The 144,179-nt window shown below is 45.5% G+C and overlaps 3 protein-coding genes and 2 long non-coding RNA genes across 5 annotated transcripts in view; 2 read left to right on the top strand and 3 right to left on the bottom strand.

Moving 5' to 3' along the window:
* The first annotated feature begins 54,534 nt into the window (after nt 1-54,534).
* LOC125757241 (uncharacterized) lies at nt 54,535-59,159 on the top strand. The gene is made up of 3 exons (XR_007415164.1): nt 54,535-54,663; nt 58,425-58,539; nt 59,073-59,159. It is a non-coding gene; the product is annotated as an uncharacterized LOC125757241 (long non-coding RNA).
* A 778-nt stretch (nt 59,160-59,937) lies between these two features.
* Nucleotides 59,938-70,921, top strand: LOC119383800 (MAM and LDL-receptor class A domain-containing protein 1). The gene is made up of 7 exons (XM_049412960.1): nt 59,938-59,965; nt 60,449-60,619; nt 61,976-62,107; nt 66,096-66,248; nt 67,731-67,842; nt 68,841-68,896; nt 70,824-70,921. Exons 1-7 carry the CDS (start codon nt 59,938-59,940, stop codon nt 70,835-70,837), a joined length of 666 nt encoding a protein of 221 aa, XP_049268917.1. The 3' UTR covers nt 70,838-70,921.
* Nucleotides 70,922-71,547: 626 nt separating this feature from the next.
* On the bottom strand, nt 71,548-82,109 carry LOC119383798 (uncharacterized). The gene is made up of 5 exons (XR_007415282.1): nt 81,978-82,109; nt 78,746-78,898; nt 74,675-74,783; nt 72,469-72,524; nt 71,548-71,669 (listed from the first exon to the last, which is right to left on the bottom strand). It is a non-coding gene; the product is annotated as an uncharacterized LOC119383798 (long non-coding RNA).
* Nucleotides 82,110-85,732: 3,623 nt separating this feature from the next.
* On the bottom strand, nt 85,733-112,156 carry LOC119381975 (MAM and LDL-receptor class A domain-containing protein 1-like). Its single transcript, XM_049412959.1, has 12 exons — nt 112,078-112,156; nt 111,118-111,276; nt 110,601-110,706; nt 108,473-108,623; nt 105,548-105,641; nt 104,708-104,818; nt 102,074-102,324; nt 98,241-98,472; nt 92,064-92,186; nt 90,843-90,976; nt 89,442-89,556; nt 85,733-85,944 (listed from the first exon to the last, which is right to left on the bottom strand). Exons 1-12 carry the CDS (start codon nt 112,154-112,156, stop codon nt 85,733-85,735), a joined length of 1,767 nt encoding a protein of 588 aa, XP_049268916.1.
* Nucleotides 112,157-132,773: 20,617 nt separating this feature from the next.
* The window catches only part of LOC119381971 (MAM and LDL-receptor class A domain-containing protein 1-like), a 70,607-nt gene continuing 59,201 nt past the window's right edge, over nt 132,774-144,179 (bottom strand). The window contains exons 17-19 of the mRNA XM_049412958.1: nt 133,943-134,119; nt 133,710-133,811; nt 132,774-132,832 (exon numbers count right to left, since the gene is read on the bottom strand). Of these exons, the coding sequence (XP_049268915.1) occupies nt 132,774-132,832; nt 133,710-133,811; nt 133,943-134,119 (338 nt within the window). The remainder of the gene's footprint in view (nt 132,833-133,709; nt 133,812-133,942; nt 134,120-144,179) is intronic.

Below are 144,179 nucleotides of genomic sequence, written 5' to 3'. Positions count from 1 at the left end.
TTTGGACATCGCTGTTCAGGCAGAACTTCGGTGGATCATTTTTCCTCTATAACTAGGGGCGGCTAGTGAAGTTCTTTTCCAGACGCCAAGGTTGAATGGATACATTAACGCCAACAAGAAGTTGAAAAGCGAAGGAACACATAATCTTAAATACACAAAAGAAAAGAAAGGAGGGGCGTTTTCTGTGCAGTTCTTCCTCCGAGTATGGGTGAGTGAGTGTGACAGATGCATGGAAGTATAGCGGAAAAAAGCGATCGAAGCAAAGCGAATTAGGAATGCTGCAGTAATAAGCACAACGCGTTATTGGGATTGAAAAGTAAAGTAACGAGGCACTTCGTGGTTTACGGAAAAGTATGGTGGCTCCAGGGCTTACATTTGGGAACTCAGTGGTGCGCAAGAAGTCAAAGGTGCAATCAAGAGTGGGCTTGAAACAAAGGACTGTGTCGTGCCTCGCATCGGGCGTTCACGGGAAGGCGACGAATGTGTCTCTAAAGGACGACGTGGGTTGAGCAAGCTTTGAGCTGAGAGAACCTCAGAGGTAAATTGGGTTCGAAGAGAGACTAAGGAATATGAAAAGCAAGAGACACGCAGAGAAAGTGTTTCGGTATTTGTATATAAAAAAAGAATTGACTCACAATGGAAAAAGAGAAACCAGCAAGTATATGGCTTGCAGTGTAAGCGATATGGCAACAAAGAGTGCCAAGCGAAAAGTCAGTGTGGTTGTGAAGGCTTATCAATGCGATAGCGTTAAGGAGGTGGTTTCGCAGAAATTCTGGTGTCAGCGTCAGCGTCGTTGGTTGTGAGCGAATAATCAGCGTTGTCACTGAACGGAAATCATAAATCGATGCAAATGAAGAAATAATAAAAATCTCCGGTTCGAGTGGGAATCGAACCCTGGACTTCCGCGTGGCAAGCAAGTGTTCTATCACAGAGCCATGCCGGTGACTGAAAATGCTTCTGGAAAAGACCCTATACCAATGTCATGTAGAGCAAAGAGTCTCCTTAGCGCATGTAATATTGCGTGGGAGAACCGTATAATCGCACCAGGCGTCAAAGCGTGAAGTGAGCGGCGATTGGTTGGTGAAAGGCCCACCGATCACAAAGCGCGCGGGTACAAATAATCACCATTATGAGCAACAGCATAGCCAAGTGTGCAGCTGCGCGGGTGCGCGTGCTGACTTACGAACGCGTATTGGCCGCGAGGGCCACCACAGGAGAGACCGGCGCTGCTGTCGCTGTGACGTGGAAAACGCCATCACGTGACTCTCTTTTGCCGCCGAAAGCTTTGCAAACGCTGCTCGCTGCATCTGGCTGCATCTCATGCCCGAGGTTGAAGGTTTGTTTTTTCTTCAGCATGGTGTATTGCTCTGTGCCACAGTGCCGAACGTATTCGACCGAGCCCGGTGTGAGTTTCCACGCGTATCCCAAAACCAAGAAGCAGCGAGATGCGTGGTTGATAAAGCTTCGAATGGGGAAGCAACCCAGCACCCATTATCGCGTGTGTAGCAAGCACTTTCGCGAAGTTTTTGTGTACTGCGTTGGAGCTAAAATGTTCGGTAAGTACTACGTGAGACTTTCCGTGACTGTACACATAGGAATTTACGACGTTTATTCACGCCAAGCTGGAAAAGACGGTGCCTGGCTCCCGAAGCAGTGCCGTCGCAAAACCTTCCTGTCCGGCCCTTGGACCGTCCAAAACAAGGCGGCGACGCTCGGCACAAGGGCCGCGAGAGTGACTTTGTCTCGGTGTTGTTCTAAATTTACGCTGCATATTCGGACGTGGTCGGCCTCATAGACTGCCTCTCCCTCCGTTAGCAGCCGCGATGTGCTGAACTGCTGGTCAATGAACTCGTTGATGCCAGAAACCGGCAGAGTTACTGAAAACGAGATACGGTAATTGTTATTAGTAGTCGAACAAGCGATTCTCACGTGCTGGCATGATATCACATCAGTCAATGTACCCCTCGCAGTGAAGCACACGAAGCGGAAGCGTGGATAAAGAAGACAAAAATATATGCGGTTGAACTTCCACTTATTAAAATATATCTGTTATAAATCATCGTCCGGCAACAGTTCTGGCTAAAGGGGTAAGCCGCACTCACCACGAGCGTTGTGGACATTACTGTTATTGAGACAAAATAACGTATGGCTACCTTTACGAAAGATCTCGCGAACGTAATAACCAATGTCGAAGCATCGTTTGCACTCGGTCATTTGATTATGCACTGAAAACTAGGGCAAGGCGTTGCCGTGAATTGTGCGCGGCAGTCGGCGCCGATCGAAACGGTACCTCTCGGCCGCGCAACTTCCACGCAAAAGCAAGAGATAGGTGCGCGATGTCGCGCTTGCCTCAGTAAACATAAATGTACACGAGATGCGAGGATGCTTCGAGTTACAGATTATTAGGTAAATTACATAACTCACCTTTAACAAGAGTGGCCTCTTCACGTTCGGTGTCACGTACGGAGCGGTGAGCGCACTCGCTCCGTCGAGAATGCACGACGCGACGATTACAACGCGTTGGCTCACGAAAAACCTTTGCTGGCAAACACACTGCTTCACAGCTAATCAAGTGCATTCAACGCTTGCAAAACGAGAAAAACCGCGGCTGAACACTGGCGACGTCGAACACTCCGCGCACTCGGTACCACGTGATGCCGTTTTATACGTCACGGAGAGTTTCCGGCAGATGGCGCCACGGTATGTCCTCGCCGCCAATAGTGGGCACCTCGCCAATTCGCAAACGGTAGAATTACGTCGTAGCGGACACTTCGCAACTCTACTTGCTGTAGGCATTCTAGGATTGTGTTAAACTGCCACCATTACTCGCACAGACCTTCCCTTCGTTGCGGAGTGGTTGAGGTGTCGACCGAGAAGCGGAGCCTGGCTAGCAATTCAGAAGGATTCGTCCATTCACTCATGTGCGTGCTTTTAGATTTCCCCTCAACGTGTATCTCCTTGCGGTAACCTCGATTTTGTGATTAGACGTAGCAGCGATGACTAGCACTGGCCGTATGCGTCTCTGGATATGAAGACGTCGATGAAAATGTGTCTTTTTCTGTTTAGCATTGAACGTGGTACTATATGAAATGTGGAAGCCAGATGTCTCGCGACACGTGACTTCCGGGTTTTCATTTGAATCGAAGTGCGTTTGCGCGTGCGAACCATTTTGATTTCGGAGACATTGTTGGAACACCAACCTTCACCTGGTGGCTACTTCGACAGTAAATTGATATCGACCAAAAAGTAAGGGCACTCGCGCATATACAAACTGACCAGCATCAGGGCTGCCCGGTCGAAAACACAATATTTAGCCAGGAAATTGTAACGGCTAGCCAAAAAGTAGTGGTAGCCAAGGGCAGCAAAAGTAGCCAAAAGTAGCCGTATTTCTATAAAATTAATGACATTTTTTTTATTTAAACAATTTAATGTACCAGCCTTTTGGCAAAAATGTAAGTGTAAACGCTTTAAAATAAAAAAAATACTCGCATTCAAGCATAATTTGCTTACTTTAGCAATGATTTCATGCGCGATGATGAAGTGTCTCGCATTATTGCAAGAATGGCGCTCTTCAGGCATCTTGCGTGTGTTTTCTTAAAAAGGCTGGAAGAGACAGCCTTTTCCAGACAAGGAATGTGAATTGTAAATGAGTGGGCCTAGCTTCGTGATTGCGGGGATTCAAATATAAATTGTGGTGCTTACTATTGTAATCACTTCTTATGGGATGAAGAATTCTCAGCAGTAATATATTCCTGAGTAGTAATACGAACATATCATAACTGATACAAGTGGTTTCACAGACATCCAATTTCCAATGTTCTTGAGCGCGTAGTGCTATGGCAGAATGCGGAGTACCCTACATGTTCTTGTTTTTTTTTCTTTACTTCCAGTTATAGTTGGAAATCGCGTTCAGTTGTTTACAAAGTGAGGCCATTGGCGACAGTTTTATCGGAGTCCTAGCCACGATTCCCTAGGCACTTCCGTGTTGTGCAAAGAAAAATAAACTGTTGCCATGACCGCTATGTTTTGACACTACATCCTTGAATGCCAGCTGCTGCGACATCGCCGGGTATTTATAATTTGGCAAGGATCGAGAGAAACGAAAAGTAGCCAAGAAGTAGACATGTAGTCGAGACGTTTTTATGCCGCGACCGGCCTAAAAACGTAGCCAAACTGGGGCGAAGCAGGCGATCCTGGCAAAAGTGATCAGCTTTATAAAGGTTGCATGTGTAAATGGAAGAAATTTCGCTTGCGAACCGTAGTTATAAGTGCCAAGATGGCTTCATGTGCAGACTGTCTTCTTCCGCGCACGATATTCTCATTGATAGCTTCCTGATTACCGGGCAATCTGCAGAAAAAAGAGCATTGCATGCTGCCAGCGTGTGGTAAGGCCCACAATAAGTTCATGTGCAAGCAACGTTAATCTTTGAGTCAGTCAGAACTATTCATGGTTTGCTCTATAAAGCACGACTTTAACAACTACACCGGGATCAAGCAACGTAGTATAGGTATGAGCAGAAGCGAAATCGCATAATTTGACTGGGGGCCTTGGGCGATCCCTTGTTATTGATACATGTATCAAGTGTATCGATATTGTTGCTATCGATTAATTAAATGAGCAGGTAAACAACTCGCGCGTTATGTTGTTTGATCAACGCTCATGAGTCATGATTGATGCGTTCAGTTAGCGAAGACATTGAAAAAAAGCTGTTGCAGTGGCTTAGCTCGGCTATGCCAGGTTATTCCAAAAGGATTTGTTTCTGGGCTAGTTGGTGCGTATATTGCTTAGGTACAGAAGACTGCTTCCCTCGGTCTGTCATTTTTCCCTCGGTCTGTCATTGGTTCCGTGGTTGAATCCCTGCTGCAGAAGGTGAAAGCCAGCAGGGCTTTGCAATTAAGCACTTGGAAGAAAGGGATCGAGTTAAGCCAGAGGTTGTTCCATATATACACCGTGTGAGGCATAACCTAAAGAAGGTGGCTACCCGTTACGGCATCCCGGTCGTTTTCTCAGCTCCCAACAAGTTGGCTCAATGCTGCCCGCGCATCACACGCGACGAGCTGCGAGGCTGTCAGAAGCAGCTCAAAAAACCTTTTAGGCGCTGTGCACAAGGGGTGGTATCTGAAATACACCTAAGCTGCGGCAAGTCCTACGTCGGACAAACGGGACGTTGCATTATTGACAGACTGAGGGAGCATGCCAACAGCTTAGGTAAGAGAGATCAGGCGCACCTTCCTGCGCATTGCAACTCCTGCGGATGTGAACCATGCTTTCCGCAAGTACAGATTCTTGGCAGAAGCAGACAACAAATGGCTAGAGAGCTGTTGGAAGCTTTCTATATCAAAAAGAAAGATTCTGATTGTGTCAGTGACACATCGATATCTTTGTATTCGAAAGAAATGCGCTTCCTAGATACTATGTTGGCTTGACCATGTCGCTGCACGTCTGATGTTCACTGTTCACGCGTGCGCGGAAATGTTTCCTTTTTTACTGTACCTTTCGTAGTCTGTCATTAAACAGTTGGTAGCTGGCGCTTCTCTGTCTTCTCTTCTGCCCCCCTTCTCCCTTTTTCAAGATTGTATTTCGCGCCTCAGTCTTCTGTACCTAAGCAATATGCCAGGCTAACGTAGCGTTAGTAAAGGTTCAGCTGATTGTTCTTAGCTTTTCTTGTTGTATAGGATTAGCTTGATTATCGTGCTTACTGCTACTCCAATGACACACACATGATATACATATTATGTGGCATATGTATATTTATTTTGCCAAGCAACTACTTCGGGATCCGATGAGTTAAGCTTCTCCGCTCTTCTGCGCCGTTGAGCAGCATTTGCGCTCTCCTTCATGGCTAAAGCGCACTGGCAAACGCCAGTCAGAGGCGCTATCAAGCAGCTCCAGTGCAGTGTCAGACGGCGACTGCACAGCGAAGGCGAATAGCCGCGCGCGCCGACGCCAGTATGTCTACCTCGGCTGCGACGTCACTTCTCTGGAAAGCGCAGATCGACGGCAGCGAGTCGCGCGCGACAGCGGCGGAGTGCGCGGGAGGTGCCGGCTCTGATGCGCCAGCTGTATGACATCATTGATCCTCGCACATGCGCAGCACGGCTCTTGAGGAGCCACGCGAAACTTTCTCGGCTAGGCCAGTGTAGCTAACGCTACAAAAAAAATCTATCAAGGCAGCTTCGCGTTAGGAGTACCAAGCCAGAGGGAAGTGCGGAGCTGCGTATCCTTCTTTGTTTCTCTTCGGTTTTCTTTTTCTTTCCTGCTCTCTGTCTTTCTTTTTTTCTATTTCCGTTTTTTTCTGTCTTTTCTTCCTTTATTTCTGTTAACTTATTCATCTCTCCTAATCGATTTCTTTCTCTTCCTTGCTCCTATACTTTTCTTCCCATTTCTCCCCTTTCTTGCTCTCTCTTTCTATTTCTTGCTTGCGTCCTCTTTCTTCTATTTTTATACTTGGTTTTGCCTGTGTTACACCAAGCGACGACAGCATACGGCAGCCCGGGCCCCTAAAGTTCTCCACATTTAATATCATCATCGAGACGCTCGAAGAAGAGGAAGAAGACTTCTCTTTGGCGCGAGCGCACGCTCAATTTGCTACAGATAGCTATGATATTCTTGGGTTTTCCTGCGTTACGTCAAGCTAAGACAGCATTCGGTGACAGCGTATGACAGCATATGACAGCCCGGGCCCCTAAAGTGCTCCGTACTTAAAATGTGGGCGAAATCTTTTAGCAGCCAAACTGTTCTTGGTCGAGCCCTTCATGTCCGGGATCCGTGGTAAGGATTGCGGGCATCATAAAAGGGGAAGCACCACAGACATTGGGCAAATCCCACTACTCACCACTGGTCCACTAAAAATGAAGGCAGCAGTTAGCCCAACAAAGGGGTATGTGCCACAGAAACCTGTGCGCCCTGTCAGAAAACTATCATGATCATAAACGTGTATGTGCCACAGAAATCGGTTAAATCTCACTCACTACACACAACTTTTACTAAAGAGGAAGAAGGCAACAGTTAGCCCAAGTAGCATGAGCGTTACCACAGTCACGCCACTGTCACGTGATACTTTGTGGTTATCAAAGGTGGTAGCTATACTACCCCCTCAAAGCTTAAGAAAGAGCGTTCAATAAAGAGCAGTGATACAACACCTCGGACCATCTTAAGCGAGGACTTCTTTGTAAACCAGCGTATAAGAGTGGTATGGTCAAGTTGCAATAAAACTATACTACCACCTCAAAGCTTAAAGGGGTCATGAAACGAAAATGAAACTTCCCGGTTGCAATTTTCCCTGATTTCATACGGATTAGACATACCAATTCCAAAATATTTCGGCACAATATCCATTCTGTAATTAATGACACCCATTTGAAATCACAGTTCTTTGGAGATCGCTAGCGACCATGCGCGACCGTCTGCCGCTAAAAGCACTAAAATGTGACGTCAGTGATACGTCATGTTAAGAGAAGTTACAAAGAGAGCGTTCGCTTTATTTTGCTCTGAAGTAATATAATTATAGGATACTAAAAAAAGAAAAAGCAGCAGAGCTATTTTGGCGCTCTGAGTTCTAAGTTGTACAATCACAGTGAGTGATCTGCTCGGTTCCGCTTTCAAGTACATCCGGGCTCTTTCACGTGTGTATCCATGCCTTCCCGTCGGTTTGCTGGGCTCGGTCGGTGCAGTTAGTGCAGCGTCGCAAGTTGTGTTCTACTGTGTGTTCTCGGTGGCTTAGTCCTCGCTATGCCAACTGTGTGCGTCGTCAGACAGTGCCGCACAACTTATGAAAGTGCAAACAACGTTCGCTTTCACAAGCTGCCCAGCGAGCCACAGCGCAGAGCAGTGTGGCTTCGAGCTATCAACCGCGATGGCCCCGATGGTCTGGGCTCAGAGAGTGGTTTCGTGTGTTACGACCACTTTCTGCCAGAAGACTACCAAACCAACCTCAATGTCCTTCGGAGTCTCGGTTTGGACACAAAAAACGCTCGCCTCAAGCGTGACGCCGTACCGACGCAGAACCTCTTGCTCGACGCACCACCGAAAAAGCTCAGGAGGTGTGAGGTCATGGTCGGGGCTTCCGCTAGCGCAGGTTTTTCCACGTGGTCTCGATACAGGTGCCTCCACAGCGCAGGCTTCTTCACCGTCGTCGCCGCTGCCGCTGTCTTGCTCTGACGATGGCCGGTCTCGCACCCGCATGGGTGCGTCGGCGTACGGCTCAAAGCCTAACAGCCGACTCCGCTCTAGCAGACGACGCTGTAGTTCGGGAAGGTCAGCCATCGCCCGCTGTTTGTCCATGATGTTATGGTTATGGTTTGCCGGCACCACAATCTAAACAGTATGATGCTACGAACCACGGTCAACTAGAACTCAAAAACATCGCTGCGTCGCCATGTTTTGTCAACGACAGAGACTTTTCATTGGCTGTCTTAAAATGACGTCAGCTACACAGTTGTCTGGAACGTGAGCGGGGAAACCGAAATTGCGCTTTTTTAGTAATTCAGCGAACCCAGACATCAAACGAGTCGATGTATAGTACTAAATGGACGGCCAGGATTCTGAATACACACGTAGTTGAAAACTTTTGGAGGACGTTTCACGACCCCTTTAACAAAGAGTGTTTAATAAAGAGAAGTCATACAGCATATATGAAACAGTTGCGAAGCATAGAAATGCGTTATCCTGACAAAGGGAACGCCACCAGCTTTGCTGTTTCATCGGTGTCCGCTAAGTGGAGCTGGTTGAATTTTATTTGCGAATCACCTTAGGGGCTCGGCTTGTCGGCGTCTAAAGTAGTCACGGTGTGTCATGTAGTCACGGTCTATCATAAAACAGGTATGCGCCACAAAAATTGGGTAAATCCCACTATTCGCCACCGGTCCACTAAAAATGAAGAAAGCAACAATTAGCCCAACAAATAGCCGACGACGTTAGTGGAGCTGAAACACCCTTCACTAGATGTCGTAGAGAACTGAAAGCGGACATGTAGAGAAGAAGAAGAATCTTAGGGCTGAAGTGAAACCGGGCACGTAGGGAAGAAGAAGAAGACGACTAATAAGAAGAATAAGAGGAAGAAGCGCCTTAGGGTGGGTATGAGCCATGCGGTAGAGGATACTACTATTACTACTACTAAGCTGCATTCCGACGGAGTTTCCCGACGACGTTAGTGGAGCGGAAACACCCTTCTCTACACGCCGAGTTTCAGGCTTGGCACCACTAGTGCCTCGTCAACGAAATCGTTCTCAAAACACTGCATGCTTCCCATCTCCCCAGGTTTCACGTTAGTGGAGCTTAAACACCCTTGTCTACATGCTTCACACCTCGCCAGTTTATTTTTAATGGAAACACCCACTTGAACGACAGATCGCACTTCCACGGCCGATAAGTGCCCTTCTGCTCACGGCGGAGCATTTGGCGGCGGAATTTTCCCTATACGTATAATATTTTGGTGTGAGCTTGATGATACCCCCCTCCCCCCCCCCCAAAAAAAAAGCGTATGGAAGGACCTTGCCCGTACATTGATCTCTGATGAGGCAGCAGAGGATATAACGGCGTATATGGCATTTGTGCAAGGAATAAATAAAAGCGTATATCGTTCACACAGGCGGATTAAATATGTAAATCTTTGTATATATAGCAGTAATATAGCAGTAATGTGTGTAACAAAATGCAACAATGTTTTCAAGCACAATACGTACGACACTTAAGAGATATTTATACATATAGCACACAAACTAAACCATACGTAAACTGAAATAAAATTAGACCTGTTAGCACTCACTCAATCACAGATAGAAAGCAAATATGTTTTCATAGCATTTTTAAAGAATCACTATGGTCTGTAGTTTTACGCTATTGCGATTATGTTGGGACATGCGTTTATAAGGGGTGGAACTAAATATGCCGGTTAGTATTTTGCAATGTAGATGGTCCTGGAAAAGAGGTGCTCTAAAGTGATGCTTGAAATTGTGTACAGTGTTACCATACATTTATTGCAATTTGATGTTACTATACATAGTAATTAGCTTCATTAAGAGAAACGGAATAACAATACGCTAAATTACTCTCAGGTGCCTACATGTACGCCCGAAACATGTTCTTCACGGAGAAGATTGCTCGCCTTGTCTCCATCCGGATGAGTAAAACACCCGACAATGGACGCTGCTTCACTTTCTGGTAAGCCTTGTTATTATTACGCGGTAACTTTACAGGAATATTATTACTTTCACATCAGGTTTTCGCATAGGAGTAGTGCCAGATGCCAACTCATAAATAGCTGGAGTGTAGCAAAGCACAAAAAAAGACCCTCTGCAGGAGACAATCAAATGTATTCTCTCTTCGTCTGAGTATACCTGTCATTTTTGAAATTGACGATTAAGAGGCAATATGGGAATACATAAACACCATAAACATATGTCCATTTTGTTTGACTCTTCAAGGGGACACGTTTTTTTTTTCTTTCGCTTTAGTAGGGCACTGCTTGTTAAGTTTTAAATGCCTGCTTTTGTGTAAAAGTCGTGTTTTGTTAACTTATCCTAATATGCAGAGGAACTGAGGTGCATTGTAAGATATGCTGTTTTGGGTGTGACGTATTCTGCAGTGTCGTACAGTACATACTCAGACTTAATGTTCACCAAAAATTACATGCTGAGCAAAAATTACCGTGTCGGCGTCGGCGTCGTTGGTTGCGAGAGAAATATCAGCGTTGTCCGAGTGAAAAATCGAGAAAGATGCAAATAAAACAAATGTGAAAAATCTTTGGTTTGACTGAGAATCGAACACAGGCTGTCTACGTGGCAAGCAGGTGTTCTGCCACAAAGCGATGCCATTGCTTGAAACGGCCTCAAAAAAAAAAACACACTATGGGAATTTCATGTAGCGGAAGGAGTCTCTTAACGCATGTAATATTGCGGGGCAGAAGCGTAGAATCGCTCCAGGCGTCCAAACATGTGAATTGCGCAACGAGGAGTGTTTTAAAGGCCCTGCCATCACAAAGCACTCACTTATACTTAATCACCGCCATCACTAAAAGCATCCGCAAGGTAAGCAACTGCGCAGGTTCGCTTGTTGCGTTAAGGACGCGTACTGAGCCCTTCGCTGATTCACAAAAGGAACAATTATGGCGTAGTTTGCGCTTCGCAACTGTGCTTGCAGTAGCCATTCCAGGACAGTTTCAAACGATCAATGTTACGCGCACAGACGTTTGCTTCCTTGCAGCATGATTTAGGCATCCACCGAGAACCGAAGGCAGGCAAGCAGTTGAGAAGCAGTTGAGTAGGCAGGCAAGCAGTTGAGGCAGGCAGGTTCGATTACGCTATCGCGTTTTACTCTTGAAGGCGAAGTGTCCTCCAACGTTTTTTGTCAGAATGGGGCTTATGGACTAATTGCTCAAACTTTTGCACGCACCTTGGCTTTCGTCGCTTTCTCTTTGCGATACGATTCTTTCAGAAAAGAAATATCGAACCAACGCATGCAAGCGCTAGACGTGCCTACAAAAAACACATAAATTGCGTCAGCATAACTATTACAACCGCTTCGACGAAAAACAGCTCTCATTTTAAGCGAACCTCTCGTATCCAGATCGTTTTCCCATATCAGACTATCTTTCCTTTACGCCTCAACATATTCTTCTACTTGTTGAAAGGTCTTTGTCGTGCGAATCTTGCTTTGCAAACTAAGCACTTATCGATAATGAGCCGTCGCTGCACGAAAATCAATCCCTTAATCTGCACCAAATTTATGGACGGGCACATTCACCTTTACATGGAATATGTCTTTGCTGAAGAGTATGTTGTTGCGGAAAAGACGTTGCACAATCAGGCTATTGAGTAACAAGCAAATTAAAGAATTGGGCCGGCTACGTACCACTGATGCGCAGACTGAGTAGGAGGAGGAGGAGACGCTGAGGAGAGGAAAGGACGCTATTACAAAAAATAGCGTCTTTTCCTCTCCTCCTCCTCCTCAGTCTTCACACCACTGGTGCGTAGCTGCCACCACTAGTGCGAAGACTGAGGAGGCAGCAGACGTGGTGCCCTTATCCTCCTCCTTTCCCGTCTCCCTACCCTCGCTTCCCTTTCCCACCTCTTGCTATACTATGCTATACACGGCTATGCTTGCTCTCTGTTTTTTTATCGTTTTTTTTTGTGTTTATTTCCGCCTCTTCCTCTCTCACTGTACTCCTTCTCTCTCCCATCACAGACATTGCATCTCGCGCCGGAGAAATCGGCGCGCGTGTTCTGTGAGCGAAGCAGATGAACTACGGGCACGTATTGCAAATCAGTTCTGTGGAATCCCCGCAATGTGGCGGAAGGGTTAAGAAAGAGAAACTGAAGTAACGTAGAGTACTGGGCGAGTTGGCATAGATCCATGTCGAAGCCAAGCGCGAAGAAAGCAGGACACAGTAAAGAACACACGGGACAGGCGCTAACTGGGAACTACTGTTTAATGGAAAAAAAATCCGCGTCTTATAGTTGGCTATGACAACACAGATCTGACATCACGTGAACGCCCTCAAAAAAAAACCCAAACAGAATTAAACAGTCTGTATCCACTTGCGCAAAACCAGACAACATGAGTTATCTACAGAGCGGAAGTTATCTTACATGTTTTTTTTTTTTTTTTGAAGGTAAGCGTACTCCGCTTCTATTAGATGTATCGATGGGTGGCTAACACACGTGTCTTCTTCCTGTTTTATCGAGGCAGCCTCAACCATTTCCCTTGCCTTCTGGGGCTTGTGAGCGAACAAGAACTGCGTCGCCTCAAAAAGCGGCGAACATACATTACAACCGTTGCAATGCATTGCCAAGTGTGTGTACGGCGTGCCTTTTAAAGAGCTCAGGTGCTCTCTGAGACGTACGTACATTCAGGCAGCACCCCGTCTGTCCAATGTATGAAGCACCACATGAGAAGGGCACGCGGTACACCACCCCCGACTGACACTCAACGAACTTCTTCCGATGATTCACGCCACACCCTTTTTTGCTCTTGTTTCTTTTTCCTTCACTTTTTTTGTCAATGGCTGCACACACCTTACCAACCCTATTTTTTGCTTAAAACAGCACGAGAGAAACACAGAGGTTGACAACCACCTGTTTGTAGCGCGATGCCACAAGGAAATCCTCAAAGATTATTCAGAAAGAAAGCTTCTTATGCCTAAAAAAATTGGGGGACCCTTAAGCTTCGCCTTTAAGAGTTGAACGCAATAGCGAAATCCGGCCCCTAGTGCGCACTTCAACCACTAAGTGCATACTTATTAATGTGTATTGTTGCACACACACGCGCGCGCGCGCGCGCGAATCGTTCAGGTTTTTTATCTAAAGCAAGAGTCGTATGGCCTCCAAGATACACGCCGCGCGCTCGCCATCTCGGAGGCCATGAAGAATCTCACAATGCCTCACAGATGGCAGCACATTATCTAGCGTTTTCTGTTTGCTTGTTGATATGTTTTCCGCTATATGGACATAGTTGTCCATATTTAGAGCTGTCTGAAAGTTCGTCTGTGTTTTTAGCGGCGATGGCTGCACTCAGAGCCGTGTATTGGCTCTGGCTGCACTATCCCGGCCTTTTTCGACATAGTTTGATGGCCTCCCAAATGCGCCTACAAATCGCCGAATGGGCTCGTTTTCGTCGCGACACCTGTCCAACAAAATGCGTTAAGGAGACTCCTTCCACTACATGGCATTTATGTAGTGTTTTTTTCCGAAGCAGCTGCAAGTAACATGGTGGCTTTGTGGTAGGTCACCTGCTTGCCACGCGAACGGCCCGGGTTTGATCCTCAATGGGACCGAAATTTTTATTCTTTATTTTATTTGCTTCTTTCTCGATTTTTCGCTCACGGTCGATTTTTCGCTCACAACCAACGGTGCCGACGCCGACGGCGGAATTTCTGCGACACGAGCTCTCTAACGCTATCGCGTTAAAATTGGGGGACCCTTAAGCTTCGCCTTTAAGAGTTGAACGCAATAGCGAAATCCGGCCCCTAGTGCGCACTTCAACCACTAAGTGCATACTTATTAATGTGTATTGTTGCACACACACGCGCGCGCGCGCGAATCGTACAGGTTTTTTATCTAAAGCAAGAGTCGCATGGCCTCTAAGATACACGCCCCGCGCTAGCCACCTCGGAGGCCATGAAGAATTTCACAATGCCTCACAGATGGCAGCACATTACCTAGCGTTTGCTGTTTGCTTGTTGATATGTTTTCCGCTAGATGGACATAGTTCTCCATATTTAGAGCTGTCTGAAAGTTCGTGTGTGTTTTTAGCGGCGATGGCTGCACTATCCCGGCCTTTTTCGACATAGTTTGATGGCCTCCCAAATTCGCCTACAAATCGCCGAATGGGCTCGTTTTCGTCGCGACACCTGTCCAACAAAATGCGTTAAGGGGACTCCTTTCACTACATGGCATTTATGTAGTGTTTTCAGAGCTGTCTGAAAGTTCGTCTGTGTTTTTAGCGGCGATGGCTGCACTCAGAGCCGTGTATTGGCTCTGGCTGCACTATCCCGGCCTTTTTCGACATAGTTTGATGGCCTCCCAAATGCGCCTACAAATCGCCGAATGGGCTCGTTTTCGTCGCGACACCTGTCCAACAAAATGCGTTAAGGAGACTCCTTCCACTACATGGCATTTATGTAGTGTTTTTTTCCGAAGCAGCTGCAAGTAACATGGTGGCTTTGTGGTAGGTCACCTGCTTGCCACGCGAACGGCCCGGGTTTGATCCTCAATGGGACCGAAATTTTTATTCTTTATTTTATTTGCTTCTTTCTCGATTTTTCGCTCACGGTCGATTTTTCGCTCACAACCAACGGTGCCGACGCCGACGGCGGAATTTCTGCGACACGAGCTCTCTAACGCTATCGCGTTAAAATTGGGGGACCCTTAAGCTTCGCCTTTAAGAGTTGAACGCAATAGCGAAATCCGGCCCCTAGTGCGCACTTCAACCACTAAGTGCATACTTATTAATGTGTATTGTTGCACACACACGCGCGCGCGCGCGAATCGTACAGGTTTTTTATCTAAAGCAAGAGTCGCATGGCCTCTAAGATACACGCCCCGCGCTAGCCACCTCGGAGGCCATGAAGAATTTCACAATGCCTCACAGATGGCAGCACATTACCTAGCGTTTGCTGTTTGCTTGTTGATATGTTTTCCGCTAGATGGACATAGTTCTCCATATTTAGAGCTGTCTGAAAGTTCGTGTGTGTTTTTAGCGGCGATGGCTGCACTATCCCGGCCTTTTTCGACATAGTTTGATGGCCTCCCAAATTCGCCTACAAATCGCCGAATGGGCTCGTTTTCGTCGCGACACCTGTCCAACAAAATGCGTTAAGGGGACTCCTTTCACTACATGGCATTTATGTAGTGTTTTTTTTCCGAATCAGCTGCAAGTAACATGGTGGCTTTGTGGTAAGACACCTGCTTGCCACGCGAACGGCCCGGGTTCGATCCTCAATGGGACCGAAATTTTTATTCTTTATTTTATTTGCTTCTTTCTCGATTTTTCGCTCACGGTCAATTTTTCGCTCATAACCAACGGTGCCGACGCCGACGGCGGAATTTCTGCGACACGAGCTCTCTAACGCTATCGCGTTAAAATTCGTCCTGGTCCTGGGCTCGAACCCGGGACCAACGCCTTTCCGGAGTGGTCACTACCAATTGAGCTAACTAGGAAGCTATCTATTGGCAGCACGAGGGTGAATTTATGGACAACTCGAAGCACATAGGCACATAATATTTAGGCGAAAGCCTTAGGTGCCGAATCAAACTCAAAATTTGACCTTCGGCGTCGGCGTCCCGCGGCGTCGGGGACGAGTGATGCAAAATATGATCACGTGATGACGTCACCATATGACTTCCCGATGACGTCACACGTCATCCAAATTTGTGACGTCATTATGGTGTCTTTAATACGTCACTGTGACGCCACATAGTGTGACCTAACGTCACACGGTGACGCCATTACATCACATCTTGGCTTGGTCGTAGCTTGATCAGGTTAGGTGCCTGAGATCTTGGAGGCTGTAGAAAACCATGTTTGCTGCAGACAGTTTTCGAAGGGTGGCGGGGAAGTACGAATACATCGACGGAGAAAAAAAAAGAAGATGGTTTTCGCATTCGAGTCGTCTTAGGTGAATGCATAAGGGACCCTGTGAGTTTTTTTATTTTTTTTTTTTTTGCAAGTCAGCTCTGCTGAATCCCGCAAGGTGGCGGAAAACTTAGAAAGGTAAGTTGACAACCACCAGTTTGTAGCACGTCCCGGAACCAGGGGTGTTCTGCAAGATAGCCCGACTTTAACGCACAGCACACAACCTTTCCATGGTACGATGGTTGTACCAAAAGTAAGGTTCCCACTGAGCTACAGCCTCGAAGGAAGGGGCTACGCTAAATCCGACAACATTGCCGTGCGCAGTGGTTCCCCCTCTCTCGAGCCCGCCCGTCTGCAATTCGCTACGTCGCTCAGTAGAAGATTTTAGTATGTCCGGTATTCCGGTAATGCGAAGGCGTAGCGTAATACCGGATGGCGTGTGCCGTAGCTGAAGCCACGTCAAGTGGCGCCAGCTGTGGAGGATAAAAACAACTAACAAACACATAATGTATGACCTCCGAGATACCCGGATTATCACTCGCTAAGCCTACATTATTGATTATTTGAGTATGGCTGTCGAAAACGGTGCCGAATCGACATGAAGACGTTGCTGTCGAAGCTTAAAGGGGCCCTGCAACACCTTTCTTAGTTATATTGGAATAGTCTCATTATTGACCTATGACTCTTCACGAGTCATATTTGGTTGGTAACAACTTTATTGATGGTCCGGCAGAGCTTTCGCCGACTGGGCTTTAGGTCTCCCACGTGGGGACGTCGAGGCCTTGCCTCACCGCCGCCTCGCGGGCCTGCTGGACAGCCCAAAGTTGGTCGCCGAGGCTGGGGCTGCGCAAGGCAGCGGCCCACCGCGGCGGAAGGGTTCCGGAGTTAGCACCTAGCGGGTTTTTGTCACAGTCCCAGAGCATGTGATTTAATGTGGCGACCTCAGTGTGGCAGACCTTGCATATATTTGTCGGGTATGTATATGGGTAGAGTCTGTTACACTGTGCGGGGTTGGGGTACGTGTGCGTCTGCAGTTGTCTGAGGGCCGCCGCTTGCGTCCTGTTCAGCTTGTCGCTGGGCGGAGGAAAGGTTCGGCGGGCCAGGTAGAAGGCCTTGGTAATTTCATTATAGCTGGTCAAGCGGTCTTTGGTGTTGCCCCATAGACGACGGTCGCCGGTGCGGTTTGTGAGCTCGCGCGCCTTGGCGTGTGCCGTCATATGCCGCAAAAATTTTTCGAATCCGTCAAGCCTAAGTGGTGTTACCAAATTATAGAGATCACGTTCCGCAGCTTTCTCCCTCAACTCAACGCCGCGAGCGCGCGGAAAGCTAGGCAGCATGTCGAGGGAGGCAGCGCAGAGGAGCGAGGCTCCGCCCAAGAGCGCCGGCGGAGTTTTTTTCTTCATTTTTTTTTCTCTCTGACGTCTGGGCGCAACCACGTGGTCTGTGCCGCCACTTCCGGTCGGCTTGCGTCGTTCTCGTCGAGCGGAGCCGATATCGCGCGTGCTTGAAAACTGCGCGTCGGTTTGGTAATGTTGGGTGTGCACCTCGAACGCCGTAGTGTTTTCATCGCTCTGCCAACCATGGAAGCAAACCTGCGCGCTCGTTTGGAACGAATGACAGCTGAGATCGGTTTCGGCCCATACTCCGATACACCGCCTCGTAAGACGGCACTGGCAGACGACCCCGAAGCGCCGCCATTACCGGACGCCAGCATTGTTATCGGAGACACGCTGCGCCCGTGCCTCGGTCGGTCGTGAGAACGTGCCGACGATGCAGTTCTCAGCTGACGAGGCAACACGCGAACGGCTGCCACTCTCAACGGCAACCGGCGATGGTCAAAAGCACAGAAATAATCACGTTTTCGGCACTGCGCATGGCGAAGAAAACGGAACCACGCAACTACGAGCAGACGAGCTGTCGGTGTGACCGGAAGTGCTAATATTAATGTTTGTTCTATAAAGAGGTTTATTAGCGGCGACGATATTCGACGATACAGCGACAGTCAAGGCGGGGCCGACTCTCAGCGCGAGCTGCGTTCTCTTCGAGCCGAAGAGGGCGACCCACTAGAAGGTGTTCGAGAGGACGACCCATTACCAAGTTCGAACGCTTCGCTACAATTACCCCCGGGTAGGAAAAGGGAGCCACCTGGCGACCTAGCAACTAGTCACTATGAGGGGGTCGTGGTAGGGCTTCAGGCGCTCCACGTTGACAATGTCGCGCCCTCGACGGCGCATGTCCGAAGACGGTTCTATGGGTTCGATGAGGTAGTTGACCGGGGATGTGCATTCGACGACACGGTAGGGGCCTTCGTATTTGGGCAGTAGTTTGGAAGAGAGGCCAGTTGCAGTGTTAGGGACAGAAAGCCAAACGAGCGCTCCAGGGAGGAACGTGGGCGCAGAAGTGGTGTTGTCACCGCGAATGCTCTTCTGCCGCTCTTGGTTATGCGTAGTGAAGGTCTTGGAGAGCTCACGACACTCCTCAGCAAGTCTGGCTGTGGCAGAAATAGGCGCACATTCAGAGCGATCCGGCTTGTATGGAAGTATCGTGTCCATGGTGTGCGACGGGTGCCTTCCGTACAGTAAGAAGAAGGGTGAAAAACCAGTAGTGCTCTGAGGGGCGGTGTTATAGGCGTAGGTGACGAAGGGCAGAATGGCATCCCAATTGGTGTGATCGGCGGCGACGTACATCGAGAGCATGTCGCCGAGCGTGCGGTTAAAGCGTTCGGTTAGGCCATTCGTCTGCGGGTGGTAAGCAGTAGTTTTGCGGTGAACAGCATGGCACTCTTTGAGAATGGCTTCCACGACTTCCGACAAGAAGACACGGCCTCGATCGCTGAGAAGCTCTTGGGGTGGTCCGTGACGCAGTATGAATCGGTGTAGTAGGAGGGAGGCAACATCGCGCGCTGTAGCCGCTGGGAAGGCGGCGGTTTCGGCGTATCGCGTTAGATGGTCAACAGCGACGATGGCCCAGCGGTTACCAGCCGAAGTCAGAGGAAGTGGTCCGTACAAATCGATGCCCACGCGCCCAAACGGACGGTTAGTGCAAGGTAATGGTTGTAGACCTGGTGGCGACACGTGCGTTGCAGGTTTTCGGCGTTGGCAATCGAGGCAGGAGCGAACGAACTTCTGCACGTAGCGGTACATCCCTCGCCAGAAGTATCGTTGTCGAATGCGGTGGTAAGTTTTGGATACCCCAGAGTGCGCGCATTGCGGGTCAGAGTGGAAGGCCTCGCATATTTCAGAACGCAGACTGCGGGGTATCACTAGTAGCCACTGGCGGCCGTCGGCGTCGTAATTGCGTCGGTGCAGTAGGTCGTCGCGAACGGCGAAATGGTGGGCTTGACGACGCAACGCGCGAGTGGATGGTGTTGCGGACGGATCAGTGAGCAAGTCGATCAGCGAGGTGATCCATTTATACTTGCGCTGTTCGGTAGCGATGGTGTGAACGTCGATTGAAGCAACAGCTATGTGAGATACTGAGCAAGGGGCATTGTCGTCAGGCAAGGGAGAGCGCGAGAGGGCGTCGGCGTCAGCATGCTGGCGTCCGTTGCGGTACAGCACTCGGATGTCGTAGTCTTGCAGGCGAAGTGCCCAGCGGGCGAGACGGCCTGAGGGATCCTTCAGTGACGACAGCCAGCATAGTGCATGATGGTCGGTGACGACATCAAATGGGTGGCCATACAAATAAGGTCGAAACTTTGTAAGGGCCCAGATGATCGCCAGGCACTCTTTTTCCGTGACCGTGTAATTGGTCTCGGCTGTGGTAAGCGTACGGCTTGCGTATGCCACGACATATTCGGGGAACCCTGCTTTGCGCTGCGCAAGGACAGCGCCGAGGCCTACACCGCTGGCATCCGTGTGTACCTCCGTTGGGGCCCTAGGATCGTAGTGGCGTAGTATGGGAGGAGACGTCAACAAACGACGGAGCTTTGCGAACGCGTCGTCACACTCGGACGACCACGACTTTAGGGGTCCGTTACCTCCAAGGAGCTTCGTCAGCGGTGATATGATGGTGGTAAAGTTTCGTATGAAGCGTCGAAAGTACGAACACAGTCCTACGAAATTGCGCAGTTCTTTGACGGACGTAGGTTTGGGAAATTCGGCCACGGCCCGAAGCTTGGTCGGATCGGGAAGGATTCCGTCCTTGGACACGACGTAGCCGAGGATTGTCAGCTGCCGTGCTGCAAATCGGCACTTCTTCAGATTCAGTTGGAGGCCGGCGTTGCGCAAACGCGTCAAAACATGCCGCAGACGTTGGAGATGCGTGGAGAAGTCCGGAGCGAAAACCACGACGTCGTCAAGGTAACACAAGCACGTGTGCCATTTCAAGTTGCGCAGAACGGTGTCCATCATGCGCTCGAAGGTCGCGGGCGCATTACACAGACCAAACGGCATGACGTTGAACTCGTACAAGCCGTCGGGTGTGACAAAGGCTGTCTTCGGTCGAGCGTCATCCGCCATGGGCACTTGCCAGTACCCCGAGCGCAGATCAAGAGATGAAAAGAATTCGGCTCCTTGCAGGCTGTCAATCGCGTCGTCGATTCGCGGCAGCGGATAAACATCCTTGCGAGTGATCTTGTTGAGCCGTCGGTAGTCCACACAGAACCGCACGGAACCGTCCTTCTTCGCAACGAGAACAACGGGAGACGCCCATGGGCTGTCCGAGGGCCGAATAACGTCGCGTCGAAGCATATCGTCGACTTTCTCATTAATGACCCGACGTTCTGCGGGAGACACGCGATATGGACGTTGCCGCAGTGGTGGTTGGGCGCCAGTGTCGATGCGATGCGTAACAACGGAAGTGCGGCCAAGAGAAGTTTGCCCGATATCGAAAGAAGAACGAAATTCTTCCAGCAGGCACAGAAGTTGGGAACGCTGGACCGATGTGAGGTTGTCAGCAATGGAGGACCTAAACACATCAGCAGGTGACGAATCGGACGTGGAAACAGCACTGAGCGTACGGGAACTGGGACAGTGCGTGTCGTCGGGGGCGTCCATAACTTGTGCGTCTTCGAGGGCTTCCACTCTGCCGAGATATTCCCCTCGCACCAACGTAACAATGAACGGGGATGAGTTGGTCACAAAAACATCCGTGTCGCCCTGGGTGATTTCCACGGTCGCAAATGGCACCAGCAAGCCTTTCCTAGTGAAAACGCGGTCACATGGAGAAAGGAGTGCAACGGCGTCGCAGAGACCGGTGCAATAGACTGACACAGCCGTTGACGAATTTGCAGGAACTGTGATGTCGTCTTTGACGAATACCTTGGTCGCAGCCGATGAACTGTCTGCCGGCGTCAAATCTGAGAACGGTGAGAGCTCTATTTCGGCTGGTGCGCAATGAATGACGGCGTCGTGGCGGGCGAGAAAATCCCATCCCAGGATGACGTCGTGAGAGCATGAAGAAATTATAATGAATTCGACGGCGTACAGAGCGTCCTGAATGATGACGCGGGCGGTGCATACCGCCGTCGGGTGAATACTTTGGGCGCTGGCTGTACGGAGGGAGAGCCCGGAAAGTGGCGTCGTCACTTTTCGTAGCAGGCGGCTTAGTTTAGCGTCCATAACGGATACGGCGGCTATCGATATCGGATATCGATAAGGGCAGAGGCGCGAACACCGTCCACAAAAACGTCTATCACGTTCGATGGGCTTCGCTGAGGGCTTTCGCAGTTCGATAGCGTCGCAGCCCTTGCCTCGTGGACTGCGACGACTAGTTTTCCTGATCGCGTGGGACCGGACGTGGCCGCATCGGTGACAGCGAGCGGCGTCGTGGTGACTGTGAACGGCGGGTAGATGCAGCTGGGCGAGACGTCGGCGACGGAGGCGTAGGTGGGTCGTAATATGGGCGGTTCGACTGGCTGGTGGCAGGCGACACGTCTCTAGGCGGCTGCACGCGATTGCAATAGCGCGCCACGTGGCCGGCGTAACCACATGCGAAGCATATGGGGCGATTGTCAGGTGTGCGCCATCGGTTCGCTGGGGCAAGGCCCGCCCATGGTGCAGGACGGGATTGACGGGGCGGCAACTGATAGGACTGCATGGTGGGCTGCAGTCGTGGCCTGTGTTCGGTGTTTTTAACGCGATAACAGAATATAAACATACATATTATCTACTTATTGAACTCAAAATTAACAACGAAAGTAATAACGAGGGTGTTATCGTGATTATAACATCAGCCAATGGTGGAACTGCCGACAATCGCGTCATATTTTGCGGACTAATACATCATTTGTCGAGAGAAGAGGGAGCGATTTTCAGCTGACTTTGAGAATTTATTGTAAATTCCAGGCCGTGCGCATCGCTGTAATATTTGGCTCGCGTGTTCTCGGGAGCCTCGACTACCGATCGGCAGCGCTTTTTGAGCATGCTCGAAAAGTGTTGCAGGGCCCCTTTAAGGACGTGAACCTAAAGCAAGTAAAATCACCAGTTCGGACATAGCGAGCGACAGAGCGCGCGACGGCCACTTGATAGATTCGAAGTGGACGGCAATCGCGTTCGGCGGCGCGGCCATGTTTACCGTTCGAGCAGTAATCCGTTTTCTCCACGCAAGGAAGTTACCGCCCGTTGATATTCATTGGCAACTGACTGAGGTTTATGGTGAAGAGTGCATGTCCCTTCAGCATGTCCGCAAATGGTGCAGGGCTTTTGCTGAGGGTCGAACGGAAGTTCACGATGAAGAACGGTGTGGAAGACCGCCGGTTTCGGATGCGATTGTACAGAAGATCAACAGTGAGCTTCTCAAAGATCGGAGGGTCACTGTCCGTGAACTTGTTGAACGCATTCCTAATGCTTCCCATGGTACAACTGAAAGAACTTCAACAGAAACGTTGAGTTTTCGCAAGGTGTGTGCTCGCTGGGTGCCCCGGGTGCTGACTGACGGACACAAGGAGCAACGCCTTCACTGTGCTCGCAAGTTGCTTCAACAATGTGAGTGGGGAGGCAACAAGATATTGTTCGACTCGATAGTCACGGGAGATGAAACGTGGGTGTTCCATTACACCGCCGAAACAAAACAACAATCTCGTCAGTGAAACACTGACCAAACTCCGGCCAGCAATTTAGAATCGCCGGAGAGGATGTCTGACGGAGGGATAGCGCTTCTTCACGACAACGCTTGACCCCACGTCGCTCGTGAAACACAGGAGCTTTTGAATAAATTTTGGTGTACTGTTATGCCCATCCCCCGTACAGCCTGGACTTAGCCCCCAGCGATTATCACCTCTTCCCCAAGGTAAAGGAATACTTAAGTGGCAAACGCTTCAAGAGCGACGATGACGTCTGGGCAGAGGTCACGCGCTTCCTCAACAGGTTGGCGGGAGACGTCTTCAACTTAGGAATACAAAAGCTGGGCATCGTCTACAAAAGGGTGCCGAAAAAAATGGAGACTACGTTGAAAAATAGAAAAAAAGTGTAAGCTTTTCAACGATGTATAAATTAATGGCAATACACAGTGTTTTCTATTTGTAAAAGCTATGGGAGCCTTACTTTTGGTCCAACCCTCGTACAGTATCGCGTATCATGAAAAACCTCCATGAGAGTGTTCAAAGTACCAAGGCACAGTACTGCGTGTTCTACCATGACAGAGTGAAATAATATGTCGCGAATTGACTTCCACGACGCACAGGGTTCTCGCGGATAGATTCATGGGCAAACGTCACACTTGCTTAGTAACGGTACAGGGCCCCCACTGTATCCCGGACAAATTTTACTACTACGGGTGTTTATTGCGCCCTAAACCCTACCTCCCTCGGGCAATTTTCTGTTTCAACGTGGGCACATGCAGGCATTTTGCCCACAGCGTACTATTGACCCAGAAAGGCTCACACCAGAGGGAGAACTACGATGTCGATGTGGCCTATGTAAATTTGATGAGCACGACATGACAAGCGTAAACTGTTCGACTAAACGGAAGGCCACAGCGAGACTACGAAAGGCTATACCGAAAAACAATATAATAAGAACTAACAATCGCTTTGAAGTTCTTGCTGAAGAGCCGGAGGTGCTTCCGGCAGAAGACACACGCGGCCGAGAGATGCAACTGTACTCTTCTGTGCTTAAACGTGACAAACAGTCCCAGACTAAGCAGCAAAAGTTAGCTGCACCATCGCTTGAATCGGATGATGGCCATGATGACATTGACGTTCGGATTGACGCACTGGCCAGAGAGATTGAGAGACTACGCAAACATAAAGAATTGGTAATTCTGCGGCGTCAGAAAACAGGACCTACATGCAACGAATCCCTGAGTGCGAATTCCCCAGTTACGCCTGCAACCCGCCCGGCACAACAGGTCAACCAAGCTGTTTGGACAGCAGCTTTAGATCAACTAGCTCAACTAACGTTACTCATACAGGATTGCCTGCACCATGGCTAACTCTCTGCAGCAGTTGACACAGGATAGAATTCTACAGTGGAATTGTCGAGGCTTAAGCTCCAAGTTAGGAGAAATTAAAACCAGGCTTCAATACAACAAGCTACATGTATGGGCACTGCTTATTCAAGAGCATAATAAGCTATGCTCTCTACATAATTTTAATGGGTATCATTACCCGTCTATTAGAGATAGACGTGCAACGACAATGGCTTCAGCTCCGGGAAAAGCCGCAGTATATGTGTCATCGCATATTCCTCATACAGTGATTAACATGGAACCATGGTGTGGTGACAATCAAGAAGTTGTCGGTGTTCTGACACGACCATTGAAGACTCCTGTCATTCTAGTGTCTTTCTATGCCAGACCACAGCGCACACGTTTGAACTTGGGATGGATAGCACATCTACGTTCCACGTACCCGGGCATTGCTATTCTCGTAAGTGGGGATTTCAATGCTCCACATACAGATTGGGGATACAAGTACAACTCCCGAAGAGGATGCCAAGTAAAAAACATAATGACTGATGCCACATTTACACTGTTGAATCATCACGCTGTGTCTACCTGTTCTGTACGCACAGTATCTAGAACGCACGCTCCAGATCTCACGTGGTGGTTGGGTCCTGGGACGCCGCAGTGGCGGTGGAGCCGGATACATGGGGCAGTGATCATATGCCAATCATCATTGGTTTACAAAGAAGATGCATAAAGAAAATTCGACGACGAGTAGCAATAACGCATTGGGATAAATTTCGGGAATCATCGATTGATAAAGTACCCACAGAGCCATCGGAAATTCTTCCCGCTTTAAAAGAACTGCTCCGCAGTAACACAATCATGGCCACCGTTGACGAAGGTCAACCTCAACCGGACCTCACTCTTTTGCAACTTTGGGCAAAGCGACGTCAGGCAGAAGTGTATGCGTCGAGGAATCCAGATGTACCAGGTAGCCGTGCTCGTGCTAACCATATAGCAGCAAAGGCGCGTCGGCACGAAAAGCAGCTTTCGCGACGACGGTGGCATGAGTGGTGTGAGAAACTTGGATCTGGCATGGGAAACAGAGCACTTTGGCGTACGTTCTGGTCGATGGAACGTGGTCCCAAGCAACCTGACCCTGCAGCAAGCGTTAGGTTAGCGATTCAAACTACGCCACAAGAATTTGCAGAACAGGCTGCAAGAGCATTTTTCCCGAAGTATGACAGCGCACCATCTATAAACTGCTCCGAAATCGACGAGTCTGACCATAGTGCCACATTGGATATATCCAGTCCTTTCAGCATGGCCGAACTAATAGCGGCGATTGAAACTTCGCACAAAGGAACAACACCTGGTCCAGACGGTATTCCTTACGAAGTTTTCAAGAACATGGAAGGTGGAGCTCTTGGCGCACTTCTGCAGGCTATTAATAAAGTATGGGAGACTGGGGACGTCCCATCTGATTGGAAACATTCAGTTGTTGTCCCGATTCCAAAACCAGGAAAGTCTCCAAATAACCTGCAAGCTTTACGCCCAATTTCACTGACTGCGACTGTCTGCAAGCTCGTTGAAAAGATGCTGGCCACACGTATTTCCTGGTGGCTTGAACGAGAGAATAAATACCATCCGGCTCAAATTGGATTCCGTTCTCATTTGGGAACTGAAGATGGGCTTTCTATCTTGTCGGACGACATTTTACAGGTTTCACCACACAGCCACGCAGTACGCACGGTTGTAGCAACCGACATAACGAAAGCGTATGACAATATAGACCATGAAGTCATTATTTCCAACCTCATCGACCTGGGACTTCCGCCGAGGGTCGTAGGATTTATTTACTCTTTCCTTCACAACCGCACATTTGCTATAAGAGTAGATGGAAAGCCAGAAGGTTGCTTCACGTCCAACAGAGGTGTCCCACAAGGTGCCGTTTTGGCTCCTCTTCTGTTCAACGTTGCACTAACACCTCTAGCTTGGCAACTACACCGGATTCCAGACGTGAAGTTTCTAATATATGCTGATGATGTGACTTTGTGGTCTGTGCATAAAGACGTCTCAAGACAAGCTCAACAGCTTCAGCAAGCCCTTGATGTACTCGAGAACTACACTCGGAACGCAGGGTTAGACATTTCCGCCCAAAAATCAAGCTATGTTGTAGTGACTAACAAGGCAGGACGCAGAAAGATCACGCAGTGCCCCTTTACATTTACACTTGGTACAGTGACAATTCCTGAGGCTTCGGAGGTCCGCATACTGGGTCTTGACATTCACCGGTCCGGCAGTGGTGCGCACTGGCTCCGCAAAGTCAGGCAGAGTTCCACAAAAACGCTTCATCTGATTCGACGCATTGCATCAAAAGCAGCTGGAGCTCGTACTGATGTAGCTCGACGGCTCGTGCGCACAGTTCTACATCCAAGAATTGTATATCAGGCGCAATTTCAACGTTTAACTTTGGCGCAGCTGGCACAGTTGGAGACTATTAACCGTGATGCCATGCGCACAATAACAGCGTTACCCCGCATCACCCCGATACCAACTTTACAAGAGCACGCCCAGCTTAACACAATCGCAGGGCTAATTTCGCAAAGAGAAAAAGCGCGTGAAATAAAAAAGCAACTTGTTCCGGTTGTTGCTGCGCTGCATGCCCACTTTCAACGCGGGTCTCCCATTGACCATCAGTCCGATACAATGCCTCCCTGGGAATTCACCACCATCACATCTAATAAGACAACCAAGTTACGGCGCAGCGCTACATCAGGTATTATTGACGAACGATCTGTCATCGAAGCACCATGCGCTAACGTCTGCAAAGTCTATGCAGATGCTGCCATCCTACAAGACGGCGGAAGGACATCATTCCTTTGTACCACGCATAATTTGATCAGTGGTCACCAGCGTTATCTATCTACGGAAGCCAGTCCTCTTGTAATGGAACTTCAAGCCATTCATGACGCAGTGCGGGATGTCACGTCTAAGCTGTCTACAATTAGGCAACTTGACGTATTCACCGATTCTTTAGCGGCTGTCCAGGAACTCAAGAAAGTTCACAAGGTGATGGAAATCTGCGAGGCGATACATAAGATGAACCGTAATACAGAGAGAGAGAGAGAGAGAGGTTTATTTGTAGAAAGGCAGAGAGGTCGGCCAGAGCGATATTATGCTCTAGCCTGCTACTCTACACCGGGGGTGGGGAAAGGGGAGAAAAAAGAATGATGGATGACGATGGTAAGTAAGAGAGGTGAGTATGTACAGTCCCGTCTAGGTGGTGCAGTGCTATAGCCGCGCATCCAGTCCAGTGGCTTGTAGGAAAGCTGCAACCGCTCTTATGACCACAGTTGTGCTGTTGGCGTCAGGCCATGGGCCCAACACAACCTCATCAGTTAATGGCCTATTATGCACTCCTTCAGTCGAGGAAATCAGTTTTTGTCGTTCGCGTGCGTATGCTGGGCAGGTACAAAATATGTGCTCAAGTGTTTCTGGCACTTGACAGTGGTCACAGTTGGGACCGGTGTCACTGCGGCCGATGATATGTGCATAACGTCTTGTGAAGGCCACACCAAGACGAATTCGGTGAATCATACTTGTGTTGTGTCGTTTTAATTTACGAGGCATACAGAACCTCATTTCGGGGTCCCATTTGTGTAATCGCCGGTGTCGTCGCTCCGGTTTCGTCCAGTGCTCAAGTGTGAGGTCACGCATTACGTACCGAAGCAGGGCGTTCGTGTCTGGTCGTGAAAACGCAGTGCGCACTTCAGGGCCACTGGTCAAGGCTCCTTTAGCTTCTGCGTCTGCGTCTTCGTTTCCCATTATGCCGCAGTGGGCAGGAATCCATTGGAAGGTGACAAGGTGGCCATTTGTTGAAGCAACGTGAAGAAGCTCCATATTTCTATGGCTAAAATATAGTATGGACCTTGTCTCATGACGCAATTAATGGTTTGCAAAGCGGGTTTCGCATCGCAGAATATTGTCCATGTACGAGGTTGCTCTCCAGAAATGAATCTTATTGCCTCCCGGATAGCAACAAGCTCTGCGGCAGTTGATGTGGTCTTGTGGTCTATTTTGTACCGTCGAGCTATAACCATTTGTGGGATGACAAAGGCTGCAGCAGAGGTACATAGCGTGGTAGATCCATCGGTGTACACGTGCATGGTGCCGCCGTACGCTGTATAAATGTGATGTAGGGTCAGTTGTTTGAGGCCAATTGGCGAAACTAGGGACTTCTTCGTAATCCCAGGAATCACAAGGCTAACAGGCGGTTTAGGCAGGACCCACGGCGGTGTTCCAGGAAATCTCGGGGAAGAAAACCTTGATGGTAGAACGTTTTCGTGCCGTGATATTGCTCTTGAAAAGCTGCAGTTTGGGTGGGTGGCACGGAGTGCTGATAGCGGGTGCTGCCTGTGTCGGGTCAAGAGGCGAAGATGCACTCGAAGTGGCTCGCAGCGCATGTATACACTGATGGGACAAGCCCGAGCTTCCGCGATGGTTCCATTCGTTGACGTGCAGCGTGGTAGGCCCAAGACTGTTCGCAATCCTTGAGCTTGAATACTCTCTAGCGTGTTCACACAGCTCGGTCTCATGTTTGAGAGCACCGGCATGCTATACCGTATATATCCTACAAACAGCGCATTGTAGAGTTGAAGAAGTGACGATTCTGATGGGCCCCATCTTGCTCCTGCCACAGTCCGAAGAACGAGAACAAAACTTTTCAATTTTGATTTCAGTGCTGCGACGTGTCTCGACCACGATAGATCCCTGTCTATGATTACCCCAAGGAACTTGTGGTGCGTTACAGTAGGTATCGCCGTTCCATTAATAGTTATAGGGTATCTTGACATATCTTTGCGCGTGAATGCAAGCACTGCGCATTTGTCAATGGAAAGAGTGAGACCCTGGCGCCGTAGATATTTAGCTGTTAACGTCACTGCACGTTGAAGCCGAGCACGCAATTGCGGACGAGTAGCTCCGGACGCCCATATGCATATGTCATCCGCATATGCGCTGACTTTTACCGTGCTGGGAAGTTCTGCTGCCAGTCCAATCATAGTAACGTTGAACAGAATTGGGCTGAGAACTCCCCCTTGGGGAACACCACGGTGAATAGTATGTCGATCGGTGTCTCCGTCGCTTGTCGTCATGTAAATGGTACGGTCACTAAGGTAACTTACGATCCAGGCGTACAGTCGTCCGCCGACGTCTAAATCTTCCAGTGCGTCAAGGATCGCATAATGCAGCACATTATCGTAGGCGCCCTTAATGTCTAGGAAGACGGCCGCTACTAGTCTGCGTCGGTTTCTTTCCTCTTCAACATTTGAGATCAAGTCGACCACACCGTCGACTGCAGATCGTCCTCTTCTAAAGCCGTTCATAAATGCAGGAAAGCAATTATTGCTTTCTAGAAGCCACTCTAATCTTGACAGCACCATCCTTTCCATTACTTTCCCGACGCAGCTGGCTAAGGCGATCGGTCTGTAGGAGGAAAGGGCATGAGGACACTTCCCTGGTTTGAGCAACGCAATAACGCGACTGCATTTCTATTTAGCTGGGACATGTCCCGACTCCCACGAGTTGTTATAGTGGGAGAGCAGGATATGTCGTGCTTCTGTACCAAGATGGCGGAGTGCAGCGTACGTGATTCCGTCAGGTCCTGGTGCCGATGAGCGTCGGGAAACAGAAATGGCAGCGTCAAGCTCATGCATTGTGAAAGGCACATCGAGGCGCTCATCAGACGATGGGGGCGCTATGGTGGTAAGAGTCTCAATCACAGCATCAGTGGTGGCCGCGATAAGGCTGCAGTAGTCTCCGGCTATGTCAATTGCTCCCCGACCTTGATGTAGAGCCACGGCTCGGAATGGTTGACTTTGTTGGGGAATTGTCTGCAAACTTCGTACCACCCGCCAGATCTTAGATAGAGGTTGCCTTGGGTCGAGAGATCCGCAGAATGTCCTCCACCGCTGCCTGTCAATCTTGTCGAGATGCCGAAGAACGTGTCGTTGAGCTCGGCGACAGGCGGAGAGGTCTGACGGGGATTTCGTTCTTCTGTGTCGTCGTTCCGCGCGGCGACGGATTGCACGAAGGGCCTCGTATTGGGAGTCGATTGCTGATCTCTGCATCGGTAGGTTAACCTGTCTGGTTGTGTCACGCAGAGAAGAAGCAATGATATCCTCTATTTCGGATGATACAGTCGTGTGCTGACAGCCCGTCTTGACAGATGCCTGGAACAAGGTCCAGTCTGTTTGACGGATGTAGCGTGAAGCTGAGCGGCGAAACCACCTAAACTGAACATAGGTTGGGAGGTGATCGCTACCACGAGTCTCCAAATCCGTGCACCAACATGCAGAAGACAGAAGGCTCCTGGATACAAAGGTAAGGTCGAGGCAGCTGCTATAAGAAGTACCGCGAATAAATGTAGGTGACCCGTCGTTGAGTACGCTTAGACCATAAGTGCACATAAAGTTCGCCAAGTCTCTTCCACGGCAATTCATCGCAGTGCTACCCCAGAGGGCACTTGCATAAGGGTACACTGGATTCAAGGCCATGCGGCGAACCCTCACAATATTGCTGCTGACCAACAGGCACACTGCCCTCCTAATGCAGACCTCCCATCTATTCCCCTTCCACCTCAACCCCTAAATACACTCCGTGCCCCTAAAAATCTTCTCCGGCAGGATACACGCGCTCTGATCCCACCGTGTGTCTGCTCTCTCCCCCTTCACCTTACTAGGGCGGAGGAAGTCGTGCTTAGGAGGCTTCGGGCCGGGGTGGCCCTTACACCAGCTGTTCTCTCAACATGGAACTGGTCGCATTTACCAGTTGGTGATACATGCCCGTACTGTTCTGTTCCGGTGATGCAAGCAGATGCATACCACCTTATATGGACATGACAAGAATTGCAGTCGGAACGCTCCCGTCATCTCCTGTAAGCTGGTCTTCGCTACAGTGACACAAACAGTTATGACCGATGGATACATGACAACACATTCCACAAGACACTTCTTCACTTCATACACAACACCGGCCTAACGGCGCACATTTAACACAAATATACCCAACAAATATTATGCCTTAAGGGCAAGTCTCTGTCGTAAATAAAAAAAAAGTGGCACCGACTATTACTGACTTCATGAAAGGAATTGCAGTTAACCGGTACCGGAATGCCTTGGGCGCCGACAGCCTCTGCGGTCCAGGTCACCACCACGTTTTTAACAGCTGTTTCAGGGCTTTACATTAGGGATTACAGTGTTTCACAGTCTTCTAATTACCGTACGAAAGTTGTAGTTTTGCAGCACGGCTCAGCATTTGTAGCATAGAGCCAGCATTTCCCCTCTTCATTTAAAAGCAGTGAAAATGTTTGTCTTCAACCAGCGAGTCACATTAACGAAGGAGGCAGCGTTGCTGATGCATCCGCCTCCTTCTCTTTGTTTAACGGCCGGTATGGTTGAAGGTGAACCCCTCGTAATTCTATTTTTAAATCGGGTTTACTGCAGGAAATTTTTGGCATCGTGCTCGAACTTAACGCGACATACAACTAAGGCCGACAATATGGCGACGTGGCTGCGCGAACATTAAGTTTTGTGTCATTATGTTTAGTTCCTGGTGATCAACGATTGCCGAATGATAAGTACAGATTTGAAGGCGCTGAGTCAAATGAATAAACATTGCTTCCCCTCCCCCCCACCCCCCCCACATTGCAGTGACTTCGCACGTTTATCTCACGCTACACTATCAAAGCTTACGTTAAGCGGCTGCTCTATATTCACAGGTACAACATGTGGCATCCCAACCTTGGGAAGCTGAACCTCCTACAGCGTGTGAACAACGTGACCAGTATCTTATGGACGCGTTCAGGACCTCAGGGCAAGGCATGGCAGCGTGCACAGGTACAGGTGATCACCGACGACCCGCACCAAGTAAGTTTGAATACAAACTTTTAGGTGCCAAAAGTTGACGAATACGTTTCAGCATCTTCAGGAATCTCGAAATTGAACACGATCCTGTATTTTACAGTATCGTGGCCTGAGTATTAGAAGCCTGACTATGAGTGAAATGCGTTTTCCGTCCGTGAGATATTCGAGTGCTGTCCGTCGTCACTAGCAGGGAACGAGTATTGAAATGGGCATACATAAAACGGATAGCGATAGTACTTCAAAAATATGTGAGTGGGATGTCATTGAACGGTATAAGAGCACATAAAAAACTGAATACCTGAAAACATAGTGACCTCAAGCAGTGCAAACTCAGTCTGGAAGCGTCCTTTATGAATGTGCTATCACATAGTGACGCGCATTTTTACATAAGCAATTCAGACGAAACGTACTGATCTCTAAAGCTGTCTACTGCAAAAGTAAAATAGTATGGACCGCCACTGGCCTGCTATTTAGTATAATTCGATGACATTTTGCAGTGCCACGCTTAATGCACAGACGACGTACTGATGCCACGAGCACTTGCGGTTTTAGCTATGTTCGTAAAATTGCATAATATTCGCGTTGTCAAGTAGTGCATATCGTCAGCTGGCCACGTAGTCAAATTAATCAACTATGCCGAGTTGAAGAAGCTACGTTTTTAAACAAGATAATAGAATGGTCACATGTACGAATGGTCACACGTCCATATGTGTGTATGGAACGCCAGTAGAAAACAACCGTACGTTTGCTGTCTGTGCTCTGCACTGCACGTAGAAGAGGAAGAACGCATATTCGCAGAAACATGTGAAATTTTTACTTCAGGTTATATGCCGGTCGCACTGGCAAATTCGGCGTCATTTTGAGCGAGTGCACTTACGCCTCCAGAATATCACTTTGGCGGCGCGCTGCTACGTGAGAGGAACGTGTACCTTGGAAATGATCGCAATGGCGATGGGTACTTAAGTAGCAGAACAGATATTCCTTATTTAAGGCAATGTTTCTACAGTAATACTGTGTTATAGCTATAAGCAGCCCTCCAAATAAACTTTACGTACAAGCACGGCGGCTGTGTCCATTGCGCGGTGTGTGCTGGGCACGCCCCTGGCGGCAGTGGCCGTAAACTGCCAATATAGCAAAGTAGTTTTTTGTCGTATAGTGCGTTTTAGTGCATAAGAATATTCATAATAGCGAAAACGATAGATTAAAAATGCTATGAATTCAGGTTCGCATAATGACTTTTATTTATTCTCGAGCCACTGCAACCGAGGGTAGACACTGTCCTTTGCAGTGAGTGCTACTAAGCGTTCCCGCGTGACAGCGTGTGAATGACACTAGCGGTGACGTGCACTCCCTCAGAGTGATCTTTAGTTGCCCTGTGTGGCAGGGGTACTACCTTACTTATATAGGAATATTTCACAGTCAGGGTGAATGTGGCTAGAAGATAGGAAGACAAGTAAAGAAAGGCAGGGGAGGTATGCGAACACACGTCCGGTATGGTAACCTGCACTGGGGGAAAAGATAAATGGGTGAAAAGAGACACAGAAGAAAAGAGACGGATGAACAGAATCGCGCGCACACTTGGGGGAGCACATCAAGTCTACAGTTGGTCTCACAGCTTTGTTGACATCAAGTACTTCAATACAGCTTTCATTGCCGTTTGTGCATTCCAGGCATATGTCCATGACCCTATAATATTGGCTGTCGAAAATGGTCTCGAGTCCAGTCGGTTCTAAACCAAAATTCGTCCGTCCCACGTACGCAAGATCTCCTAGCACGTATGCGCCACATAAATTGGGCAAGTCCCATGACTCGCAGCTGGTGTACTAATAGGAAGGCGGAAACACACGCGCGGCAAACACCAATAAAGATTTCGGGACATACGTAATCAATAATTGAGAAGGCAGTTAATGAGCCGTGAGCAATAACCCAGTGACAAACACCGCGGCCACATGTTACATCTCCGCTTTTTAACCATCTGTACGCAGTGCTTAATTGAGCAATTATTTTTGACATGACATTCCAACATTTAGGCGACTGAACATTTGACACCAGTAGCTACTCCAAAACCGTTTGATATACATAAATCGTTTAGGTTTTTGCCACCGATTACGTATTAAATGGAAGATCACGGCTACATCCGTTAGGATGTTTTATTTTTTATATGTACCGGGCTTGCTGATACGACAAAGCCAATAATTGCACAGGAATTTGATACTCATAAGACCAGATTTCTTAAATAGTCGTAAACTTTCAGCGATACAATGCGGCATAGAGATTTTACTAATGGCGCGCTGTCGTGGCGCGAACAAGCGAAGCACAGCTTACAGCTGAAACGCATAGCATAAAGAAGAAAACAGCTGATTACAGGGAGGGCTTACGGAGGTTGGAAAAAGTGTACAGTTGCGTGTGAAAGGCCTCGTTGTAGAAGGTAAGTTTTAAATGCGAAGCATTTCTTAGCGAACCCCTGGCACTTTGGGCGTTTCTATCTACGTATCTATCTATCTATCTATCTATCTAGCCGCCTACGTCTGGGTGCTCTCATGATGGTCTCCTTAACTTGGTGTAGACCAAAATTTGCATGGGAGGGTAAGAGGATTTGAGGAATATGATTGCCGGGTCATGACATAAATAACGTTAAAATCTTGTCGCGTACGTCGTCAAACCCTTTCCACTAGACACGTGTGGCACATACCCGTTGACCACGGGCCGCGGTGTACGGGTATGCGCCACAGGTGATAGATTTTATCTACCCAGGAACGGCGAGAACAGACATTGGTTACTTAAATGCTAGAGGGTTCAAGAAAACCAACATCGGCAGCGTTGGCTCAACGAATGGAAAGAATAAAAATTAGGGTCCCAGCAGGAATCGAACCCAAGCATTCTGGGTGCCAATCAGGTATTCTACCACTGAGCCACGCCAGGTCTATAAAGTGGTTTGGAAAAACAGCCTACGCAGGCGTAATATCGGTGCAACGTCAATTGTGGTTGTGGTGCTGGCTATCTAATTTTACAAGAAAGCAATAAACACTACATGGTACTCCTACGATGTGTACTCCTACGATGCAGGCGTCATATGAGATTAACGTCTGTAGTTCCAGTGTTGGCTCCGCTTTTATAGCAGTCTAATAAATATTACGTTTGTATTCCTATAATTCAGCAAGCTATATTGAAGCACTGCTCGACCCCGGAGGAATACATTAACGAAAGTTACATATGATATCCACATCACCGCACCGTAAAGTGCACTTCGTCCACCAGAACGACGCAGTGTCCTCTTCATTTCTTACGAGGCTGGGCGATGGCTTCATGATGACCGAGGATGATGCCAGATTGATCGACAGCCGCTTTGTAGACTAGGCTACGTAGGCCACATACGCCCAGGTAGTCTACGAATACGACAAACACCATCCACTGATGTTGGTCTACGTAGCACTATCCAGGCCTGCTACCCTCGACGGCCTATACCTCACCAACGCGAAGGGTGGCTTCAGGTTCCGACATGTCGCCGGCTCTGTCGACAGACAATTTGTCCACGAAATGACCGAGGCATCCACGAATTCCAACAGCTCTACTATACGACATACTCCACTACACATGGACCCCTCGTCACCACGATCACGACATGATCCTATATTAAGTCATGACCAGCTGCTGGTGTTCACTGATCACGGTGATGATGCCCTTGTTCAAGAACTATCAAGAACTTCTTGCACACATGCACACGGGTTCGTGAAACGTGCATGCGTTCTCGGGACACGTATAAGCAGTACATATCAGCTTACCGCTTCTGGTGTTGGTAATACCCACGTTTCCATTGGCAGCGTTACCCAACCGTAAACAACTGGCTATATAACACATATGCGGCTCTTCAACATGTATATGTGTGCATATAAAATTTATAGAAGTCTTTAGCGCCATTTTGTAACGTGTCGCTCAGTAAAAAAAGTTACGCCACAGTCAACTACCCACCGCATGCTTCGCATAACATCGACTCCCACGGCACGTGGGATCTGCCGAATTTTTGACTAAGTGTGTTACCTGGTGTGTTTCAGACGTTTAGGACATGAGAAACTGTTGATCATAAGTCGAGTGATGAGAAATCGTTGATGAAAATGACAGTATTGCTCATATGCTCGTCCACTTTCGAGGTTGGAAAAACAAGCTTGCCATAAGGTTAATTAAAACAGTCTCGTCTACCATTTCACTGCGATCGACAGTAGCAAGAATTTCCTGAAATTTGATAACGTCGTCCAGTTAAACCATGAGCAAGTAATATGAGAGAACGGCTGCCTTGGTCGTTCTCTCATATAAAGGGGCCCTGCAACACTTTTCCAGGTAGTCATGGAATGGCTTCACTAAAGGAGCTTATTACCTCGCGAATCGACCACCGCAAAAAGTTTCAGGATTCGTCCAGTACGAGCGGATGTACAAAGATTTCTCGCACGCTGTAATTGTTTTCTCTCCTTTCTCGTCCTGGCGAAAGCGCTGGAATCTAAGCAGGGAGGGGTGACACGAGGGAAGAAAGTACGTCACGCGCCTCGTGACCTTGAGCACTTTCCCTTTTTTTTTTTCTTCGAACGCGCGGCGTATTTTCAGTGCGATCGCGCGCGCTCGCCGGCAAGTGACGGCCCCCTGCGGCGGCCGCAGTAACTACCGAGCTCGCCATGTTCAAATCAGCCAATGGCGTGGAAATTCTGTCAGTGACGCAGCGATTTTGAGTCAATAGCATCATTTGTCGAGAGAAGAGGAAGCGATTTTTAGCTGACTTTGAGAAATTATTAAATCCCAGGCCTCGTCCTGCGCTATCATGTTTGGCTTGCGTGTCCTCGGGATAATGCTAAAAAAGTGTTGCAGGGTCACTTTAATCAGTCCCTAAACAACCTTTTAAAAGAAAAAGAACGACCGCGTTATGCTTTCCTGCCGTTTCTCGTATTTTCACCAAAACTCGTGGCACCAGCTGTGTGTTCATGCGACGTCATGAGCTAGAACGCTCTCGATTGGTCCATATACTAGGGATATCAGTTTTGAATTGTCTCCTATCGTGCTTCGCTAGGCAGTCGTACGCCTGTTCTGCCTTGTCTCGCATGACTATCATGCGCGATCAACTGATTTCCCTTCCTTTTGTGCATTTTCGACTGCGCAAGCGGAAATGACAGCATGCAGCCGAAAAGAGCGAAATCCTGATGGGCTCAGCGCTTAGTGCTGATATTGCCCACGCGTGCCATGAAGAAATGACCCGCGAGGAGGAGATAGTGCCTGTAGGAAGGCTACTGAAGGCGAGAAAGAAACCACGCTCTCATCTTTGAACTCTTAGTGAATTAGGGGCCCTTCAGGCTATTGCTCGTAAACATGACAGCGCGCGGTCGATCAATAATTCCACGAGTAGTTACACCGGCCATAATACCGTTGTTATTGAAATTGGTGACGCCGAGTGAAATTATGTTTTTCTCTATTTAGTGCATGTTTGGCTTGTGATGTTATGGCGCATCGGCACCACAATCAAAACTCACCACTGGTTCCTAAGAATCCTGGCATGACTGCTTACTCTAAAGTTGGTGTTGAAATTAGCACGAAATGGTAACAATATGTTTGTGATGATTCACTGTCCCCTCCAAAAACGTCTAGAAAGGAGATAAGCTGTGCATTGGGGTGTCTGTGCTGTCGATACCAGGAGCAGATGAAACAAGACGAGCGTAACGTCAAAGCTTCATAGCCTGCAAATACAGTGAATAATTCAGAATACTGATCGCAAAGGACGTTTTGTAACACCAGCAATGATGAGACATTCCATCATGATGCCTTCAACTGTGGTTGAACTAAAACGACGTATGTGTAGGCATACAGAAACAATCAACTTCACGGACGCCGATGAAAGAGCGAAGCTGATGGCGTTCCCTTAGTCAGGCTAACGTATTCCTATGTTTTGCAAGGCTTTCGATATGCTGTATGACTGCTCTTTATTAAGCACTATTTGTTGACCCATATATGCCCAAACTCAGAAAAAAAATGACAAACAAGTATTCTTTTTCACAAAAAGTTCACTTCTACCCTCCAAAGAAAGCACAAGTTTTTGATCTACTGCCAAGTAAGCGCAACCAACGCAAAACTGTTTTTCAAGCCGTCCTACATATAGGACACCGGGCATTAGGAGTGCTGTGTGCGGGTGTGGAAAGCCTTCAAACATTTCACGTGCACACCGACATTGCACTTCTTCCTCTCTACGACGTCGTTTATACAATGCACGCGTTTGCCCTGAGAAAAGCAGGTTGGCACGTGGCAGCATGAGAAGCAAGCAATGTCCAGGCTTGCACACGTTGAGAATTAGACCTGCTTGATGTGCTGTAGGTGGCGCTAGTCATCAGCTAAAGAAATGGCGGTGTTATAGTGCATCAGAGAAGCGTCCTATATGTAGGACACTGGGCATATATGGGTTAAGCTCTGAGGTGGTGGTATAGTTTTAATGCATCTTGACCAGACTACTCTTGTACACATGTTTACACAGAAGCCTCCGCTTAAGATGCTGCGATATCTTGTGTCGCTGCTCTTTATTAAGCACTGTTTGTTAAGCTTTGAGGTGGCAGCGTAGCCACCACCTTTTGTAACCACTAAGTATCACGTGACTGTGGTGTGACTATGGTAACGCGCCCTCCACTTGTTGGGCCTTCTTCCTTTTCAGTGGAAGTTGTGTGTGGTGGGATTTACCCGATTTCTCTGGCACATGTGCGTTTATGATGATGATAGTTTTCTGATTGGCCGCACACATTTCTGTAGCACGTATACCCATTTGTTGGCCTAACTGTTTCCTTCATTTGTAGTGGACCAGTGGTGAGTAGTGGGATTTACCCAATGTCTGTGGCGCATACCCGTTTATGATGCCCAGAAGCGTTACCATGGATCCCGGACATGAAAGGCTCCAACTAAGGACAGCTTCGCTCTTAATGGGTCTTCAGATAGGAGCCAAGTTTGCGTGAACATGATTAAGTCAAAGAGTCCTCCCTCCCGGACCTTCTTATTAGTTGGACACAGTTAGGAGACTGACCACCTGGTCAGCGCAAGCATTCCGGCAAAACTTTAGTCCACAACTCCTGAAACTGCTGACGTATTCGTTAAATTTCTTTTTACGCCGACATGCTGTTATTCTGAATTTCGGGAACATCAGTAAGATTTATTTTTAATCAATAGCTTCTGCTCGGTAGTACCTGCTTGTAATAAATGCCTTGTTTTGCAGCTTGTATTCGAGGCAATTTTGAACCCTCAAAACCCCGGCATGATTGCCATCGACAACTTCGAGCTCAAAGATGGTTCATGTGACACAAGAAACGGTAAGAGACCAGCCAAACTGTCTTGCATCAATATCTTGTACCTACTTTGCTGCTGCATAAGTGTTTTGCGTGTCCGAATATGTGGCGTTTCTTTAGAGCGCAGCCCTTAGATGCCCTTTCCTGCCTTGTGCGGCATCGCCATCGGCGTTGGTGGCGTAACCAGGCGAACGAGTATGTGCCACAGGAATTGAGCAAGTCCCACTACCGTCTACAGCGGGTGCCAGTGTGAAGCGAAAACGAACACTTGAAAATGAGAGAGAGTAGAAAGAAAGGAGAGAAAATAGAGAGCGATAAAGGGAATAAAGATATAAAAATACCGAGTGACAGAGAAACCCACAGAAAGCGAGATAAAGATATTTTAAAAAACAGACACGAAAAAAAGATAGGAAACACAGAGAGCAACACAGAAGCCGTAATAAAATCAGAAATAAAGAAAAACACAGAACGACATACAGAAAGAAGCAGAGAGAGAGAGAGAGAGAGAAAGAAAGAGAAGAAACAAGGACAAAAGAGAGCGCATGCAGGGCTGGCACGTGCACTGCGGCTGACTTCGCTTCCCGTAGCGGGGCTGTCGGCGTTTCACTTTGTTCGTGACGCCTGCAATGCACAGAGTGGTGTGCGTAGCACTCGAGCGCTGGCGGTTTCTGTGGCAATATGTAATGAATGTCACATGGCTACAACTGCGGATAGCCATAACTTCAAACACAGTCAGCGTTGCCGATATAGGAAGCTGCGCTCAGAAGTCGCATTAGGCAGTCTTGTAATCGTCGGTGAACCTTTTCTAAAAGAGCCAAATCGAGATACCGAAACTAGGCTAAATTTCATGGGAGCGTAAATCGTGCCTAAATATCTTTCTCTATTAAAACAATGCTAATCAAAATGGGGCAATGCCTAATTTTAACGTGAACGCAAAAAGGCAGTTTCGGGAAAATGGGCCATGTCCTGCATGCTTGAATAAAACTGGGCCAGATCTATTAAACCAGCGCTGCGTCGACAATCGTGACCAAAACTACCATCATGGCCTTATCCAATCTGTTTCATTTGTGTCCTAGTTGCCTTCCTATTGAGCTTTCGTTCGACAAATCGTTTTTTTTTTGGGGGGGGGGGGGGGCGGTGGTCAAGATGGTACTTACTGAAGGACAGGATTTTGTAGGGCAGAACTGTAATATAAAGAGTAAGAGGCCGACTTTCCCACTTCTTTCTGCCTCTTAGTCTTTCTTTTCGAGTTTTGGGCTTAGAGTACCGTGTCCTTCTTTGAATCGAAGACGGTATGCTTGAAATAGAAGAAAGCTGAAATCAAGAAATTGGGCACCGATCTATTCCTTGAAGAAAAAGTGACCCGAAATGGCGCGGCATAAAACGAGAAATAAGGAGAATACGACCTGAAGAATTTTTTTGATGTCGTGTGTCCTGTGGTGCCGTGTGTTTCTTCATTCTTTCCCGTTTTATACGCGCTGTGCTTTTAAAAATCCCATAGTGCTAAATGGTTCTAATGCGGTGCTTTACTCCCCCTTCCTCACCCACAAAAGAATAAACACAAAAATCTACACAGCTCTACTCCGTGCCCCTTATGAAAATGGTGATGTCCTGGAAGTGTACTGTATGGTTCCCCGAGGCAGCACGAGGACACAACCTGTATGTCTCCCAGATGTCGCGATTTGGCCGCTTACTTTCTGTGTCCTCCAAGTGTCCGTCCTGTATGTGTCCCATCTGTGACCGTCCTGTATGTATCCGATATGTAACCGTCCTTTATGTCTCCCAGATGTCGCGATTTGGCCGCTGACTTTCTGTCTCCTCAAAGTGTCCGTCCTGTATGTGTCCTATAAGTAGCCACCTTTTACGCAGACCAGAAATTAGGCCATTGCATTGCCTGTATGATGCAGCATATTACGGCTGCTATAATTTGGATGTACACGCATACAAAACTCTGCAATATTACTCATTTATTATCATTTACACTGTACAGTTTAGAGCACTTCATAGACAATATTCAAACTGGCAACGTACATATGTCGGCGGTTGAAGAAAAATAAGATTAACAGATCAGGCTTAACCCCATAACGCGTCAACACATCATTAACATGTTAAAAGGTTTAACTTGTTCTGCATCTTTTTTGGTAATGAAGAGTACATTCATTTCTGAAAAACGCAAAAACAAATGTTTTAAGAAACTCATCATGACAGCAATTTATGACCAAGAGGCACTTTCCAAGGCATTATAAACACTATGGGCTTCTTAGATAAGCTTTGCACACCTAAGTGTATCAAAGTGACTTGTTGGGCTTCATGGGTTAATTACAAATGTATGCAACCTTCTAGAGTGGAAGAAGTGGTACAATCATAACTTAACAACAAACTCAGAATAAATACACAAATAAAAAATACTGCAATAAATTAGGAATGTGACAAACGTCAGTGTGCTACCCAGAGCTGCTCACAATAAATGCATACTAAAATTAAATACTGCAATAAATTAGGAATGTGGCAAACACAACATCAGTGCACTACCAGAGATGTGTGGTTGGCACCAAAATGCCATACTTAGCATGCATAATTTAAAGCAAACTATAGCCCACACAAAAGTAGTACACTGTAAGTCACCCTTGACTGCTGAACCGAAGGTCACGCGAATAAATCCCGGCCGCGGTGGCCACATTTTCGATCGAGGAAGAAATGCTTGAGGCTCATCTACTTAGATTAAGGTGCACCTTATAGAACCCAGGAGGTCGAAATTTCAGGAGCTCTCCGCTACGACGTCCCTCATAATCATATTGTGGTTAAATCCAAACACTTATTATTACTATACTTCACACAACTAAAGCAAGCAGACAAAACAGTGTAGTTTAAAAAATGTCGCCACCATTCATCTCCCAATGCCGAGACTTACATTTCAATATTTCAGAATGCCTTCTGTAAGTTATCATTAACAAAGTTAAATATGATTAGGCATCATAGCAGGACATCACATGATTGCACTTAGGAAATGAATTTCCGGAAGACAATGGAATATGTATGATTAGAAAAGCATTTGTGCAGTTCCCCCTGCAATAATGCCCTCGTGGCGCTGCAGGTACTTGTATAAATAAAATAAAAAAATGACCCTGATGAAAAAAAAATATTACAAAATGTACGGTGAATATTAAGGTGAAAATAAAATAGTGAATTGGTGCACTACTGCCTTATCACAAAATTGAAAGTTCACTTTTAAAAATGATAACTGCACATAAGATATGAATTAAAACATGACACACGAGTCGAGAGAGCCGCTCACTCAACAGATTTTGAAAAGACAAAATACAAAGCTAAGGAAGCAACAATGACACATTCAGGATTGTGCTTTATGGTTGCATTAAAATTCAGCCCTGGGAAAAACATGAAAACCAACTTTGCAGGTAAGTTATGTGTCCATGGGGACACAAAGTAAGATATTACTGCTGTCAGCCGCCCAATTAACTAAGATTAAATAATGAAATTTGTAGTGACTACAGCAAGCGGGCATCTTTGTATTGAAAAGTTGGAGGCAGTCGTGTTTCTACACAGTTCCACTTGGAAGAATTCTTCTAGCATGTCTGTGCTGCGAGATATCCCGCTGCAAAGTTTAATTGCGGTTTGCATGATGCAAGGCGGTGAGGATCAGCAAAATATTACTCCCTGGTGTGACGAGCAGTCACTGCTTGCTATCACCAGCCCGCAGGAAAAGGGTAACCGTTATCATGTTTGCCTATGCCTTCGACCCGCTGTAACATTAAACCTGGCACATCAGGGAGGAGCTTTGTGCCAGTGCTCAAGGTCCTGCATGTGCAATGATGCAAGCCAGAATTAAACTTTGCAGCAGGATATCTGAGCTCAGACATGCTAGAAGAATTCTTTGAAGTGGAATCGTGTAGAAATGCAGCTGGCTCAAACTTCTTAATACATACATGCCCGCTTGCTGCAGTCACTAAAAAAGTTCATTATTAAATCTCAGTTAATTGCACGGCTGACAGCGATAATTATTGTCCCACTTTGTGTCCCCCTGGATAATAACTTATCTGCAAAGGTGGCTTTGACGTGACTTACAGTGCGGACTTTTTTATAAGAAAAACAAACAGCTTAATTTTGAACACCCTCTACATGTGAGCTACTTGAATACAGCAAACAGGTGGTTGAAGTGCCCACTCCGCTGTTCTCAGTGCAGTTCCCCTTGTACAGGAAACAGAAGCCATGCGCAGCTGCTGTACATCAGCAACGAACTTGTCCATGAGCCACCATTGATGACAGGCTTAGTCCGGATTTCTTTCACACTCACTTTGCACAAGGAGCACGTATATGCTGCAATGGAAACAACAAAATAACAATTTAGTGACACTAGTGTCTGTTAGCAAAGCTGAATTCCTCACACGTTCTTTTTTAACTGATCTGGAACATTATGTTTTAGATAAGTTTAAAACAAGCAGGACGTACAGAAACTAGAGAAGTTACAAGAAAAACTTGTTTGATGCATTCTTGGTGAACACAGTCGCAACCTTATGAAAGAATATGGAATTTCCTCATCGCAGATGTGTAAGAAATATGCTTGAATATTGCTCCTGCATAATGCAGGGTACGCTAGGGTGTGCTTTCTCTACAGTACATTCGTACCCTGAAGCCTAAAATACAGAAGGAGTAGTCACGAAATGTTTCACAAGAGCTTAACGTACAGTATGTTCCCATCATGCTGGAATTGTGTTCTTAGTTCTGTGTGGGTATAGATGCAGTGCACGGCCACCATATTCAGTGGCACCTGACTCCACTCAGGTGAGATATACATAAAGGGAATGCTCCGAAATAAATGCAATAAAATGCGTGTTGTGGAAGAACTTTTTATGCTTTTGATGTCGAGGATCTAACCTTACCATTTTAGCTTGCTCACGTACTAACGCAACGTTACAGCTCTTAGGAAAATATGCCCCCTGTTTGCTGTATGTGTCAACCACGTGTAATTGAAAGTTCTGTGCGTGAGTAATATCATTGGCTGCTATCGGTAAATTCTGTTCTTGCAGCTAGCCAAACCTATGTGTGAGTATGCATTCACACAGGCACATTTGTATTCCTGTAGCTTTATTATGATACTTATACGCTGTGTTCCTTAAAGGGAATGCAATGCAATATGCACCATATGAATATTTTATTTATTGCACAAAAGCACAATAGCACTGCACATACATGACATTATGCACATTCATCATGTATCCATTGCACGTAACATGTAAAATTAAATTATGTCTGCTTGCAAACACAACTAACGTAGCTTTCTTCAGGCTGCTCACATTGGGATGATTATATAATGTCAGAAATTGGTTTCACTCTACTATTGTGTGCTGCTAAATTGCGGTCATTAGGTTCAATGATTCTGGTTGGCTAAAAAAGCAATACTCCTCACTAATGCATCACAGGCTGTCTAATGGCCATGTGGAGAAAAAGGTGGAAATGCTAAGACTTACAAGGCACCAATCTTGAACCACATGCCATCCCAATAAAGCATGCAGGCTTCTGCAACAATCTCTGGCAACCAGAATCCTGGAAGCTATTAACCACAATTTAGCAAATACACAATAAACATTCGATGAACCTTATTTCTGAAGTTGTATAATTGTTTCAATGCCAACAGCGTGAAAAAACACAGTCTAGATTTGTTGTGTTCTCAGATACAATACATTGTCTAATTTTACATTTGAACAGCAACACATGCATGACTTATGCATGCATACCGTGAAGTATGTATAACATTATTGCGAGTTATGAGCAATAAATAAGATGTTCATATGTTGCACATACCACGGATCCTTTTTAACATCTGTAGCGCATGCCTAGAGAATTTACTTTATCCGATAGACCGTTAAGCTTTTCATCTACCAGAAAATGTCACTGGAGGTGGTGGTACAAGCTGTTTATAATGTTCGTACCCGTACAAGTAAGTGTTTAGCGAAGTTTTAACGCGAAGGTGGGGCGAGGTGTATACAATTCTTAATAACCAGAACAAAATAACAAAAGCCAAACACGACAGAAACAAGCAGAATAAAAACGTTGTGCTCGAACGCGTGGACTGATGCTCGAATTAGCGCTTGCGCTGTTTAGGTGCGACGATTCTGCCCCAAATAGACATGAAGGATTCGCTGGAGTACAGTTCAAGTTTAACGTACGGCTTAACACGCACGGGTGCCGGCCGCATCAGGCAACCTATGTTGCGGGTGAAAACATCGGCCGAATTTGACGAAACAGGCTGTATGAACACCTAAGCGTAAGTTCAAGCTTCGCGAGCCGTACCTAAGACGAAGCAACATGCTATTTCAAGATCACGCACACGCATCAACCCGAGTATCACGGCGAAGATACGTGCCAGCGCGGATGCATACACATGCACACGTTTGACCACCCGCAAGGAGGAAAACACATCTCTCTGATAGTAGTCAAAACACTGCTATTATAACGATCCTGTAGCTATTGAAAAGAGTACGCGCAGCATATGGAACTGCCGTAGAAGAGTTCAGTGCGCTAAAAAAGTGAGCATGAATTACTAACAGGTCCAAGCATACGCGCCTTAGGCACGATCGACGCTTACAGCTAACAAACGCCGTCTTCGCCCATCTATTAAACCAAAATAGTAGTTTACCGCGAGCGGGGCCACCCTCCAACACCACTGCCGACAGAGGAGGGCACCGCCACAACTCTGTTCAAATCCCCCGCCGAATCACAGCCGCGCATGCGCACTCTCCTTTACGCGTCAAACAAAAGAAAAAGCTCGCCCGCGCTTAAAATCACACAAACGTGCCTTGATCCTGGTGAAATGATAGACACAAACAAGCTCGCTACGTTAATAAAAGCTCATTTATCGTCTACTGGTTAAGAAAAACTTGGTTAACGGCGTTATTATCGCGCTCTCGGTGTTAACCAAGCGCTGACAGCAGCAACGTGGTACATACCTGGTGAGTGCTCCACGATATGAAGCAGCCGGTCTTCGCTTGAGTGTAGCGCATCCTCGTAATAAGCAGCACCGGTAGAACACACAGGACGAGCACAAGGCGCAAGCACACTTCAAACAAGGGAAAAATTCACTCAAACTCGGCCTGCTCGGCCCTTCGCGACGCGGCGTGCGACGTGCAGCAACCGCAAAACAAGAAAAAGTGATATCACGTGGTATCAGCCCCGCAGACGTATACCGCATTTGCGCATCGCGCTTTCTAACTAAAAACCTGAATTGACGCTTTCAAATATTTAAAAAAAATTAGGTAAATATAATGTACATAAATAGTTGAGGCGTACAATGTCTTGACCTCGGAAAAAAAAATCGAAATCTAAGCGCGCGAAATTTGAAAAAATTTTGAACACATGAACAACGATGCTATTAATCGTCACAAAACGTTCGTGTGTCGTGAATTAATGTTATACAATTAGTGCAGATGTCTACACACGAGACTGTTATGCAATGATTGCGCTTATGTCAAACTAAAAAAGTATCAAATACAACTTTTATCCAGTGCGACGACAAAAAAAAAATATATATATATATATATATATATATATATATATATATATATATATATATATATATATATATATATATAATCAGGTCCATAGCCAAGGGGGTGGGGCCCAGGCCCCCCCCCCTCCCCGAAATTTTGGTGAAGTAGGTGTCTTTCTGAAAACGTCAAGGTTTTCATCAAGTGGGCCCCCCCCCCCCCCGCGAAAAAAATTCCTGGCTACGGGCCTGAAATATATATATATATATATATATATATATATATATATATATATATATATATTTAGCTTTTTCCACAGCCAGGACTTTTTTCGGGGGGGGCCTAGGCCGCCCCCCCCCGAAATTTTGATGGAGGGGGTGTTTATTATATATACCCCCGAAATCATCAAAACCATCAAAATTTCGGGGGGGGGGCTAGCCCCCCCCCCAAAAAAAATATATATATATATATTTATGTGTGTGTGTGTTATAATGCAAAAATTTTGGGGGTGGGCTTCGGCACCCCCAAACCCCCCTCTGGCTACGGCACTGACAAAAAATGTGTTTGTACTACCACATGTTACCCACTTATGAGCTCGGGTGCTCCTGCCGGTAACATATAGTTCGCTGCCAGGTAACATCCTGCCGTAAACATAAAGGACACATCCTACAGGAGACAAGAAGGAGTCCTTCGATAGGCCGAGGAAGGGTTTCGTAAACATAAAGTAGCGTCCTGCAGGTCACGAAAAGGAAGAGGAACCATAAAGGTCATGTAGGACGTCAATGGGAAACAGAAAGGACATTTCCCGGACATCACCATTTTCATACGGGGCAAGCCTGGAAACAACGATGCTTTTGCCCGCTTCTGTCAGGCTGTTTCATTTCTTTGTTCTAAGTATGTCTGTGTTGTATCAATGTTGTTTATTTGTTACTCTATGTTAAGCTATGTGGCGGTGGTAGCGCTTTATTGTAGTATTCCATCTGCTGTCGTCCCTTCCGTCAGGCATTACATTTTTCTCCTATATTTCGGCAATTTCCAGTCAAGATTTCTTTGTTCTTCAGGTTAAGCCATGTGCACACCTCGCGACGGTATGCTCCTTCACGGCCGCGCTGTAACGCTACTGCAGCGTTCCAGTGAGGCCGTGGTGTATTACTATCGAGGCGCATAACTATCGCGAAGGTGATGGTAGGCAAGCAGCGTTGCAAGCGCTACTGCTGTGCATGACATGCCCCCCTCGCCAAGAAAGGTAACCGAGGCGTCGTTTCATGTACACCCTCTTCCCATCCATGCGAGCGCACAACGACGCTCCTTACCTTCTCCCCTTCGAGCGAGCTTTCCTCTTGCCACTCTTGCCGGAGTGCAGTCCTTTCCCCTTTTACCAAGCCTCACTCTCGCCGCACCGCAAGGGCACGTAATCCAGCGGGGAAACTGTGAGGGTACCAGCTGTGCGCTCTGCGTGATGACCATATACACCCCACGAGCACGGCTAGTCCCTAAAAAGCTCTGCTGTTAAAACAAGACAAGAACAACAAACTAAACGATGCCCTATATTGATGCGAGGGGTGAAGGCAGAGTGGCAACTAAATGTGTCGTTTTTTTTGCGATAGCAATTATATGGACAGTCTCGGCTGGTTTTTGTCCGTCCGCGTCGCCGTTGTCATGCACCGTATATATATATATATATATATATATATATATATATATATATATATATATATATATATATATATATATATAGATATATAGATAGATAGATAGATAGATAGATAGATAGATAGATAGATAGATAGATAGATAGATAGATAAAAGCCCCAAAGAAAAAGAATTTAGCAAAATGCTTCGGAAGCGTGGAATCGAACCAGAGACGTCTTGCTCCGCAGCTCGTGGCGCTCACCACTACGCTACGAAACGCAGATCATCCAGGTAGATAACGGCGAGCGTTATATACACACCCTTTACCGCTGGACGGACTCAGAGACGGCAGGCGCTTATAAGCGTTTCTTCATCACCAGCGAGATGGCGCGAGGAGCGCAACGGGCGCGGGGGGTTGTGTCTTGTGCTTTCCCCGCGATGTCCGCGCTGAAATCACAGAGCGTACGAAGGTCACTTCGCTCGCTGCAGCGGCCGCATTTGCGAAAGGAGCGCGCTGTTTAAGCAGAAATAAGTAACAGCTGCGGCATTTAGTTCGCGCTCGTCCTGTGTGTACCTGTTTGTTCGTTTCGTGCGTCGTGCTTTATGTTTCAGCAGTGTTCTTCAAGTATCGAGCTGTGACGCATGATGGTTTGCGCTCGTCCTGTGTGCGTTCTTTTCCTGCGTCCTTTGGGCTCAAGCGACGCGCTGGAAATTTCGAGCTGCTTTCCGTTCTTCGCGTTACATTCCAATTTGTTGCTATCGCATTCATTGCTTCGCCATTGCGGCGAAACTACGATTTTCACAAACAATTTGTTCGTTGTAGCGTGCACGTTTGAATCCGGATCGTGCGGCTGGGAACTCCACAACTGGGAAGTTACAAAAGGATCCAGCGTAATGTTTCCTCCAATTGACCACGGAAGTCAAGCACCTGCAGGTGAGTGCATTTATGTGTATTGTTCCCTCACGTCCTCCCAGTCAGTAAATTACGTCACTGCTAAAACGCATGTATGTAGAATTCAGGTTAATGTAACGTTTAAGAGAAGATAGGAATAATCGTGTTGATAACTTATATGTGATTACAGCTTATCGCTTCGAAATTGGAACATGTTTACGGGTTGAGGAGTGATTGAAGAGCTCCAGAAACATTGTAGCTGTAAAATATACACGACATTAAATGGGCGGGTAATATTTCTGAACGTCAGCTGAAACATTGCTCATACTATGTGATCCATTCAGGAGTATTGCGTTTCTCTTGAATGCTACAGCTTCGCACGTAAAACAAACCGTAGATGCAACGCACTCCGGTCGGTATATAGGCGAAAAAAATGTGACCTAGCTTGGTTAGTAAGCAATCTTGATTTCGCTCCTAATGTTGCTCAAATTTATTCCCGCAGTGGTTTTTGTAAGCGACGTTAACGTGAACTCGTGAAGCCTTCAAAACTATGGTGACAAATATGAGCGTGCAGGTGGCTTTGTCATGGTTAAGCAACCCAGCGGCCGCATGTTGAGTCCTCCCGGTTGGTTCGACGCCACGAAGACCAGGTGCCTCCGCTTCTGGTTCTTCATCGCTGGAACAGAGGCTGAAACCCTGAACGTCACGCGAGTGGTTGACGATCGAGAAGATGTGCTCTGGTTTGGTACGAAAACGGACGCTCCCTCGGAACGGTGGTATTCAGCTGCTGTTGATTGGACACGTCACCAAGGATCAGTTTCCGTAAGTATGGTGACTATAACTTACCGGTAGCATTAGTCTAAAAGGGTGTATAATCTTTAAACGAAAAGTTCTTTAGTCGGTTGGGGCTGATTGCATTGAGCACCACAGTCCACCATATATGCAGTCCATAGCAATCAACCGCGTAGAATTACCAACCGGATGCCGGCCTGCCTAGCCTTTCGGTTTTTCCTTATTTTCTATGTACATCGCTAAGGCGAGCTGAAAAGCGTCGTATATATGATCAGTAGGGAATGCGCATTATTATGATCAGGGCTTGAACTTTCACACGAATAACAAAAAGAGGAAAGAGTTCCGGCAGATGCATGTCAGCAAGGAACCCTTTGCTTGAACATTTTGCACTGCGGAATATTGGCTTTACGGAGCGGAATTCGCATATATATATATATACATACATATATACGTAAGTCTACCGACAATTTATCCCGCAAAGCCCTTTTCTTGCATGTGTCGCCAGAAATGATGTGCGAAATTTTTTATCTTGTTTGAAGGTTACAAGCTCAAATATTGTTTGCTCTCCGTTGAGGCGCACTAGCTAAAATAGAATATTCGTGAAAGCCGTCAAAGAAGCCATGACCTACAATGTGCTAATGACATTAAAAAAGAGAGAAGCGCATAAGTGTAATGCTTCCGTCATGTTTTTGATGTCCATATCAGTGCACTAGATGAAGCAGCAATTTACTATGTTCACTTTGTCTAGGTAATTACGTAATGTTCACTTCCCTCAATATTCTGTCGCTCATTTACTTACTGAAGTCCCCATTTAAAGAGCGGGATATTTGCAAAATTCAGGGAGACCAGACACGTAGAATGACTTCTGAAAACGTGGATTTCGTCTAGAACGTAATCTGGGCCCGTATTCACAAAAAACATCTTACGCTAAAAATTATGTAAGAAAATATTTCAGCCAATCACGGTGCGGCACATATCATTAGCGAAGCTGGCTGACCAATGGGAAACACAGTTACGAAATAGAAGTTTTGTGAATCAGACCCCTGAAGTTTATTTAGAACACGTCGTCTGAGTAGCCCTTCTGTACCAGCTAACAAGCGTTGGAGAAGTCTGCATGTTGCCCCTCTGGTGTACACACCTCATGCACACGTGTCAAAGTCCACCGCTTTCATGCCGTAATTTTTCTGTTATTAATTTTACTGCGAAATATAAACTAAGCGAAAGGAAACGAGCAAGCTGCCGCATAAATTGCGTACCCCTGCTCGTGTGAATAGGCGGGAGTTACTCTATGATATGGCAATTGAAACGTAGTCACTGGCTGTCGCCCACTCTCTGACAGACTTACCTTGTGGCAGTAAGCATATTGGACATCCCATCAGACAGGAGGCGTTTTTGCCATTCTGCAGAGCCGCTGCCTCTTTTAACAAGTTTTGCGGCACCGCGTTTTTTTGATGCCGCATTGAATATACGTACTCCTTATGTTTCGGTCACCAAGTTTATCACAATTTCTTTAAATCGAGACCTTCGGCATTGCACAAAACACAACAATTTTATTTATTATATCATAGCTACTAGAATAACTGAAGTAGAAGCGGTCGCACAAGGATTCTGTATCATGCAGACTGTGTTCCAAGGAACGACTTCTGGGGATGCGGGCACTGCCGTAGCTGTGGATGACATCAGCCGGGTCGAGAAGCCCTGTCCTCCTCCTGGAAGTTGCTCCTTCGAAGAGGACATGTGCAACTGGCACAACACAGAGGATCTGACACATGTGCAGTGGTACCGACACAGTGGTCGCACAGTGTCGCGCTCGAGCAACCTCGATAACGACCACACTTTTGGTACAGCAGACGGTGAGATAGCTTGCTAATCTGTAACACATTATTTCAACTGTTTATTACCTTTCTGCACCTCGCTTTGAAGCATAGCTGTCTAAATTTAGACAGCTATGCTTCAATACAAATCGTATTAATACAATTTGTATTGAAGGTGTACATATTTAATGGCCATCTGTCATGTGCATATAGGGTTGGCTTATGTCAATCAATGTTTCCAATGTACTTCTAACTTATAGTCTTACACATCATATTGATGTACCTGTTTTCCAGGTTATTACCTCCTTCTTGATTCCGAAGACATGTCTCAAAAGCGCTTTGGAGTTGTTCGAAGCCAGACCCTCAACTTCGGCCCCGTCGTGTGCTTCAAGATGTATTATCTCATGAAGAACAGCAGTGAGTTTTGTTTGGTTCTTGCTCACGTAACTATTGCGATGTTTACGCGGAACTACAGTGACAAAGATAACAAGGGAGTCAGTTTCATTTTCTCCGTTCGATGTTCATACTGTCAAGCGTGTTTATAACGAAGTCCCCGAGCCTTCAAAATACCTCTTTATACAGGAAAGAAAACGGGAGAGAGGAAAGACAGGGATGTTAACCAGTTTGGCATAACCGGTATGCTACCCTGTACAGGGGGAAGGGATGGGGGAGATTGAAAGAAGAGTAAAGAAAGAGAGAAAGAGAAGGGAACACACACGCACACACACACAACTTCACAGCGCAGAGCGGCATGTGCGGTATGCGGCATCATTAAAAAGTCGACAGCCGCTCGTGTAAGTCTGTTGTCCTTAGGAATTTGAGCAATGCCTTGGTTGCTTCAATTCTCGATGACTTATCAGGATGACATTGGAGAATTGTTTTTAGTGTCAACGGTCTGTTGTGAAGACGAGCGAGAGCGAACATCAGGGATCGTCTCTGCGCAGCGTAGCGAGGACAGTCGCAGAATATATGCTGCAAGGTCTCCTCGGTGCCGCAGGCGTTGCAAAGAGCGTTGTCGGCCATCCCTATTCGAAACGAATATGACTTCGTGAAAGCCACTCTTAGCCATAAGCGGCATAGCAGAGCTTCGGCAGAGTCCAGATGGTATTTGAAGACGCCGCAACTCGTTTAGGTGGTGTTGCCGATAGTTTTGGCTTCTTGAGGTATTCAGTGTTGAGTGCGAAATATTCTTTGCGATCCTTTGAAGCATGGCACCAGCATCAGACCTTGAAATTGGTATAGCCTCTTCCTTGTCGCCTTGCAAAACTGACCGAGCCGCATTATCGGCATGTTCGTTGCCAAGCACGCCACAGTGACTTGGCAACCATTGAAATGTCGCTTGGTATCCCTTCTCGAATGACGTATGAATGAGGTGTCTTATCTCGAGAACCAGTTGTTCATATGTTCCACGCCGCAGGGCTGACAAGAGAGATTGTAGGGCTGCTTTGGAGTCACTAAAAATTGACCATCGCTGCGGTTGTTCGCGATTGATAACACAAAGTGCAGCGCGAAGAGCTGTCAGTTCAGCAGCCGTTGATGTTGTTGGGTGGTCGGTCTTAAAGCTAACAGTTACACCTTTCGCTGGCACAACTACTGCTCCGGACGAATCACGGATGGTCGTTGAGCCATCGGTGTAAATATGTATGCGGTCTGTGTATTTCTCGTGCAGTAGAAGCTGAGATAGCTGTTTCAGGACAGGCGATGACAAATCAGATTTTTTCTTGATTCCTGGTACACTGAGGTGCACAGCAGCACGAACCAAACACCAAGGTGGAATCGATGGTTTGGATGCGGGACTGAAGCCTGACGGTAGGTTGGCGGAGTAGCTACAGATTGTTGCGCAGTATGATGCTAGCGGTCTTTCTGAGGGCAGTGTTGCCAGGTGGTGGTTAGGAGCTCGAGCAAAATGCCTGATGTGAGCTCCCGAGGCTTCTAACGCAATGTGCGTTTGTATAGATCGCTACACAGTAAACGTACCTCACCGATAGCACCGTAACGCTCCCAATAAAGAATAGATTCAAGGAATCATTCTTTGTACAGGCGATTTTGTTCTAGACGCGTTCTGTTCTATAATCTTTATATGGCAACAAGATGATGATAAAGGCAATGCATACCAAGTTTCCTTAGAGATATAGTCGCTGCAAAGTCGAGCAACGGAAGTGCGATGGGCTGAGTGTGCTACTGAGATAATAATTATTATTTACGCATATATTTTGACTCACTTGGAAGTCTCTTAAAAACTATTACTCCATTATTCTCACTCGTTTTAAGCTGATGCATCACTCAAGATAACATTCCTGGACACTTCGGGAGCGCCAACTGGTGGACAGAAGACGGTGCTCGCAGATGCTCCAACGGAGTGGACCTTGCTGTCTGTGGAACGGAATGACCTTCCTAAGCAATTCTCGGTAATCTCGTTTCTTTATTTTTGATAGCCTATAAACAGCGTTAGTAATGGAAACTTGAATGATAGCTTCTCAACAGTACTGTTGCACAACGTGCCTGTGAAAAGGCGCCCTAATTTTCCTCCTGGATCATCTGCCGTAACCTAATGCGTGCATCCGCTATGCCAGATTTCTAGACCAAGCGTTGTCAAGAGACATATTGTCACTCCTTCTCAGCGCATGCTGTTCTATTTACACACAAGAATTATCTTTGATGACAGCATATTTACTGCGCATTTAGAAAGATGGCGTTAACAAATATATATGACCACAGTGCGCGGGCAATGTGGTAGTTTTTGAAAATCATTTGTATGCTTGCCCGCATCCACCGGCATTTATACTTGGCCAAAGTGCGCCATTCTGCCCTCGTTTCTGCATGAGCTGATGTATTCGTTTGCCTACTGACGTGGTCGTTATTTGCCATATAAGTGAAATGTCTAAACCGCACATAGAGAATAGTTCATTTTTCTTACAACTTCACTAAATTACTAAGCTCGACGAAAATTTCTCCAATCCTTATTTTTCAAATATGGGTTACCAACATGAACCCTTGTTGCACAGGTTGCTTGAGCGCTCGTGCGGACGCAATCTGCACGCACAAGTGAATAAGATTGCAAAGCTTAAATTTAAAAAGTCACAGTTTCGCCGCAAGGGCGAAGCAATGAATGCGGTAGCAAGAAAAGCGGCTCGTGATAGACGCGCTGCTACGCTGCATGAACATCTGCCCCCCCGGCAGCAACTATATATATTGCGCGAGCAGACAGCGGAACGGCAAGGTTCTCCCTGCGCAAATATTAGAAGAAGCGAGCGAGCTGGCCAACGACTTTTAAATGCGCCCGTTGCGCTCCCCGCGCCATCTTGCTGGTAATGAAGAAACGCTTATAAGCGCCTGCAGTCTCTGAGTCCTGCCAGTGGTAAAGGGTGTGTATATAACGGTCGCCGTTAGCTACCGGAAGGATCTGCTCTTTGTGACGTAATGGTCAACGCCACGCGCTGCGGAGCGAGATGTTGCTGGTTCGATTCCGCGCTTCGAAAGCATATATATATATATATATATATATATATATATATATATATATATGTATGTATGTATGTATACATATACGGTGCACGACGGCGGCGACGGTGACGGCAAAAACCAGCTGAGACTGTCCATATAATTGCTGTCGCAATAAAATTTCTTTTATTAGTATAAGGATTGGTGTGTATGGGGTGCCGATACCAAATGCTTAAATGTAAGCCACGGCAATGGCTACTAGATTTTTATTACGTTGCTAAAGCGTTGCATTCCGAGATATTTGTAATCAAGCCTGAAACTGCGTGTTCTTGCATAAAGCCAGAAGCAAGGCATCGCGAGACATAGGAACAGCCCTGCTTCCCTTGTAGCTTTGTTGATTCCAGATAGTACACTTCACTGCAGAAGCAAGGTGAATCCGATAACAGCGGCTCTCATGCAGCCACATGATGAAAACGAGACAGTGCAGTCTCGTTTTCATCACGTGAATTGGTGTTAAAGGTGAAAAATTAGTCTTTAACGTTAAATTCAATTGCAAATGCCTCTCAGCACGAACACCTTAAAGTAGTTAAGTAAAATTTTATTGCCTTCAAATAAGCACCTTAAGGTTCGAATTGAAATGTAGATAATCATCTTCAAACGTATATAATAACAAGTACATTCTTTTCATTATGCATTTTCTAAATGGACCCGCTAAGAGAAAAAGCGTCTGCTAAAGGCGTAGTGCCACCAAATTTTTAGGCCATAAAACGCCTGCTGTAGGCGTCCTCCTATGCAAGGACACTAAGCACGAAGCGTCCGACCCAGCAAACGTTTAGAATATATTTGAATTCGATTTGAAAGTGGGCCGATGTGCCCCTTCTCGCGATCGAGACCCATCGCTAGCGCGATTGACACCGACATCACTGTGTAGGAAGTGTAACGAAAGTTTTATTGAAGTCAGATAATACTAGAGTGACGTGCAATGAGCGGTGACCCATTGCTCTACTGCACCAGGCAAGCCGATAGCATTGGCTGCGAACATGCTCATTTTTTCTCAGCGTGTTGCCGAAGCAGCCAAATTTGCTCGCAGTTTGCTAAGTGCTTCTCATCGTCAGCGAAACTGCGAAGGCGACTTTAGATAATTTTGGTTTGTTCGCACACTTCCTTGCTTTAGCATACCGGGTTACCGTAGCCGTAAACGTGAGACCGGATAGGTAAGGCCACCTGGCGGCGCTAAGTTGAACCAGGCTATCACAGAATTGATGTTGCAGAAATCTAATGTATTCTACACCTCTGCTGGTGTAAACTCTCGGCATGACGTAATTCCGAATGGGTTGCCTTCTTAAATATTTTTTTTCTCCATGGTCACTCATCGAAAAAAAAGAAACGCACCTACAATGGCGGTTACACGAAACGCCGCAAGATGTCAATACCATCGTCCGGTACCCCGGTACTCTGCAAATATCTCCGCTTACACCGGAATTCCGTACATGCAACAGCGAGTTTTGAACGCATCCGGATGGTTGCTGACGTGTGCGCGCAAGAGCATACGATGCAGCACTGCGTGCGTTACAGCTTTGTGGGCCCAGGTATTCAAGCTTTCTACACAGTGACGTCGCTGTCCAACTCGGCGCCCAAGAACCGAAACCGAAAGACATTCATGTAAATAAGGCGATATCAATTTATTTAGCGAGAATACATTAATCTTGGAGCGTGTATCGTGCTTCCTTGAGCAAAAAGAAACGTTTGCCAAAAAGATCGAGCAAGCCGCAAATTAGATGGCACCATCCCTTTAAGTATGTAACCCACCTGTTTCGCGATTTGTGTGTCTGCAATAGGCTTTTACTGCGATAGCCATTATATGGACAGCTCGACGGGCTTTTGCCGTCACCGTTGCTTGGATGGGTGTTAATTGAACGATGTCGGGTAGTATATATATCAAAAACAAAAGGTCCAGAAGAAACTTTTCCGAAGAACGCGACCTCTGATTCGAACTTCCGACCCTTGGTCGCCCAGCGCAACTCGGCCGCGAAGCCATACATTCTCCAGCATGCTAACGACGAGCTATTTATATACACCAAATAACGTTGGCGGTATGTGATTTTCTGAGGGGCTCCAGCGGGGCAGAGGCTTGTCCACTATTACCCGTGAGATGGCTCAAAGGACCAAAGTGCGTACTTCAAAGGGCTTCGCCCTGCTGGTCTTTCGCCGTAGTTTGGCTGCGCGCCTCCAGTCCTGTATTTACATTGACCTACAGGGCGTGGTCCCCGGTACTACCGCGCTTATCTCGTGAGTCAGAGTTCAGCATATGTGTCCCAGCTTCGTACGTGTTGCGCTTTCATCGCAAAATTTGCGTTCAAGCCACAGACCGCACGAAAGTCACTTCGCTCACTGCAGCAGCCGTGTTTGCTGAATGAATGATCTGCCAGGCGTTCTTCCTGTGGCACTCCAATTTGTCGATGTCGCATTCGTTGCTTCGCCCCTGCGGTGAAACTAAACAAATGAGTTACGAATAATAAAACGAGTTGTGATCAAGCGCAGAAGGCCTTGTATATTTATTTGCACGTAAAATGAGTAAAAAGCGCGTGTGTTTATTTTGACGCATAACATCGTTTTTGGGGGGGAACCGCCAAATCATTCATAAGTGTGTTTGCTGAAGCCCTTGAACAGTGCTATGCTGTGGTACTTCGTCACTGAATGCATTTTTGTTTTATTCGCTTCTCTGCAGATTGCGATTATTGGCAATACTGGAAGTTCTTCGAGTGATATTGCTATTGATGATATTGATATCAGCCCGGGCACTTGCGAGGCAACAAAAGCTGTCACTGTTTCCCCACAGCCTGGTAAGCTATTGTCGTACTTGGGCTAGCGGACCTCTACATTGTACGTTTCTAAATACGCTTGCACAACTTGAACTACGCTTGTAAGTTTACTTATTTGTGTGTAATGAAGTGACTGTCTTTATTCGACCTTATTTCAGAAATTTATTTCGTTGCTTCTCAGCCTTTAATAACGTAATGTGATCAAGTACTTCAGAAATAACTATAAATGTTTTAAACCAAGCGATATCGGCTAAGTATCCACCAGAAGATCCTTTTTGAGCAGTATTCGCAACATCTACAATATGCGAAACATTAGCAGAATTTCAAAACATCAGAAATGCGTTGAGCAATAACAATCACGCAGGAAAATATCGTAGTAACGATGTACAAGACAAGCTCAAAGTGTTGCAATTTAGGATGAAATTTGTACTTTACAGACTGAGGGCAATGGCGATGATAGACGAAGAACATCATGCTCAAAATGTCAGCAGAATATTGTTGTGTAACAAGCGCCTAAGTGAATTCTGTGTAAACTTTGTAAATTCTTTTCTTAGTGACAGATACTCCACGAGCCTCTACAACACAAGCTGTTGCAAATGGCTCTGAGAGCACAGAAAGTGCAGAACCTTCAGTAACAGGTAATGCTTTTCTTGCAACCAAATATCAGCACAATATCGAATCACGCCTTTCGTTAGATGTGCGCAGTACTTTGAAGCACTATCATTCCAAGCGCACATGCAATATTTCAGGGCCTTGGCCATTAAAAAAATATAGAAATTCCTTTATGTGAATGTACCGTTGCTGTTCTTTTACAGCACTGAAATGGCTTTGCAGCCGTGTAACGTATTTTTTATTTCCTTATTTTGGGCATCCCGAAAATTTTTATGATGCCCCGTCCCAGTTCCACGATTATTGTTATGCGCACTTCCTAAAAATTGAGATTGTGCTTTGTTTTTTCTGTGGGATTTCTCCTGTTGTTTCTTAGTTTCCTCGTGGGCACCTTCGACGTGGCATTACGTGATTGCGGCCATCGTCGCAGGTTCATAGATTAAGAAATCGTTGCAACCAGCATCATTCCCCTATGATGAGACTTCTCTAGCATCTTAATAAACAAGTGTAACGGGCTAGTTGGTATAGATCCATCTTCGTAAGAAGCGCAAAACCACTCACACGGACAGCTAGAAAGAAAGACACTACACAAGCGCTTGTTTTTTTTTTTTTTTTACAAGTAAGGAGGGGTGAAGGGACGTATATGTGTAGTGTCTTTCTTTCTAGCTGTCCGTGTGAGTGGTTTTGCGCTTCTTACGAAGATGGTTCTCTAGCATGTCGGCCTCGGGGAAGCGCCGTCAAATATAATAGATTACGCTTAACATAAGCTTCAACAACCAAATTATATTCAATTGATTTTGAAATTTGGAAATGCTTGAGGCCTGGTACTTAGATTTAGGTACACCTTAAATAACACAGGCTGGTCGTAATTTCTGGAACCCTCCACTACGGCGTCCCTCATAATTATATCGTGGTATTGAGACTTTAAATCCCTATTATTATTATTATTATTATTATTATTATTATTATTATTATTATTATTATTATTATTATTATTATTATTATTATTATTATTATTTTGAAGTTAAAAGGGACACAAATATCTCAGCGAAAGTCACGTATCATTAATTGGTACAAGAGAAAATACTGGCGTTTAGTACAATATTTTCGTAAGTCTTAAATAACAATATTGGTAATATAGTGGAATTCAGTGTAATTACGTGCCGGGAAATATTTTGTTATAGTACATAGGAGGCAATCCATGTGTAACTGCCATGAAATTTCTTTATAATCTATGCCAAACGTGTATTGTTTCTAATATCTTCAGTATACCACGTCAACTTCTCTCATTTTTTATCTGATCTGCATCTTACACCGAAAGCAACAGTTTCGTCAGCAGCTACAAGTGAATCGGGTGCTCCTCAGCCGCCCGTGCCTTCGATTCAATGCGCACGAGGTCAGTTCAACTGCCGAGACGGCGTTACGTGCATACCAAGCGTGCTGACTTGTGACGGCGTTCCTGACTGTCCCAACGGACTCGACGAAAAGTGCGGTACGTGCAGGCCTGGACGTCAGTTCACCCTAATGCAATGCTTTTTAAGGCGAATGTCATATGCCTTATCAAACGGGAAAAGCGACTGTTGTCGTAGTTGTTATGCGTCTTTGCGAACTGTACAAAAATTGGATGCCGTCATAAAAGACGCCTACCATCGAGTGGTAAGAGATTCAAGGTAATTAAGATATTATTGGGAATACCTGAAAGTAATTTATAGTAATAAATAACTAATTGAGAGTGCTTGAAAATAACTCACGGTACTTAAGAGTAGTTGAGAGTGAAAATCTCGTCGAAATGGTAAAGAGGTTAAAATAGCGCTGACGTAATGGCTTTCGCCGTCATGTTGTCTTATGCGATGAGGGACCCCGATTTTTTTTTACGTGTGTTCAAGCAAGCCGCGACAACTTAGTGCGAAACACGTTCTTATTCTGCCACAGAATACTTTCGTCGTTGAACAGTAAACAGAGTAATAAAATCTGCCCATGGGATGCCACGACGGTAATCACGTTGTGACCACATAAGTTATTCGAACACCGCAACTTCATTGTATAGTCACTCGATAATTATTAAATTCTATACGTTCCTTATTATTACAGGATCAAGCTCATCGTAATCCTAAGTCCAGTCGCAATGTTCTGTTTTCCCTCGCTCAAGAAATTACGCAACCTCAGGAGTTAGGAGTGCGTGACAAAAAATATATTTTGATGTGAAACCTGCCATATTTTTTGGCAATTTATTTCATTACTGTTTATGTTCACACCACTTTGGCACAAGCGTTGCACCGGCTCTCTCTCTCTCTCTCTCTCTGTGTGTGTGTGTGTGTGTGTGTGTGTGTGTGTGTGTGTGTGTGCGTGCGTGCGTGCGTGCGTGCGTGCGTGTGTGTGTGTGTGTGTGTGTGTGTGTGTGTGTGTGTGTGTGTGTGTGTGTGTGTGTGTGTGTGTGTGTGTGTGTGTGTGTGTGTGTGTGTGTGTGTGTGTGTGTGTGTGTGTGTGTGTGTGTGTGTGTGTGTGTGTGTGTGTGTGTGTGTGTGTGTGTGTGTGTGTGTGTGTGCCGGCCATTGACACTTTAACTTTATCCCGTTATCTTCCTGACTTAGTCATAAAATAAATCCAATAACCGACATTGGAAATATTTGACGATATGTCGACAAACACTATTGCATGAAACGCAGATTCGGTACGCACATGTTATTCGAGATGCTGCATCAGCTCCGACAGCATTACTGCCTCTCAAACAAATATTCTGAGACTCAATTTCATCGTTTGTAACATTGCAGATGAAAGCTGAAGTTCCGCACAATATCAAAAATATATGGGTTATTTAAATTACGTTTCACCCTTCCTTCAATTACAGGGAGCGCCAACCGTTGCAAGGATAATGAATTTCTCTGTGCGAGTGTCTCTCCCAGCTCGTGTATCCCACGCTACGCTCTCTGTGACGGCAAGGAGGATTGCTTGGGCGGTGCAGACGAATTCCTCTGTCGTGGTGAGCATAGCATACTTATGGTTCAATTATCTAGTTAAGAAGGTACGTGGTAGGCATGCATGGTACTCAAGAGCTGAATTTTGTGAAGAAGCGCTCTAAAGAAGTACCCATCCCCAGAGCCCAGCAAAGCTGCTCGATGAGGGCGACATTCTTCTTCACGGCATGTGATGCCTTTAAGACTATATACTGAACTTCACATTGTTGCTGCCAGTTTCAATCTGGTTGGTATCGATAGAGAGAGAGAGAAAGCTTGAGCTGCAAAGTAAAAACGAAAGAGAACGAGAGAAGAAAACTGTGTTCCCGCAGCGGAGCTGGTTTCTAAAGGTTTGGTCGCAGTTTTCCATCATAATAAAAGCATATGCGAAGCATTCTTAAAGGGGTGGTGCCACCAAATTTCGAGGCTATAACAAGCCTGTTGTAGGTTTCCACTGTATGCAAGGACATTCCACACGAAGGGTCGGACACAGCAAACGTTTAGAATATATTTTAATTCACTTCCAAAGTGTACCTAAATGCTCATTCTCCCGATCGAAACCCATCGCTAGCGCGCCAACAGTGACGTAGATCTGTAGGATGGGCAACGAAAGTTGTAGTGACGTCACACCAAATCTGCTGTAGTAACGTGAGTGACCTCCGGACCTCCGCCACTTCCGCAACGTAGGTACCGGCTGTAATGAACTAGAATACATTCTAGTTCACTGTAGTACCGGCAAAGCATCGGTTGCTACATCACTCCCCGAGTTTCGATCGCTTCCTGGCTATGTGCGTCACAGCCTTGTGTGGTCACGTGACCACGCCTCCTACACTTCTACGTCACTGCCCAACCTCGGCGCCCAGAAACCGAAACCGAAAGTTGTCCAAATCAAGAGGCGATATTAAGTTATTTAGCGAGAATACATGAATCTTGGTGCGTGCATCATGCTTCCTGGAGCTATAGGAAACGCTTACAGCAAAGAATGCGCAAGCCACAAAATTGGTGGCACCACCCCTTTAATCAAAAAAAAATTCTGATCTCTCTTTAACCTGCGTGAGCAGCAAGAGAGTGTTCTTAGAACCGTGTTCTTTTCGCATCCTCTTCATAATACCCATCACTAGAACTTTGCTTCTCCACCGACTACGTTGCTCTTTACTAAGAAGGTTGACGGGGGACTTGGAAATAAATTTTAAGATATCGGTCTCCTTTGCACTACTGCCGCAATCAGTTTCGTCTGCAGTTTCTCGTCTATGCTCTATTCAAGATCGCATCTGTCACCATGAACAATGCTACAATGGCAGTGTTCGGTCGTCAATCGTTTCAGTTGTAGGGCTAGCTAGAAGTTCAAGTTGCTGAACAAATATTTGTTTTAAATATATTGCTTCATGTTGTGCAACCCCAGTGTGTGTGCGTGAGATGTGATGCAATTACTGTGTGTGTTTTTTTTTTTCGGGAACAGGTGTTTTCTCGTAGCTATACATGTAAGAATTGCACCATAGGCCTTGCACTCATGTTGGGATGGTCGACAGCCTAACATCTCATAAAAGGTGTCTTCAGTGAATAGACCAACCGCCTCCTCCAGTTATTCGGCTTTCTCTGATAACGTTTACGGCGTTGATTTCGGCGCAATCAGACTGTCAAGTATTCAATGAGAGGGCTCGAGTCTTCCTGTGTTAGTGCCATCTGACAGCGCTGTTACTCAGGTGTGATAGGAAATGTTACGTCATCGTTGGATTGGAATCGACGCCGCACTCTCGATTGGAAGTTGCGCGGCACAGTCCCGGCACGCTGTCCCGTTCACTCGAGTGCGTCTCCACTAGCAAGTCTTCACGCGCGAAGGACGCAAGCAAGGGCGTGGCCAGCAATTTTTTTTTAGGGTTCGACCCCTGCATATTTGTATGCTCGTGCATGTGTTTGTACGCGTACATGTACCTATATACTCATACAACCGGTATAACATTGGGGGGGGGGGGGGGGGTAGGGGTTTCAACCCACGCAAACACCTCTTTGGCAGCGCCAACAGACATAAGCGTGGGTTTCTGGCAGGAACGAAATTTCCCTTGTATACTCTGGCGTGGTCAGTGCAATGTGTCCTTACCTGCTTCATGACTTTACACCACTCTATTAATTCCGCAACTGGTCACTTATGACAGCTCAAATTTGTCATGCAAACAGCTACCCGATGCTGCATGATTGGCAAATACGAGATACTACACCGGCATGGATGATGACACCTACCCGCTCTCGTCCTGTCTACAAGTGCGCATTTTGTAACAGCAATTCTCGCACGTGTCATGCCCCCTTACCAGCATGGGAAAAACTATCTTTTGCCTTTCTGATGGTCTCTGTAGGAGCTAGTATGATCGCTTGCATCGAAGTCATATTTCTTTGAGTTGGGCAGGCGGTCCCGAACCAGCAGTACTGTCACGCGTACGGCTGATTTTGGTAGCCACAATATAGATAAGCTAGAAACTTACCTCGTGATCAAAGAATCATAATAACAGCATTCTCAGTTGCTTTGGTTATCTTAAACATTTGCAGCGGTTCACTGAGTTTGTTATGAGCTATCGCAAGACATGCCTCGTTTTCAACAGGGCAGTGCGTTACCGAGGCGTTATATGCTTTAATGATATGCTCCATTTTTCGATGTTCTCACCATTCCATATTCTTTCAGGCCATACTCGGAGGCGACCACGTTGCATTCTTTGCCGCAATCGCGCTTCTGGTGATAAGAGCGACAAATGAACAGTCGGAAAATTACCCACTGTGGTTGTGTCGAATTCATTTGTAACATAGAAGTATGTGTTCTCAATTTAATTTTTTTTCTAAAACAAAATGCAGTCGAAACACGCGATAACGAAATCCCGAGGGAACGAAATTCTCGCCGCAACGAAATCTTTTCGGAGCACCAGCGAACGCCCATAGGAGTTAATTCACTTCGTAACTCGCGACTACGAAAGATATTCATACTACATTCCCTCATTAACGAAACTTTTGAAAGACAAGTGCGCAAATAATGTACTCTCCCAACATTAACTGCATTCTAAAACTTGAAATGCATTCATGCTACACTTAAATTGTGCAAAACTATCGCTACAGCGCACTTTAGAAGCAGCCGCTATCAATTTTACAAAAAAAAAAACATAAAGCTGGGGACAATGATGATGATGATGGCTTGCCGAAACATCTACGCGTTATCGCGCACTACGTAGCCAAATCCACATTCCTCATGGAGTTTCGTTCGTTGGCTTGGCTCTGTGCTTGGCTTTGTCGGCTTTGCGCGCACATGGTCGCGTGTGTGGAGCCATTTGTGGAGCGTTTGCTTGGTCGCTTGGTGGAACGTGAACTGTGTGTTGCGATTGCTTCGTCCGATTTCACTGCCTGCGAAGATGCCGCCTCCAACGAAAAAGCGGAAGTTCATCACACTGGAAGATAAGGCTGCAATCATCAGTGAGGTAGAAAAAGGCAGGAAAAAAATAGACATCGCCGAAGAATTCGGCGTTGCGTGCGCTCATCCGCGCTGATCCAGCGGAGCCGGCAGAAGGTTCACCTGTAGGCGCACTTGATGACGGTAATGGTGAAATCGCAGTGCCGCCGTCACTGACCAGTGCATGGGGCAAATTTGTGCCGTGGCAAACGAGATTCCCGATCGAGAGGCATGAAACTGCTGCATGGCGAGGCCCGCGAAAGCAAACTTACTGACTTTTGGAAATAAAATGTGTTTTTTGTAAATTCCATGTCTTTTCTGCCGCATTCTCGCGCCAACAAAATTCCCGAAAGAGCGAAATTTTGTTCTTGGGTTTCAACTGTATATTCACTTGTATATTCAAGCTCTGTATGGAAGCATGGCTTTCTTTGTAACTATTGTAACTATCCTCGGGTTTTGATGACACGCCTACTCCTAGGTATCGCAAGTAACTTCCGGGAACGTACTTCCGATCTAACTTTAATTGCTATTTCAATCATAAAAAGAGCCGCAGCATATATAGCTGTTTGTCCACTTTTACTCTGCAGAATGCCCGCCATTCCTTTGCCGAAACGGTGGTGTTTGCTCCTGGACGGTCCGAGAGCAGTACCCATTGTGCCACTGTACCGAAGAATACGAGGGCCGCCGATGCCACATCGACGCCAAAGCTGAGCTAGTGAATAAACCACAGGAGCTCACAGGTGACGTAGCGGCTTCATTGTGCGTAGTGCAGGATATTACTACATTTAGGGAATACACCGAGTTCGGCAATTTGTTTTAGTATGACGAAGGTGGTAATACGCTTAAATCACTTGGAGAAGAAGTAAATGTGGGATACACACGACGCAATTTTCCCTTGTTTATTCGAACATGCTGTTGTCAGTTACACTTGCTTAACTAAGCACGTGACGTTTGACGTTCACACTTCATTCGCTTGGCATACCGAAAATTGAGTTCATTTCTCTCTCAACGTATGAGAAGAGTGAACCATTTTTTTAAATCTCATCGCGTATCCAATTCACCTTGGTAATAAACATAGCCCACTGATTTAGATTCCTTGTTATAGCCATGCAGCAACCAGGAAAATGACTCAGATCTGTGGTTGCCACCTAAATGCAGCTCAAGAGTCATGCAGCTCGTTCTATAAAATTAACAAGTCCAAAGTTGAGCCAAAAGTGAAGCGCGCACCAGTTTTCGTGGTATATTGAGAAGGTTGATTCACCCTGAAGCTAAATAGATTAACGAGCATGTGACAGTACCCAAAAAAAATAAAAAAAAAACCGAGAGACAGCTCCAGCCTTGGTTTTCCCGCATTTGTGTGCTCTGCGCCTTTGTCTGTTCTTCTGTTTCGTCCGCTCTTATATGACGTACATCTGACTTTTAATTTGTTTAAATGTTTGTGGCAGTTTATTATTGACTTCATTTCCACGAATATATTTTGTCATATTGCCTTCCCTGCAGAGTTCAGGAAAAATGTAAAAGCTAGATGGTCCAGTGACGTCTCATAGACATGCTAGGTGAAAAACGACATGCAAACCAGAAAACATGTGTGTTACGATTGCAACAGTACGGTATCGTTAAAGCGCCTGAGAATTCTTGTCGTCAGCTGTGACTATGGAACTAAGCATGGTGCCACACTAGCAATTTGGGGATGCATAGGCAATGCAAACAACTTCGCACGCTATCATAAAGTATGCAAACGCTATCGCAACGTCCATGTGCCCGCATACAGCTTTTGTTCCACTGTGACACCATCGTCCCTGTAAATGCACAACTAGTTACTTAAACACGACTACCATGCATTATAATAAATTACTTCAGGAGAGCTCGACGTTGAACATCTGGTAGATGATGCCAAGAATGAAAATAGCAAAAAACTAATGCGGGAGTGGACGGACAGGCTCAAACAGAACTATCTTGCTTGCGTTTTTTTCTCTCTCTTCCTCATATAAGTAATATAACTAACATAGACAAGAATGCTTGTGTAACCGCTCTTTGAGGATTATTCTTGATAGCTCAAGAAATTTAGATGGCTACATATGCGACACATAATACCTATAATAATAAGTGTAGCATTTTGATTCATTTTGTATGACTATGTGAACAATCCTACGAAAAGATGGGTTTTAAATAAACAAAGTGTCGCAATTTATTTGTCGCATTTGCGCTTGTTTGGTTTGCAGATGTCGGCTCAAACGGACCAATCGTGACTGGTATTCTTGTCCTCCTGGCTTTTGTACTAATAGGAGCAGTGGTCGTGGTTGCAGTTTTACGAAGACGACGTGCTCGAAAGCTGTGAGCTTCACAACTCGTTTACAGTGCATGCTCTCTCAGTGAAATTTACTGACACGATGCATCGTGTTTCGGCTCTCAGACACAAAGTACTCATTATATGTGAGCAGAAGCTGATAAAAAACATCCAAGTCGGTGTGCTAGATAGAAATTTTCAGTATCGTTTTTTTTTTTTTCTTGTTACCGCAAACTTCATGGCACAGTACTTCACGGGACTTTCTGAAATGCATATATTTGTCACTAAACATTCCCAGCTTGTCACTTAGCGCGTTGTAGGCACTGTTTGAAGCAACCTCTTTCTGAAAGAATGTTTATTAATTACGCATTTTCTACGTACGCAAAAGAAGATATTAGTGTATAGCACAAAATGGGATGGTCTTGTTCTTTCTTCCTGTTGGAGAAAATCTATAAATTAAATTGTGCAAAAATGTCTGTTGTGGGCTGGCTAGCACAACTCTTGCAACAATGTTTGGTCTATCTCACTGAAAGCGTATATCAGATATTTGTTAGATATTTCAGGTAGTCAGAATATGTGAGGGAAACGAAATGTCTTCTTACATATTTTATACGTTTTTTTTTCTATTTCAAGTGAGCCCTGCATATTTTCGAATATAATAGCAGCAACTACATGATGACGATATAAATATCGCAAATAAGTTTGGAGTTTTGTGAGGTAATCTACTATATAGCATAGCAAGTGTTCAACCGTATGTATGATCTTGCCTAGCGTATGTTCTTATCGGTTGTCTAAATAAAAGTTATGTCATTGTTCGTACCAAAGCACAATATTAATATAAGTCACGCAATTGAAAATACTGTGCATAAAATTTGACCTTCTGGATTTATTTAGCGAGCGCCCATGTATAATTACATGAGTACTTTGCCCATCGAAATGCGGCCGCAATAGCCATTCTGAGAATGCAAAACAAAAATGTGCTCTATTATTTTGAACACGAAAAATGTATGTGCCATCATTTCTGATAACCTTCTCTTTTCTTTAGGAACACACCTATGTCCATTAATAATCCATCTTACAGTGAGCCAGCTGAAGACACACGTAAGTTAGTGCTTTGGAATTTTTTTTATACTTTTCGACTCTTTCACTGACGGTATGCAAATGAGAGTTCGCTACATTATGTGAGTCGTGCTAGTTTTACAACGAGGAAATTAATTGAAAAGATAACAACTTATCACCCAACGAAATATAAATTAATCCTTGTTGCTGGGTTAGTCAGTACATGCTTACTAGAACACCTGAGACGCGTAACCAGCACAAGAGCGAGAGAAGACAGAGAAGGACTCCACTTGGTCTATCCCTTTTGTGCTAGTTAAGCGCCTTGTGTATTCCAGGAAGATGACAAGTACTGGGAAGATGGCTTAAAGTGAGCAGGGCTTCTGAAACAGAGAATTTCGCTCAAGTTACTCGCGTAACTTCCATCACATTCGTTTTCTGAGCATTCCTAAATAATTCACCAATAGATTGCTGCTTTTCGAGCAATCACCCACTTGCAGATGAGATATGGGTCGCTTATCGCCAGACGAAACTAAACATTAAATCCTCACTTTGTATGTTTTTATTGCGTAGCAATCATATGGACACCCGAAGCGAATGTTGCCGTCGCCGTCAATTTAATGTTCCGTATAAAGTTCAAATCGATTATATCGGCCCGCGCGTCGCATGTTCTACGTGCGATTGACAGTGTGCTAAGGCTCCTGATGGCTGCGGCACAAGCATACATAAAATGCGCCGGCCGGCTCCGTCGTGCGGAGGAGTGCGCCGGAGGCGGGCGTGGGGGTGCCTATGTCAACAGAGATAAGCAGACGACGATCAGCAGAGATGCTGTGTTCTGACCGCTTTCTTCGAGTTGAAGCGATAGACAGCACGAAAGCAGCTTCGCTAGTTGGAGCGACCGTATTCCCTAACGCCAGCGCTCTGTAGAGTTACGCTGGTAGGATCCTAAAGGAGGTAACAGCTAGCGCTACTTCGTGCAACATTCCAATTTGTTGCTGTCGCATACATTTTTTATAATAAAAATAAAAAAAAATACATTGCTTCGCATTTGCGGCGAAATTGCGACTTTTCTACCATTCGGGAGGTTGTCTGTAGGTGTAAGAGTTACAAAACTGTATTGTATACACGGATGACTGTATTTATAGTCGGGTACAACTTTAGAAGACAGGAGAGGCCCCGCCCAGATGACCGAAGCGCAGCCGCCAATTGCCTCCGCGACTAAAGAAATAGTCCCGGGCGGCCATGTTAGGCATGTTCTCCGTCGGCGGGGTCACCGGCCATCCGGCTCATGACGTCACCTGAAGTGCGCGCCTATTGGTGGAGGCGCTCGTGTGCATCCCCCTTTGAGGGAAAAATGCCGCTGCCTTCTAAAGTTGTACCCGACTATAGGTATATAAGCACTTTTATACTTATGTGACGTATACCGCTTACTGCCACACCTCATGGGAGCACACGAATCCTTGCACTATACTGAAAACAATGCATATGCGTCACGAATATAACTCGAAGCTTATGTATGTCATTTTCTATAACATACCCAGGCTAGCTATACCAGCAGGTATCCAAGTTGGTATGCGTAAGGGTTGCACTAATCGAGAATTATAAGCGCCGTACCATTTCTCGCATCCCCTCTGAACGTTTGCGAAACGTTTTTCTCTAGTCGCTGCAATGAGTGATATTTGAGATCAGCTCGATAGACTTTTCTGCACACAGACCTACCTAATTAAGTGGGAGTAGAACATCAAGTTCGCCACTTTTTGAAGGGGAGAATGGTCGCTGTTTTTTATGCACTGGTTGTCAAAGTGAAAAGATTCTTTTTGTAGCGACGACAGTGGTATCCCGCTAAAGAGATCAATAAGAGCGTAGTCGTTAAATATAGTAATAATGTAGGGGGTGCAATAGTGGGGCCTCTAGTGAACGTAATATAACATGAACAAAAGACCAGCTTATATTTGTACTCTCTCGTTTTCAGAAACTTCCACCTGAGAGCGACGCTCCGTCATCAAAACCGCACAAACAGCCATCGTGGGTGACATTCAAGGAAGAACAATAAAGATGATGTGTTTTTCCCAACATGGCTGGTGGTGACATTCTGCAATAATTTTCGATACTATCCTATTCCTCGCACCACTCATTGAAGTAGAAGCGAACAAGCACGTAGTTTGCACTTCCAGAAATACCACGACTGAAGACAAACGCTTACCATGAAAGCGTAAATGGAAGAGTCTAAATTATTTAAACTGCATTGCCATGTCCAAGCGCGACCAATCTTAATTTCAGCCGGCATTTCTTCGGCTGAGCTTGAGGGAAGGCTAACTGTACTTGAGCCCACCAATTTTATGTCACTACAGACTGCGCTTAAGTCTACAACTTCCTTCATCGCATTATATCATAAGACACTACTTAGCCTATACTAACACATTAACACTAAAATGCTTGCAGGACAAAGCCACATCGCATTCTAACGTCACACCCACACAGAACCAAAAGCACTTCCCCTACTCTAAGTACTCCCGTCATTACGTAATATGATTTTCACATATACAGCCTTGGAATAGGTTTACCTTATAGCTTGTTTGTAATACCAAAATGAAAAAAAAAAACAGGTTAGTGCAAACGTAGAGAAGAACAAAGATAATTGCAATATATGCAATTTAGATAGTAAAATGCAAAATTTTTATTTGTACGCTACTATTTATTTTTCACACCATAATATAAATAGTTTTTTTTAAAGAAACGAATATCCTGTGCGTGGAAAAGCACTTTACTTCCCAGGAGCCAACCTTGTGATGTGAGATTCCTTGTCATTCAATGAATTCTGAAATGTAGAAAAAAAACAAGTGCATAAGATCTATTAAAATGCAAGAGTGTTTCTCATATGAAGCATACTACAATGATCTTAAGCTATAACTCAGCTTACAAAGAAAAACACATCTCTTAAATCACACGCTGTGTGCACTACTAATGAGATCAGGCAAGACTGCACTAACAGTCAGTACAGGTAAGTGGGCTTTTGAAAATTAAAAAAAATTTAAAAAACATGGAGAAATAATTGTTTTTTAAAGAAAAGCAATGGCTAAAATTTCTATCGACTAAAGTGAATCTTGAAAAGCTTCCTCTCATTTACTTAGTAGAAAATCTATTCAATACTGGCAGAGCAAGTGAAACTGAAACTATCTTTTGTGTGTGTTCTGTCGAAAACTGATCAGTATTTTTGGGTATAACAAGTTTAAACAGTTGACACGTTTTTTTTTTCATAGAAGCGCGCACTGTACTCGCGCTTATTGTTAATTCATTACCGTCAACCAGACCTATGCATATTCGAGGACATTATACCTACAACGAGTCCGCACGTATGTTTTTGCACTGCAATACAATTCACAACTTGCTAAAACAGGACCTGACATTGTAACATCATTGGCGATCTAGAATGCCGATGCGACACGCCTTGCTAAAGAGAGCATTTTTATTTTTCTGTGTCTATTTCATTATGTCTTGCCTGCGTAATCATCAAGTGGTCTTTAAATGCAAACAATAATGAAAGCTAGATTCTTCCCACTAGTCTTCGACGTGTGTTTGAACAGCTTTTATTCGAGATTGAATGTTGCAAATTTCACCTGTCCTTTGACTCGAGGCATCATATGCCGCTCTGGGGAGGAGTGTCTCCGAGCTCCTGCAAGAAAAATAATGTTACGTTCACTGCATTGCTTCCAGATCTAAGTGTGCAGTTTCATTTCGTAACGATAGGTACGGGCAGTACAGCTCATGAAAAACGAAGCAAAATTTCTTGATATGCCCTGACGGGCTATTGGCGAGCCATATATTGATGAGGCAGAGCACAAACGATTGCGTGATTCCATCCTTTGTGCGCTGCTTCATTAATATCGAAGCGACATGTCTGAGATATGGGCCACTAACATAACAAACGTAATACATCGATAACAACAAATTAGGAGGAAGGATCGCATTAAATAATATTGAACAAACCACAGCTAGACAATTACCGTGAAGGACTGATTTTTCTCCACCGGACGTATTCTATACTGTACGATTCTACTGTTTATAGTGAATTTAGGCCCACTGGCACATTTGTTACTTGCCATATTCCATGTCACGCAACAAGGAAAGGAGACGACGTTTTAAGGGCTCGTTTTTCTTTGTTAGACACAATATTAATGAGATTGTCTGTTAGTTCTCATTAATATTATGTCACGTAACGAGCCACACAACAATTATTACTGACATATGGCCCGCTTATCAACACAGAGCCGTATACTGCAAAGACGCTACCACCGAGGTAGCTCGAAAAAAGTGGGGACATATTTAGATGTTAAGAACTCCTTGGCTACCAACAATAATAGTGGCGGTCACGTAGGAATAGGTAGCATTAAGAAAGTGTCACCTTACGTCAGTGCACCCTGGCACAGCTCTATATTTATTTTATTTATTTTTGACGTACTGTTAACCCTTTGCAGGGTTTTACGGGAGTGGGAGCAAAAAAAAAAAGAAAAACAGAAAACATGCACATCAATAGTAACAATAAGTTTTGGACCGAGCAGCTTTTCTGAACAAGTTCAATTAAGAAAAAGGAGACTACATGCACGGACTACAGTAGTAGTGTACGCATTATACATATTATATACCCGTAAAAAAGAAACGAAGGATGATAAATCACAGCTGTAACAGTTGGTGTAAATGCAAATGTTGGCAAGCAGGCCACTTCTAGGAAGTAAACAAAGAAATGGAAATACAGTACATACTATGTTATCAGCGCTATGATTAAATGCTATATGTATTTTGCAACATTTCTAGAAAGTCATCAACTGTACGCCGTTCGGTTATAAGTCGATCAAGAGCATTCCATTCACGAATGCATCTAGGAAAAAAAGAATAATATGATGTGTTATTGTTGCATTATAAAACGCATGTTAATAAAGATGGGGTGCGTCGAAATATACGTGTAGAAACAATAAGGCTTAGCGGACAGACATGGTAAACCTGTCATCGCAGGCAAGTGGGCCGGGAAGCTGAAGGAACATAGTGCTAAAAAGATAGATAGCGGACAGACAAACATGAGCGCTGTGTGCGCTCATGTTTGTCTGTCCGCTTGTCTTTAGCCTAGTCCTTCACTTAGAAGCTTCTCAAAAAAGCTACAGGGCTGCAAATGCCCTTTGTTGAGTAGGTCAGAGCTTGCCACGTTTCCCTAAAACTGGAAAAGTAATCAAGTGGTGCTGAAGAATTGTGTCGAAGCTCCAGGTACCATCTCACTGGGGCAGAGGCTGCACTTACGGGGGAGCATGGTTGCTCTAGGCAGTCCACAGCGGACATGATTTGCCCCCCTTGTTCTTGCCCCCTTTCCGGGCTGCATGCCTTAACAGCCCTAATTTTCAGCTCATTTCGTTCTGGACACACTGTTGGAATGAAGTTTGCGTGAACAAACTTCCAAATATTCATGACAATAACCTGTGTGCGTCACTCAATGAACTTGAAATATCTTTGAACAGGTGGTGTCGCTGGAGCCAACGTTCCGAAAACGGGTTTTGTCCTTTTGTCAGAACGTCGACTCTAGCGAACCCCTTTGTTTAAAATTTCTTTCATCTCTTCAAGCCTCCGTCTTCTGCTGAGCTTCTGCCTTGTTTAGATTCACTCAATGCACAGTTAGATCGGCATGACCACACCACCTCGGTCTGCGCCTGGCGGATCGCCCTCGCCAAGGAAATGGGAAACCTAGGCTTCACTCACTGGCGATGTCATGTGCCGTGAAGAAAACTTATAAGCAACATTCAGAATACAGCGCGACACGTATTTACCGGAAATACTTACTGAATTGAACGTTTTCTCCTCAGCAGGATGACGACAATCACTGCTCCAGTTAGGCAGATGGCCAGCACGACGAGAACTCCGGCCACGATGGGGCCAGTTCTAACGGAAACTAGATAGAAGGAAGAAAAATTGGTGCTAACGCGCGTATACCATGCACTGCCTCCCAAATGCATGCACCGGAGGAGCATACATTGAAAATAGTATAGCATTTCCCCCTCAAAGGCGGACGCAGACAAGCTTGCACCAATGGGCGCGCACTCTAGACTGACGTCATGAACCGGACATTCGGTTACCCCGCCTTCGGAGCACATTGCCGAGTGCATGAGCGGAACTATTTCTTTAGTCGCGGAGACGATCGGCTGCCGTGCTTCGGTCATCTGGGTGGGGCCTCGCGTGACCTAAGTACTATCCTACTACAGTAAAATAGCCATTTTATTGCACGCAATTTTTCTTCTGAAATGCCAGCTACCGTAGATTAACTGGAACTAACAGTCAAGAAAGCCAAGGAAAGCATAGGGGATATTATCCTATAGCAATTACGGTGTAAATGTGATGAAAGTAATGCGGACGAAAAGATAACTTGCCGCTGGAAGGGACCGAACCTGCTACCTTCGAATAACGCGTCTGATGCTCTAACAACTGAGCTACAGCGGCGGTCATCCACCGGTCCGCTTTATGGGGTATATGATATGTGCATTTTAAACTTGGTATTGTTAGTCAGCGCCGCTAGTAGCCATGACGGCGAGTGTTAGTTTGCTCCGCTACTAGCGGCGGTGACTTTTCGTCCATTTTACTTTCTTCATATTTAAATCGTAATTACTTCAGGATAACAAACCCTATGCTTTCCTTGGCTCTCTTGTGTGTTAGTTCTAATTAATGTTGTGTCTAACAGACAAAAGCAAGCCCTTGGAATTGCCCTTCATTCGTTCAGCTACCGTAGAGTTTGTTACAATTGCCTAGAGGGATATGCAATGCCCAAAGCTGTCGCATTCATGGGAATGAGGGGATTTCGTCGGATTCGGAGTGGCATCCCTCTCGAAAAGCCCGGACATTTCGAACACGCCTCTGGTTAGCAGCGTTCTATCAGTCACATAGGGCCATTTTGTACTGAAACACCATGCACATAGCTATTTTAGTAAAACAAATAACCAAATTTTACTTCATGTTCGGAACGCCTGCGCCCATAGATGTACAATTTTATGAAACGCAGAAAGGTGCCGAAACTCCACTGGAGTTGTATTAGTGAGGGTAACCATACTGCCGCTCGCTTATTTCCGTCGTCTTTGGCGCTGCTGCTGTTTTGTTTTGTTGCTACAGTCTTTTTTTGCTTGATAAAGCGATGCCACGTATGCGGGGTGATTAGCACGTGCTCGGCCGTAAGCGCTCATCGCCTAAGCAGCATCGCAGCACTGCGAGCGTACGTCCGCTTTGTAACACACCGTTTTGCAGAGTGACCTATCGCTTTCGTGTCAGCAGGCGTGCTTATCACTGAACACAGCCGTTATTAGTACAAATGGTTCAGATATACTGATGTTTCACAAGCGTGGGTGTTTAGCCCAGCGGGTGACACATTAGGATTCTGAGCTTGGGACCGTAGGTTCGTAGCACACCATCGCTGCTAATCTTCGTTATTTTGTTTCATTATTTACTTCCTTTATACTTCTCATTGAACCGCTTGAGGTGATGCGTTATGTAGTACAGACACACGCATAGATTTGCTGGGTGGGTCGCCTAAGAATCCTCGCGCATTAAGAAGTACCGGCCGGCCGGCAAAATTTGAGAACAGAAGATAGAGTCAGCGCTCGCTCTGCCGCAGTTTGTTGTCTGTTTCTTCCACTCGCCACTTGTTCTTTCTATGCGATCGAGTAGGCGTCGTTCGCGTCCGTTCACGCCGAAATGCTTTGTCATACATCGACGCGAGCGTCACGGCCTGCTCTCGTGGGAGCATGCGCAAAGCGATTCCCTTCCCGTGCGCCGCTTCCAACAGCCGACCGCAACAGCATGCGAAACCGCGTGGACGCCTTTATTCTTCGTATCACTCTCACGCCTGCACAGAGGAACGTGTTTTGGAAGTATTCCGCGCGACTTGAGCTTGCTCTCGCTCGATTAGTGCACCGCCTTCAACACTAGCACTGGCGCTTTATGTATATTCGGAAATTTCTAGCTGTTGGCGAATGCCACCACGCAGTGCAAGAGCTGCGGAAATAGGACCCGGAAAACCACCTCAAGGTATAGAGGTAAGCAGACTTCGGCAGAGAGGCTGCGTTCATCATTGTTTTTTTTTTTTTCATTCTTACTAAGCGTTTTCGACGCTTCGTTTAACTCGCTGTTTGGTCCACGCAACTTCCGTCGCTCAGACAGGCATCCGCCATTTTTCTCTGTCGAATGCATTGTAAGACCTTCTTGCGTGCTAGTTGGTTCATAGCTTGAATAAGGTTAAAATTGCACAAAAAAATGAAGACAGGAGAAAGGAACTACCAAGGCACCACAAGCACTGCTTCCGTGGTGTCTTGTTCGTTTCTTCCTGGCGTCTTCGTTTTCTTACCACTTTTAACCTAGTTCAATGCATTGCGGTTTCGTATAGTCGGCGGGACAAACTCGTGAATAGACGAATAGCTATCTCGGCGCCGAGCACGTCGGAAAGCGTTAGCAGGCGCTGATTAAGTTGGTAGCGCCGACGTATGGAACTATAGACGTTCTTTTCGCCAACGTCACGCACCGGGCCTCCTTATGATACGTCGAACTTTATACTCGCCTTAAGTTTATGTTGTAAAATGCACTACGGGACAAAGAAAACCTATCATGAGGATATTTTCAGTGAATTTTATTTTTGTGCAGCCGTATCCTCGTTTTAGGCGACACCTCACTCAATATTAGCCAACACAATCTTCGCAGACGCGCATACCATCATTCTGAGGACGGCACACCACTCTTATGAATTAACTCGCGTAGACGGTGGCGCCATATTTGCCTGCACGTAATGTTGTAGGAAACTTCGTGCTAGCTGCAACAAATGTAAGTAAACCAGCATGGATGTCTACAAAGTAACGCTTGACCATATCGGATTGGGTGGGTTGCTACAATAGTGTTCTTGAAAAAAGAAAACTGCACTAAAACAGTAGAAGATTACCGGAGGAGATAAAGACGGTGATAAGCACACGCCATGAAAGCTATATGTCAGCTTAAAAGAGTGCGAATTAACTAGTTGGCACTCCGTGATATTTTTTTACTGTTTTTTTTTAGCGTTGTTTTTCTGAAGTTCTCAGAATACAAGTTTTTCCTCAAGAAATTCAATGTCTACAATTACGCGTCTCTAAGCACACATCCGCTGCTTTTTATTACACGTTGAGATTCACCTAAGCAGACGAAGAGCAGTTTTGTGCCAGTGTATGGCGACTTGATCACAGTGTACTAAAGCAACAAAATTTCTTAACCTGCCTGAGCTGGAGAAGTGCACATTGTGTAGGTTGCCTTTTTATGGCATTTATATGTAATTTTTATAAGTTATCTAAGTAAGGCTATGCTTCAAATAACACAATTTGTCGTCGTGGTTTTATAGAAAAATCTTCCTAAATGTGCGTTCATCAAGCAACCCACAGCATCTACGGCTCTCTTTTGCAATTTTCTGACCTAGGACTGTATTACACATATCAGGAACGCGTAAGATTTATTCAAGCGCCATCGACAATTAAAATTCAAATGATTTAGTAAAGCTTTTAGTGAACCACTAGTAGTATCCTACAACACATTTGTAACCTTGATTGAAGAGGTGGTTTCCTTTACAGGGTCATTTCGTAGATCTTACCATGCCCCTGCATTCGTGATCATCCGCTTCGTTAGTGACGCTGACGCAAAATCAATTGAAAGCATGCATGGATTGCCGAAGTAGTAAAAACGGGTGACTTTAGCTAGTATAAGGTGCTATGAAAAGAAAGACATCCACGTTACTATTACCACTGTTTAGCTCACGTAAAGATAGGAGCTTACTAATAATCAGTGTATAACACGGCTCATAACGACAAAAAGCGTCCGCATTTTGTTCGGCTTATCCGATATCATTCGGGAGCTTACCCTTCAGCGACTCCTCGTCTCCTTTTGGTGCAGTCTTTCTCAACACTTGACAGCGTGTTCCCGTATAGCCATTGGTGCAGTTACAAACAGGGCTCCTCTTGTTCTGTCTCCACGAGCAGACGCCATGGTTCCCGCAGAAGAACTCGGGACACACTGGCGAAAGTATGAAAAAACGTAAATGCCATTAAATATACTTAAGATAGATTTGTTATAGATGTTCGAAGACTAGAACTGCATAGTGTAAGCGAATATGGTAAATATTCTAATATTGTCTGTACAATATCAAAATGTTGAGATGCTTTCTTTAAAGGTTTAAATAGTGGGATTGCTGCACTTTAACGTACACAAAAATACAAAAACGGCCTGCGAAAATTGCATTGAATACATGAAGTACATTTCTAAACAAGAAATGCTTGAACAAGGAGCATCGCTGTAGCCAACGTTTTGACAAATGGTCCTGTCGTTTTCAAGGCAGTAAAGTGAACAAAATTGTGATGATGCCACATGATAAGAACTATTTATTTCCGGTCGATTAAGGTATAAAGCTGATTTTTAACTGGAGCACCACGAGGTGTAAACGCGTAGAGTTTAGAACTGGAACGCGAAGTTTCCCCTTTCTCAAGTGCCCTCTTTTTATACAGAAGCCCTGTCCTAACTCGCCAGGGTGGGCGGGGTGTCAGCTGTATGTCGTAAAATAGCAGAATTGCTGCTATTGGTTGATAGTTGGCAAACATCAGGAGCCGCGCTTGCATCAGATGCGCTTCTTTCGCACCGGGTCTCGCCACTAGGTGGCGCTGTGCTATGTAGTGTGCTGAAATTACACAATAGCACCACAATCGCGCGCATAAATCACAACGAGAGACAGAGCGACCGCATTCATGACCTGCGGTGGCGTAGCTTCTTTCCCCCGTGTCATTCTGCCCTGTGTAGCTCCCAGTGCGCTCTTCGGTACGAAAAAAGAAAGAAAACGCTTAAAGCGCAAGAAATATCTCTGTAACTCCGCTCCCTCTCGACGGTTTTAGAAACTTCCGCGGTAATCGAATCGAGTCGTTAAGCAATAAACTCCAATACTGAGGTCATTCGATGATTACATGGGAAGGTGGTTCAGGACACTTTTAATGAATAGAGGATCTGAGAATGTTCGATAGTATCACTTCCTCTAAAGTTAGATTCTGCTGTTAGACTCAGAATCTAAAGTTAGATTCTGAACTTCTGCTACGCGCGGGCCACGCCCAGCTTAGCATAGTTGCACAGCAGAGTAAGAAACGGCACGAATGTTCAGGCAGCGGTGCCACCTGAATATGTGGTTGCTCGGACGCGACAGGACCTCGTTTCTTTTAGTTTGGCTTGGTATCGACGTCGCGCGCGGTCAAATTTACGTGCTTTCAACGAGTGAATCAGCGGGACTATTTAGTACACGCCTACCCATTCTCTCGAGTGTGCCTCGGTTCACGAGATTTGATCTGCAAGCAACATAAGCGTGACTTTCTGAGAAGGGCGAACAAATCCCGAATATTGTGGAAGGGTGAGCCAATCTTCAACTATTTCGCAAAGCATTGCATCCGCATATTATATTGACCGGCTATTTCGGCTAGCTATCTTACTGTAGAGGTGGTGCAATGCAATTTTTTTCCCACCAAATAATGTCACGGACGTGTCTGAAGACTAGCTGAACGCTATCGAAATCTATACATTCGTATTGGTCCGCAAGCATTTGCTCTAAGCACTTTACTAGAAATGTGCTGCTTATCACACTTGATACCATGATGGTGTTATTTTTAGTATTGAATTCGCTATTCACAACAATGTTCAAAACTTTTGGACACTTTCGTAAAAGAAGCTAAGCCCCTAAGCCACTCCGTGTTCAACGACGAGAGAGTGGTTTCTTTCTCGCCTTTACTACCCTTCCTACAGGCGCTGTCTCCAGGGGCGGCGCCAGCGGGGGCCGGGGGGGTAGCTGCCCCCCCCGTACACAGCGCGTAAGTTCCCCGCCTTCCTGCCCCCTGAAGGAACTCACTTTTGTGCCCCCCCCCCCCTCATCCCGACAAAAATATCCTGGCGCCGCCCCTGGCTGTGTCCTCCTCGCCACTTCTTTGTTCATAAAACACGTGTACTATATCAGCACTAAGCGTGAGCCTATCAGGACTTTTAGCTTTCCGGCTACACGCAGTTATCTTCGCTAAGGTTATCGAAAACGCATAAAACAAAGCGAACTCAGTTGATTGCGCACGATAGGCATGTGAGATAATGTGGAACGGGCGTGCGACTCCATGGCGTTGCAGGGTAGGAGACAATTCACAACTGATATCCCTTGTTTACCTTGTTTATGGAATATTCGAGAACTTATTTGCTCATTACGACACGTGAACAGACTGCTGACGTCATGAATTCTGCCGAAAAGACGGGAAACGCCAGGAGAGGATAGCGTGCTCGTTTGTATTTTCAGAGATCGTTTAGGGGTTCTTTAAGCCTACCGCCTGCGAATGATTGTTGAAGTAAAGCTATTGACCCATTTTGGGATTCACAAATGCGATGAAGTTCTATTTCCCGAGAATTCTGAACCAGTAATATTTAAAGAAAGGGGCGTCTATGTCGCGAGAAAACAGCGCGAAAAACAAACAACACAAGCGCTGGCCCGATGAAGCCCTGTTTTTCGCGCTGTTTCCTTGCAGTATCATGTACCAACTGGCCCTTCACGACACCCTTCTCAATTTATTTCTCTTACATCGGGCCAGCGCTTGTGCAGTTTGTTGCGTCGGCTTAGTCCCGTTTTTCGCGCTCTTTCCTCGCAGTATCATGTACCAACTGGCCTTTCAAGACACCTTTTTTCAATGTATTTGTCTAACATCGGGCCAGCGCTTGTGTAGTTTGTTGCTTCGACTTAGTCCCGATTTTCGCGCTGTTTCCTCGCAGTATCATGTACCAACTGGCCGTTCAAGACACCCTTTTGCAATTTATTTCTCTTACATCGGGCCAGCGCTTGTGTTGTTAGTTCCTTTGACTTAGTCCCGTTTTTCGCGTTGTTTCTTCGCAGTATCGTGTACCAACTGGCCTTTCAAGACACCCTTTTGCAATTTATTTCTCTTACATCGGGCCAGCGCTTGCGTTGTTTGTTCCTTCGACTCAGTCCTATGTTCCGCGCTGTTTCCTCGTAGTATCATGTACCAACTGGCCCTTCAAGGCACCCTCCTGCGTCTACGTTCGTCACGCCTGATCATCTGCAGGTACTCACCACCACACAGGGACTCATCCGCGCTGCCGAAGCAGTCCTCATGGCCATCGCAGAGGAGTACACGTGGAAGGCAAACTGAAGGATACTTTGTGGGGCAGTAGAATTGGTCTTCCGTGCAAAGATCCAGGCTTTTCACACCTGTAAGACATTAGGCACAGATATGAGTCATTTAGAAAAAAAAAATTCTTTAGCGCTCAGCAACTGTTACGCTGACGAACATAGAACCACAAATCACATCGTTTAGGTCTTCGATAGTTTTTTATTCGCGGAAGCATTTGCAGCAAATTTTCACTCTTTAAGTAAGCATGTGAGTTGCTACTCCAATTCCCATAGAAAGCGACAAGCACACCTCGGCATTATAGAATAGATTCGCGGAAGTAATGATTTTTTTATTATAGTGCAAAAAAAAGTTTCACAAAAAGAAAATCCATATTGTATTTCCGAGAATGCTTTTAAAGTATGTTATAAAATGTAACGAAAATGTGACCCAGAATGCCAGAAGCACCCGAAAATCATTTCCCACATTGCAATCTGTCCTTCTTATGGTCTAGGCGTGGATGATTACTAGCATTTGTTTATCTACCAATTTCATATTTAGATATCAAGCAACGCCTTCATAAAAATCGGCACAATGTCGTAAATCAGTGTTATTACTTTTTGTGCTTGTCGCGTTAGCTAAAGTCTGTCGAATGTATTTTTGGGACTGCTTGCTTTTTAATGACGTAAATGCACCGCTATTTGGCTGCTTTATATTAAATTTAACGTCTTGACGTGCGATTCTTGCAATAAACTATAAAATAATGAAGTACACAGAGCAAGAGTGTGAAAAACGCGCAAATTCAGCCTCATAGCTTCGTAGCGGCGAAAAACATAATCAGGAAGCTTACGTTGGCCCGAGATGATTGTACACAGCTCCTGACTGCAGCGCGCTACAATGAGAAGCAAAAAAAGTACGGCGGATACCTAAAACTTTCTAAGAATGCCTGTAGTTGGACTTTCCTCTCATTTGCTTTGAAACTTTCTGTTGAACTTTCAGCTGACCTGCTGCTGCGGCAGCGGCCTATCTCTCCACCACTTCCAGATCGCCGGCGTCGATTTGGGCCGCATGTTGCAATCGTCGGGCTGCTGCGGCAGCTTCATTCATAGCCACATACTTCGGCCGGCGGTTACGATGAGCAGCATTTCAAGCTGCCATAGCCTCTTCCCCGTCGGCGGTCGTCTCTATGGCACAGTGGTTACGGTGCTCGGCTGCTGATTCGAAAGTCGCGAGTTCAATCTCGGCCGCGGCGGTCGCATTTTGATGGAAACAAAATGCTAGAGGCCCGTGTACTGTGTGATGTCGGTGCACGTTAAAGAACACCAGATGATCAAAATTTCCGGAGCCTTCCACTACGGCGTGTTTCACAATGGTACCCTGTTTTTGGCACGTAGAACCCCAGGCAATAATAGTTAGTATTAAGGCGAAAGCCCTAGATGCCTCATGAAACGCGAAAACTGACCGTCGGCGCCGTCAACACGAGTGATGCAAAACATCATCACGCGATGACCTCCCAGACCACCGAAATTTGTAGCGGCACCATGACGCCACTATGACTGCTCATAACGTGTCATCACATTATGACGTCATCCCATGACATCATCGTTTGGTCAAGGTGGGCATATCGCGGACGGATGCAGTACAAGAACAGATGAGGTACAGAAAGCTCGCAATGCCTCCATTCCTGGAGGCAGTGCAAAACCACGTTAAGAGCAGCAAGCTTTTGGAGAGGGGGGGGGGGGAGGATCAATACATCAACTGAGAAGAGAAAGAAGAAGAAGAAGATGAATTTCCCCTTGGAGTCGTGTTAGGCAACTGCATAAGGCAACCTGTGAGTTTTTCCCCGCCCGCTACATAGCGCTCCGTCACGTGACATTTGCGCTTTTTAAGGCCACGCATTCTTGTGCCAACGATAAGTCATAGGCCAATGCGACACTGACACGAAACTGCGTTGTTACTGAAGCAGACGCTCTGCGCCATATGGCATGCAGCTTCTCTCTCTTGCTGTGACATTCCAATTTCTTGCTGTCGCATTCATTGCTTCGCCCTTGAGACGAAACTGTGACATTTTACTGAGGTGAACGACAAGGCGACGTTGCAGACGCGCTGCTCGCGCGCTCATGTGATATTTTCTGTACCTCACACGGCTTTCAAGCGTACAAATCTAAGGCTTTCACTCTAAAACGCGAGCACTAACACTCCACTAGAAAAGCGTGAAATACGTCCTGTCTATCTCACCGGTTCACGCTGTTTACGTCCAGTATATATGCAGTATATGCTCGCAAAGCAGGCAGAACAACAGGCACGGCACGTGTAAACATGTCATCTGGGACATTCTTCCCTTTCCTGTGCCAGCGTAGCGCGCTTCATTTAGTAGATATAATCGAGGACTTCGTCAAAAATGCATTTCTTTTGCTTTCAAACTGAGCAATTTAGAGTGACACTAAAGGAAACAGTGAAAGATGAGCTTGGTTAGGATGATGATTCAGAAGACTACAGTAAAAGAGGCGATAACTGCCACGTTGATGTAGAATCTAAAATCTGGCTTTGTTGTGTACCTGCACTAGGAGTATGTATAACGTTGAACATCGAGAAACGTTGAACGTCGAGAAAGAGTGACGAGATGCACAAGGCCTTCAAAAAAGAATGGTACTCGTGCAATGCTTACAGCAGGCAATTGTAGGTGACGGAACGGCATAATGCGCTCCCATAGTAGAGTAAAAAATGGTACTCTAAGTCGTCCACCTTTTGTTCTAAACACTCACTGCCGAGTGCGCATTGTCTTTAAAATTATAAAAAAGCAAAAAAAATATATAACACAACACAAAAAAGGAGGTGTTACGGGTTGTATAAATGATATATATGACATAGAAGCATAGGTTTACTACAAAAAGGGTCAATTAACTGTAAGGATAAATACTTAAAATTATTTTAATGGGGATAGGTGCGATGCGAACGAACCGGCGGCTACCAACGCGCTCCAAAGCGACTGGAGTCAAGATAGTTCCTGCTCCATTGCGCTTTCTTCTCGCCAGCTACGCCGATCCGCAGTGCCAAAAGCGATCTACAATGGACTGCGCTGGAAGAGGTGCCGACGGCGTTTCGCTTTTGGAAACGACGCGTGGGTCGGGGACAGTCCTGCTCATTCTCCGAAGAGAGCAGCCATCGGTGCATACGTCGGACCATCCTTCTAACTAAAGAAAAGACGGCATTTTGGTGGGCGCGCCGGGCGCGCCGGGCGCACGTGGTGTGACTGGACGCAAACGTTATTACGCACATGTTCAGCCACTGAAAAAATATTTATTTTGCTGAAAATGCTATTTTGGTGCCTCACTCGATCACGCACTTTCTTTCCAATATAGAGATATTACAAGCTTTTATAATCAAACGCGTCGTTTCATTTTTCCTTCTTGCGATCGTTGTGCAGTGGTCGAGTAAAGGTTTGTATCCACAAACTGCTTCTTCTGTACGTATCTTTTATGTGCAACATTATTCATACTAGCGGCATACCAACAGGCATAAGTATAGTAACCTTAGTGTTGTGCAAACAATTTTGCCGTTCACTTTGAATAAGTGGTAATATTTCTCACAGATGAGCGTTGTACTCATGCCTTCTTCCTTATTGATGACCTATTTTAAATACCGAAGCCAACTGTATGACAGGATCTGTCCCACGTCGTTAGTGTGGGGTATTTTCTGACAAACGAAATGGTCACGTTCACACAGGCGGCCACTTACTGCATCTTTCATCCATTCCATTAGGACAATCAGCAACGCCATCACATGTTAGCAATGCTGGAATGCAGGTGGCGCCGTCTCTGCAGCTGAATTCACCGCGAGAGCACTCTGGTGATGGTTCTGTCGGAAGTGGGGCTGTTGTTTCTGTCACTGTTGTTTCAGTAGCTTCTTTCGTGAGAACTGTTGGTTCTTCTGAAAGGCACAAATGTTACAACTTATTTCAACACGCATGAAGTAGAAGCTTCGTACGACAATGCGAAGTTTTGTAGTTGCTACTTGTGCCGTTTTCTTGAGAATAAGCCCACACAGTTCCTCAGTGTTGCCATTTTTCACGAAAAAATGTGGAAGACAAGTCTTATAGTGCTGAATGTGCTGTGGAAGCGTGCAAGAGTTCATTGTAACGTTATTGTATTGTCAGTGGGACGTTGCAATCCAATAAACAAGTTGTTCTTTTCTCTCTGGCACTTTCGTGCGAACAAGATAAAGTGTAACTTTTATTACGGAGGAATTGCAATCTTGAAATGCAACGTCACGTTTCGTTAGGAAAATTCAGTGCCGAATAATGGCACGCGTGATAGAAGAGCTTTATCATGGCGTTGCACCTAATTAACGTCTCAGGTAATTGTGCTAATTCTTTTCAGACTTCCATTCGCTTCAAGCGTTCCTCCCGCCTTGACGTTACCTCCCACTTAAGTTCATGGCTGTGACACTTTACGACGTATCTACCTCTATAACACTCTCGGTCCATCCTGTACGTCCCTTTGGGGCAACTAATTCCGGTATTACGATCCCTTCTGGTTTTCAATCATTGTCTAAATTTTACATCGAATTGCTACTTCTGAATTTAGGCTCATTTATATTTTTTATACGTCCGGTCTCAAACACCCTAACCATCGTCGTAAACACAGCCTACATTGTTATGTACAGTCGTCAGCAAACTTAACTTGAACGCTCCGCAGCGTGCTCTGGACTGGTTTGACTGATGCCAGCCGCGTTGCGCTCGGCGCTGTTGCCGAGATAATGCCTCGGAATGCTTGGATAGTATGTCGGCATGCATTGGTAACATCTCGGCAACATAACCCAAAGCTAGGCGGCGCTGGCGTCAATCAAACCATTTCAGGACACGCTACGGAGCGTTCGAGTTAAACTTGCTGACGACTGTACGTGTTTATTTTTTTATCTCTGTTTCTCGCGCTGTTCTCACCTTGTACATCGATTACCAATGTAGACAAGTGTCCCCACTCATGAAATTTCTTCTTCTCTTCAGTGAGTACCAAGACTCCAAAAGCTCTCTCTTAAGAGCATCTCACCCCAACTCTAATGGTGAATTCCATTGGCAGATTCGGAGCACTTCCGGTAGCAGATTTTCAAGTCAGTTCCATTGGCGGATTGAGAGTGCTCCCTGTGTGTTTCATGGCAGATCTGGGGCAGCTACGGCGCCAGACTCACTCCACAGAGCAGCTCTCTCTACTCCGCGAAAAGCGGCGGATTAGACCGGAAGTCGGAAGCTCCCCGCGCGTGCGCAGAGTGTGGCGTACCGCGTGTGTGGTGAAATGCGCTGTCCGACCGCGCCCGTTCTCTCCGCTCGCGCCCGTGAAGGCGAAAACTGCGCGAACCGCAAGGAACGCTGCGCGCTTGCGAAGCAGATGTGCGCTAGCACCCCCTACCGTTGGTTCTGGCGAGGGCGCTTGTGTTCCTTTGGCAGATTTCCTTCGGATGCTCTCCACGAAGTGGAGTGCTCCGGCGTAGAGTTCGTCGGCCACTCCGAATCCGCCAATGGAATTTACCATAAGATTAGAGCAGCTTCGGCGCCTATTCGATACCAATAACTTTTCACGCTCGGTAACATCGCTGTCTATGCGGCTTAAATTGTGAACGTCGTTCCGAAGCTCCGTTTCTCGTTCGTACACTATTGTTATCATCTGATTTCACCTAGTGCGTGTGTGTGTGTGTCACAGCGCTAGATCGTCATCATCATCATCAGCCTAACTCACCCACTGCATTGCAAAAGGCTTCTCCCATGTTCCGCCAATAAATCCGATCCTGTGCTTGCTGCGACCACGTTATACCCGCAAACTTCTGAATTGCATCTGCCCAACTTACTTTCTGCTTCCACCTCGCGCGTTTGCCTTCTCTTCGAATTCAGTCGAGGCGTTAGACCGTAAGAGTTATGTAACCTTATAGTAATGATCCCCTCTTTAGCCAGCATTTAACCACTTTTACTGTTTCATGATACATTGTAACTTTTTCCATATTATTTTGTTAATGTAATCTAAGTTGCAAAATGTAGGGGGAAAACGCGATTATTTGTATATATAATTGGGCAAACAAAGTACATCAGTAATCAAAGAGTATTTCGTTAAATCAAATGTGCCAGCGTATGCGAACGCAGAAAAAGAGTAACGATCAAATAGACACAGTGTCCTTGTCAGATTTCTGCGGAACAGGCTTTTGTATTTAAAATATCCAGGTCACCTCAACGTTCACCGCGAATTTATATAAAGGACAAGCAAGAAAAAGACATAGACAGTTGCGTCACCTGTATCTGGTGGACCCGCAGTTTCCTTTGTTAATGGCTGCTCAGGAACATCTGAAGACGTTGCTGGTCTTGTGGTGGCTGTGATGAAAATTTACCGACTATTAAAATACTGTCGCGAGAACAGTGAGTGAAAGTGACCCGTGTATCAGAAATCAAGCAAAATAAAACATTACTCATGTCTACAGCTGAGTCTGCGATGACAGTGGTGTTCTATATTACATCTCCAAGTTCGGAAAGGTGTGTGAAATTAATTTTTCTAAGAACGATAGCCAACGTAGCATCGGGCAGGACTGTTTAATCCACGTTTCTTTTCGTTTATTCTTCTTGTTCCAGTAATTTCGTAAAAATCTACATATTGTACCTCAAGTTGAGTTGAGTTGAAATATTTGCCCAATGGTTGTTGTACCCCAAGTGCTCTCGATGATATGGGGTGAGTGAGGGCAGACGAATAAAATGCCACACCTTATACAAGGAACGTACGAGACACACAGCGATACATCACGTCCTAGCATGGCTTACTCCGTCCATAGACTTGTAGCGCAACCCGCGAATGCACGGAATAACAAATAGTCCAAGCGAAGGTCTCATCACTACATCTATATCAACTATGCTGGAAAGTAATCCCAGAATTTCTGCTTTATTAGCAAGCGCGTTTAAAAGGCCCGCACAAGATAGTGTCCGCTTTGATCGCAGGTACTGAAGCTGTAATTAGTATAATGTTGTTATCAGCCGGAGTCATTTGTCGTTTTCGATGCATAACTCGCATTTATGGCAATGAGACCTTTTACAGGTGACTGAGCCTTTACTTCACATTCCTCGATATAGCCTATCGAGTGCTATTTGCCGCTATATTCCTTCTTCTAGGTAGATCTTATTTGTCCTACCCACACTCCGAATTTGTCCTACCCAAAGCGATATGATCTATAGTGCCTCCACGAAGGCGCAATAAATAATTCTGATTACCTGGTCTGTCCCAGCGTTATCCTATGTAGCGTACATGCACTACTAACTTACGCATCTATATGCTTCATAGTCAATTTTCTTGGCCAGCTCGAAAACTTGGCACCTAAGCAGTCACGAAGAATATTGCGGTAATTTACCTTTATGATAGTTAACTTCAATTTAGTTAACTTCAATCTATTTAACTTACGAGATGGTTGGGCACTTGTACCTTCCGATGCTGTTGCACACTTGCCGGATCGCACGTAAATGTCATCAATGGCAACGTTGCCCGCAAACTTTCCGGCCGTCGCGGTGATCACAACCTGAGTGTGCAAGTGAAAATGTTAGCGGCAGTGTAACACTGAGCAAAGTTATCGTTGTTCGTCAAACGTCTAAGGGCGCAGCTTTGCGCGTCAGTTCACCTAGATGGTTTGTAGAGAAGTGACTCAAATTTGCTTGAAATACTGTGGTGCACTGGTTCATCACCGATACCAGTTGATAATCACGTAAATTGGTATAGTACATATTGTAAAATATTTCATTCAGGGAAAGTTGGTTCACATTCACGAATAACCAACTAGCGTGAACTTCTATGGGACGTAAAAGACAGAATAAATATGCCAGGAAGGTCTCACTAATTTTGAATAAAGGGGGCACGCGTACGTTTACGAACTTTGGCAAGTCAAAGCAGAATTGATTACCGGGATGACCTTTATGTAGTGCCCAAGCAAAACCCGGCGGACCCCCTCTTACGAGGACTGTGGACAGTAACACTGACAACTGAAGCATCATTTCTACGCGACAGATTTTGAGTGCCGAAACGTATCTTGTAAGAAATCTGACCATAGGACGCCATTATGACGTCACAGATAGCCAAAAGTTGTGACGTCATTACGACGTCATCATAACGTTACTGTGATGTACCATAACGTGGCATCGCATGGTGACGTCATCACATGACGTCATTGCTTAGTCAAAGGGGAACCGATCTCGGAGGCTGTGCAAAACAACGTAAGGTGCAGAAAACTTACAATGCCTCCGATCATGGAGACATTGCAAAATCACGTTAGTTACAGAGAGCATTCGGAGGAGGGCGCGGGAGGTTCACTACATCGACTTAGAAGAAGGAGAACATGGCTTTTGTCTTCGAGTCGAGCGAGGCGGATGCATAAGGGACCCTGTGAGTTTTTTTTTCATCAAACGATCAGCTTCCTTATGAATTAAACAAAAAACGATCCGGTCTTGTACTATGAAACATCGTCTTATAAAAACAGGACACTGGGATATAGGTGAGATTGGACATAGAAAAAAAATAAAAAAAAAACATTGCCTTGCGCGCACATCCCAAGGCACAACGGGCTGGATATAGGGACAAACAAAAGAAAACAATACAGTTGGGTTGCCTTAAATTCTTCACTCTCAGATCTGATAATATCCTGCAGTAAATGGAAAAATATTTATTGCCGAGCAGTGGCAGAAGAGACCAATAACTCGTTAGCTGTCTTTTTCCGCACAGAACTGAACAAGCTGCCTTGCTCCTGAAATCTGGTTCACCTCTTTTCATTACTGTATGCAACGTCCAGTAAAACAACAAAATAAAGGCACCTACCGAGAACGAATCGGGCAGGTCGTCACGCTCAACAGAAAGCAACGTCCAGTAGATAGAACTCGTGGAACGAACTGTAGTGTGCTCGCCAGAGGGCGACCCGGATGTTTCAACAAAAGTAACATTCAGCCAGGCTTCTACAAAAAGAAAAAAAAAGAGCATGCACAAAAAAGCAGTTGTGCATCATGACGTCATGGATACAATACCTGATTGCAAACGCGCATTTTAAATACGAATGCTATGTGATACTATACGCCAGACCTTTGTGGAATCTGTTTAATATATACGCAAGGGAGGTGCGGTCTAGTGCTTGAAGGTAGACATCGAAATAGTCGTACGCACTTGTAAAATTGTGTTGCCTCCGTATAAAGAGAAAAGAATTACACCATCTCCCACTAAAGGGAACCATGTGGGGATGCGAAGCAGCGCATGGGTCCACTTAAAGTACCGTTCATCACGGGCACCTTGCCCGATGTTAACAAGTCCTTGCAACTGGAGAACACCATGAATTCACTGTAGTTGCTGTTGCTGTTACTCGTCCCGAACTCTTGTTTGAGCACGCCACGCGGGTTCATCGCGCGTCTGCAGAATCTCGTTCCCCGATGCCATCACGTGATTGCTGAGAGAGTGTAAGGGGGAGAGGCTACAGTGTCTTACCCAGCCCCTTACACATGCCCGGGATGGTTTTGTCTGCGTTACGCCAAGCTAGGACAACATACGGCAGCCCGGGAAGCTAAAGTGCCCTGCACGTCTCATCATCAAGGCGGTCGAAGAACAAGAGGAAGAAGACTTCTCCTTAGCGCGAGCGCGCGCTCAGATGGCTATGCTAGGTGGGACGGTCGCCAATGGAACTACGGACACAGCCCAGCGCAAAAGCTGCTCGCATCTAAAGAAATAGAAAGATCTGTAAGGCACAACGACCACACTGTGTTACTTGCAGGTTCTTTTTCCGGCGTAAAGACCATGAATATGACGCACCATATTTATGGTTTTATGAGTATTTCGCTCGAGACCGACCTTATAATTTTTACCACGCACATGAAGATGCCCTGTAGGCGCTAAGATAACGGTATTCACCTCCACCTCTCTGTAAATGCAGAATCAGTCGCATAAACGTGAAATTCTAGGTTTTAATGCAAAATAGCACGAAGAACAGCTCTATGTTAAGAGCGAACTTATTAGTAGAGACTTTGATTCTTTTAAGATTGGAGCTAGTGCACTTACTTTTATTTTGCATGTGGTAATAGAGCTGGAAACACACTACGGAACCCAAGGCAAGAACCTGGCTCTTCAAAATTCCAACCGGTATTGCAACTTGGTCCTCAGCGTCCAGAAGCAGGTAGTATCCTGAAAAATATGTTTAGTGTCACGATAGCTGCGAGAAATACAGGAGCCTACTCAACAGGGCCTGGAAAACATACCCTATTTTTCAAAACAACAATGACATGAGATTGCCGCGTTGCAGGAATAGGCGGTGTCCAAGTACTATGGGCATATGCTACATTTAACGCTAAGCTTCAATCGCATGAGTGAGCTGTTGCAACTGCTAGCCGAACTGCTGTTTCCAGCAAGCCATGCGAGAAATTCGTCGTGCAGTGTGCGCTACTGTGGCAATCGTAAATAGCATGTTTGTTTCCTGAAGAATTGGGACTCATTTCGCTTTTAATATTAACAGAAGTAACAGTAGAATGCGTTTGTAAAGAAAGCATATAAGTACTACATTTGTACACGTGCATCAGTCTCAACTCCCCAATGGTGAAGATGCAACACTTTTCTTTTGCACAGATGCGCTCAGCGCCTAAGAATAACAATGAGCTGCACCCACAAAACTACGGTGTGCCCGTCTTTCATCACTGTTAAGATGGTCGTACGTGCTCGTTTTCAATCGATACGCGAGTATTTGCTTTGTGCTAACACAAAGGCTTGGTATTTTCGAAATTAAAAGTTCGCCTTTTCCCCCGAACCTGTTATTTTTTCGCTAATTACTGATGTCAGAATCTCTGATGCCTTTAGTCGGGGCATCTAAGCCTATGCTCTAAACCGAGCGACGTAAACGCGTGTCTGTATGGTAAAATAAGATTACCCTAACGCGCAGCAGCGCTGTTTTGTCTTATACGTCTTTGTCGTAGATGTTCAAAAGTTGTGGACGCCTCAGCTTGCCAGATGTTCCGACATTCGCAAAGGCACTGGCAGGTAAAACATTTAACAAAATGTTCCAGGACAATGATTATCCTGGTCGTAGCTTATTATTGCACTGGACCGGAACTATTCGAGCGGCATTCCCATCAGAAAGGTACTGGGGGCGAGAAGCAGAACACCCCCACGCCTTTTATTAAGCAGGAGCGGGCCTCAAGCGTTCGGCTGACGGCGACGCCGCAGAACACAGTTTTGCAAAGCTTGCACCCGCGCGAATTAGCGAGATGCTGGTCGGTCGCTCCATTACCGACGAGGAGGAACAAAGATGGAGGCCCAATAAATGGAAAAGATGGCGCAACAACCACATGCTGGAAGTTATTAGAGAATATGACTGGCTGCGGCGGTGCGACGCGTTGCCCAATCGGCAGAGACTGTCGCATTGGGGCGTAGTCCCCGACGATGGCTGCCCCGACTGTAGCAAAAGAGAGACGATCTGCCATACAATGTTCCAATGCGTGGCGGCAAAAGGGGTGTGGCACGTCGTGTGGCGTCAATTCGGAGTCTCTGTTTCTTCGCGTGGTCGGCGCAAAAGGAGTTTGCTTGCACAGCTCGTATTTGCTGTCACGATGTTCGTATTGTGGCGTCGGCGCTGTTTAGCCGAAGCGCGCCGACAACCACAACGAGCTGTATACCCAGCTTTGCAGAAGATTAGACTGATAATGGTTCGGTACCTAACCGAACAGATAGAAACGCAAGGTCAGGAAACCTTCCTCAAAAGGTGGCACACACGATTTTTCGTGGTGCGGAAGGGGAATATTGAATTTCCTATACTGCCGTTTTACAAGCGCCTGGCAGAGAAGGTAGTCAAGTATATGAGCCGGCCCAAGGCGGCGACACGCGTGATTGCCGCATGTTTTGAGTACAAATGTCGCAATACTACCCAACTGATGTGTGAGTATCTGTGCAAACTCAGTCTGTTCTTTTCTTTTCTATCAGAGATCCGTCGTATGTGATAGCGTCTGAGTGCGATAAGTTACATCGTACCTGTGCCTTCCTATTTGTACGTGCCGTTAAAGTGATTTTTGTTACCCGGTGCAGTTGTACTCACCTGAACTGTTGTTACTAGTATGCAATAAACTTCCCTGCGTGTGTTGTATTTAAGACCTATCGGTCATGTAGCTCTCTCATAGTTGAGTAGAAATTACTCTGAATATCGTTTACACTTTCTTGTAAACAAGTTATTCGCCAGGGACAGCTTATCGCTTTCCCATAGTAGAGAACATAACACTACTAATCGTCAAACCATATTTCTAAACACATGTGTTCGCTGTTTTTAGTGACCCGAGTACCTAGTGACAAACGTTTAAGTGTGGAGCACATTAGAGGCCCGGGCTGTCGTCTCATGACGTCCCTTAGTGTCACGCTCAACGTAACAAATAGGTCAAAAGAGGGTGCTACAGGTCAAGTCAATACCAAAACAGCTCGAGAGCACTGCATCACAAATGGTCTCCATTTCCGCCATGGACGCAGAGCAGGCTGTACGTTGGGAACGCCAACGCGCGCTTGTCCGCGCACGCTAGCGTCACCGAAGAACCACAGACGCAAGAGAGAAGCGGCGGCGAAACGCCAGCGAATTCGAGGTAACCCTCAGCTTTGGATGACTCAGACTAAAAAAGTATAAATGCGATGGAAGGGGTTCAGCTAAGGGATATATGATGGAGTGCAACATTAAAGTATTTTTTAAAATAAAATTGGAGTCATATAATTAGTAGAAGTTAGTGTAAAAGGCCATTACATATCAGCAACCCATCAAATTGGGCTTACTGCGGCACCTGATGAATCAGATCTCAACCACCTGCGTCTACGTGGCTTCGACAACGTGCTAAATACAAGGTTCACCTTAGTAATACATCAGGGTACAAGAACGACGGAAATGCATATAAGAGGGATGGAATGGGTTAAGCAAAGGTTTGTACATGTTAGAGTGCACGTTAAGGTATGTCAGACCTTCAAATACGTTAAAAGATTGCGAACAGCTGGCCTGCTTACGAAACATACTTCTTCCCGCGCGCTCTCTCCCCCTCCTTCCCGTTGCGACAGCTGTGCGTCGGGTTGCACAGCGCTCGCCTCGCGTACATCACGGTACAATCCTCGCCTAGAGGGCATTTGCTCCGGTTCTCGCCAGGTGTCAATTGCCTCGCCTTTCCTCCTGCCCCCTGCTTACGTCACCAGTTGCTCTTGTGGTTGTTCCGTGGTAGGGTTAACTATAACAGGGGTAGCGGGCTCACTGGCGTCGAACGCGTGATGCCAACGATGTCCCCATGAGACGCAAGCGCGTTGGTCACAGATGTCCCATCGATGTCAACGGCCGTGACACTTGGTGCGCAACTGTGTGAGCACCCTTCGTTCCTTCGCGTCGAGTTGCCCCCTATCATCGCCTGCGTACCAGTTGCCGCGTGACCATCGATATCAATCTAGCGCGTCTGACCACAGCAAAAATTAGCGGCTTCATCTTCGCCAATGGCGCTGCCGCGCAGTGAGCCCACTTTTACTCTTGTAGTTCACTGTAGTCGTGGAAAGGTCGCTCGTGTGCGCGCTTCTTCTAACGCCATCATAACATCAACCTGCGTGCGAGGCCGGCCTCTAACGCGGGCTGATGTTATCGCATGAGCCCTCCGTGCGACGGACATGGCCGGCTCGTTTTATCTCTGCTTCAGCCGCGTTCGTTGCCAGCGCTCGCGCACTTTTACCTGCGGGTAGAGCATACGATAAGCGGGGTGATGTTATCGATTTAGAGATTATACGGAACAAGAAGGCGTGGGCGAAAACCCGTCGAGAGTGCCCCTATAATTGCTATCGTTCTCTCAGTGCTTCAAGTTTCTAAAAGAACGCTTACGCAAAATAGTTTTTGCATGCTCGTTTGACAAAGGACTTCACCTAGGGGATTGCATTCGACCTATTGCGAGCCTTATGAAGTCGGTTTTTGCCGCAATACAAAGTTGCCTAACAGGGAACAATGAATGTATCATATGTGGTTCCATTAATTCTATGTGCTTCCTATAATCCTCCCCATGTAACCAACAGGTTGGCTGAGGATGTTTGATTGCATCACTGACGTGCTGTAAGTTTTGTCATTGTCGCTCCCCTGAGAAGAAGTGTGGCCCATGGAGATAATAACTTGCGCGTTAAGGTGACATACGTCTTATACGCGTAACTTAATTGCCGGGTTTACAAAGCCATTGTAAGTAAATGTCGTAAAATGAAGCATACTACATGACTGCGCTGAAGTATACGAAGAGTAGAAATGGGCATAGCCACGCGACCTAGTGTAGTGTTTCTAAAGTCGGCTTTTATCACATTAGAACGTGGCCATACTGCGAAGTATAATTCGGATTTTGTCGCTTTGATAAGCTCGATATGGGGGAAAACAACACGATAAACATTTAGCACAACACGCACAGCACATTACAACATAAAACAAGTTGAACATTGACGTATCGGTTATTGCCGTACTAATTATTAAAATACAAATGATCCGTACGGAAGGAGGGGTGATCTGCTTCACTCTATAATATAAACCTCTACAAAATTACCGCATAAGGTTTACCCTAATTTTACTGCAGGACGTGTAATTTGTTGTGCAAGAAATATTAACAATTACGAATGATTACATTCCGTTCACTTTTTTTGTTACTTAAAAAACTGGGTCATCCATTGACGTACACAGCGCCTGTGTACGTGTTATCCCTTCTTGTCCCGTCTTGATAAATCCGCGCTAAACACTTCAGATATGTCAATAAGGCCAGATGTGAGCCATTTATGTTGACATTTGTGAATGCAGTAGACCATCATTATTTGCGTCTATCTTCATAAAAGCTTCTGTGAAAAAGCTCTTGTGCTTTTTCAGTCGTGTAACAGCTAACCGCGGCTGTCATGTAGCAAGGTGTATACAACCGCCTGCTGCTTAGTTTAGAAGATTTTATGCGGTGTTCATTCTTTTGTATGACGAGAACTTGTTCTTGAGTCTTGACCTAGTTGTAATGGATTTTGTAATGAAGAAAAACAAATCTCAATTTGATTTGGAAGGGTGTACAATCACGGCGCTTTTGCGTGTTCCTTATCTGCTTATGATCAGTCTCCTTGTCCGTAGTGTGACTGGAAAAAGCACGTACGCGCGTGGCATCGTTAAACAACGAGTATTAGACTTCACTGCAGTCTTTTGTACAGAAAGCTGCAATGTTGGCCGTTACAAAGGTATTTTTGCCTAAAAGCTATATTAAATTTCGCGCGTGGAAGACAGCGTAAATCTGTCAAAAAAGCTTGATTACTCCAACAGTAGCTCCTTATTTCGAGGCTCTCTCTTGATGCAACACAAAGAGAGTTAGAAAGGCTACACTAATAATACCTTTCAGATATTACCTTCGTGGAAACCTATATGCAAAGCTGTATAGAAGTTAAGGTACCATGAAGACGCGTCTGAATATCGTAAGAGCTCTAGTGATGACTACCCATTTGGCAAAGTGACAGGGTTATTCGTGGTGCAAGAATTTTTCTCACTGATACCATACGGCAATTATGATCACGATATCAAGAAAGCGGGACACCCAGCACCGAATGAAACTGTTACAATACTGACTTCTGACTGGCTACACGGACTCCCAATGTCCTGACATGTCCAATTTCTCAAACTTGCAAATCCACTCTATGGTGCCTGGCAATTTGACATCATAGAAAACGCCACAATGTGGACGTCCTTATTTCTCAGGCTTCGTTTACTCATGGCGCGAAGACAGCGCAGAATACCACAATGCTACGTTTAATAAGAGCTCATTCTCTGCCGCGTGAATTCCCTTTTCTACTACGTTATATTGCGCTTATAATATGTGACAACGCAAGAAGTGAAATTTGATACTGCGTAGAAACAGCGCGAAAACGGTACTAAGTAGAGGGAACACTGCGCTTGTGTTGTGTGTTCCCGCTACTGAGTCCCGTTTTCGCGCTGTTTCCACGCAGTATCGTGTACCAACTTGGCCCTTCAAGACACCGGAAGTTTGCCAGTGCTGCTTCACTCAGTATGATGAAGGACAAGAAAGATTCGTCTTTGCATGCGCGTCTTGGGAGCAAGCAGGTTTGGCAGAATGAACATTTCTAAAGTTTAAGATCTTGGTCCCCCTAACTGACAGCACAAGTGTATTTCATTTGTTACTGCTGCTGCTCACAGTTACTTTGATGACCAGGTACATTGCTCCTATAGATAAATCTCACCATCTTTAGTGCCCAGTGTGTGGTCTTTCTCGAGCCTGCTCAGGGAAGATACCGTGTAGCCCTTGTGTCGGTACCACTGTGCGTAGGCAAGGGGTTTGCTGTTGTACCAGTTGCACATGTCTTCCTCGAACGAACAGCTGCCTGCTGTCGGACAATGTGTGTCGCCCAGTGCAATATCATCGACGGCAACGACAGTGCCGGGGTCACCGGACGTCTCCCCTTCGAACACCGTCTGCATGGAAGAAACATATAATAAAAATTCGGCAGATCCCACGTAGCGTGGGAGTCAATATTATGCGAAGCATGTGGCGGTAAGGTGACTGTGGCGTAATTTTTTTACTGAGCGACACTTTACAAAATGACGCTATAGATATGTATAAATTTTATACGCACACATATATGTTGAAGAGCCGCATATGTGTTACATAACCAGTTGTTTACGGTTGGGTAAAGCTTCTAACGGCAACGTGGGTGTTACCAACACCAGAAGCGGTAAGCTGATATGTAGTGCTTGTTCCTTATGATGGAGAAGGCACGCACGTTTCACGAACCCGTGTTCCTGTGTGGAAGAAGTTCTTGACAGTTCTTGAACAAGGTCATCATCACCGCGATCAGTGAGCACCAGCAGCTGGTCATAACTTGTTACAGGATCCGGTCGTGATCGTGGTGACGAGAGGTCCATGTATAGTGAAGTATGTGGTACAGTAGAGCTGTTGGAATTTGTGAATGCCTCGGCCATTTCGTCGACAAGTTGTCTGTCGATAGAGCCGGCGACGTGTCGGAACCTGAAGCCGCCCTTCTCGTTGTTGAGGTATAGGGCGTCGAGGCTGGTAGGCCTGGATCGTAGACCAACATTAGTAGATGGCGCTTCCCGTATTCGTAGACTACCTGGGCGTATGTGGCCTACGTAGCCTAGTCTACAAAGCGGCTCTCAATCAATCAGGCAGCATGAGGCCAGCATGCTGCCTCGTAAAAAAATGAAGGGAACACTGCGTCATTCTGGCAGACGAAGTGCATTTTACGGTGCGGTGATGCGGATATCATATGTAACTTTCGTCAGTGTATTCCTCCGGGGTCGAGCAATGCTTCAATATAGCTTGCTGAATCATAGGAATAATGTTTATTAGACTGCTATAAAAGCGGAGCCAACACTGGAACCACAGACGTTAATCTGTTATGACGCCTGTATCGTAGCAGTACACATCGTAGGATTGTCACGTAGTGTTTATTGCTTTCTTGTAATATATTGCTTTCTTGTAATAATAGATAGCGAGCACTACAACCACTATTGGCGTTGCACCGATATTACGCCTGCGTAGGCTGTTTTTCCAAACCAGTTTATAAACCTGGCGTAGCTCAGTGGTGGAATACCTGACTGCCGCGAAGAATGCTTGGGTTCGATTCCTGCTGGGATCGTAATTTTTATTATTTCCATTCGTCAAGTGAACACTGCCGATGTCGATTTTTCTTAACGCTCTTGCATTTAATTTACCAATGTCTGTTCTCGCCTTCCTAGGTAGATATAAACTGTCAATCACCTGTGACGCATACCTGTACACCGCGGCCCGTGGTAAACGGGTATGTGCCACACGTGTCTAGCGGAAAGAGTTTGACGACGTACACGAGAGGGTTTTTACGTTATTCATGTCATGACTCGACAATCAGATTTGTCAAATCCTCTTACCCTCCCATGCCAATTTTGGTCTACACCAAGTTAAGAATGCGATCATGAGAGCACCCAAACGTAGGCGGCTAGATAGATACGTAGATTGAAGCGCTCAAAGTGCAAAAGGTTCGCTAAGAAATGCTTCGCATTTAATATAAGACTGGTTTTTCGTACCACAGCCAAAGTCTGGTTATGAGACACATGATAGTACCGATGCCCTCATTAATTATGACACATTCAAGGAACCCAGGCGGCCATTGTACTGCGCTTGACGTATACTTAAATTTGATTACACGGTTGTGTATGGGTTCCGCCCATGAATAATAATCAGTCAATCAATCAATCAATCAATGATTTATTTAACGTGCCCAGGAACAACCGTAAGGTCTTTGTGCTGGCGCACGCAAAAAAAACAATAAAAATAAACAATACAATACAGACAATTTTCAGAAATAAAAAGAGCAAAAACACGTAGACAAAGAGAAATGAACACAAAAGGGGAGGAGTAAAATAAGACAACACGAGAAATATTGACGGGGCAAAAAAAAATAGATTGCATATATACAACTATGTGGAAAGACTGAGAAGGGAAGACTTTGTACGTTGTGCCACACTATGTCAATACAGTGCAAAGCTCGGATAAAAACAATGATTGTGGGCTATGGAAAACGTCAAGATCAAGAAAATTAACATTATAGAGACTTTGTATTCTGTGAACGGTAGAGTGTTGGAAGAAGCAGGCGGGTACATGAAACGGTCTGTTCTCTCTGGTTAACTTACGCGGAATTCGAAAATTTACACAATTGAGAAGTACAGGGCAGGATATGATACCGTGGACTAGCTTGTAAAGAAATAAGAGATCAGAGCGATTTCGTCGGCAGTGAAGTGATGGCAGTGATAATAATTCAGCAGTACTTGAACGAGATCCAGAGTCATTTTTAGCAAAGCGATGGTTATATATGCTGAGGAATTTTTTCTGGACTCGTTCAATGGTGTTACCGCTGGATTGAGCAATGCCATTCCATATCACGGACGCATACTCAAGTTGCGGAAGACATATTGCCGTGTACAATTTGTGTAGGGCCATGGGAGACCTGAATTCTCGAGATATTCTACAAACACATCCGAGAGAACGAAGGCCCCGCATAGCAGCACGCTTAACGTGAGAAGAAAAGTTTAACGCGCTGTCAACAACAACACCAAGATCACTGATTTCATAAACCTTGCATAACGGCACAGAATTGACAGAGTATTGAAATGACACGCTAGATGTTTTGCGAGTGATAGACATGAATTTTGTCTTCGAGGTATTCAGAGAAAGGTTATTACCGTCGCACCATTCGGAAAAAGAGCGCAAGTCTGACTGCAGCAAGCGACAGTCGTTAACTGAATGAATTCCTTAAAAATCTTGATATCATCGGCATACAAGAGGAAAGAAGAATTACGAATGGCAAAAGAAACATCATTAACGTAAATTAAAAATAGGAGTGGGCCTAATACCGACCCTTGAGGGACCCCACTAGTCACTTTATACAAAGAAGACCTTTGGCCATTTACGGCAACATAACAATATCTATTGAGCAGATAGCTCTGCAGGAGAGTCTCAACTGACAAGTCAACATCAAAGTGCGCAAGTTTAACCATAATCAGCGTGTGGCTGACTACGTCAAAAGCCTTGCTCAGGTCACAGTAAATTGCGTCAACCTGTCCTCTCTGAGAAATAGGTGTGGAGATCTGCGTCATGAAACTAGCAATAATAATAATAATAATAATAATAATAATAATAATAATAATAATAATAATAATAATAATAATAATAATAATAATAATAATAATAATAATAATATAATAATAATAATTCATCAGCAAAGCTAAGCAAAACGACCTTCTTCTGCATTCAATTTCATTGACACACTACGGTACTCGAAAATATTTTTTACAACAATATCTCGAAAACACGCCACACATATGTCACACACAAAATGATTCAGCGTAAACCATAGCAGCTCTTTGTGTAATAAATCCTGGTGGCATATATCCTTCATGTATTTCTCAATGTGGTCGTTCTATGGTATAGGAGCAGAATAATCTGAAGCAAGCAAAGACAATGTCTCCAAGCACTGAATGAAAGGTCAGAATATCTTCTCAGACTATATGCAACACTTACGAAAACATCCCCTTGATGGCTGGTAAGGTTGACTGCAGCGGAATTCCACATCTTCAACGGCGCGTCATTTGCTGTTTGAAACCACAGGGCCTCCTCACTGTTCAGCTTTAGTACCCGAGTGACGTTAAGAGTCTCAGCCCCGGTGCCGGAAAGAAAGAACCAGAAGCGAAGACACTTGTTCTGAGTCGTGTCAAACCAGTCCTGGGGGCTTAGCATGCGGCCACCCGGGGATTTCACCATGGCAAAGCTACCTGCAGATTTCCCGACAAGAACAAAACATTTCTGAGAAATTGTATACCACAAAGAAAATCATACTGCTCAATGAGGAAAAAAAAGTGAACATCTTGTAACGAGCGCAATCAGTTACAGATAATTCTGACACTCTAAGTGTAAAAAAATAAATGGAGTACCACACACAAACTCGAAGCGAGGCAATCATATGGAGATATAGCATATACTAAGTAAAAATGATGGCATCCTTCGCTAATATGCACTATCAGTCGTCCTTGTCTTTCGTACGGCAAGAATTCAAATTCCTTGGCTTAGTGGGCTCCGCATGTTATTCCCTGTCATTACACAGTGTTAGATAGGCATGGTACGTGACGCGTTAACATAATACGCAATATGCTTGCCTATGACGTATTGTGCCGATCACGCAACATGCCGGCAAATGAACGATTTAGCATAACGTACCCACGTAACATTTCCTGGTATGTGATCAAATTAATGAAATGCTATTTCTTCCGCTTGATTCCGTAAAAACTTCCCATCCGCCTTTTGCGGCGAGCTCATCTCGCTGATAAGTGCGGGCTGGTCGTCAGACTGAGGAATTATTCAGTGCAAGGTGCAAAGCGCACATAAATAAGTAGCTCTAAAATATTTTTTTTCGAGTTCATTTCCTATTGTCCCAGTGTCTACACGGCGACAAGGGCTCTGGCATGACCCTAAAGCCACGGCGCTATCGATATCGCTTCTTTGGACCACTCACCAAATGCGTGATTAGCATTAACGGGAAAATTAAATACAGTAAAACCTCGTTAATTCGACATTCGTTAATTTTGAAAAGCGGATAATTCGGACGCGTTCTTTGGTCCCGGAAAGCATGTAAAGTGTTCAATGGTATCAAACTCTCGTTAATTCGATCATGTTGGGCTGCGAACTGGTTAATTCGGACGATCCTCGGAGCGTGTCGGGCGCGAAGTGCCGCAAATGTGCGACGCAAAGGAAGGGGTACAGGCTTTCGCGCACAGCCGAAACGGCGGCGGGCTTTCATAAAGGCGGCCTTGCAATCCACAATCCAGTTGCTGGTACGTAATAAGGTATAGGATCAGAGCACGTTTCGGACTGAGACACTGGGATCTTGAGCCGCGTTCACATTGTAAACGAAGTCACGAATAACGAATATCGCGGCTTTTCCACTGCTCTTATGCAAAACATTTTCTGCATTTACGTATTTCTCAAGAAAAGGAAAGTACATTGACATAACAGACCGTTATTTATTGTTTTCTTGAAACTTTCGATAGTTCGACATGAGGTTATTTCGGACCGTTTTTCCGATCCCGTGAAATCCGAATTACTGAGCTTTTACTGCATTTCCAATACGAGTCCTATGACGTGTTATTCAAGTTTCATTTGATATTTATTTCTTCTTGAATGTCGTCATTGGGTCATAGATGACTAGCATGTTGGCACACTATCGCTGTCATTGCAATCGGCCACGCTGCGAACGAAATATACAGGAAAAACTACATTCTGGATACACATTATGACAAAGTTATTGACAATATGCAAGGATATGAAGAAACGCTCTGTTATTTCTCTTCTAAGAACGTGTCTTTTTTAAGACCACCTGTCACACATTCGGAACAGAATTGCACCTCACTGTCACAGTTCGTAAAGAAAACTGATTATGAAAACGTGCACGATGTAAGCAAAATTTATCACGAAACAACCAGGACATGTGGTTTCTCTGAAAACATTAGTCCCGCTGTGAGCAGCAACACTAAATGCAAAAAAAAGGATGTAACCCGTCAGCAAAAGTATACCGACCACGGAAGTGCGAGCCGCAATCGGTTTCTACGCCGTCTAGTCGCGAGCCATCTGGTGTCGAGAGCATTGCTTTGACAGAAGAGCTGTCGACAGCATATCTGTGACGGAATTTGTCAGAGAAATGCTCTAGACCGCACACGGCTCGCCGCTAGACGGCGTAGACGGCGAAGGTATACGGACGGCAAGAGCCCGTATACTTTTGCTCACTGGTGTATATTTCAGCCCATATTGACGAGCGATGATTCGGGTATTCTTTTTCGAGTGGACCCAGCAAGCCTTACCTTTACCACGCTAACTCGAATTTCTACCGCAAGTTATTTAATTACACTGCCAATAGAACTAAAATAAGATTGCCTTGCACATCTTCAGGACTATTGAAGAACAGATTGTGCACGAGCTTTTGAGATGATCAACGTACATTATTTTCTAGCAGTAAACAATGCACTTTGGTCTTCCTCCTTCGTGTCCTTGTAGGATCCAGTTGTTTCTAACTGAAAACAACCTGTTATACGTTCTCTTATGGAGAAGTGCCATTTTGACTACATCATGGGTACCTCTAATGAGATTGCACATTACATATCTCACCTGAAGGTGCCCGATTGCTGTGGTCTGCGAGAGGTAACGCGACACTGCTGCTTTTCGTCAGTTCCCAGTTGTGAAGCTGCCAACCGCACGTGCCCGACTCGAAAGTGCACACTATGGAAAAAGCAGAGGACACAACAGTGATAAAAGACTAATTAGATTGTATAGTTTGGATAACCTATATTCCGAAATCTATTAATGTGAACGATTCGCGGATAGTTGAGAAAATGCTTGCCTGGCAAATTTTCTTTTCTCAGAAGAGGTAAGGTCAATTTGTTTGAAACATATCTGTTCATGTGATGCACTCGCATATTTTCAGACAAGTTATTTCAGAGGTGAACATATGCAGAAGAGCGCGCAGCCTGTTGTTCAACAGGCAGCTCATCGAAAAAATAATGGCTTGTTTCGGAAAAGTCATCACTGAATCACGCACGTTGTCGTCCAGTCAACGTCATGATCTGCCGTCTTAACACGGTGCTACGCTCTTATATCTTGCTGCTGTGCCAGTAATGTGCGGTCATGGTTACTGCTTTAATTACGATTTAGATTGCGCTAGTAAAGGGCTACTTCCGTATTGTTTCCCAAAAGTTCCTTAGGACCATTATATGATGGTTTTCAGAGACATTAGTGTGAGTGAACTGCTAACATATTGAAGCCGTCGCCATGGGACATAGAAATATAGGCCTTATTCCACGTGATATTCACTAATACACAATATTCTTTACAAGCTAACTTCATATCAACAAACAAGATCAGCATTATGACAATTTTGTTCTTATGCACATTACATATCATTCTAATATTACCTACGATATCCTAGGAATTTATAATGACAACACAAACCTTTCTTGGTGTCACACGGGCCATCCTTGAGAGTGAAAAGATCTACGGCTACTACGCCAGGTATGTTTGGTTTCAGAACAGCCTCCATCACCAGCTGCATAGAAAAGGAATAACAGAAAAACTCCTGCTAAATTATGTCTAGCCAATGCAAGTACGTCACAAAGAGCATAACGTTTAAGACGCAATTGAATCGTTCAAGGTTTTATGGCGGTGACAGCCAATAAAACCAGTTCATAAGCCAATAGGCACCTTTCGCTGTTACATCGTGGACAGACTGGATTATATGCTGTGGTGCACGCGTACGAATTTTCGCTTCAGAGAAAACACGACCCTGAAAATTGAAAAACTGCGCGTTTGTGTAATGTAGCTTCAAACCATTCACTTATATTCAGTACTACATCCATTCTCTGCATTGTCAGCGACGATGATCGCTAAGAAAAGTACAGGAAAATATTTTATTCGTCCCATTACGGCTGGCTGCATTCTTTCTGATACAAGAAAATTCTTCTAATATATTAAAATAAAATCAAGGACGGACTGCTCCTGATATATCAGCATGCGTGAAATTTTGAAACCTTGTATCTTTTAACTGCTTAGGAGAGAAAAGAAACATCTGACTGATGTCTTGATAATGATAACTAGTGTAGTTTCAGACGTTCAAGTTGCTGTAACGCCGACGACAGTGGGTGTATAAAAGAAGAGAAAGCTGGTACTTGACAAAAATATAGGCTTCAGATATGGTGTCCTACAGTAATAGCGTTTGAAGCAAACTTCGGTAACCTACACAGTTCACAAAGCAATATGTTGGAGTGAAAGACTTCGGATTACCGCATTCGCAGCCGTATAAAGCAATCAAGGATGTAATACGACGGAGGAACTCTCAACAAATGATATTCCAATTCAAGGCATTCGAGCTGCGTCACGTGCCTTGTACATTTAAGCATTTTATGAAGCCATCAGATACAACAATCGATCGCCCAAGCATGAGAGCATTTGAGTTGCGATTTCAAAATATTTCGGTCAACCATTCTTATTTGGAATGCATGTTTACGCGCCCGGCGGTCCCTTTTTTATCATACTACTCCCCATCGCAGATATCAGTTCGTGGCCACATCCTATAATCTAATAGCCTAACTTCACAACTTTACCTCTTGACTTCCCTAGTGCTCAGTTGCGTTTCCCACAATGATACATGTCACCGCAAATATGACCTAAGATTTCTCGCAAATGAAGTGTTCCTGCGGGACTAGGCCGCCTCAATATGAATGCTATTCTGTAAATAGCGGCTTCAATGAATTACACATCAAAGTTCTCAGAAACGAGGTTTTTAATATTTATGGTGCTTCAGTGATTCCCGTTCTAATTATTTTGGCAAGCATAGTTTCATTTAGTAGACAGCCTTTGAACAAATTTCGACACTTCCTGAGCTGTGAAATTCTAGTACAAACGTTTTAGAAAGACTCTCCAGTACTCAGTACATGGGACGTCAGAATGTGGCATAATCAAAGTACAACGCATTCCTTTCCCATCAGGAAGCTACTTTCACGGCTTGCAATCAAACATACAGCACAGTTATCAGCAGCTGAATGCCATGGCTATTTCAGCCGCTCCCCAGGTGCGCAGTATTGCCGTTATGTCATGTGTATTTGCTGTCCAGGAGAGATATTCAGCGATTTACTTTAGGAACGAATCTGACAATGCTTCAACTCGCATTGTCTATTTAGGACAGTTACCATAGGACTCAGCAGTTATATGCGCACGCTTGGATTGCCTTGGATAACAACCAAAGACAGACAAGGACAGCAGTCCTAAAAAAACAAGGCAATTTTTGCCTTTTTCTTCCATTTGCTGACACCCAAGATGAAGCTTGGTTAACACTAATCCCGAAGTTTCCGGAACTACATCCGTAATGTCAGTTAAGGTTCACGCTTAGATCAAGTGACGATAGAAGTTAATTCAGAGATCACCTCTTCCCCTCGACAAGCCTTCCTCGTGGCATTTCTTGCAGCTTTCTCACGTTAAACCGCGCCATTTAGTTTCACGTCACGCCTTTCTTCTTAACTACAGTTATTGTAAAAGACCCTAAATTTCTGCTGGATATGACATCTCACCTATGACGACTCAACCTACAAAGAGGCCAACATAACGTTTGGTAATCACCACTTCACTATATCGTATTTCCCCTTCAGGAGATAACATGACCTGAAACCTACACCATAAAAAAAAAACAGTTTCGAGGCTATGTTAGTAGTCTCAGTCTGTTTCGCCAAAATAGAACAGTAAAATCATCAGTGCCCAACGGTATTCATGTGTCGGACAGCCGGCCTTCTCAAGTTAACAACACTCAAATTTCCTCATTGTAATTAGGTAATTTCTTACGGGTCGTTATGGTAACTTAGAATACAAAAAGTTACTTTTCAGGACTATGTAGTTCTTCTAAAAGGTCCACCTCACAGGCTAAAGCAAATTATATGTCAAAACAGCTGTTTCTTTGATCAGAAATAATTTCAAACTTGGAAGGTAAAAGTTAGCTTCCAGTAATTAGCTGGTACTTATCAAATAATTACAATTGCATCAATGTTCAGAAAAAAAGAAAAGCTTTAGCCTGTAGTTCAGGTGCTGCTGAAAAAAATGATACCAAGTTTGTTTAAATATGTTCATAGGAACCTCCTCAAAACTTCCGTAAGGCAGATTCACTTAACAAAAATAACAAAGCTGAGAAAATCGCGTTTCAAGATTTAAAAACATTTAAAATTTAATCTTTTGAGCATATAAAAAAAAGAAAGGCCATTTTGCCATAACATAGTATTTTTTCAGAGCATAATTTGGACTACAAATACTTGAAATAGTGACATAATGGACATATCAAACACATGGTACATGATGAAATCGCGCTTGGCCAATGCGTGAATTGATAGATCGTACCTGGTGCGGCTCGTCACTGTATAGTTGCACCTCGCCGAGGTTCCACTCTTTGCCTTGTGGTCCAACGCGACGCCAGATCAAGCTGGTTGAATCATTGCCCGTACGTTGAAGCAGGTTTAGCTCCCCACTATTTGGATGCCACATGTTGTACCTGTCATGAAAAGAACACTTATCAGTGGAAATCGGTCCATTGACGTAGTTTCTTTCTTCACCATACATAACCAGGTCAACCTCCTGTGAAGCTTGTAGAACAACAGAAAGTGCGTGAACTTACCAGCCAGTAATTTTACGACAGCGCGGGGTTAACGTCAATTTTTTTCAATAGCCTGTTGCAGATACCGCAGTTCTCCTCTGAATTTATTCGTTCAGGAGGCGAACTTTATTTTGAAGAAAATAAAAATATGTGTGTTGCTAATAAACAAGTTTTCTATTAGTGGAAATTGGACATTCGCACTTCGGTGCATATTGCAGTCTGTGAGCTGAAATTGTTCTATCACAAAGCCTGCCCATTAATGTTATTTTCCAAAGTATGACACGTCTTAGGTTGGTACTCATTGCTTCAAGCTGGACATTTCTTCAACATAGTAATATTTCATTTTTTTAGGCTGCTCATCTAACCACTATTGCGTCTTGAAACTTAACACACGTTGAGGAATAAGTCTAGAAGGTAGTAGAACTGCATATTTTAGTTCTCAGCTCACCAGCTCAAACTTGTAACTTCCGATATGTAGCCATAAAAGGCCGAGTAACATTTTTTAGCATTTCCAAGACTATCTAAGTGATAAGGTATGGATCTTACTAACCGCGTTTGCTTTTAAAGAAACGTCATACCTGAAAATACAACTGAGATCAACAAAGTTCAGCGTATAAATGTGTCATTGTTCTAAAAAATATCAACTGAAAAGAAAATTAATCTTGAACTGGTTATAAGTTTCGCTAACTTTTAACTTAGTATAAAAAATGCAATATGAAGATTAATGCCTTGTTTGCACGACCTTATTTTGTAATATTGTTTAGAGTTAGGTTATATCAGCTTGCACCATTTGGCACCCTAAGCACTGACATTTAACGAGCAATAGTTCGGTTCTGCAAACATCTGTCATTTGACTAAACCATTGCTGACTGCTCGTGTTACATAAACGTAATTACGGTAAGAAGATTCTCCAAACGGAATATGTTGTCCAACCGTGATCAAATTGGTATATCTATTGGAATTTCATGATGTGTGTCTAATTTTCGCCGTGCACATGTAAAACATCCGTCAGTAATTTTTTCTCGACTCGGTCACACATAAAAACTAAAACTTGTTTTATGGCGTTCGTGGCTAGTTCAGCCGACCTTTTTCAAACTCAAATAAACAGCTTAGAACAGCCTGTGATTAGATACACTATTGAAATCTGTACTGGCTGATTCTATGATCTTTTACAGTGGCTGCACAGGATAAGAAATATTTTCTGTATGCTCATCGATCTGTAAAATATGTATGTCATTCGTGTTGCCTCGACACACGTCAGCTGTTTTTGTTCTTTATAATAAGGTCTTTGTTTTAACATTTTGACTGAATTTGTTTTTGACTGTACCGTTTTTGTGTCCGCTAATAGGTCAAAAGGTATTACATACCTTCACCGCGTATTTTAATAGTGCGTAATCTGCCTGCATTGTTTTATCAGTTCGTACCTTTGCTATCCTTAAATCACTATAACACGCTATATAATACCGTCTCACTAGGTTTCGGGAGAACGTCGAAAAGCTATAACAATAACAGATGTCTTGAATTTTTAAAAGTCCACTCAATTAACCACTGTGATGCTGCTCCGTGCAAATTTTGTGCAATGGTTCCAAAAATACTTCTGAACGAGTGCAATCTGCCACAGGCAACGTGCCACTCTTTTCTTAAAGCTTAAGTAAAAGGCGATGCGCACAATAAGGAACAGCAAACAGCGTCAAAATGACAACGTAAAAAAGCTTCATCCCGTTATGTGCTGTAGAAACAAAGAAGGCCGTGCGTAATATTGAAGCACGCTGACAATTAAATTCAGATCGTAAAAGCTTCCGTAGAATCGCTTTTTGAGTGCATACTGTACAATATTTCAATGTTCTTGGAATTTCAGATCAAACAGGTACTTGCCAGAAGGTGAAGCATCGCCCACTATCTGGTGTGGGGCCCATGCGAATTGAAACGAGGTGAGCCTTCTTTATCACAGGGAACTTGCTTCGTGCCACCATGAACGTACCTGTAAGTGAACGGACGTATAAAAAAAAAAGCTGAAGTTCATTAGCTGGTAAAGCCTCGGCGCCCATTCATAGTGCGACCCTGTACGTATGACGTTGACCGTATTCCAATAATGGCATTGGTCCTTTTGCATTTTTCTAGGGCCCGATATTTTGCCAGATTCCTCTGAGAAGCTTGACGCACGGGCTAGTGGAGACACTGTCACACAGTGACACTTGCTAATGCCATGTTTCACGGCCCTCAAAGCCAATTTATTGCTCCAATAAGGATTTGGTTTTATCGTCTACGCTCCTTAAACACATGTTAATCTCCATTTTTTGGTAATTTATTATAAGGTATATATAATGGATAGATAATTCATATAGGCCGACTTTGTTACATCCATACATACGGCAGAACGTCTTACACCTACCATTGGGTGCAAGAGAAAACGGCGGTTGCCACATTGGTCGAGGCAAACCATTGCCGCCAGTGTAAAGAACCCATTCAACATCGGCGGCCTGACGCTCCGGGAACCAGCCACAGTCCACGGGGTTGGAAAAATCGCAGCTCACCTGCTTCGTCAATTCAGCTGAAAAGAAGTCGAACGTGGTTACATCAATACATGCAACTGCACGGTAAACGTCTACGCGTTCATGGTACACGCCTTTGGGTGAGAACGCCATCTGAAAATACCAAGATTGCACAATCGGACTCTGAACATCACACATTCCTTATAGCTGTGAAATGTGTAAACATTCTCAGATGCTGAGAGCTCCGACTGGTGAGAGAACAGGTGAATATGCAGTCAGTAGTGTACATGGAAAAGTAGATGAGGAATCTTAAACGCGAACTTTGTTGCTTTTGTACTGCTGACAACGCCTGATTGCCGGTAACTGATAATATACACTTCTGAAGAACCAATGATCTCATTTATAGGAAGAACAAAGAGTCTTGACGTTGTAAGCAAGCAAAAAGTTATGTAATGTTAGGAAAACCTAGAGGAGAACCCTCATCACCACTATTTTCCTTTACACATTTTTTTCATGTTTATGAAAGGCTAATAATAAATAATGACGAACAATTCAGCTCTGCTGCTTAATCAAGTAGTTCCACGAGGCCATATATTTGTCTAACGTGTCGTGCTGCAGTATTTGACGATATGTCATACTTTCCTTGGACGCCGGTAGAGCAGTCAATGAGCTAACGTAGGGCCGCATCCACTTAACTTCTTTAAGAACGGAACGAATGACGTTAGTCTGGTTTATCACCTGGCTTGCTACTCCAGGTGTCGTATACATACACGTATCCATAGTGAATACCACAAGAGGACTGCACACAGAACCACGCTAAGTGTGATTTCAGCCGCACCTTGTTTTGAGGGGAAAATGACCTCTGAGATATTCTAAGATCACTTGCTGAGACTCTGCGCTCTCAAGACAGAAGCAGGGCAGGCCGACCGACCACGCCATCCAGCCTCGGCATAGCGATTGTGGCGCTTACTTCTTTCTGTGCGTCAGCTCGAAGAACGAAGAAGACGAAGTCGTCCGCGCGCGAAGTGCCCCGTTCTCGCCGATCGCCATATCACTAGTCCGAGTGTAGGAAATATGTATTGCTGCGTGGTGTGTCTGTGAGTGTTACTCAATTACCTACGCGATTAAAGGCCCGACGTGGCAGTGGAGCAGCCCTTGTGACGTCACATGCTAGATTGTGCCATTTACTCAACTTCTGTGTCCTAAAACATAGAAGAGTGGACGTCTTCTTGTATAGCCTGGCGGTACGTGCGTGTTGCTTGAAGAGAGGCTGAGCACATATGCACTTGCGTACTGTATGACGGCGGTTGTCTATTGCGGACGTCTTTGAGAGGGGGTAGTGCCGAACCGAGCATGATTTTAGATGGTTGGTGGCTTATTTCCCGCACTCTTTTACCGCGCACGATGCTTCAAGTCGGTCAAACGGACTTCAGAGGCGAGCAGCAGTTGGAAAGGAATGTCTAGCGACACCAGGGACCATTTCAGCTTCAAACAACCATGTGTACATATTGCTAGCAGCGCTCCTGGTTGCGCCAAAATAATTAAAAGATTAACGCAACTGCAGCTGTACGCTAATATTTGAGCGTTGGCAGTCGTTAATAATGCTTCAACGTTCGAGGCGAAGCAGTCTTTCTTTTACTGGCACATTTGTTTTGCTTTACTAAAATCTTGAGCTTTTTCCGATAGGGCAGTCCCACTTTTACTAAAACCATAGAGAAACCCTAATTAATCACTAATTTATGCTTTCATACAAAGTAAGTCTAAGTGGCCTTCTTTACAAGTTCAGAATTATGGCGAGGGTAAAATACTGCTTTGGCGCTTATTGTAGAGGTGCGCTGTGGAAGAGGGTCGTAGTTCTGGAATGCGTTAGCCAATGTGGCTGCCAGAGCTTTCTTGATGACCTCCAGCTGGCTGTGGATATTATAAAGGCATGAGCATCGGTGTGTGCATGCTCGTTTCCTGTCTCTTTGTGCTATCTTGACATGCAGCACTTTTTTTAAAAAGATTAACCACCGGCGGCGCAATTCAGCAGCTGACAAAAGTTCAGGAACGCAGCATGCGAGTCCGTGACGATGAACTCGACATATTTTGGGTCGTCGCAAGTGCAATGAGAAGTTGAGGGTACGCCACAAGAATGTCTTCCGCGGCAGCTATGACAGTGTCGTTGCAGTGTAATTATGCTCCGCGTGAAAACTGCACACGCGCCAACGGCTCTTAGCCAGCTCGACGCCATCGACGTAGGGTGTGTCCTTTCTGTTATGGTATCATTTGTATGTTATTGCATGTTATGGCATGTTGCAGATTGCAGATTGCATGTTATTGTACAAAGAGGTGGCATGGAAATGACCACGCCGGGTCCTGCGTCGAGCACCTGTCGATCATCATGGAGCGTCTGTCAATCTATTTTTTCTAGTCTAGACGCTCCTTCTAAGTTGCTTATGTGGGTTTGTGAGGTCCAGAACTATACTTTGCATTGCTAATTCTAGAAAGAACTTTATCGCGGTTGTTTCTGGCAACCATAACCATATCCAACCTTCCTAAAGACCTCATGGGGATATTTAAACATCCCTAAGATTTCTTGCCCGCATTAGCAGCTTCAAGCCTAGTCCCTCGTTCAAATAAATATTTCCATGGACAAACTCCTCCTAAGTATATCGGCTCTTCGTGTTTACAAGGACCTGCATAAGGCATAAATAACATGTCAACTTACATCCTTCACTTTGTGCGTCTGGATGGCAGTTGATGTACTTCGGGCGGTCTACACTCACACCCAGACTGCCTGCGCGGTAAAATAGCTGCAAGAAACAAAAGCAATTGTCTAGGTCACCATTTAGGCTCTAAGCAAACAAAATTGGAATAGCTTTTAATAAGCTCTGTCACTCGTTTTCTAGTATTCTATTGAAATTCACATATTTTTATTTTAAGTGGCGCACTCTTTTCACATGCTTCGCGTCAGACAAGTGTTGACCGAATAACTGCGACGTGGACACCAAGTTGGTGTTTAGTAATTATCCTATAGATATTCGTTCTTGAAAAATGTGCTGCCTTCTACAGAAATAAAAATAGAAAACAAGTCAGTAGCGCGCAAATAATCTGACGACCGACATAAATTTTGCGACAACTTTGCCGCTAAGCGATAATAAGCGTTTAAGAAGGCGCGGAAGGCACTCGGCGTCCGGACGCTTGTCGAGACGGTGCCTCGTTGGTCGAGGAAAAACGGGGGTTGTCGCACGGGTGCTATTAGCGTCCCCTTGACAACAGAACGGTGATTGTGCACCACCTAGCCCTATCTCTAACTTTGCCTAATGCCTTGCCTACCGTAATGAAATATGTGGTTCTTAACAAATATTCATAGCCAAACTTTCGGCATCTTGCGGTAGATTAAACTTTTTTTATGCTAATTTCTTTTGTCCTTCTTGTTTACTGTTCCACCATAATTCTCCTACCGCCTTTTACTGATCTTTGCGGCGGACATGGTCATCTTTCTCGCGCTGCCCCTGAAAGCTCTTAATGCCAGCGGACAAAACGGAGTTACGGGAGCAAATGAATACGACTACATCAGCCACACGAAACTTTCGACTGAGAAATAGCTCAGAAAGCACCGGAAAAACTGTAAAGGCAGTTAATAATTACTAGGACTATACATGCTAAGAAACGTAACACGGCGTAAAAAAATTACTACCACTCACTCACCGAGCCGCGGCCGACTTCACCTCAGAGAGTGTAAGAACACAACAGCAACCGGAATGGTCATGGGGCGATCGCCAGACCACATTCAGCGACATCACACAACATCACAGACTAAGCAGACGCGCAAATACCCTCCACCGCACGAAAGACTAAACAAAAGACAGGCCGTAACTTGGAGATTACTACAAACAGACACTTAACCCAGCGCGGCGATCCTACGCATCTGTTATCCGAGCTTATACCCGACGGACGCGTGTAAAGCGTGCGGAGAAAGAGCCACGCTGCGGCACATGCTTTGGGAATGTGCCGGGAGAGCTAATGTCGCTGCCGCCGCTCACTTCGCGACGCATGTTAGGCAGGGACGAACTGCTACCACCGCGCGAGGGCATGGGCCGACCGCCGCCGCGGCTGTGGTCACTGCTGCGGATCGGCTGCGTCGGCGTCGCTGCCGCTGGGAGGCGGCACTCACCAGTGACAAGCTGATCGAGCCAACTTTTGGCCGTCCGGCAAGCCGAGGATGCCGCCCGGGTCCAAGGGCTACAAGCCGTCACCTGACGCCATCATCATCGACGGAGAGTGGGACGGGACAGGGGTTAATCCCCTCTCCTCCCCGCCTCGCCCGGACTTTTAATAATGTTTATTCACTCACTCACCATTTCTACATTCAAAGTCTTGGTCAACATGAGCGTAAATTTTTACCGCGAGTGCACGTAGTACAAAAAAAAAAGTGATGGGAATGCGCTAGAGGACGAGCCGTTTTACACCCTTATCAAGGTATTTTTGTTAGTGCGTGCCTACAGAAAAAAAAACCTGAATTCCCAGCCCTACTTTCTGTGCCTAATGGCAGAGTCATCGAGGTTTTAATAAAGGTTACGGAATGGAGGAGGCCAGCAGTCAATGAAGCCAGCTCCGCCATATTGCAAGGTGCAGAAAATGTGCGCGCGCAACGGTGACTTGGCGTGTTAGTACTGCTGCGCGCTTCTTCGTGAACTATGGCGGGATTCCGCGTTACATACTGATCTCTAAATTACGGCAGGGGTAAAAACAGGCAAGGGATAAAGATGACAATGCCTTCATTTCGTCTCTAGTCCTTGTCTATTTTAGGGCTGCAGTAATTTTGAAAAGATATACCAACACGTCCTACCTCGTCGCTTCAACTTGCACACGGGTGCACTCATCCTGTGAAGCAGAAGCAGGGGTTCAAGTTTCACCTTTGAGTATGCACTTTTTGAGCTTAAATGCCATTAAACGTGCGTAACCTCCGAACATGAAAACTGGTATTATCGTACGCCAGCTGGAAACCTGCAGGGTATCGATTGTACTATTGCTATACGGGACAGCGTGCACGCATGACACAAATTTCTGGACCGAATCAGAGTCTGTTAAGAGTATTTCGCTTCGTCATGGCGTGAGGACAGTATTCGGATGTCCACACGTTTCCCGAGGACGGTGCCCTTTGTGACGCGCAGGTCGCGCGCAGTTCGATGTAATGGTTGAGTTCTCGAGGACGGTGATTACCTGTGCTCAGCTGTCTTCAAAGCCGATTGTTTTGACAGGTACGACTAGAGGGTTAAACTACAAACTTCATAACTGTCCAATTTGATGTCACTGTCAGAATCCATCACATTGCTAACGAAAGAAACCCTGGACACGCCAAGGAAAGGGTCCCGCCTTTATGAACATGGACGTTAGTCGCTGCTATATGGTTCCTTCACCACCATGCAATCGAGAAACAACAAAACATAGCGTATCAGTGGATACCGTGTCATTGTGGTATATACGGTAACGACCGTGCGGATGAGGCCGCCCGATATGCACATGGCAGTGACCACTACACAGATATACCGTTCTCCAGAACCGACGGAGCTAAAAGACTTCGTTCGCTGGCACGTGAACTCACACCTGCCGAGTGGAACTCGGCGGAATTCACCAACGCTCGTCTACACAGCTTGGATCCAAATCTCCAGCTCCGTCTTCCGTCAGGAATATCGCGAGCCGAGGAGACGCTTCTGTGCCGCTGTGCCTTGGCGTCGCCTTCACGAATGCCTACTCCTGTCTGTTTGGAAAGGCCGAAAACTATACATGTAATTACTGCAGCTGCGAAGAAACGATCTCCCATCTTCTGTGTGAGTGTCCCCGTTTCAGTGGGGCAAGACAAGAACTTTCTAATGCGCTAGATAAACTTGACAATCGCCCTTTGTTGGAACAAAGGGTTTTGGGACCTTGGCCGAATCCGTCGTCAGCACAGAAGGCTTAAAAAGCATTATTGAGCTTCTTGCGGACAACTGGTCTTGGAGAGAGAATCTAAGCAGTGTCATATTTTCTTTTCCTTTTTTTCCTGTCTTTTTTTTTCCTTTTGTTACTCTCCTTTTTTTATAACATCTCTCTTCTATCATCGTTTATCCCCTTACCACTTCCCCCAGCACAGGGTAGCGAGCCGGTCTAAGAACTGGCTAACCTCCCTGTCTTTCCGCTTGTTTCTTCCTTCCTTCCTTCATTATTTTTAAAGAACAGTGAAATTGTATATGAAGCAAGGTCCTTACTCTGGTCTTTTGGGAGCCCTGCGCGAGGACACTAAAAAATGAAACACTATTGTGTTCTCTTTCTTCCTTGAGACGTACGCGTTGTTACATGAGCGTGAATGGACGGATATCACATAAGCGTTCAGCATTTTGTGCCGATCTCAAAAACGAAGCTAACAACTGTACCAACAACTCAGCAGTATAGTGTAAAAGTCTTGTTTCCCAGTGCTTTAAGCAGAGGAATGGCGGATCAGGCTAAATAGAAAGCCGTGCAGACCGTTTGTTGGAACACAAAACGAGTAACAGTTTGCAGGAGAGGCTTCGCTGGCTTGTGTGACATTCCGTTATCGTAAGCGAAGTTCGCTGTCAAAATCACGACGAAATAAGTTTCTTAAATTCGCTTATAACGCGATAATGCTGTTCGCAGAAGCGCACACCCAGGTTTCCGCTTTGGCCATTGCAAAATGGCCGCAGGCCGGTTTCGCCGGCTTCACTCGCTCACATGGTCTTGTATAGGGACCGTCCTTTCCAGAAGCTTTATTATAACCTTCTTGGGTAGAGTAACTTTAATTTCCACATTATTTGTTTTTGTCATTTCTCCCTGCATTTGCGCCAATCACCTTCTAAGAGAGACGAACTTGGACAAGCGGCTCGGACAGAATTGTCACGTGCCACGCAAGATTGATTGACTGTGACTGACTCTGTGTGTGCTGTGTCATGTGCTATCTTTATCTCTCTTTCCTCTCCAACTTTAAATCTCCCCCACCCTATTCCCATGTGTAGGGTAGCAAACCGCTTTTCCTAAACTGGTTAACCTCCCTGCCTTTCTTTCTCTAATATTTCTTCTTCTTACCGTATTTTACTTGCTTCTATCGTGGAGTTGTTTACCTTTTCAGTGGTGACCTTAAACACAAGGCTTCTTGTAGGCTAGTGTGCAAACACGCACCCGGGTTGACATATTCTCATTAAATTGGAACATGCTCCGTAATTTCCTCAACTTTCCCAAAGCATTTCCACTCCTCTTTTTAGATGCGAAATATCTCTTGCTCGGGGGTATGTAACGCGGCGTGGTAATCCGCACGCGGCGTAATAGTCCGCACTCACACTATGTATGCGCCACTCTCCTCCTTCCCTCTCTCCAACAGCTGCGCGTTACTCTCTGCACTTCTCTACCAGCACCTGCTTGCGCTTCTCCTGTGTTCTCGCTTCTGCTCTCGCGGCACATACGCTACTCTCCTCCTCTAGTCTCCTCTCCTTCAAGTGGTAGAGCGCTGCGCGCGTTCACTCCAGCGCTTGCCTCGGTTGGCTCCTCTGAAATGCATGCTCGACATGCTTAAATTCTCTCCTGCGCAGCGCCGCGACGAGGGCCAGCGCATGCGCGTCCCCTCCTCCTCTCCTACGCTGCCTCTCTCTCGCGCGCCTGTCGACCGCGTTCCCCGCACGCCGCCCTGTGAGAATTAATAGCCAGGCTAGAGGGAAGACACGACGCGCGTAGTCTTCCTCTTCGAGTTCCATGACGCGAGGTCGGCAGCATGCCCAGCGAACGCCAACGGAACGCAATCGTGCAAGTGCTCCGGCTTCGCATCGCCTCATGGTCCCCTTTAGCGGGAGATGGTGTAATTTATTTATTTTTTTGCCGAATCTCGATTTGCAAACGCGACTGTTCTAAGGCAACCCGACATCGCTTCACATCGCTCTGTTATCATAAAATGCTTCTCTCTTTATTTCGTGTTTACCGTTTTCGTAGTTGCTCCAAGCCGCTTAATTTTTGTTCATCACTGCCATGCAATAAATCTCCGCTTCTTTGACTTTTCGCTTAACGATCTTTGTTCTCATACGGTTTTGTTGCCACTACCAGCCGTATTCTTCTGCCTTTCATATTTCTCGATTCCCCTTCACACCTAATTTTGTTTAGGAGTTTCTATTACCAAAAAGCTTGCCCATCCCACGTCGCTCTTTCATGATGAAACATATGCAGCGTTTTTGCCGGCGTTTTCTGACGTTACGTCCCTCGTCGTCGTCGCATCAACGCCGCCAGAGAGGGCGGTAAACCACATGACGAGCGTTAAGGCCAGCGTCAGCTCAGCGTCACACAGTGTGACCAGAGAGAATGAACCTGACACCTCGCAATGCACTGTACAGTTTCCGTCAATGGAACAACAAGATATATTCCTGATTATAGCTTTTATGTCTCATTCGCAGTTTTGTGGTGCGAAAAATGAGTCACAGTGCAACGGAATGGTCTATTTCTTTTATTTGACTTGGAGCTCCAGCTATCGGCATTAAGAAGAACAGCAAACTCGTAATATGTGGCCTTTGAGCTTGAAGTTGTCGCACATCTTTGAGGCCACGTATTCGGCAAATACACTCATTCCTGCTAAGCCCTACCGATGAACTTCAGTACGGCTCTCGGAAAGAGTTCAAGGATATCACAAACGCTTTGCTATTGAAGCTTCTAGGGAGCAAGCTAAGTCAAATACAAGCATCAGTTGAGAACTTAAGGGCCACACGGTGCACGGCGACGACTTATCAGATACGAGGCGGGCGGCGGGCATTTTGGCAGCAGCGACGACGCCGTTAAGTAGCGGAAGTCGCTGCCAGCCGCACGCTGATTGGTTCTGCGTCCATCGAATTGCTTCCGGCGCCGACGCTGACCCTCGGTGATGTCTGCACCGTCCTGAGGTGGACGTTTTGGCCACCGTCACCTATAGCGTCGACGCCGAGTGACGCCGAGGTACGAAACGCCGGGAAAAGGCCGCCAGAAACGCTGAACGTAGTTCGGCCTTCACACCCACATTTGTCATCTTCCTGTGAAGGCACAATGCGAGGCATCCCACAGTCTTTTGTTTCAAGCCCAGCTCTGATTGTACCTCTGACTTCATGCGTACCACTGAGTTCCCGAATGTAAACCCTCGAACCATCGCACCTTTCTAGAACCATCCCACTTCGTATCTTCTGTATCTCCACAGCGTTCCGTGCTTATTATTCCAGCCTTCCTCATCCCTTTGTTGCCGCGGCCTTTTTCCAGTACCTCCTCATATCTCATTATGATCATCATCAGCCTGAGTGCGCCCACTGAAGGGCAAAGGCCTCTCCCATGTTCCACCAATCAACCCGGGTCTGTGCTTGCTGGTTCCACGTTATACACGCAAACTTCTTAATCTCATCTGCCCACCTAACTTTCTGTCTCCCCCTTGCGCGTTTGCCTTCTCTAGGAATCCAGTGTGCTACCCTTAATGACCAGCGGTTACTTTGCCTACGCGCTACATACCCTGCCCATGTCCATTTCTTCTTAATTTTGACTACGATGACTTCACAGCCGTATCTGTAACCCTCACTCATTCGTACTCCCAACTCCCAGAAAGAACTTCTCCAGAATGCCCTCACCCTCTTCCCGGTTCTTTCGCTTTTATTATACGTTCCTTCGCTTTGCAGCATCCTGGTAAAGATAATCTAAATACGATGCGGAATTAGTCACCTCAGAGAAAACACGTGTGGATTCAAACTGGACGTCTTCAGAAGTAGGTTATTGACCATCTGCGATTATACAGGGACTAGGCACGGTGGTCTAGTGGTTGTGGTGCTCGACTGTTGACCCGAAGGTCGTGGAGTCGGATCCCGGCGGCGGCATCTGCATTTTCGATCGAGGCGAAAATTCCTGAGGCCCTGTTACGAGCGGGGTCGTTGGCCGATGCGGATCCAGGGGGTAGCGTGGAGCTGAGCGGCGGGAGTCGTACCGCAGGCCCAGGGATGTCCAGAACAGCAGGAAGCCGAGGCAGAGAGACCGGCGTTGAGGAAAACTTAACAGACGTTTATTTACAACATCATAGAGGACAGGATCGTCAGAGCGACATCTAGTCCGATCGACCCGTCCCGAGCAGACGCTCTGCTGCTCCTTAAATACGCTTCATTCCCAAGATAGGGAAACTCCTTAATCGGCAAATGTCCAATCACAAATGTGCATGCCTTTGAAGCTGCATAACTAGCAAACGTCCAATCACAAGCATGCATGCCTTTGGAGGGTCCGTCTCTTCGACACATAGGTCACCGCCCCCAGGATGGCACGCCAGGGACCACTGCACTCTCACTCTCCACGTCCGACCAGTTCGGAAGAAAAGGGGGGGGGGGACAATGCCACCTCGGGGAACTGATAATCCTTTTACGAACAAAAGCACCAGCTTTAACCAAAAGCACACTCGATGCAAATACGCGTCCCACGGAGACGACCCGCGCGTAGCTGCCAGCTTCCCGCCGAAACGCTCAGTTCAGGGAAAAGACAGCAGGTGTAGGTAAATCCGTTCTCCGAAATGAGGGGGGGGGGGTGTCCAAGAAACAGGAAAACTCGTTTGGAGACAGCTGGCCCAGGACCTTCGTATCTGCTTTGTAACAGCCCGTGTACTTAGTTTTACGCGCACGTTAAAGACCCTCAGGTGGTCGAAATTCCCGGAGCCCTCCTCTGTACGGTGTCCCTCATAATCATATCGTGGTCTTCGGACGTTAAATCGCAATAATGATTAGTGAATATACATGCAAAATAACTTTCTGATGTACTGCCGAAGCAGTGACATCCCACAGAAAAGTAGCGCCATCTCTCGTGAATTTCACGAAATGCGCGTGAACACAAAAATGTGATTTACGTATATGCAACACATTGTCCCGCGAAATAGCAAAAAGGAACTCCCCAAGTGCTCACGTACTTTCGCACAGTTAACAGCGACAGGAGGGCATCATGCACAGGGGCAGACATGGCGACGTTCTGCCTCACCCATCCACCCCCACGCAGAGCCGTGGCTATGCGTCAACGCGGCGGAGGGATTTCCCCCAAGCAGAGATGCCCTATATGACCGGGCGCCTGGTCGAGCATCGCTTGTACCCGCTTGACCGGTGGGTGTCCGGCGGTGGGGTTCGAACCCGCCACCTCCCGCAGCCGAGCCGGACGCCCTAACCATTAGGCCACGGCTGCGGTGAGAGTCGAGTTTTGTGGCATTGTCATTTGACTATACTATAAGTGTAGTGCTCAGACAATGTTTTTTGATACGTCTGTCTCACTTCGAGCCGCATAATTCGTGCATCGTAGCTAATTTGAAATTAACATATATAGTGCTTCACTCAATTTATTCGGCGATCAAAGACTACGCTTCTTTCTCTACGCAATCCACATCACCCTACATGGACCTCCTCTTCTTCCTCATCATGAAGCCATCGACATAAAATCGCAGCTTTTTTAACACTGGCTTACTACGGTCTTTTCTTCCAGTACACGAAAGCTCTATCTAACTGCTTCTCAGCGAGCCAAATATTCTTTTAAGATCGCATATAGATATATATACCAGGAAACAGAAATTCTAAGGATCAATACCAAGAGATTATAGACCTCTTCAGGCGACTACATCTTGGCGCACGGCTTTCGCACACAACCATATGTCTGCAAAAAGGAATCATTGTTGTGATGTCACTAATAAAGTGATGAAAATAAGTTTTGTGGCACATCAGTAAGAGGTGGCTTCGCATCATTGCGATGTCAAGTCACGCAAGGTACCTCACTTTCTATTTCACGTCTATTGTTGTAGCCAGAAGGTACTTAAAATATTCAAAGCGTCTTAGAGGCGGAAGTTACGATAAGGCTCAAGGTTCTCACAAAAAAAAGTTTGCCTTGGTTGAACGCAGTCAAGCCAAGTCTTTCGAGTGATAGCCCTGTTTCGCTTGCTAAGTTTGAACAGCCCGACTGAACGCGGACAGAGTTGAAGAGGCACACACACACACACACACAGGTCTGACTTTGAACAGGAAATGTTTATTTTCTCGTGCATGTTATACTATACACGCGCGAGCAGGTTGAAACAAAACAAGAAAGATCCGGAACAAGGACCCAAACGCGCATGTTTTGCAGAAATCACCACACAGTTTGGTTGCAATGTGTCACAATATCGCAATACACTGCGGGTGTGGATGGGTGAGGAAGTACGTGTCGCCATGTCTGCCCCTGTGCAGGATGCTCTTCTGTCACTGTTAACTGTGCGAAAGTGCATGAGCAATTGGGGAGTTTCTTTTTGCTCTGCGTATTTTTTTAATATCGTGGCGACAATCGACTGCATACACATAAATCCCGCTATTCTGGTCTGGCGCATTTTATGAATTTTCACTAGAGATGGCGCTACTTTTTCTTTAGATATCGCTGCTGCGGCAGTACTTCGGTGAGTTATTTTCCATGTATAATCACTTATAACTGTAGCGGTTTAACGTCCCAAGACAACGATATGATTACGAGGGACGCCGTATAAGGAGGGCCCCGGAAAGTTCGACCACCTTTGATTTTTTAACATGCGCCTAAATATAAGTACATAGGTTTCAAGAATGTTCGCCTCTATCGAAAATGCGGCCGCCGCGGCCGGGATTCGATCGCGCCACCTTCGGATCAGCGTTTGAGCACCATAACCACTGGACCACAAGGGCAGGTCCTGGTATAATCAAAGGTGATCAGTAGCGTAGTTTAAAAGACGTCCAGGTTGAAGCTACACGCCTTTTCTGAGAGGTGACCTATTCCTCACCATATGTAGATTATCTTCGCCAGGATGCGGCAAGCCGAAGGAACGTGTGATAGCAGAAAAAAACCGGGAGGAGGGGGAGGGCATTCTGGGGCGGTTCTTTCTGGGAGTTCGGAGTACTAATGAGTGAGAGTTACATATACGAGGAGGTACAAGCAAAGGTGGCGGCAGCAAAGGGAATGAATAATGCTGGAATAATAAGAACGGAACGCTGTGGAGATATAAAACATGCGAATTGCTTCGAGGCTTGTGGAAATGCGCGATGGTTCGAAGGCTTACATTCGGGAACCGAGTCGTGCGCATGAAGTCATAGGTGCAGTCAGGACTGGGCTTGAAGCAAAGAACTGTGGGAGGGCTCGCATTGGGCCTTCACGGCAAGATGACAAATGAGGCTGTAAAGGCTGATATAGGATGAGCAAGCTTTTGGGTGAGAGAAACACACAAACAAAATTAGGTTCGAAGAGAGGCTGAGAAATATGAAAGGCAGAAGTATATGGCTGGTAGTAGCAACAAAACCATGTGTGAACCCAGAGCCTTAAACGAAAAGTCAAAGAGGCGGACAAAATTTATTCGATAGCAGTGATGACAAAACAAATGGCTTGGAGAAACTACGAAAAGGGTAAAAACGAAATAAAGAGAGAAGCATTTGATGGTAACTGACAGGTGTCAAGCGATGTCGGGTTGCATTAGAACAATCTGAGTTCTACAACGAGATTAAGTAAAAAGGATGAGTGTAAATGCTTTGGGAAAGCTGAAGAAACGGCGGAGAGTGTTTTCATTGAAGGCGAATATATTCACCCTTCTGCATCTTTGCACGCTAGCCTACATGAAGCCTAGTGTTTTACTGTATATTGCCGATTATAAGTCGACGTTTGTTTTTCATAAAATGACCTTCCAAAGTTCGGGGGTCGACCTATAATTGGAGTCGACCTATACGCGGAATCGTAAAGTCGACTTATCTGTGGGGTCCGACGAAAGGTCGTCGTCCTCGGATTTCCTGCTTTTCGACGCATCGATAACATCAGCCGCAGAGGCAGCGGAGTCGCGCCAACAGCTATCTCCCAACCAGTGTTACGGAATGGGCGCCTCCATTCCATTGTAATTCCATTCCGGGGAATTAGGACTTGCCGCAATTCTATTCCTTTCAATTCCCCGGAATGAAAAAACATAGCCCATTCCCAATCCGGGAATGGCCGGGCAGTTCAATTCCATTCCTGTAATTCCTCAACGCAGGAAAGGCTTCTTGATTGTTTTATCGAGTTATGGATGAACGCCCCGTAAAGCTGACGTCATCGGATGCATTAACAGCTGCAAAAGTACGCAAAACACGTTACCAAGGTCGAGGGATAGTAGCTTGGTGACATATCTCCTGCAGTACAACCACCCCACTAATTCCCATAGGGGCAGTTCTCCCGCTACCTATAGTATTTGCATGGTCAGCAAGTTTGAACGAATGGTGATGTTTTAATATCGTTTAAGCTTACATGTGTGAATGCTAAAATGACGACGTAGCGTATCTTTATGCTGCCAAAAGTAGTGTTCAAGAAGACTAAACAGTTTTACCACGCGTCTGGAGCGGTTGTGGATATGGAGAAAACTAAGATCTGGTTAATGGGGAACAAAACCATCTAGATCTGCTGGTATTAGTTGGAGTAAGGGGGGTATTCGGCTGCCATAGTTCCGCACGGCGGGATATCAACGGCATAGAGCCGCGTTTACGCGAAGAATAGACACTTCGGAGTAACACAGTCTCTATGGGGACAGAATTGTAGTAGACGCGTTGCTTATAAATATACCGTGCTTGTAATCAGCCAAGCTATTTTAAAAATACTGCTTTATTGTTAAATTCGAGGCTCTGACATACTAATATTTGAAGTTGGAAAAACAGCGCGTAGACGAAAACGCGCTCTATTGTTGGAAAAAGACGTAATTCAATTCCGTACAAACGGCGCTCAATTCCATTCCCATTTCATTCTCCAAGCGTTGTCTCCATTCCATTGCCATTCTATTCCGGAGTCGCGAAAATGTGGAATCATTCAGGAGTCATTCCAATTCCGGAGTGACAACTCCGCAACACTGCTCCCAACACGCGCGCGGTGCTTCCGGAGCCGGGCATTTTTGCAATCTGCCACGACGATCACGAAAACATAGCGAAACCACGCGAGGCGAAACTACGGAGCGCATTTAACAATCACCGCCGCGCGGCATTAAAGCGAACTGCTTGGGAAACGTGGTCTCGGAAGCAGCATTTCAAACCTTTAATAGAGGGCGAACGATGCTCTATGAATAAAGAGGAATTTATCATGCAATGTGCCCTGCAGTTTTGTTTTCATACAATAGAAACGATCCGTTGACAAACCATCGGCGTTCCACAGAAATTAAACTGCTCAGCGCAACTAGACCAATCCCACACTCTACTTCAGTTCCACAGAAAAGCTGGCAGAGCCATGTGGGCTGGCAACACTTCGCGGGGAACTAAACCACATGACCAGTCACATGCGCCCACAAGCGTCTTCGCGTCTTTTTTGCACTCACGCCTGTTCGCCATTTCTGCATTTCGCTACACTTGCTAGCAGTGGTGTGCGCGATTTGCGACGCTGCCAAACGGACGCCAAGATGCCACCGCTACGTCGGCAACAGTACAGCGCTGCTTTCGAGAGGCAAGCGATCCTCTCCGTAGAGTCGGAAAGCAACGTTGAAGCAGGGCGCAAGTTTGGTGTGTCGGAAAATTGCGTGAGGGAACGGAGAAAACAAAGGACCAAGATCTTCGCGTGCGCTGCTACACGCCGTTCCTTTCGGGTCAACGATGCCTGGTATCCTTGGGTCAACGATGCTTGGTATGGACTGCCAACCGACATGGTCCGCGCGGCGTTTTCCACGTGCGGCATCTCAGTACCACCGACACCCATTCCGACGACGAGCAGCAGCAGTGGGTCACACGATGGCGATGACCGTGACTGCGTCCTTCTCTCAAGCGACTACGAGTCGTAAGCAATGTTTCAAGGTCAAATAAATGTTTCTTTGCATCACTCCCTCTTCTGAAAAACTTATTGCTAAGCTATGGCCGCAGCATGAGGCTGTGGTCGGAGTCAACTTTTTTTTTTCCCTGCAAGGAGTTGCAAGTTGGGGGGTCGACTTATAATCGGAAATATGCGGCAAAATAGACCTGAGCAGGGAATGTGCGGCGAAATGCAAGTATTCCGTGGAGCATTAAATTTATAGTGCCTGAGATGGTGCACATGGATGAGAAGTGCTTTAGAACACGGTGGAGAGTTGAAAGTAGTGATGCAGAACTATCGGTAAATTGACTATCGATAGCATCGATAGTTTTTTTTTAAACTATCGATAGCGTAGACAAACTATCAATAGTACTGTTATCGACAAACTATCGATAGTGCAATATGTAGTACCATGGTTAATATTACTAGAAATATTACTGCCACGCGTGTTTATTGCTTTGCTTTGATGTTTTCGGGTTTCAACCACAAAGACTGTTAGCAACGTTTGACGCAAATCGCGCCGTAATGTTTGAAAAGCTTCACGATTGTTTGAGATAATTCTCTGAAGATTACGTGCCGGACGCGAATAGTCAAGTTTATTCGATTTCGATTGCTTACGCGAGCACTCTAGAAGGTCGATGACTGATCGTATAAAAGACGACGCGTTCCACCAATGATCAGAGTACTCGACGGCCGACACCTGTTCTCGCCGGTATCAGTGCGCAGCGTGTATAGGCGCTTGTACTTTGAGTTTTGATTTTCTGGGCACAAGTTCGCCCAAATAAAGAGCTCCGTATTTACCAGTCTTGCTGCAGCATTCTTGCCCGTCACAACCACGTGACAATACTATCGATAGTGGCATGAATAATTATCCTGTTGCTGGCCGGCCATATTGCCAATCAGCTTCACTTAATTTATGAGCGATTTTTGGCGAAACAAATAAATTATTTCCGCAGTGAAAATGGCGGAATATGTCCATCAATAAATTCGCTTCCAAAAGGAACTAGTTACACCTTACCATTACAAACTTAGTCCATAATATTTTTTTTAACATTGAAATTATAAAATACAATATAAATTTGAAGCCGCGCACTTCCACCACATGTAACGGCTTCCTTTCCGCTACAGCTGAACAGTTTGACTTTATGATCATGTGTCAGCAAAGCATTCAGGTGAAGAACCCAAGCATGTCAACTTTCTTGCCCTTCAGCCTGCTCCTCCGGCTCCACTATGTTCCACGCGCGCGGGGAACCTAGTGGAGTAGTAATAACATAGTAAATAAGTAACATAGTAATGAATATAGAAGTTCATTCTGCAATGAGTTTATGCTGTTGATTTTATACTATCGATAGTACCATCGAATTTTTTACTATCGATAGCGCTATCGACAGTATTTTTTACCATCGATAGTTCGATAGTGACAGCTAACGATAGTATCGATAGTACCATAGATAGTTCTGCATCACTCGTTGAAAGGCAGACTAAATTTTAAACATTGCAAGCATAAAAACAGAGCAAGATGTTCACCTAGAGGGGATTAATTGCAAATTGTTGAGGGAGACTTTCGCGCATGTGTGTACTTCAATAGAGCTGGAGAAAAGAATGACAATGAAAATTTACTTACGGCAAGACTAAAAAGCACTTACTCTAGCTCCTGCGTCCCAGTTGCCGATCTTTACGCTGACCTCTCTCCATCCGCCTTTGTTAAGGTTCCCGCGCAGCTGAGCAAGCTCAAAGACGTCCCTAGAACGGTTACCAGGCGCTGATGCGGCCAGCACTCCAAAAGTGAGCACTGACGATACTGCAAGACGAGAAAGTTGAAACACAGAATTCATTGAGTATCATTGACGAAGCCCTTGCTCGTCATGTCCCGAAATAGGAGCCAGTTACAAAGGAGGCTACTCGCCCGCAAGCGGGAGGGGCTGCGGACACAAGAAAACAAGTAATTAGTTTTTTTTCTAAATAAAGCCTTGTGGGCCCGCATTCCGCTCTTCGTGTTGAAGAAAAATTGGACACACACTGAAACTTAGATGCAGTAACAGAAATAGACAAGCTAGTATTGGGATGTGCATACACTCTATCCATGCCCTGGTGATCCTTCTGCTTTGTGTGTGTAACGTAAGCACGGTACGCCGAGTGCTGGAATATATGAGATTTATGGTTTGCGCTTGAACGTGAGCAGTTAAAACGAGGTAGCTAGTGATTAGGTGGGCGTCGTCTTTCTCCGAGCTTCTTTTTAAGGGCCACCACCGCCTTAATTTCAGAAGCGCATTACCAAGTGTGTACATGGTTTAGTTATTAATCATTAATCAAATCAATCATTTATTTATTTATTTATTTAACGTGCCCAGGAACAACCGTAAGGTCTTTGTGCAGGCGCACGCAAAAAAAAAAACAATAAAAATAAACTATACAATACAGACAGTCTTCAGAAATAAAAAGAGCAAATACACGTAGACAAAGAGGAATGAACACAAAAGGGGAGGAGTAAAATAAGACAACACGAGAAATATTGAAGGGGAATGAAAAATTAGATTGCATATATACAACTATGCGGAAAGACGGAGAAGGGAAGACTTTGTACATTGTGCCACACTAAGTCAAAACAGTACAAAGCTCGGATAAAAACAATGATTGTGGACTATGAAAAATGTCAAGATCAAGAAAATTAACATTATAGAGACTTTGTATTCTGTGAACGGTAGAGTGTTGGAAGAAGCAGGCGGGTACATGAAACGGTCTGTTCTCTCTGGTTAACTTACGCGGAATTCGAAAATTAACACAATTGAGAAGTACAGGGCAGGATATGATACCGTGGACTAGCTTGTAAAGAAACAAGAGATCAGAACGATTTCGTCGGCAGTGAAGTGATGGCAATGATAATAATTCAGCAGTATTTGAACGAGATTTTTTAGCAAAGCGATGGTTATATATGCTAAGGAATTTTTTCTGGACTCGTTCAATGGTGTTACCGCTGGATTGAGCAATGCCATTCCATATCACGGACGCATACTCCAGTTGAGGAAGACATAGCGCGGTGTACAATTTTCGGAAGGGCATAGGAGAACGGAATTCTCTAGACAATCTGCAAACACAGCCTAGGGTGCGAAGACCCCGCAAAGCAACACGCTTAGCGTGAGCAGAAAAGTTTAACGTGCTATCAACAACAACACCAAGATCACTGATCTCATAAACCTTGCATAAGGACACAGAATTGACAGAGTATTGAAATGACACGCTAGATGTTTTGCGAGTGATAGACATGAATTTTGTCTTCGAGGCATTCAGAGAAAGGTTATTAGCGTTGCACCATTCGGAAAAAGAGCGCAAATCTGACTGCAGCAAGCGACAGTCGTTAACTGAATGAATTTCCTTAAAAATCTTGATGTCATCGGCATACAAGAGGAAAGAAGAATTACGAATGGCAAAAGAAACATCATTAACGTAAATTAAAAATAGGAGTGGGCCTAATACTGACCCTTGAGGGACCCCACTAGTCACTTTATACAAAGAAGACGTTTGGCCATTTACCGCTACATAACAATATCTATTGAGCAGATAGCTCTGCAGGAGATTCACAACCGACAAGTCAACATCAAATTGCGCAAGTTTAACCATAAGCAGTGTGTGGCTGACTACGTCAAAAGCCTTGCTCAGGTCACAGTAGAGTACGTCAACCTGTCCTCTCTGAGAAATAGGTGTGGAGATCTGCGTCATGAAACTAGCAAGATTTGTGGTAGTTGAGCGGCCAGCGAGAAAACCATGTTGATTAGGAATCAATGAGCTTTTAACACTAAAAGACAATATTTTGTGAAGAGCCAGCTCGAAGATCTTTGATGTGGCACATAGTAGAGAAATCGGGCGATAATTAGAAACATCTGTTTTAGAGCCCGACTTAAATACTGGGAAAACACGAGCAGTTTTCCACATGCTAGGAAATGTGGAAGTGTCCAGGCAGTTATTAAATATCGTAGTCAGTACTGGGACAAATATACTACTATAAGCTTTTAGTATGGCGGAGGGGATGCCATCTGGGCCACATGATAAGGATGGTTTTAAGCACTTAATGCATTCGCAGATAAGATTTTCATCCAGCGACAAAGCACTGGGTGAGCGAACTGCCTTAGGCTGTCTGATATCAGTGCTAGAGTCTGAGGCCTTATAAACGGATGAGAAATGTGCGGCAAAACAGTGAGCGACGGCATGCACTTCTACCCCATTTGAGTCTAGTAGTCTGAAAGACTCTCCGCTTTTGCTGGACCGTTTACGTACATACTTCCAAAATAATAATAATAATAAATAATAATAATAATAATAATAATAATAATAATAATAATAATAATAATAATAATAATAATAATAATAATAATAATGAGATGTACGCATTAGCTGCACTAGAAGCGAGCAACAAAACATACTTCACTCGCAGATTACATTTTATGGAATGCCGCTCTAGTAATAAAACGTAAATGTTAGTTTTGAACACCAACATGAATAAACGTAGTTGTGAACAGCTTTCTAAATTCGCACAAATTTTATTTAATCAACAACAATGTGTTTTATTGCAAAGAATAAAATTTGCGCAATTTATTTAAGCTTATAATTCACTTCGTACATTTCGTTTAGTTAGTCTGTAGGCAGTGTAACCTCTAGACGCTATTTACTCGCATAATACTAACAATTTGCCAACAGGTTGCTAGACGGACATCGAAAAGAATAGTACCTATGCGCACAGTGCTGGTGCCAGCAATCGAGCGTACCGAAAGCGACATGCTGTGAAAAGCGTCCAGTATGGGATTGAAGAAGTTATACTCGGCGCACCCTGTACTTCTCAACCGATAGAAAATGCTAGCAGCTTGGTGCGACCTCGTTGCAAAAAATAAAAATAATAAACAAAAAGCGACAACTTGTGAGCTGCTCCTTGTGACGCCGCCTTATAACTGCAGACCCACTTCCAAGATGTTTACGCTTTTCACAACCCATTACAGTGAGGTCGTTGCTTGAAATATTCTAAATCTCTATGCCCTACTATAAGCCAGTCTGGTAGTAATATCTGCCTCAGTTACTTCAAGTATAATTTAATCATAATTGCAATGCAAACAGACCGCGGTTTCGAATCTTTTTAGCAGATATTCCAACATTTTTGCGTCTTCATACAATGACTCCTTTTATGGAACGCCAACTCTCTTATCCCTTCGTATTGTGCTGTCGTGTGAACAAAGCGTTTGTGTCTTTTCGTGTTACCCGTATAGTTCTTTGTAAGCGTGACACATCTTGATCAGTAGTTTATCTAGGCGTGACATTCACCAGGGGTTGTCGATTCAATAGGTTAATCTATTACTGCTTGGTATAAACTACGTAGACGGTGTAGACTACGGACCCGCCACGGTGGTCTAGTGGTTATGGTGCTCGACTGCTGACCCGAAGGTAGCGGAATTGAATTCCGGCCGTGGCGCCCGCATTTTCAATGGAGGCGAAAATGCTTGAGGTCCGGGTACATAGATTTAGGTGCAGGTTACAAAGTCACAAGTGGTCGAAATATCCGGAGCCCTCCTCTACGGTGTCCCTCATAATCATGTCGTAGTTTTGGGCCGTTAAACGCCAATATTTATTAGTATTATTGTAGACTACGTGCAGGCGTGCCAAAATAATGGCTATCGAATGAGGCGCGTGTCTCAATAAGTCTTCAAATATCGCGTTGTACCGAGAGAAAGAAACGAGGCAACACATCTAACGGCATGACGCGCCCATGGGATGTATTCAACCGTAATCTTCCTGCATTTTACAAGTAGCTCATGCCTTAAGGTTTAGTGGCGGTGAAGCGACTCTGTGCTGAAACGGCTTTGTAGATCGCTTGTTCTAAAACGGACACCACACAGTCGTTCTGACCGCAACGCTAATATTACAACGAATAAACCACCGCCGCCGCCGCTTGACTTGTATCCTGCAGGTGTAGCTTTCACCTTCCAGCAGCGCGGAGCCTTTCTGAGATCAGACATATACAAAAGGTCTGCCGTGTCGTGGCTCTTGCAAAGAGCAATCGGTGCATACGCATAATCTCAGGCCCGCTCCCGCTGAAATGTAAAAGGGCCGATACAAGCAGTATGAGCTGGAGCGCGTGGAACTTTGTAAACAATAGCGTGAATGTGCTCCGTGTGTTCGATTTCGACCAGCTCAATATCTCCCGCACGCCAGAACTCACTAGAACGCTCGAAAGTGAGCATTCGCATGTACCGCCAGGTTCGTGTACTCTCTATGAAAAAGACAAGACTCTTTTGACTTGCTTTTGTGAGTAGTGGCATTCCACGTTTATGACTCTCGATAATGAGACACATGAAAAATCTTTGAAAATCATTCTACTCTCGTTAGAGAGTCGCGAGGCCCAACAGAGAGTCATATAAGACGAAAATCAAGACTCCCCGAAAAGAGGAACACATACCCTTTTATTTTTCTTAGAGCGTAATCACTGACGTCTCACTGACCCCGCAAGAGCTTTCACTTCCATGTGCCGATTCAGTCGGCCCATTTCTTGTTTTGTACGCCACCGGCTTACGCTAGACACGGACTACTAATTGGTGGTGTGGCAATCACAGCAACAGATCATATCTGGGTGAGAGCGTATCAATATGGGTAGCGCTCTACGAAATACGATTTTACGAAGTTCAATAAAAAAACTTCCTGAATGTATAAAATAAGCACGTGCCGTTAAACTGAGAAAAAGGAAATGTATACGTACCATCGTCGGCAACATAGGCGTAGAAATTGACGACACAAGAGTGTGCGATCTGGCCCAACGGTGCTGTCACCATTGATATGGCGCTGCTCCCCGCTGGCACATCTGCAATTTCATTGCAATCGAACTTACATGTAAAGGAGCATGTTTCAGTGGCCTGATTTACGTGTGCATGCAGTACAACGTCATTCTAATGTTTGCATATAGCAGTTGGTAGACACGTGCACTGTCCTTACCAGCGTTGAGTAGGGAATATGCTGCGTAGGCTCCATCCGGGTTCAACTTGCTGTCGGTGGTAGGGAAAAGTCGGTTCTGTTTAGCATCTCGAGCTATCATCCGCTTCCATCCAAAGCGTGCATTGGGCTCTTCATTTTCCAGGCCGCACAAGTCTTTCATGAACTCGTCGCAGGCACCTATAATGGAAGTGCTGTGTTATAACTTGCAGGAAAAAAGAAACGAGGCTTGACCGTAATAGTCAAACGACGTTTACGGTGAAGGTTGGCGTTATAGGAAAGATAACTGAATGAATTCCGACTCTTAGCAGAGTTGCGCAGCCTGTGTCAAAGAGCATGTATTCGTTATGCTACTTCCGTTATTTTCCGCCTCACGGTGGTAGAACCTATGCACAGTCAAGTGCTCAACAACCAAGCAGACACCGCAGAGAACAAGAGCGAGGCAGAAAAAAACAGCGTACGGCAGCTCCACTGCTGTGTAACCTCAGGAAGTGCGTAGCACGGGTGCCCTGCGATTCCCGTTCGTAGAGTTTCCACTGCTTCGCTTACCAAACCGTCGATGACGCCAATGTTTGAGGTAAGGACGTAGGGTTTCCCCGACAGGAGTACTTTATTAGAATCTTGTTAGGGAGATTCGCAAACTTGGTGTGCGACATGTGCGCTACTTTTTTCTGCGCTTCATGGACTTCTTGCTTGTACTGGCAGTTGAGATACGTGTCATCTGTAGCGAGTTCCGTCCGGTTGGTTCCCTCTTCCGATGTAGCGCCGTAGAAAGCCGGTGAGAGGAGATATCGTGCGCTCTGCGAGGCGATGGCGCCCTCTCTAGCGCGGCGCCGGAGTGAGCCGCTTGTTTACAAAACATTTTTAGCAAATTTAAGTAGGTGTGTGCTTATATTCGAAAATTTTGAATAACAAATCTAATAGCACAGTATTCGTTTCGGTACACGAATCGAATAGCGCATATATGAATTACCGAATATTTTTCGAATACTTTTCAAATAATCAGCACCGATGGGAGTGCCACAAAGGTACAACACGTCGGAAGAACGAGGAATCATTTTATTTTTTTAATTAGTGAATTGTGAAGATGCATGCAGTCAAAACCGGAAGAAAAGTGTTTTGCTTTAAACTCCAGTGTTGCCGAAGCGAATGTGTCCACAATCCACCATCACTATCATGAGATTCATGATGTTCATTCATGAAAGAATATTTAACATTTAGGTCTTAGTATTGTTTAAAAGCTGGTGACAAAGTACCACCTCAAATACTCAACTGATGTATTTATCGTACAGTTAAAAAACACCCTGAAGGCTTTAGACTCTATACCAGCTTACCTTAACATACATAAATGCTGTGTTTTAACGCGATAGCGTTAAAAAGCTCGTTTCGCAAAAATTCCGGTGTCATTGTCGGCGACGGGGTTTCGGCGATGGCGTCGTTGGTTTGAGCAAAAAAAAAAAAACAGCGTTGTCCGTGAGCGAAAATTCGAGATAGATGCAAATAAAAAAAAAAGATAAAGAATCGCTTCGAGTGAGACCGCGGGTTCGAGTCTGCGACCACTCGCTCCGCAGCGTGATGCGTTTAGCCTCTCGTCACTACGCATACACCCACTTGTATACAAACGGTAAGCTATTTGTATGCACCATTCACCGTTGTTGGTGCGCACATCTCGGAGGTTCTTCAGCGGGTTCAGCGAGATGGCATAAAGGGCTCACGGGGGCGCTTTTGAACGGCATCGCTCCGCCGTGTGGCCGCGTGTCGTCACGCCGCATGCATGGATATAGGTGCCGGAGGGCGTCCGCACTTTGGCTTTCCTTACGGCACGCTTTAGAACTCCACCGAGAAGCGAAGCCAGGGTGGCGATTGGGAAGGCCATAGGAACACGGTCCGATTACGCTATCGCGTTCTACTGCGAAGGTCAAGCGTCCTCCAAGCTTTTTCATCTATTAAATGTAACAGCAATGTTACCTTGTTAAAGTTTGTGAATATTTCTTTGGAATAAAAAAGGTTGTAGGATTCTAGGCCTGCCTTGAAAATGGTCCCCTTGCTACTCGAAAACTATTCAAATAGTATTCGATTCGTATCCGATTTGGTTCTACTTTTCACCATTCGCACACCCCTAATTTTAAGTTATTCATTGCTATCATTTCTTGGTGATTTCTGTTAATTATTATATTTTAGACCTTGTTCGGTCTTTTTTTACCTGGTTTTGAGCATTGCTAGCCTTGTTATGGCCTGTATTGAGTGCTTCACTGTGAGCGTGATCACGCCACGTGAGATCCATGGATGGAAGACAAGGCGGGTTACCTATAGTGCAGCGCACTTAAGAGAAATGAGAAGAATCGTGGGAGGCGTCACTCGTAGAATCGAACTTAGGTCAGCGCGAGCTGTCGTGAACCAAGAACGAGAAGCAGTGATCACCAACGGCAGGCAGACAATACCAAAGAATTTGCGCAGCCTGACCAATGAAAGAAATCTTTCACACAGATTCCCCAAATATTTAGCTATTTTTCCCCAAACAATTATCTCTTTTTGATCACGCCTTCTCATAAAGACTACTGTACAGTCTAATAAAACGAAGGTGTGACGGGCAATTGCTAACTTTTTTCAGGAGCTCTCGTTCCCAATGGGGGATATTGTACGTATGACTGGTTTAGCTTAGTGCACTGTAGAACAACGTTATCGGTTCTTTAAGACTGACGCTGGGAAGCATATGATTCTCTGCGTACGATTGTCTTCGATGAAGTATTTAGAGGATGCATTGTTCAGATGAAGGGGCGTGTGTTGGTATCTAAATATTCTGCAGTGTTTTTCTCAAATATTCAGGAAATTTTCAGCAGGTCGTCCTAAACTTCCTCGGGCTTCTGCAACTCTATGAAACACCTGATTTTTCGTGTGCACGTTTTTCATACGTGACCAGTTCCATTATCTTTAGTTTAAGAGTTTTTGTTCTTACACAGGTGTGCAATTCATGAGATAGACTGATTTGCAAAACCCTACCTCAACAAACATTATAATATAGCCGATATCGTCCATATCATCGTACAATAGGTCGATGCTACAAAAAAAAGACAACTTCCTTTTCAGCAGTTTCTCTCATCCCGAAAAGTAAGGACGCAGTACCCGTAGTACCAGATGACTTGCTCTGCGTTTGGCTGCTAATCATATTGTTACGGAGATGAAGTGAAGGAAGACGAAGGGCTGGACATACAATCTCTTATGACGTGTAAAGGAAACCTGTGATTTATTTAAAAATACATAGGAGGAGTACAGGAAGAGTAAAATATTTATTGTGGACGACGAACAATATTGGGCATTATGTGGATTGCGTTGTAGTTGGAAGCTGAGAACATATGTCAAATAGAGCGTCTGTTTCTAATGAACACTATCATACTTTACTGGAAAAGCCAAATCAGGCTCAACCTTATCAATTTACAGGTGACATGTGCACAATGAACTTGGTGCGATTGACAAGCATTTTGGCCTATCCGTATGCGCTTATAAAGATTTATAGCACGGAAACCTGTCTGAGTGCTTTGAGATACTTGTAGAGAAACATAACATGAAGTAGACAGGACAGCATAGTTCCTGTGTTATTTGCATTGTGCGATTCTATCGTTTCCTAATAGTGATTATGTAATACACTTAAACCAACTGGTCTAGCCACTCGGCCACATTTAGTACGACGTCCTGTGCATCTGTGTTCCTTCTTTATCCTGTTCGATTTCGCGCTATCCACTATTGAAGAGTACGATGTTTCGCCCGGAGTGTTGCTGCAAGCAACATTGTCACCTGCTTGTGACAGTTAAGGAGGCAGTAGTGATGAAATACTTTACTGGACGTACTTGTGCCCAGAGAGACAAGAATTGACGCAGGCAGTGCAACAATAGCCTCGAATACAATCGTCGGTAATCGAAAGAACTGATCGTAAGCGAAATGCGTTAGCTTTTTTACGTGCCTCCCAGTACGTTCTAATGTCATCACTGACGCTCGCGTACAATCCGGAAGGTACTCAAGCATAAACGTCGGGCATGCAATATTTGTAGAACAGTCAGCGTCACTTGCGGTGCAGGATGCGACTTGAAGCGCGGCCAACACCAAGCGTAAAGCGCGTCACAAGAAAGCGATAAAGGCGGTGCCCACTTTCGAACAAAAAAATGAAATAAAAGGAAATACGCGTGTCTATATTGTAAGCACATTGAACGCACTTCATTGTTCTCACTTGTAAATAGCCATCATCATCCCTATTCTTCTTCTTCTTGTTCGTACTGTTACGTGAAAATTACAACACTTAGTCAGTAGCAAGCCACAGAACAGCTCACAACAGAACATCGACTTCTTCACCTCTTTCCCAGATGCCCTTTTCAGAGTATATCCCGCTATGCACTGTTAACGTTGGTAAAAACGACTCAACACAACCTCTGGCGGCAAAAGCGCCGACCCGGCGCGCCTACGGGGCCACAGCAGGAGGATGGTGGTAACGCCTGAACCTTGATACGAGGACGACGTCACAGGAAAACAAGCAGAAGAGTTTGTTGGATTATCCAGGACAATTTCGTACGTAACGTCTGTCACTTGTCGAAGCACGCGGTATGGGCCCGTGTAACGAGAAAGTAGCTTGTCAGAGAGGCCGGCACGTCGCGTTGGGGACCAGAGAAGAACAAGGGAACCCGTTGGAAAACGTTTGTCACGATGCAACGCGTCGTAACGGTGCTTCTGTGTTTCTTGTGAAGCCGTCAATCGGTTGCGGGCAAGCTGACAGGCGTGGTCAGCGCGGGCAATAGCACTTTCAACACGTGAGCGCGTGGCCTGACGGGTTTAAAGATTGCGCATAGCTTCAAACTACTTCATTTCTGTAACTAAATATTATTTTCTTATTTGGGAATATCCTCTAGTGAAACAACAGCGTTTAGTTGATGAAATAAGGGCTAGTGGAAAGAATTCGTAATCCTTAAACAAGTGAGGCGACGCACTCCCATGTTGCAAGTCATATTGAGCGCGACTGTACTACTCCTTACCTCGTAACATGCTAATGCAATGCGCCAAGAGTTTTATAACTGATGACAATGAGGAACAGTCATTCATTAGCAAATGTATCGTATCCGTAGATAGCTTTATGGAAGTTTTGTCTTTCTATTTGAATTCCACGCTTCTTGCCTGGGACAGGAAGCTTTTTTTCACAGAAATCTGGAGTATACATTGGGTATAGTGTACCACCAGTCCTCAGTAACATTTTTTTAGCTTATGTGGACAGAAAAATAAAAAAGAGCATCGGAGACCTGTTCGAAAAAGTCGTGCGGTATGTAGATGATATTTAGTTATTGTAAGAAGTTGTGATGTACAAATGAGAGTAATTCATGCGTTAAAAGAGTTCAAAGAATGCGGTAAGGGCCTATCTTTTAAATGTGAATTGTCTGTGGAAATGCAGTTGCAATTTCTAGATTTAAGGTTATTTTTTCTACGGGGGATCACGTCTGTTGGGAGTATTCCCCTAGAGCAAATAAGGCTTTACTAGCGTATTCATCTGAACACTCGGAGGTACCAAGAAGTGGTAGTATCGTTGCATGCATTCAGTCTTCTCTGTTTAAATCATATCACCACGAGATGCGACAAAGTTTTACAAGGCAGGCGTCATGACTACAAGAAGCAGGATACCCCACTTGGGTTATCACAAGAGCTTGTGAAAAAACTCACACCATCTCCCGCTAAAGGGGACCATGAGGCGATGCGAAGCAGCGTTTCGGCATGTCGAGCCCGAGTTTCAGAGTGTGAGTGGAGAGGGGAAAAGTGGAAAAGGGGAGGGGAGTGGAGAGAGGGAGTGGAGAGGGGTAGTGGAAAGGGAGAGAGGGGGAGTGAGAGGAGGTGTGTGGAGAGGGCATGCGCATGTGCAGTAAGGGTGGTCACGCCGCACACCACCACCACCGGATTGAACTCCGCCATAAGATGCTTTGCATCTAAAATGGCAAAAACAGTAATAGCTAGGCTGAAGGGAGCAGCTGATAATAATCGCGCTACTACAAGCAATAATATAGCTGTGATTCCTTATACGCATATGTTATCGCATGGAATAAAAGATGTGGCGAATGGGTACCATGTTGACGTTGTTTTCAGTGTTGGCCCCAAGTTGCGACAGGTATGTCCGGCCGTGCAGAGAAAGTTAATTGGAGGGAAAAGTGAGAAACGGCAAAGGTGCCATCAACCACAGGAAAAAGTTCGTAGATTGTCAAACTACTGTTGTATATAAAAATTCTTGTTCCTGGGGTAAGATTTACGTAGGGCAAACCAGTCGTTGCGTAAACATTAGGATCCAAGAGCATGCGCAAAATGTTAAAAATGGCACAGGTTCTCATTTGGCTCTTCACTGTCGCAAAAGTGCTTGTAATCCAAGTATTGATCGGAGAGAAATTTTGCGTCGGCACAGGGATCAGTGCACACGAGAAATCATGCAAGCCTTTTACATGTCATTAGATGGTCACAAGTGCACCAGCCAACCTTCGGTAGCCCTATCCCAGGCAGAAGTGTCATATCTCAGGGATAGTTTGCGTCATGTTCATGTCTAACCAGCCACTTAGGGGTTATTTGTTACTTTTGTTACCTCGTGCATGCGTAATGGTTCTTTGTTATCAGCCTTTGCCAGATGCTATTTCTTCCGTTCATTTCGAAATAAAATATTAGTTGCGAGTCAGCGCCGTTTTTGTCGTTTCTTTTCTTCCTCCTCGTTCCTTCGCGCTGTTCATTGGTTCAAGACGGAACAACTTGCTCAGTTAAACGTTGTGATGCTTGGCCATCGAAGATGTCTTGGCTCAGGCATCGAGGATGTCGTGCGAACAGCCGAAAGACGGAAGCCGAGCGCGTTCGCCACATCCTATGATGATGATGGCTTTGTACAAGTGAGAACGATGAAGTACGTTAAATGTTCCTATACTATCTCCTTTTTTAACGAAATATCTGACCCAGTTTGCAAAATATACTTCTTTGACGTTGAATGAAATTTTCTTTTACAGTGGAGCTTATATAATTTTCGTTGTACCGTTACGCGTTCGCAGGAGCTATCGTAATTAGTGTGCCTCGATATGTGCGCCCCCCCCCCCCCCCCGGACAAAACGCGCATCAAGGCACCCTAATCGTAATCATGAATGGCCTCTACCTTTATAGCACGTGCAGCGGAATAACTCGGCCGGTGCTCGCTAGCTTCGTCCTTTTCTTCATCTTCTGCTTCGCTCCTTGAATATGCGCCTATTTGTCCGCAGGGGGATGCAATAACTCGGATGGTTGAGAGAACGAGTACAGAGGGACAGAGAAAGAAAGAGAGAGAAAAGAAAGAGATCGAGAAAAATTCTTGGCGCAGAGATTTCTTGACGAGGTGGAATTTAAACCGAGTAGCCACGATTAGAGGTGTGCACGGGCTCCGGGTAGCCCGAAAGCCCGAGCCCGACCCGGCCCGCGGGCCGGGCTCGGGCGGGCTGACGTGTTTTCACCTCGGGCCCGGGCCGGGCTCGGGCTACTTGGAGTTTTATCGGGCCGGGCTCGGGCCCGGCGCAAAGCCCGACTCAAGCCCGAAATGTAGAGAATGAGCGGGAATTGTGAGGAAGAACCTGCCACAAAAAAGCAATGCTTGCAGTTGTTCAGCGAGTGGAGCTACAGTGGTGAGAATGTAGCAGTTACAAAAGATGAGCTCTCCGATTATCTCTCTATGGAATCGCCCTCCTGTCCATCTGAAGTTTTAGTCTTCTGGAAGAAGAAGCATCAGAGATATCCAAAGCTTGCCAGGCTGGCAAAAAAGATATTAGCAATTCCGCCGACGAGTGCAAGCAGCGAACGTAACTTCAGTTCGGAGGGCTACATAATGCAAAAGCGCCGCACTTCGTTGAAGCCGGAAACGTTGGACTGCTTGCGGTTTTTGCACGACAATTTGTAATCTGTGTAATAGAGACTCTTCGTCGTGTGTCGTTTGATCATATTCGATATGCTCAATAAAATGCCAAACTACCGGAAAACGATGTTTTATTTTCGCAGCCAACCTTCAAAAAGCCGGGTCGGGCCGGGCGGGGCCGGGCCGGGCCCGGGATTGTGTTTTTGTGCGTCGGGCCGGGCCGGGCGGGCTCGCAGTCCTTGGCCGTCAGGCTCGGGTGGGCCTTCGACAAAGTCAGCGGGCCCGGGCCGGGCTCGGGCTCGGAAATACGGCCCGTGCACAGCTCTAGCCACGATCCGAAGGCGAGCATCGTAACCACTCGGCTATCCAGGCACGCTAGCAGAGCAAAACATAGCCTTGTATAGTATAGTATAGCAAAGTACTTGTATAGTATACTATAGCATAGTATAATGGGAAAGGGAGGTGAGGCTGAGGAAGAGAGATGTGAGGGTGAGAAGGAGGGAAAGGAGGAGGCGAGAGTAAAGCATAACATAGCAATGTTCATCAGTGGCCGTAGGCATTATTGTGGAGCATAAATCAGAATAAAGCATCGAACTAACATTCCAATGGCGAATAGTGATTGCGAAACTCTATTTCTATTCTGCAACAGAATCAGAGAATACAAATTTCGAAAACAGGTCGGTCCTGTGGAATAACTAATTTCGAAGAGTATTAAGAATATCACTCGCTTGTATCACTAGTTCGGATATATCCTTTTCAGGGGGTCCCTGCTAAAGTTGTTAATAAAACAGCTATCTCTATAGTTTTTTTACTAGTTTTGTTCATCAGCTAGGAAATCAGCTAGGTAAAATTAAATTAAGTAGGGTAAATTAAATTTGACCCCCTATGACAGATAAAGGTATATTGTGCATGTGTTCTCTTTTTTTTTTTGCTTAATCATGGATAAGCTTATTTGCAACCCTCGCATAGACACTTTAACAGAAAAATGTTTATGCCACTCGAAGGGAAAATCCCAGCGCATCTCTTTTCGCTGCACTTCCCAATCTACCGGGTGTGATGTTAAGCTTTGTGGTATTGTTAAAATTCAGCACTGGGAAGAGCGTGCAAACCACCTTTGCAGATAAATTATGCATCCAGGGGACACAAACTGAGACAATAATTATCGCTGTCAGCCGCCCAATTAACTAAGATTGAATAATTACTTTTTTAATGAGTGCAGCAAACGGGCATCCTTGTACTGAAAAGTTGGAGGCAGTCGCGTTTCTACACAGTTGCACTTAGAAGAATCCTTCTAGCATGTCTGTGCCCCGAGATATCCCGCTGCAAAGTTTAATTGCGGTATGCATGATTACGCATGCAACACGGTGAGGACCGGCGCAATGTTCCTCCCTGATGTGACGAACAGTCATTGCTTGCGGTCGCCAGCCGGTAGCAAGAGAGTAACCGTGATCATCTTTGCCTATGCCTTCGACCAGTTGTCAGATTAAACGCCGCACGCAGCTGCCGCGGCACATCGGGGAGGAGGTTTGCGCCAGTGCTCACTTTCTTGCATGCGTAATCATGGAAAGCGCAATTAAATTTTGCAGCGGTATATCTCGGGACACAGACAAACTAGAAGAATTCTTCCAAGTGATACTGTGTGGACACACGACGGCCTCCAAATTTCCAATACAATGATTCCCGCTTGCTGCACACATTAAAAAGTTCATTATCCAATCTTAGTTAATTGGGCGGCTGACAGCGATAAATGTGGTCTCACTTGTGTCCCCTCGCATAGAAAACATCTTCAAAGGTGGTTTTCACGCACCTCCCAGTGCTGAATTTTAAGAAAACCATAAAGCTTAATTTAACCATAAACCCTGGATATACTCATGTGTCAAACTGTACTCGTTATGATGCAATATTACTCATAGAAGAGCAGGGATGACACAGGCGAAGGCATACTGGAATTGCCCTATTTAGATTTGACGTTCAATGTCTACCAAACACACCTGCATGCGTGCAGAATGTTTTTCACAAAAGCTGAATTGAACACCACCTTTACGAAGAACTCTGTAATTTCCTTGGAGAACGAACCCATTCTTCGATACTTACATCAGCATCCTGTCGTACATTATATATTCCTTAGTGTTCAAGAAAAACTGATTTTCACGGCTTTTTTATCAGACGGACCTCTTAGTACATAGTCTTCAAAACGATTCCATTCCATTCGATATTACTAAATGTGCAGAGATCACCGTGTTAAATCTATGTGCTTCCGTAAAACTGCGACTGCGTTTGAAAAGTCCGTCCGAATGGCCACTTTGTCATATAATGTACCATTACTTGGGAATAGTTTACAGTATAGGCTTCGTTTCTGTGAAATGG

This window comes from Rhipicephalus sanguineus, chromosome 2, assembly GCF_013339695.2.
Source record: "Rhipicephalus sanguineus isolate Rsan-2018 chromosome 2, BIME_Rsan_1.4, whole genome shotgun sequence".
Lineage (NCBI taxonomy): Eukaryota > Metazoa > Arthropoda > Arachnida > Ixodida > Ixodidae > Rhipicephalus > Rhipicephalus sanguineus.
The sequence above is the reverse complement of the archived record's forward strand: the minus strand, read 5'-3'. Positions and strand labels throughout refer to the sequence as shown.

Bases quoted from the DNA above. Each gene is read 5' to 3' on its own strand.
- LOC119381975 (XM_049412959.1), bottom strand. From the start codon at position 112,156: ATGGCGTGGTCGGTCGGCCTGCCCTGCTTCTGTCTTGAGAGCGCAGAG. The intron at 102,325-104,707 runs GTGAGATATGTA...GGAAATCTGCAG, and splicing joins CAGCAATCGGGCACCTTCAG to GTAGCTTTGCCATGGTGAAA. The intron at 90,977-92,063 runs GTAAGTGCACTA...TTCTTTTTGTAG, and splicing joins TTACCACATGCAAAATAAAA to AAGCCTGGCTGAATGTTACT.
- LOC119383800 (XM_049412960.1), top strand. From the start codon at position 59,938: ATGCTTGAGGCCTGGTACTTAGATTTAG. The intron at 62,108-66,095 runs GTGAGCATAGCA...TTTACTCTGCAG, and splicing joins AGACGAATTCCTCTGTCGTG to AATGCCCGCCATTCCTTTGC. The intron at 67,843-68,840 runs GTGAGCTTCACA...TCTTTTCTTTAG, and splicing joins AGACGACGTGCTCGAAAGCT to GAACACACCTATGTCCATTA.